Genomic DNA, 144179 nt, shown 5'->3' on the forward strand with positions numbered 1-144179 from the left:
GCAAAATATCTATTGTCAAAATGAGTATATTGACACGGCTGAATTTCTGCCATTCAATGCTTCCCATGGCCCCCCCTTCTGGCTATTAGGATACAATTCATAGTGTTTATGTATATGGAAAGGTAAGTTATCCCAGATAAAATTAACAAACTTGCAAAGAGGGAAAGACGTAGGAGGACTATCTGTACCCAATCTAAAGTTGTATTTCCAGGCACTAGCATTTCTTCCCATCCTATATTGGTTTAGACATGATTCTTCTGCCCCCTGGCTGAATGTAGAGAGAAAAGTGGTGTCTCATATTGCCCTAGAAGAGGTGGTCTTCACTAATATATACCTTAAACAATGTAAACTATGCTTTAGTCCTATTACTGCTCACACAATTTCTATTTGGCGCAAAATGTAAAAACAATGTAACTGGGAATCAAAATGGCATGCCCATGCCCAATGGACCAAATGTGGAATCCGTACACTTGCCGATATCATGGACAGTAATGGTTTGACAACATTCCAAGATTTGAAAGACTCATACACATTACCAGGCCAATCCTTTTTTCTATATTTACAACTTAGGTCAGCTTTGTTGGCTATGGAGTCCCTTGGAAATCCAACTACTGAACCATCTAATGATGAGATGTATAAATAAATGATCTGGGCTTCCAAAGGGACTGATCTCTATAATATATAAACAGCTTTTGGAAAGTTCATATCCTGAGTTAGCCATTAAAAAAGTATGGTCCACAGTAGTGGTGCGCAGGTCAACTGTTTGTTCATTCGCACCTGCTTATAAACCCATCAGCAACCACCCAACTATATGTGATAAAGTGAAAATCTGAGGCTGGCATCTGACCATATCCCGTTAACATAGAAAATGCGCTGTAGGCTACAATGGAACCATTTTTTGACTAGTGCAGGATTTGTTTTACCTGATTTAGATATGTTTCTGCTTAAGTGCCTTGCTCAAGGACCACTTACAGATTTTTCACCTAGTCGGCTTGGGGAGTCAAACAAGCGATCTTACGGTTACTGGCTCAACGCTCTTAACTGATAGGCTACTTGGGGAGTGTGGGGGGGGCAACCCTAATTGTTATGGGGGTGGGAAACATGGCTTCCGGGAGTTTGGGGTGGATGGAAATATGTTGGGAGAGTGGATGAGAGGTTGGGGGTGGATGGAAACCTGTTGGGAGAGTGGATGAGAGGTTGGGGGTGGATGGAAACATGTTGGGAGAGTGGATGAGAGGTTGGGGGTGGATGTAAACATGTTGGGAGAGTGGATGAGAGGTTGGGGTGGATGGAAACATGTTGGGAGAGTGGATGAGAGGTTGGGGGTGGATAGAAACATGTTGGGAGAGTGGATGAGAGGTTGGGGGTGGATGGAAACATGTTGGGAGAGTGGATGAGAGGTTGGAGGTGAATGGAAACATGTTGGGAGAGTGGATGAGAGGTTGGGGGTGGATGAGAGGTGAGAGGGGGGTGGATGGAAACATGTTGGGAGAGTGGATGAGAGGTTGGGGGTGGATGGAAACATGTTTGGAGAATGGATGAGAGGTTGGGGTGGATGGAAACATGTTGGGAGAGTGGATGGTGGAGGTTGGGGGTGGATGGAAACATGTTGGGAGAGTGGATGAGAGGTTGGGGGTGGATGGAAACATGTTGGGAGAGTGGATGAGAGGTTGGGGGTGGATGGAAACATGTTGGGAGAGTGGATGAGAGGTTGGGGGTGGATGGAAACATGTTGGGAGAGTGGATGAGAGGTTGGGGGTGGATGGAAACATGTTGGGAGAGTGGATGAGAGGTTGGGGGTGGATGGAAACATGTTGGGAGAGTGGATGAGAGGTTGGGGGTGGATGGAAACATGTTGGGAGAGTGGATGAGAGGTTGGGGGTGGATGGAAACATGTTGGGAGAGTGGATGAGAGGTTGGGGGTGGATGGAAACATGTTGGGAGAGTGGATGAGAGGTTGGGGGTGGATGGAAACATGTTGGGAGAGTGGATGAGAGGTTGGAGGTGAATGGAAACATGTTGGGAGAGTGGATGAGGTTGAGGATGGAAACATGTTGGGGGTGGATGAGAGGTGGGGGTGGATGGAAACATGTTGGGAGAGTGGATGAGAGGTTGGGGGTGGATGGAAACATGTTTGGAGGATGGATGAGAGGTTGGGGTGGATGGAAACATGTTGGGAGAGTGGATGAGAGGTTGGGGGTGGATGGAAACATGTTGGGAGAGTGGATGAGAGGTTGGGGGTGGATGGAAACATGTTGGGAGAGTGGATGAGAGGTTGGGGGTGGATGGAAACATGTTGGGAGAGTGGATGAGAGGTTGGGGGTGGATGGAAACATGTTGGGAGAGTGGATGAGAGGTTGGGGGTGGATGGAAACATGTTGGGAGAGTGGATGAGAGGTTGGGGGTGGATGGAAACATGTTGGGAGAGTGGATGAGAGGTTGGGGTGGATGGAAACATGTTGGGAGAGTGGATGAGAGGTTGGGGGTGGATGGAAACATGTTGGGAGAGTGGATGAGAGGTTGGGGGTGGATGGAAACATGTTGGGAGAGTGGATGAGAGGTTGGGGGTGGATGGAAACATGTTGGGAGAGTGGATGAGAGGTTGGGGGTGGATGGAAACATGTTGGGAGAGTGGATGAGAGGTTGGGGGTGGATGGAAACATGTTGGGAGAGTGGATGAGAGGTTGGGGGTGGATGGAAACATGTTGGGAGAGTGGATGAGAGGTTGGGGGTGGATGGAAACATGTTGGGAGAGTGGATGAGAGGTTGGGGGTGGATGGAAACATGTTGGGAGAGTGGATGAGAGGTTGGGGGTGGATGGAAACATGTTGGGAGAGTGGATGAGAGGTTGGGGGTGGATGGAAACATGTTGGGAGAGTGGATGAGAGGTTGGGGGTGGATAGAAACATGTTGGGAGAGTGGATGAGAGGTTGGGGGTGGATAGAAACATGTTGGGAGAGTGGATGAGAGGTTGGGGGTGGATAGAAACATGTTGGGAGAGTGGATGAGAGGTTGGGGGTGGATGGAAACATGTTGGGAGAGTGGATGAGAGGTTGGGGGTGGATGGAAACATGTTGGGAGAGTGGATGAGAGGTTGGGGGTGGATGGAAACATGTTGGGAGAGTGGATGAGAGGTTGGGGGTGGATGGAAACATGTTGGGAGAGTGGATGAGAGGTTGGGGTGGATGGAAACATGTTGGGAGAGTGGATGAGAGGTTGGGGGTGGATGAGAGGTTGGGGGTGGATGGAAACATGTTGGGAGAGTGGATGAGAGGTTGGGGGTGGATGAGAGGTTGGGGGTGGATGAGAGGTTGGGGGTGGATGAGAGGTTGGGGGTGGATGAGAGGTTGGGGGGGTGGATGAGAGGTTGGGGGTGGATGAGAGGTTGGGGGTGGATGAGAGGTTGGGGGGGTGGATGAGAGGTTGGGGGTGGATGGATGAGAGGTTGGGGGTGGATGAGAGGTTGGGGGTGGATGAGAGGTTGGGGGTGGATGGAAACATGTTGGGAGAGTGGATGAGAGGTTGGGGGTGGATGGAAACATGTTGGGAGAGTGGATGAGAGGTTGGGGGTGGATGAGAGGTTGGGGGTGGATGAGAGGTTGGGGGTGGATGAGAGGTTGGGGGGTGGATGAGAGGTTGGGGGTGGATGAGAGGTTGGGGGTGGATGAGAGGTTGGGGGTGGATGAGAGGTTGGGGGTGGATGAGAGGAGAGTGGATGGGGGTGGATGGAAACATGTTGGGAGAGTGGATGAGAGGTTGGGGGTGGATGGAAACATGTTGGGAGAGTGGATGAGAGGTTGGATGGAAACATGTTGGGAGAGTGGGGGTGGATGGAAACATGTTGGGAGAGTGGATGAGAGGTTGGGGGTGGATGGAAACATGTTGGGAGAGTGGATGAGAGGTTGGGGGTGGATGGAAACATGTTGGGAGAGTGGATGAGAGGTTGGGGGGGTGGATGGAAACATGTTGGGAGAGTGGATGAGAGGTTGGGGGTGGATGGAAACATGTTGGGAGAGTGGATGAGAGGTTGGGGGTGGATGGAAACATGTTGGGAGAGTGGATGAGAGGTTGGGGGTGGATGAAACATGTTGGGAGAGTGGATGAGAGGTTGGGGGTGGATGGAAACATGTTGGGAGAGTGGATGAGAGGTTGGGGGGGGTGGATGGAAACATGTTGGGAGAGTGGATGAGAGGTTGGGGGTGGATGGAAACATGTTGGGAGAGTGGATGAGAGGTTGGGGGTGGATGGAAACATGTTGGGAGAGTGGATGAGAGGTTGGGGGTGGATGGAAACATGTTGGGAGAGTGGATGAGAGGTTGGGGGTGGATGGAAACTTGTTGGGAGAGTGGATGAGAGGTTGAGAGGGGGTGGATGGAAACATGTTGGGAGAGTGGATGAGAGGTTGGGGGTGGAGGCCCACTTCTTTTTCTTTTCTTTTCCTTTTTATACTGTATTTATTGTCTCTTAAACTCTGTATGTATTTCTTACTGTTTTTCTTTTCTACGACTAAAACGACTAAAAAGAGAAGACAGAGAGAGAGTTAAAGAGTGCATGAGAGATTAGTAGCAATAACGAGAGTGATTCTGAGACTGAAAAACAGACTGAAAGCCAGGGAGAGAAAGTGTTGAGTGTTTGTGCACTGTGTGTGTAAGTGTGAATAAAGAGGGTGTGCTTGTGATTGTGTGCATTCATGCTCATGTCCCAATTGACGTTGCATTGTGCTGAAATTGAGCGAGGGAATCAAAGCTGTTTATTTGTGTTCATCCATTAAACATTGTTTCCCTTGTGGGTCTCTGAATCTACAGATTTAAATAACGAGTTGCACACGGGTAACAGTGGCCTGCAGCTGGAATGAATAGAGAGGAGGAGGGACACAGAGAGATGGAGAAGAGAGGGAGATAGGAGATGGAGAGAAAGGATGGAGAAGAGAGGGAGATAGGAGATGGAGAGAGAGATGGAGAAGAGAGGGAGATAGGAGATGGAGAGAGAGGATGGAGAAGAGAGGGAGATAGGAGATGGAGAGAGAGGATGGAGAAGAGAGGGAGATAGGAGATGGAGAGAAAGGATGAAATGAAAGAAAGAGCTTTGAGGAAGGGAAAAGAAGTTTGGAATTATATAATGTTTTGAGAGAGAGAGAGAGATATATATATTATATATCCGTATCGTCCAGCAGCATGTCTTCAAGTCATTTCTAAACTTATTGTGACCTGTCACGCAATATATTTACTCAGAGGTGCAACTTTGGTTTTAGAAGTGCCTTGTTTTGGATCACATTCAAATGTTAAAACTGGGGTGGACAAAAATGCAATTTCAGAATGTTGGGTGCATGTCCCCCCATCCCCAGTGAAAGTTGTGCCCCTGTATGTAAGATCTCACTCTCATTTTTACATGCAGAAGACATACAGCCAGTGTCCCTCACAGTGACACAACTGTCAATACCAGGCACACCCACAAACATTTGTTTTATTATCCTTGTGAGGACCAAACTATTTATTCAAATTAAAAATCAAATTTTCCTTAACCCTTAAACCTAACACTTAACCTAATCTTCACCCCAAACCCTAACCATAATTCCTAAACCTAAAATAGCCTTTTTCCTTGAGGGGACCGGCGAAATCTCCCCACTAGTCCAAATGGTCCTTGTTTTACTATCCTTGTGAGGACTTCTGGTCCCCACAACGATAGAAAAAAAACAAAATACACACACACACACAATCACTCACTGACTCTTCATATCACATTCATGCATTATCACGGAGCGATCAATACATACATGACATCCAATCACTGTGCTCAGAGTGAGGAGCATGTTGGTGCATGCTCACACACAAACATAATTACAAAGTTGAATGGGGCACAAATGGAATGGTGTTAGATGATTGAATAGAGAGAGAGAGAGCAAGAACGTGAGAGTGAGAGATGCAGCTAAGGGTGCTAGGGCTGCTCTACTCTACAGTGAATGGTGTGTAGATGTGATAAAACTGAAGTTGAAAACTTGGGCACAGAGGCAGAGAGAGTTGCTGAATCAGAGCCCAGCCTGACGTCTGAGAATATTGATGAACAGAACAAACGGAGGATGGCTGGAAAGAGGTTTTTATTGTCTATGGGGGCTATCGTGTTTACTCTGTATCTGATTTGTGGAGAAGAATCCTAGCCGGCCTATTTCAAATGGAAATGATGATGAATGTGAAAATGAAGTGTGAAATTAACAAACTATTATGATGGTTTGGGTCCAATTACACTGTAATTATATTAATTATATTGTGTTCTGAATTCATCAGATCCCCTGTGTGTGGCATGTACACAGAGAACCAACTCCACTCTCTTTCTCTTCTGCTGGTATCCAGTAACACCCTCAAATGCGTCTCTGGACCTTCAAGCCAGTTCCACTTCATTTTATTGTTGTTTCCCTCTAATCAGGGACCTATTCACCTGGGACACCAGGTGTGTGCAAGTAATGATCAGGCAGAACAGAAAACCAGCAGACTCCGGACCTCGTAGGGTAAAATGTTGAGTACCCCTGGTAGCACATACAGTGCCTTCAGAAAGTATTCACACCCCTTGACTTTTTACACATTTTGTTGTGTTACAGCCTGAATTTAAAATGGATTAAATTGACACTTTGTGTCACGGATCTACACACACTATCCCATAATGTTTTTAGAAATGTTTACAAATTAATTAAAAATTAAAAGCTGAAATGTCAATAATCATTCAACCCCTTTGTTATGGCAAGCATAAATAAATTTGTGTTACAAAGTGGGATTAAAATTGATTAATTAAAAAAAAAATGTCAACGATCTACACAAAATAAAAAATAAACCCCTGATTTATCTTGATTAGATAAGTATTCAACTCCCTGAGTCAATACGTGTTAGAATCACTTTTGGCAGTGATTACAGCTGTGAGAACAGTCAGAACTGGACCTAGGCCACTCAGAAACATTCAATATTGTCTTGTTAAGCAACTCCAGTGTATATTTGGCCTTGTGTTTAAGGTTATTGTCCTGTTGAAATGTGAATTTGTCTCCTAGTGTCTGTTGGAAAGCAGACTGAACCAAGTTTTCCTCTAGGATTTTGCCTGTGTTTGCCCTATTCCATTTCCTTTTATCCTAAAAACCTCCCTAATCCTTGTCAATGACAAGCATACCCATAATATGATGCAGCCACCACCATACTTGAAAATATGAACGCAGTGATGGTGTTGGATTTTCCCCAAACATAACACTGTGAATTCAAGACAAAAAGTTGATTTCTTTGCCACATTTTTGGCAGTATTACTTTAGTGCCTTGTTGTAAACAGGGTGTGTCATGATGTGGCCCTTTCTGGGTGTAGATCGTGGCTTCCCTCTCTATCACTCTCTCCTACACCCAGGTTCTGTTATTTCAGGTAAATTCCTGGTGGAGACTCTCCCCCTGGCCATGTAGAAAGAGACACCACAGAGTGAACAAAGGATTTCACGTGGTTAAACTCCTAAATATCCAAAATGGGAGAATGAAGCAAGATGTCCACTTGTGGGAAGGGTCCGTGGACACTTAAGGGACAGTTATGTTGAGTGTGTTTCATTTGGTGACCTCACGAAGGACAGGAAACACACAAGCATTCAATATCTCTGAATGTGTACATTTCTCAGTTATGGTGTTTGCATCTAATTCTTGTATAAAATGAATGATTAAAGATGAAACCATTTGTGAAATGATGTACTGTGATGTTAACCTTTCATTTTGAGAGAATTGTTTTTCACAGAGCACAGATATGAACTGGCGTCATGGAACCGCCCTTTCTATTGTTATGAATAAAAATCCCCAGACTAAGCAAACCCACAGCGGGAGCTGTGATTACGAATAGTTGAGTACCAAGACTAGAAAACAATATTACGTGGAACATTGGCTACAAGGCTAAAAATGGTTCAACTCTGAGAATATCGATCCCTACAGAATAAGAGCAAATCTTAGATACTAATTACTAGTCTGCAGCTAGAAATTATGTAAACCTGGGATGCGAATCCTGACAACCGCCGAAACATCTATTCTGAGGACTGTGGACGCCTGCCGTATTCATTACAACAGACACAATCAGGAGCCGCCGATAGAGCTACCACCAGAAGTAACCAGAGACTCTCTGATGAACTGTCTACGGACCGACGATTCCAACAGAGAAGATCATAACGACATATGGGCGGAAATATATTGATTGCAATTATTCCCGAATGAGTGAGCGTTCATGTGCAAAAGATTAACATTTCAATTAATATAATTAGCAACTGTGTGTAGTGAGAGACCTAAGAGACTGTAACGTTCTTTGCTTCACGGAAACATGGCTCACTCGAGACACGCTATCGGAGTCGGTATAGCCAGCTGGTTTCTGCACGCATCGCGCCGACAGAAACAAGCATCTTTCTGGTAAGAAGAGTATGCCTTAAGATTAACAAGACGTGGTGTGATCATAACAACACACAGGAACTCAAGTCCTTCTGTTCACCTGACATAGAATTCCTCACAATCAAATGTCGACCGCATTATCTACCAAGTGAATTCTCTTCAATTAAAATCACAGCTGCATATATTCCCCCCCAAGCAGACACATTGATGGCCCTGAACTAACTTTATTTGACTCTATGTAAACTGGAAACCACATATCCTGAGGCTGTATTCATTGTAGCTGAGGATTTTAACAAGGCTAATCTGAAAACAAGACTCCCCAAATTCTATCAGCATATCGATTGTGCTACCAGGGCTGGTAAAACCCTGGATCATTGTTATTCTAACTTCCGCGACTCATATAAGGCCCTCCCCTGCACTCCTTTCGGAAAAGCTGACCACGACTCCATTTTGTTGCTTCCAGCCTATAGACAGAAACTAAAACAGGAAGCTCCTGCTCTCAGGTCTGTTCAACGCTGGTCTGACCAATCTGATTCAACGCTACAAGATTTCTTCGATCACGAGGATTAGGATATGTTCCGCATTGCGTCCAACAACAACATTGACGAATACGCTGATTCGGTGAGCGAGTTCATTAGCAAGTGCATTGGCGATGTCGTACCCACAGCAACTATTAAAACATTCCCCAACCAGAAACCGTGGATTGATGGCAGCATTCGCGTGAAACTGAAAGCGCGAACCACTGCTTTTAACCAGGGCAAGGTGACCAGAAACATGACCGAATACAAACAGTGTAGCTATTCCATCCGCAAGGCAATCAAACAAGCTAAGCTTCAGTATAGAGACAAAGTAGAGTCGCAATTCAACGGCTCAGACACAAGAGGTATGTGGCAGGGTCTACTGTCAACCACGGATTACAGCCAGTGAAATTGCAGGGCGCCAAATTCCAACAACAGAAATCTCATAAATCAAATTTCTCAAACATACAAGTATTAGGCACCATTTTAAAGATACAATTCTCATTAATCCAGCCACAGTGTCTGATTTCAAAAAGGCTTTACAGCGAAAGCTCCACAAACGATTATGTTAGGTCACCACCAAGTCACAGAAAAACACAGCCATTTTTCCAGCCACAAAAGTCACAAAAAGCAGAAATATAGATAAAATTCATCACTAACCTTTGATGATCTTCATCAGATGACACTCATGGGACTTCATGTTACACAATACATGTATGTTTATTTCGATAAAGTGCATATTTATATCCAAAAATCTAATTTTACATTGGCGTTATGTTCAGTTGTTCCAAAACATGCAGTGATTTTGCAGAGAGCCACATCAATTTACAGAATTACTCATAATAAACATTGATAATAGATACAACTATTATACATGGAACTTTAGATAAACTTCTCCTGAATGCAACTGCTGTGTCAGATTTCAAAAAAACTTTACGGAAAAAGCATACCATGCAATAATCTGAGTACGGCGCTCAGAGCCCAAACCAGCCAAAGAAATATCTGCCATGTTGTGGAGTCAGAAATAGCATTATAAATATTCACTTACCTTTGATGATCTTCATCAGAATGGACTCCCAGGAATCCCAGTTCCACAATAAATGTTTAATTTGTTTGATAAAGTTAATCATTTATGTCCATATACCTCCTTTTGTTAGGGAGTTTGGTAAACAAATCCAAACGCGCGTGCAAGTCCAGCGGAAAGGTCGGACGAATGGTCCAAAAAGTTATATTACTGGTCGTAGAAACAAATCAAACAAAGTATAGAATCAATCTTTAGGATGTTTTTAACATAAATCTTCAATAATGTCCCAACCGGAGAATTCCTTTGTCTGTAGAAAGCAATGGAACGCGAGGTAACTTTCACATGACCCCGCGTCACGAGCTCGTGGCTGCTGGCAGACCTCTGAATCATTCCCCTCTCATTTAGCCCCCCTTCACCGCAGAAGCCTGAAACAATGTTCTAAAGACTGTTGACATCTAGTGGAAGCCTTGGGAAGTGATTACCAATATCCCACTAGATTACCAATATCCCACTGGAACTTCAATAGGGGCTGAGTTGAAAAACTACAAACCTCAGATTTCCCATTTCCTAGTTGGGTTTTTTTCTCAGGTTTTTTCCTGCCATGAGTTCTGTTATACTCACAGACATCAATCAAACATATTGTTTTCTATCCAATGCTAATAATAATATGCATATATTAGCATCTGGGACTGAGTAGCAGGGAGTTTACTCTGGGCACGCTTTTCATCCAAAAGTGAAAATGCTGCTCCCTATCCCAATGAAGTTGACTTCGATAACAACAGTGAATATATTTAATTATTAAGAGATCTCTCAATAATCATTCTCATGATAACATGTTGGTAGTAGTTAGTGACAAATATCAAAGCTAAACAGGGCTGAGCTTGGTTAAACCCTGGATGGGAGAAGAGCTGTAGATGGATCAACTCTCCAGTAGGAGGTGCTGCCCAGTCTATAGTTTTTTTCTGATAGTGGATATAACGTTGAAGATCAGACGGTACAAATTGAACCTATTTCATATAGGGGTTGTCTATGTTGATATTTGTTTACATTGATGATATAATCCTGTTGTTGAAATTTCCCCCTCAAAACAACAGCTAATTACTTTTTTCAAATCCAAAGTAATTTCCATGTATATTCCACGTCACTTTGACATTTGACATTGAAACGTTGACTCGACCAGTTTGTGCCCAGTGGGAAGGCTGATTTGCCCTTACCTTTTTCTCACACATTTTGGGATAAATTGTTGGAGTTTTGTTAATCTATCACTCCTCTCGCTCCCCCTCTATCTCCCTCTTCAGTCCCCCCTGTCGTTGAGTGTGCAGTGGCAGGCAGCTTCCTGGCTGACCTGGGCCTACAGATGATAATCACAAGGTTCTATTCTGCTGTAATTCTCTGGGTCCTCTAATCTCTACTAGAGGTGGATATACAGCAGCATGAAACAGTATTGTATGGCTGGTTAGCTACTTTAAAGGCCCAGTGCAGTCAAATGTGATTTTCCCGTGTTTTGGAATAATACTGGTTTGAATAATACTGTGAAATTGTGAAAATGATGATAATGCCCTTTTAGTATAAGAGCTGTTTGAAAAGACTATCTGAAATTTCAACCTGTTTTGATGGAGATGAGATGGAGTTTTGGCCTGCCTGATGACATCACCATGCAACAAGTTAGTTAATAGACCAAATGAACAGCTAATTTTCCATTTTCTCCTCCTCACTCAGACCACTCCCAGACAGTCCAAGTAAAATTATTGCTTGAGAAATTGCCCTCTGCTAAGAAGCTATTTTTGTTTATTTTTTTACTATTTTAATAGAAAACAATCACAGTAAGGTACTTAATTGTTACTCAGAAATGATTTGATATTGAGAGAAAAACGTCTGCATTGGATCTTTAAAGACGTCCTCTAGTGATATGAACTTTTAATGTTGAAAAGCGATATTCAAAGTATAAATACAGTAAACTACACACACTAAAGGGAGATGGAGGGGGGAGGGGGGAGAGATGGAGGGGGAATGCATTTCATGGGTTAATGGGGGAAGAGGGTGTATAGGCATTCCACAGTGATAGAGCATGTAATGATGTTCATAGCTAGAGGGCTCCCAGCAGGATAGCACTCACTGCCACTGTAGATAACCCTAGTCTAGTCACGGCTACACTACTGCTGCACAACAGCACCATGATCACAACACAGCGCCACGGCAACAGCGCTATGGTTACATGCCATGGTTACGAACATGGAGCAGCTCCAGCATACTGATTTTTTTTTTTTAAATTAAAGTTCGGCTTTTTTACTGAAAGTCATTTTGGTCTGTCTAGTGCCAAACTTTGTAGAGTGTGCAGTGACTATGTACACTGAACGTATATGTGAAGCTGAGTAGTGAGGTTATACATCCCCCATCTGTTACTGTAAACATCGCTGTGTGAGAGAACTTAGAAGAACATGTACTGTATTCAAAGCCGTATATATGCATGCAATGGTTCCCAGTCCACTGCTCTGTTTCTATTCTGTTACAATCATCAAAGAGGAAATCTCTGGGACCGTAATCCTCGTCTCACACAATTATGCCAGAAATGTGCACATACTTTATATGCAGACACAATTTACCTTAACTGTGTGACTGTTTTAAAGTAATGTGTCTGTGTGTGTGTGTGCGTGCGACTGCTCTGTGACAGTGGTGGGAGGAAACAGTGAGCGCTAGTGAGTGGAGAGAGACACAGTGAAATGCAAAGGAATACATGTAATCCCACACCTGCATTCCTTTTATCACCATTAGAGGTGCCATAACTGTCCTTCAGCTCTATTTATCTGCCTAGGGTTGGATGCTAACACACACAGTTTGTCAAGGCTCTGAGTTTTTGTTGGGTGATAGAGAGAATGTGAAGAAGAAAGAAGAGAAGCGAGAGCAGAGGGAGGGAAACAGAAGAGGAAAGGGAAAGAGAGGTGGAATGGGAAGGAGAGAGAGAGAGAGGCAGAGGGAGGGAAACAAGAGGAAAGGGAAAGAGAGGTGGAATGGGAAGGAGAGAGAGAGAGGCGGAGGGGAAGGGGTGTGTGTGAGTGTCTACATAGCTGGCCCAGTCTACACAGCTTTAGCCTAAGTCTATACAGAGTGGAACGTGGGACACTTCACACAGTAAAGTTAGAACTACAGGAGAACACCAGAATACCCAGGAGTCTGAACAAACACTCAGTCAGTAGAAACACTCAGTCGGTAGAAATGGAGAGAGAAGCACACACACACACACACACACACTGCTCTTACCACTTTGATCCATATTTTCCACACATGATAGCAGCACATGTTCCAGAATGCAGATATCAGTATTCAGAAATCAACATGCAGATATCAATATTCAGATATCAACATGCAGATATCAATACCAAATCAAATTTGATTTGTCACATGCGCTTAATACATCAGGTGTAGACTTACAATCCAGTTTTAAGAAAATTGTCAATGCAAATAGTCTGGGTGTCCATTTGATTATTTGTTCAGCAGCCTGATGGCTTTGGGGTAGGAGCTGTTAAGGAGCCTTTTGGACCTAGACTTGGTGCTCAAGTACCGCTTTCCATGCAGTAGCAGAGAGAACAGTCTATGACTAGGGTGACTGGAGTCTTTGACAATTTTTTGGGGCCTTCCTCTGACACCTCCTAGTATAACGGTCCTGGATGGTAGGAAGCTTGGCCCCAGTGATGTACTGGGCCGTACACACTACCCTCCGTAGCGCCTTACAGTTGGGGGCCGAGTAGTTGCCATACCAGGCGGTGATGCAACCAGTGCTCTCAATGGTGCAGGAACTTTTTGAGGATCTGGGGAACCATTACAAATCTTTTCAGTCTCCCGAGGGGGAAAAGGCATTGTCGTGCCCTCTTCATGACTATCTTGGTGTGTTTGGACCGTGATAATTTGTTGGTGATGTGGACAATTGTTACGCACGCCTCTATGAAGAGGGAACGCAACACCCTGCTACAACTAAACTCTCTGTGAAGCGAAAAAGGTATGGACTGTAGGTGCGAGTAAAAATGACAACAAGCAGAATGTGGTACCGTTTACAAGGACTTTATTCCTTTACACGGTAATATGGGGAAAAGGGGCTGGACGGAACCAAAGCAAAGAAAGTAAATCTCAAAGCCCCCCCCTTTCCTATCTTACCTGCCTACCCACTACTTACCTAATTTAGCACCACCTGGTGCCCTAACCAAAATACAAGGGGTGGTCCGCCCAGGTCTTACCTAGTGTGCCTAAACAGCGAATATGCTACGGGTATATGTATGCCCGCGGGCCTCTTGCCTAAGCACTCCCTAGGTGCCTTCCCCTTCCCCCCGGGAACAAATGAAACAGAATATTAAACAATTTCACAAACAAACTAAGAGACAAAGGACATCAAATAAATTCTATCTGAGCAACAAACTCACAAAACATACCAACTCTCAGCAATGAACTCCCAGCAAAATCAACCTCTAGCAAAATCAACCTCTAGCAAAATCAACCTCTAGCAAAATCTCTACAAAAAAGAAAAACTCCTGAACAGAACACTGGCTTTTATATAGCTTCTGAAGGAATGGGTAATTGGAGACAGCTGTGTCTTGACGAGGGGGCGGGGTCAGCTCTCCAATTAGCCCTGGAGTCGACCAATCAGCTGCTTGAGGGATTTCAGGAAGCCATTTCCTGAAATAAACACATGCAAATACACAAACTACAACACATAATCTGGGGAACGTAACAACAATAAGGAACTTTAGACACTCGACTCGCTCCACTACAGCCCTGTCGATGTGAATGGGGGCCATGTTCAGCCCTCCTTTTCCTGTAGTCCACGATCAGCTCCTTTTTCTTGCTCACGTTGAGGGAGAGGTTGCTGTCCTGGCACCACACAGCCAGGTTTCTGACCTCCTCCCTATAGGTTGTCTTATTGTCGTCGGTGATCTGGCCACTGTTGTGTCATCAGCAAACTTAATGATGATGTTGGAGTCATGCTTGGCCATGCAGACGTGGGTGAACAGAGAGTACAGGAGGGAACTAAGCATGCACCCCTGAGTGGCCCCCATGTTGAGGATCAGCATGGCAGATGTGTGGTTGGAATATGCATGTATGGTCACTGTGGGGACATCGTCGATGCATTTATTGATGAAGCCTTTGACTGAGGTGGTATACTCTTCAATACCATTGGATGAATCCCGGAACATATTCCAGTCTGTGCTAGCAAAACAGTCCTGTAGCGTAGTAGCATCCGCTTAATCTGACCATTTCTGTATTGAGATGAGTCACTGGCACTTCCTGCTTTAGTTTTTGCTTGTAAGCAGGAATCAGGAGGATATAATTATGGTCAGATTTGTCAAATGAAGGGTGAGGGAGAGCTTTGTATGCGTCTCTGTGTGTGGAGTAAAGGTGGTCTAGAATTTTTTTTTCCTCTGGTTGCATATGTGACATGCTGGTAGAAACGGATTTAAGTTTGCCTGCATTAAAGTCCCTGGCCACTAGGAGCGCCGCTTCTGGATGAGTATTTTCTTGTTTGCTTATGGCCTTATACAGCTTGTTTAGTGTGGTCTTGGTGTCAGCATTGGTTTGTGGTGGTAAATAGACGGCTACAAAAAATATAGATGAAAACTCTTTGGAGATAGTGTGGTCTACAGCTTATCATGAGGTACTCTACCTCAGGCGAGCAATACCTTGAGAATTCCTTAATTTTAGACATTGCACACCAGCTGTTATTGACAAATAGACACACACCACCACCCTTCATCTTACTGGACGTAGCTGTTCTGTCCTGCTGATGCATGGAAAACCCAGTCAACTCTATATTATCAGTGAAACAAGATATTACAGTTTTTAATGTCCCGTTGGTAGGATAGGGGCTCATCCAGTTTATTCTCCAGTGATTGCAAGTTGCCCAATAGAATGAATGGTAGAGGCGGGTTACCCACTCGCCTATGAATTCCCACAAGGCACCTGGATCTGCCCCCTCCCCCTGTATCTCCGTTTTTTCTTCATGCGAATGTTGGCGATTTGGGCCTAGTTCGGGAGAAACAGTATATCCTTTGTGTAAGACTCATTAAATAAAACATCTTTGTCCAGTTTGAGGTGAGTAATCGATGTTCTGATATCCAGAACCTCTTTTCGGTCATAAGATTAGGTAGCAGCAACATTATGTACAAAATAAGTTACAATGCGAAAAAACACAGAAAATAGCACAATTGGTTAGGAGCCTGTAAAATGTCAGCCGTCCCCTCCGGGGCCATTCTGTTCACCATATGTAGATATCAATATGCAGATATCAGTATACAGATAACATGGAGATATCAATATGCAGATATCAGTATACAGATAACATGGAGATATCAATATGCAGATATCAGTATACAGATAACATGGAGATATCAATATGCAGATATCAGTATACAGATAACATGGAGATATCAATATGCAGATATCAGTATACAGATAACATGGAGATATCAATATGCAGATATCAGTATACAGATAACATGGAGATATCAATATGCAGATATCAGTATACAGATAACATGGAGATATCAATATGCAGATATCAGTATACAGATAACATGGAGATATCAATATGCAGATATCAGTATACAGATAACATGGAGATATCAATATGCAGATATCAGTATACAGATAACATGCTGTTAGGACATTATAATTAATATGACTGAACAAATCATTTTAAATGGAACTGTAAGTAAACTTATGCTCTGTTATATTATGTTTAATAGACAATATGAGTTCATAAGAAGAAATTGTGTGACAGGAGAAAGGAGTAATAAAATGTTAAAGAACACCATTCCAACTGGGCAGGAACAAATGGGTTGTGGACTGTGTAAACACATAAGGTCGTTAGCCTATGGTTGACCCAACCTGAAACTTAGCTCTGGGGTTTTTAGATTAGGCAGTGAGTGCATTCCTAGGGTTTCTGTTAATTAAAACTGTCAGTTCAGTGGTGATCGATAATGTTGAGGGGTCAAAAGTTATCTGGGAGTGTGTAAGTAAGTTAGAATGAACTTTTCACCTTACTTTGTCCTGTCGAGAGGAGGGGGTTCGGTTAAGGCAGTGAAATGACGTCATGATCTGTATATAAACTGATGCATGTGTTTAAGTGGTAGCGCGCTCCGAGAATAAATTCTATTACCTATTATTTAAAGACTGGTCTACGTCTATTTTATGCAAACAAATCTTACAAATTCCCATAAAATAGATGAAGGGCTTTCAATTGATGAAAGCACATTGGCATAATTAAATTATACTAACACATGCAGATATCAATATGCAGATATCAGTATACAGATAACATGGAGATATCAATATTCAGATATCAGTATGCAGATAACATGGAGATATCAATATGCAGATATCAGTATACAGATAACATGGAGATATCAATATGTAGATATCAATATGCAGATATCAGTATACAGATAACATGCAGATATCAATATGCAGATAAAGTATACAGATAACATGCAGATATCAATATGTAGATATCAATATGTAGATATCAACATGCAGATATCAATATGTAGATATCAACATGCAGATATCAATATGTAGATATCAACATGCAGATAAAGTATACAGATAACATGCAGATATCAATATGCAGATATCAACATGCAGATATCAATATGTAGATATCAACATGCAGATAAAGTATACAGATAACATGCAGATATCAATATGCAGATATCAATATGCAGATATCAACATGCAGATATCAACATGCAGATATCAACATGTAGATATCAACATGCAGATATCAATATGTAGATATCAACATGCAGATAAAGTATACAGATAACATGCAGATATCAATATGCAGATATCAACATGCAGATATCAATATGTAGATATCAACATGCAGATATCAACATGCAAATATCAATATGCAGATATCCATGTGCAAATATCATTATGCATATGTATACACAAACACATAGTAGTGTTTGTGTCTCATCCTCTCTATTACATCAATATGCTTTATGCTCTCTCTCTCCCCCTCTCTCACTCCCGGACGCACACATGCACGCACAAACACACAGAGGTACACAATTAGTCTGAGGTGTGAGGTGATGTGTGGGTTGTGGTTGGGGAACAGGTGCAGATCTCTATAAGTGGAGGTGTGAGGTGATGTGTGGGTTGTGGTTGGGGAACAGGTGCACATCTCTCTAAGTGGAGGTGTGAGGTGATGTGTGGGTTGTGTTTGGGGAACAGGTACACAATTAGTCTGAACAGGTGTGAGGTGTGAGGTGATGTGGGTTGTGGTTGGGGAACAGGTGCACATCTCTCTAGGTGAGTGGAGGTAGTGAGGTGTGGTGATGTGTGGGTTGTGGTTGGGGAACACGTGCACATCTCTCTAAGTGGAGGTGTGAGGTGATGTGTGGGTTGTAGGTGATGTGTGGGTTGTTGGGGAACAGGTACACAATTAGTCTGAGGTGTGAGGTGATGTGTGGGTTGTGGTTGGGGAACAGGTGCACATCTCTCTAAGTGGAGGTGTGAGGTGATGTGTGGGTTGTGGTTGGGGAACAGGTGCACATCTCTCTAAGTGGAGGTGTGAGGTGATGTGTGGGTTGTGGTTGGGGAACAGGTGCACATCTCTCTAAGTGGAGGTGTGAGGTGATGTGTGGGTTGTGGTTGGGGAACAGATGCAGATCTCTCTAAGTGGAGGTGTGAGGTGATGTGTGGGTTGTGGTTGGGGAACAGGTGCACATCTCTCTAAGTGGAGGTGTGAGGTGATGTGTGGGTTGTGGTTGGGGAACAGGCTCACATCTCTATAAGTGGAGGTGTGAGGTGATGTGTGGGTTGTGGTTGGGGAACAGGCTCACATCTCTCTAAGTGGAGGTGTGAGGTGATGTGTGGGTTGTGGTTGGGGAACAGGTACACAATTAGTCTGAGGTGTGAGGTGATGTGTGGGTTGTGGTTGGGGAACAGGTGCAGATCTCTATAAGTGGAGGTGTGAGGTGATGTGTGGGTTGTGGTTGGGGAACAGGTACACAATTAGTCTGAGGTGTGAGGTGATGTGTGGGTTGTGGTTGGGGAACAGGTGTACATCTCTCTAAGTGGAGGTGTGAGGTGATGTGTGGGTTGTGGTTAGGGAACAGGTACACAATTAGTCTGAGGTGTGATGTGATGTGTGGGTTGTGGTTGGGGAACAGGTGCACATCTCTCTAAGTGGAGGTGTGAGGTGATGTGTGGGTTGTGGTTGGGGAACGTGTCCCCACTCTCTAAGTGGAGGTGTGAGGTGATGTGTGGGTTGTGGTTGGGGAACAGATGCAGATCTCTCTAAGTGGAGGTGTGAGGTGATGTGTGGGTTGTGGTTGGGGAACAGATGCAGATCTCTCTAAGTGGAGGTGTGAGGTGATGTGTGGGTTGTGGTTGGGGAACAGGTGCAGATCTCTCTAAGTGGAGGTGTGAGGTGATGTGTGGGTTGTGGTTGGGGAACAGGCTCACATCTCTATAAGTGGAGGTGTGAGGTGATGTGGGTTGTGGTTGGGGAACAGGTGGATCTCTATAAGTGGAGGGGTGATGTGTGGGTTGTGGTTGGGGAACAGGTACACTTAGTCTGAGGTGTGAGGTGATGTGTGGGTTGTGGTTGGGGAACAGGTGCAGATCTCTATAAGTGGAGGTGTGAGGTGATGTGTGGGTTGTGGTTGGGGAACAGGTACATAATTAGTCTGAGGTGTGAGGTGATGTGTGGGTTGTGATTGGGGAACAGGTGTACATCTCTAAGTGGAGGTGTGAGGTGATGTGTGGGTTGTGGTTGGGGAACAGGTGCACATCTCTCTAAGTGGAGGTGTGAGGTGATTTGTGGTTGTGGGAACAGGTGCAGATCTCTCTAGTGTGTGAGGTGTGAAGGTGTGAGGTGATGTGTGGGTTGTGGTTGGGGAACAGGTGCAGATCTCTATAAGTGAAGGTGTGAGGTGATGTGTGGGTTGTGGTTGGGGAACAGGTGCAGATCTCTAAGTGGAGGTGTGAGGTGGTGATTTGTGGTTGGGGAACAGGTGCAGATCTCTCTAAGTGAAGGTGTGAGGTGATGTGTGGGTTGTGGTTGGGGAACAGGTGCAGATCTCTATAAGTGGAGGTGTGAGGTGATGTGTGGGTTGTGGTTGGGGAACAGGTTCACATCTCTCTAAGTGGAGCGGGTGTCACTGGTGTTATTTCCACTTAGACACACCTGACTGACTGGCTCCACTCTCCATCTATCCCCTGCTAGCCTCTCTCTCTCTTTCTTTCTTGCTCTCTCCTTCCGTTTGTCTTTGTCTTTCTCTTTGTAAATATATTTAGCTCCGTTCATATTTCCTCTCCTTTTGTATCTTCAGCCCTCTGTCTATCTCTCATGTTTCTGTGGTTCTGGCAGGGCTCAGCTGGGGTCCAGCTGTGATACTGCCCCAGAACCCAAGCTGCTTCTCCCTACTACACATACCGCTCACGATCTCCCTCCACACACGCATCAAATCTAATTTTATTCTTCACATGCTTCGTAAACAACAGTTGTAGACTAAAAGTGAAATGCTTACTTCCCAACGATGCAGAGAGAAAGAATAGAAAAGTAATAACACAAAATAATAAATACACAATGATGAACAATAACTTGGCCATATGAGTGGATGTGCAGGGGTACGAGGTCATTGAGGTAGACATGTACATATAACTAGGAATAAAGGGACAGATAGTTAACAGTAGCAGCAGCGTATGTGATGAGGCAAAAAGAGTTAGTGCAAAAAGGGTCAATGCAGACAGTTAAATAGTTAACCAACTAGTTACCCAGACTAACTGTTTATCTGTCTTATGGCTTGCGGGAAGAAGCTGTTCAGGGTCCTGTTTGTTTCAGACTAGGTGCATCGGTACCGCTTGCCATGCGGTAGCAGAGAGAACAGTCTGACTGAGTCGTTGACCATTTTTAGGGCCTTCCTCTGACACTGCCTGGTATAGAGGTTCTGGATGGCAGTGAGCTCAGCCCAAGTGATGTACTGGGCCGTACACACTACGCTCTGTAGTGGTCGGATGCCAAGCAGTTTCCATACCAAGCGGTGATGCAGCCAGTCAAGATGCTCTCAATGGTGCAGCTGTAGAACCTTTTGAGGATCTGAGGGCCCCTGACAAATCTTTTCAGTGATCCAAACATCTCTCTTTCTCTGTGTGTGTGTCTGTGTGTGTGTGTTGTGTGTTGTGTGTTGTGTGTGTGTGTGTGTGTTTGTGTGTGTGTATACAGATGACAAGCAGCCCATGAGAAATGCTTCATTTAGCTTTTATTTGCCACAACACAGAGAAACTTTTCCTATCCGTTACAGCCCCGCCCACTTCGCCATTCACACCCGTGTCCGATTCGCTGGCACCACAAAGCCCAGGTCGCTATTAATCACTGAAATGAAAGCTAGACAGTTAGGGAGCATCCGAAATAAACGATGGATAGAGGACCATGTTTTGCAAATTTTGAGGGCAAGGAAATATAACCAAATAACCAGACGTAGCCCTCCGGACCTCGTTGAAGACTGAATCCCCCAGGGATAAATGAGTTTGACACCTCTGCTCTGAAGCCTTATCAATTTCTTTTACAGTGGCACCAAAAAAGCATTTTGAAAATGCTTCCTCTGTGATCCATAAGTGTTGCCATCGATTTAAACGACTCCAACAGCGATCCAAACATCTCCACATCCACAGGTATATAAGGTCTTCATAGGGATTCAGATGGACGGAGCCTTTAAGCGACTGAAATAGAAAACAGCCGGATAACGTTGACACGCATGCAGTGGTGGGTGACTGTAGGAAGAGGGGTGGATGATGTCACTAGTAACAGTAAATACTGCTGCTCTGAATATATAATGGCCCGATAACCTCAGTGACTATTTGAACAAATGACAGCTAAGTCATGACCTTTGCTACAGTAATAGCTGTGAGTCATCACCTGGAGTAGTGTGTAAGAAATAGAACAGGGTCTGAGTCTCAAATGGCACCCTAAGTCTGGTCAAAAGTAGTCCACTATAAAGGGAAGAGGGGGCCATTTGGGAGGCATGCTGTATCTGTGATTGCGTTAGGAGTTGTCGACTCATATCCACTGAGGCAAGACCCTGTGGTGTTGATTGACACATGACGTCGGCATAAGTGGCCTCTGGTGGCCAGTATAGATGATTGGTCATTACACTGTTCCAGGCATCATCAAACGGAGGATTGTGACTGTGGTCTGATCTGTGTAGCTGAGTATTAGTGAAGGTCTTTCTTCATACGTCACCAGTGAAACTAGCGTTATATTTGATCCAACAAATGTCTGAAACACCAAACCCAGGACAGAGTATAATCCCTTGTTTCCTGAAACAAAGATCACATTAGGCAAGAGCACACCATGAGAGGACATCCAGGCTCTTTTTGATGGCTGTACATTGTGTCCAGATCCTGTGCCATATAGATGCGCAGAACACTTATTTTAATTTCCTTTTCATCATTTGTCCAAATTTTTTTTTTAAATTCCCCATCTCTGAATCATCAGTATTGTAGCAGTCATTTTTATGGTTTGAATTTCGCTCCCATCCTCTCCCTTCATGTCTCCTGCCCCCTGTGTACAGTATAACACAGGTGGAGCAGGTCCCTTCCTGGTCAACTGGCAGCCAAGCCAGATGCAGTACTTGTAGTTCAGCTCAGGTGTGCTGTGCCTGAGGTACCATCAGGAGGCAGCCAGAGAGTCCTTGCTCAGATGTGCTCCAGTGTGCTGAGAGGTCCAGTGTGCTGAGAGGACTAGTGTGATGGGAGGACCAGTGTGCTGAGAGGACCAGTGCTGGGAGGACCAGTGTGATGGGAGGACCAGTGTGCTGAGAGGACCAGTGTGCTGGGAGGACCAGTGTGCTGGGAGGACCAGTGATGGGAGGACCAGTGTGCTGAGAGGACCAGTGCGCTGGGAGGACCAGTGTGCTGAGAGGTCCAGTGCGCTGGGAGGACCAGTGTGCTGAGAGGTCCAGTGCGCTGAGAGGACCAGTGTGCTGAGAGGACCAGTGCGCTGGGAGGACCAGTGCGCTGAGAGGTCCAGTGCGCTGAGAGGTCCAGTGCGCTGAGAGGACCAGTGTGCTGAGAGGTCCAGTGGGCTGAGAGGACCAGTGTGCTGAGAGGACCAGTGTGCTGAGAGGACCAGTGTGCTGGGAGGACTATTGTGCTGAGAGGACCAGTGTGATGGGAGGACCAGTGTGATGGGAGGACCAGTGTGCTGAGAGGACCAGTGCTGGGAGGACCAGTGTGCTGAGAGGACCAGTGTGCTAGGAGGACCAGTGTGCTGAGAGGACCAGTGCGCTGAGAGGACCAGTGTGCTGAGAGGACCAGTGTGCTGAGAGGACCAGAGGACCAGTGTGCTGAGAGGACCAGTGTGCTGAGAGGACCAGTGTGCTGAGATGACCAGTGTGCTGACCAGTGCGCTGAGATGACCAGTGCGCTGAGTGACCAGTGCGCTGAGATGACCAGTGCGCTGAGATGACCAGTGCGCTGAGAGGTCCAGTGCGCTGACCAGTGCGCTGAGAGGTCCAGTGCGCTGAGAGGTCCAGTGCGCTGAGAGAACCAGTGCGCTGAGAGGTCCAGTGCGCTGAGAGGTCCAGTGCGCTGAGAGGACCAGTGTGCTCCAGTGCGCTGAGAGGTCCAGAGACCAGTGCGCTGAGAGGACCAGTCCTGAGAGGACCAGTGCGCTGAGAGGACCAGTGCGCTGAGAGGACCAGTGCGCTGAGAGGACCAGTGTGCTGAGAGGACCAGTGTGCTGAGAGGACCAGTGAGAGGACCAGTGCTGAGAGATGACCAGTGCGCTGAGAGGACCAGTGTGCTGAGAGGACCAGTGTGCTGAGAGGACCAGTGTGCTGAGAGGACCAGTGTGCTGAGAGGACCAGTGTGCTGAGATGACCAGTGTGCTGAGAGGACCAGTGTGCTGAGAGGACCAGTGTGCTGAGAGGACCAGTGTGCTGAGAGGACCAGTGTGCTGAGAGGACCAGTGTGCTGAGAGGACCAGTGTGCTGAGAGGACCCGTGGAACAGAATGGTCAGACATGGTCATTATGGACCTATCCTCTCGGCAGGAGATGGTTTCAATGAAGACGAGTCATTGACCCTTAAGATGGACGGTCATGGCTCATGTATCCATGCTCAGGTGTGGCTGGCCTGAGGTCCAGTACAGCTCAGAACCCTGGTCTGACAATGATCTCGATAAAGGACAGTCATTGCCCTGATAATGGGTACTCAGGCTGAGGCCATGGCTCATGTATCTTATCCATACTCAGGGATGCCGGGCCCAAAGTGCAGTCCAGTACAGGTCAGGAGCATGGCTATGACCCGGTCATGGTGGACCATGGTGTTCTCAGCAGCTGAGGATCTTGATGAAGGCGCGTCTGAATTCGATGTTGAAGGTGGTGTAGATGACGGGGTTGAGGGCGCTGTTGACGTAGCCCAGCCAGGTGAAGGCGCTGTAGAGCTCTGGGGGAATACGACACGTCCTGCAGTGGGTGTTCAGGATGTGAGTCACAAAGAATGGCAGCCAGCAGATCAGGAACACCCCTGGAAGATGGAACGAGAGAAGGATTGAGAGAGTGGGGGAGACAGAACAAGTGATCAAGTGTGACAGAGGGAGAGAGAGAGGGAGCATGACAGAGGGAGAGAGAGAGAAAGGGAGAGAGAGAGACAGAACAAGTGATCAAGTGTGACAGAGGGAGAGAGAGAGAGGGAGCATGACAGAGGGAGAGGGAGAGAGAGAGAGAAAGGGAGAGAGAGAGAGAACAAGTGATCAAGTGTGACAGAGGAGAGAGAGAGAGAGAGAGAGAGGGAGCATGACAGAGGGAGAGAGAGAAAGGGAGAGAGAGAGAGGGAGCATAATGGCGGGAGAGAGAGAGGGGGAGAGAGAGAGAGGGGGAGAGAGAACATGAGATCAAGTGTGAGAGGGAAAGTGAGATAAAGCGAGGCAGTGAAAGAGTAAAAGTAAAAGAGAGAGGGAGTACATTATTAACAATAATAATAATATGTTTTAACACACATCAACTTCAACACCGTAGCAGAATTCCAAGTAGATCAATACCCCTATAGATGTGTTATGTAGAGTTGTAGGATCTTAATTTGACCAGTTTTGTCACAGGAGTAAAATAATCCTGCAGCAGGAGGATTTGATTCTTCTCATAAAAGTGATCATTTAAAATGGGAAATTTGTTTTGATAGGCTACACTAGGCTATATTTTAGTTGTAGCTTGAGGCTGCATTTGGGATACACTTGTATGTCGTAATGGAGACCAATATATATCTTGTGTTATTAAGTTTTATGAAAGGACAGTTGTTGATGTGTATGGCTGCATTTCAGATTTAAAAAAAAACATTTGAATGTCGCAGTAGTAGAACCTACAGTAGCAGGACATTTATTCTGCTTGGTGCTTCAGCATTTGAGCGAGAGAGAAAGAGAACTGCAGGTTTTCAGTGAATTTATGTAAATCACGAGGCTCATTTGAATTTTCTGCTGCGCAGGAAAATTCTTAGCAACAACAGAGTGATCAAATTAAGATATGATATCTGTAGATTTTGAAGAGTCATATAGATTTAAGCCGTGTAGTACTTGGCTCGCTTATATGGCAGTGAGAGGAAGGCCAGTGGCCGGCAGTGGGAGAAGATGGAAGGAGATGTCCGACATTCTGCAAATGTGTTCATCGATAAAACATTTGATCTCAATACAGTTTTCTGCTCCCAAAACTAGAATATGCTATGAACAGAGTGGACTAAGTTTTGTAGACTTGTTTTGCGTTGTTTAGAAGGAGTGCCAAGGTGAATTGAGTTATTGCACATGTGCACTTCACAGAGTAGGCGTTCTCTAACGGAAATATACAGATGTGTGTTAGAACGGACCAATAGGATCTCGCTAGCCCGTGCTTGGCTCTGCCCACCTCCTTGCTTATTTTGCCCACTATGACTCATCTGTTCCCATTGGAAATGACACGCTGTGGTTTATCAGGCTGTGGTTTATCTTGGTTTACTTATACAAATCTTTGCCTCTACCAAGAACCCAACCCTCTACACTCTAAGAACTCCTGTGGATCTGAAACTATGAGAAGGTGTAGTTTTTACAAACAACGTGCATACAACTGGCCCAAACTGGCTGTTGTTTTGTTTGGACAAATATGGCCCTTTATAATGTCCACTGACTTATAGGATGCTGTATATAGCATTTTAACATATTAAAAGAGAGAAATCATTTATCCAGCCTTTGCTGCTATGCTTGCAGATGTGCATAATATGCTGCAACCCTAATCAAAAAGTTTAATGGAAGAAAAAAACGTACAGTAAATTTGACATTTGTAACCAGTTTTCTTTATTTTGTCGCACTGCATGGATCACCGGTGCAGTTGAGTGCAGCATTACTGCGTGAGGCACTCAATATGTGTTGTAGTTGAGGAGCCAGCCGAGGCTACTGCTCAAATGTTGCTGTTATAGGCCTAAATGTTTCTCATTTGTATTGTGTTTTGTTGCAGGTTTAGTTTTTTGGTTATTCAATGTCAAGATTTAAAAACCGAAGGCAGGCGGCAACATTTTAGTAGCCTTGTTACGACGGGCATGTGTCTGTACACTTTCCCTCTGCTGCGCGCTGTAAACCGGACACGAAAGCAGCGCAATTGACGCTGAATTCGGCAAAGTGAGCGAGCACATCAGGCTGTAATTTCATAAAGTAGATATTTATTTATAATGGCAGTCGCTTGTGTGCCCTGTTCTCCTTTATTAGTAACTTATACCCGCATGTGAATAATCCTTTATCTTATAACTTTTTGACGACCAATATGACATTTTCTGTAGGCAACAGCAATGACCCGTTGGAACCGAAACTTGGCATGGACATTTAGCCTACAACACGTTTCAACTTTCGGTCCGGTAGAAGATTCGGTCAGTGCTATTAGTGAAAGACCAATCCAATTCTCTCTTGGCCAGAGAAGCTAGGGAGTGTGTGAGGCTGAGGACATCTGCTGTGTGTGTGTGTGACGTTTCAACTTTCGGTCCGGTAGAAGATTCGGTCAGTGCTATTAGTGACGAGATGATACAGCGCACTGACTGGCTCAAGTGTGTGTGTGGGTCTGGGAGGAGGAGTGTGTGTGCGTGTGTGTGGCGATGCACTGCCATTTGGCGTGCAGTACTTTGGCAGTGCTTGCTGTGACTTGTAGTGCAGCCCAACGCGGGCGGTAGGCATGGAAGCGGGCCGAGCTGAATTGACAACAAATCATTGCTCAGACTGAATAGAAATAGAAATGTGTCACCTGCCGGATCCGGCTTGGGGGCCATGTGTTTAGGGTTGAGGGAGGGGGTTCTTAGAGGATTAAGGGGATTTCTTAGAGGGTTGTAGGGAGTTCTTAGAGGGCTGGGGGAGGGAGTGCTTAGGGTAGTGGGCTGGGGGGATCTTAGAGAGCTGGGGGAGGCAGCGCTTAGAGGGTAGAGGGCTGGGGCAAGGCTAAGGGTCGATGTGGAATTTAGAAAGTGTCTCCCCCACAGTTCAAAGACCAATCCAATTCTCTCTTGGCAAGAGAAGCTTGGGAGTGTGTGAGGCTGAGGACATCTGCTCTGTGTGTGTGTGTGTGTGTGTGTGTGTGTGTGTGTGTGTGTGTGTGTGTGTGTGTGTGTGTGTGTGTGTGTGTGTGTGTGTGTGTGTGTGTGTGTGTGAGAGAGAGAGATTCCTCTGTCTCATTAAGTAGACACCTCTGATTAGCTTCAGTGTCACTCAGTAGGGCCTGGACTCACCAACATGTCAGCTCCCACAGTGAACAGCCTGGACTCACCAACATGTCAGCTCCCACAGTGAACAGCCTGGACCAATGGCCGTCAACACCACCGCTAATCATTACAGTATGTGTGTGTGTGTGAAAAAGAGATGTTTGGTAGCAGGTGTTTGGTCTCATAGAGTGGATATCTATCTTTGGATCCACCTATCCAATTTACATTTGAGCTTTCCAATGGTTTGTTCTGATTGACTAAAGACTCACCTACGCTGCAGACTAACTAGTGCTAGGCTCCCAGCAGTGAAGAGAATGAATTGTAACTGATATCCCACATAGGCAATATATTGGCTTTGTAGTGCACTGCAGACATTGTTCTATTGTGTTGTGTAGTATAATGGTGTTATAATGGTGGTAATAGATCTGTGAGGGAAAGTGATTCTGTCCTCTGTCTCTCATGGCCATAACCTCATTATTGTACAACAGTGTTCACAGTCTATCATCCCTGTTGAAATAGAAGGATTGAAAACACCATCGTTGTGTCATAAAACCATGAAAAGTAGTGCACCTAAACTGAGATCTAGTGTGATGATACAATGAATGTACTTCAAAACAGAATGGAGGTACTCTGAAACACCCGGAGTGGCTCTTCAATCTGAATCATTGTGTTTTTTAGGGTGTTGTGACCCTCTCTGGTGTTTCAGTGCATGTAAAAGGCAGCACCAAAACACTCAAATAAATGTCTCTCATACAATCCAAGGCTTTGAAATTGCATTTGATTCATGGCATAAATATTGATTGTAAATATGGATTGTTCTGTCAATATTTCCATTAAGATTCTAAAGAAGAGGATGTATACTTTTCCTAAGGTAGACTTTGGCACTAATTATAGGCTACAGTTTCCAGGCAACTGTGAGATTATAAATCATGTTACAATCAACATGTTTAGGGCTATGTAAGTCATAGTAGAGGTAACATTGATAAAGTGGGTCCTCATCACTGGTATTCTTGTGAGAAGGTGGATGTGAACCCGGTTACCCTGCTTGTCAAAACCCCACCTTAGTCCACTCAGCCTGTCTTCTAGGTTCAGCACAACTAAACTTGTTACACTGAGCACATGGCGCCTCATTCAGACTTGACATACAGTGCCTTGCGAAAGTATTCGGCCCCCTTGAACTTTGCGACCTTTTGCCACATTTCAGGCTTCAAACATAAAGATATAAAACTGTATTTTTTTGTGAAGAATCAACAACAAGTGGGACACAATCATGAAGTGGAACGACATTTATTGGATATTTCAAACTTTTTTAACAAATCAAAAACTGAAAAATTGGGCGTGCAAAATTATTCAGCCCCCTTAAGTTAATACTTTGTAGCGCCACCTTTTGCTGCGAATACAGCTGTAAGTCGCTTGGGGTATGTCTCTATCAGTTTTGCACATCGAGAGACTGAAATTGTTTCCCATTCCTCCTTGCAAAACAGCTCGATCTCAGTGAGGTTGGATGGAGAGCATTTGTGAACAGCAGTTTTCAGTTCTTTCCACAGATTCTCGATTGGATTTAGGTCTGGACTTTGACTTGGCCATTCTAACACCTGGATATGTTTATTTTTGAACCATTCCATTGTAGATTTTGCTTTATGTTTTGGATCATTGTCTTGTTGGAAGACAAATCTCCATCCCAGTCTCAGGTCTTTTGCAGACTCCATCAGGTTTTCTTCTAGAATGGTCCTGTATTTGACTCCATCCATCTTCCCATCAATTTTAACCATCTTCCCTGTCCCTGCTGAAGAAAAGCAGGCCCAAACCATGATGCTGCCACCACCATGTTTGACAGTGGGGATGGTGTGTTCAGGGTGATGAGCTGTGTTGCTTTTACGCCAAACATAACGTTTTGCATTGTTGCCAAAAAGTTCCATTTTGGTTTCATCTGACCAGAGCACCTTCTTCCACATGTTTGGTGTGTCTCCCAGGTGGCTTGTGGCAAACTTTAAACAACACTTTTTATGGATATCTTTAAGAAATGGCTTTCTTCTTGCCACTCTTCCATAAAGGCATAATTTGTGCAATATACGACTGATTGTTGTCCTATGGACAGAGTCTCCCACCTCAGCTGTAGATCTCTGCAGTTCATCCAGAGTGATCATGGGCCTCTTGGCTGCATCTCTGATCAGTCTTCTCCTTGTATGAGCTGAAAGTTTAGAGGGACGGCCAGGTCTTGGTAGATTTGCAGTGGTCTGATACTCCTTCCATTTCAATATTATCGCTTGCACAGTGCTCCTTGGGATGTTTAAAGCTTGGGAAATCTTTTTGTATCCAAATCCGGCTTTAAACTTCTTCACAACAGTATCTCGGACCTGCCTGGTGTGTTCCTTGTTCTTCATGATGCTCTCTGAGCTTTTAACGGACCTCTGAGACTATCACAGTGCAGGTGCATTTATACAGAGACTTGATTACACACAGGTGGATTGTATTTATCATCATTAGTCATTTAGGTCAACATTGGATCATTCAGAGATCCTCACTGAACTTCTGGAGAGAGTTTGCTGCACTGAAAGTAAAGTTGTTCCGGCGCCGACAGAGATGGCCGCCTCGCTTCGCGTTCCTAGGAAACTATGCAGTTTTTTGTTTTTTTACGTGTTATTTCTTACACTAGTACCCCAGGTCATCTTAGGTTTCATTACATACAGCCGAGAAGAACTACTGAATATAAGATCAGCGTCAACTCACCATCAGTACGACCAAGAATATGTTTTTCGCGATGCGGATCCTGTGTTCTGCCTTACAACCAGTGTAACGTAGTGGATCACATGCAGCGACCAAAAAAAAAAACGACTCAGAAAAAGAGGGAAACGAAGCGGTCTTCTGGTCAGACTCCGGAGACGGGCACATCGTGCACCACTCCCTAGCATTCTTCTTGCCAATGTCCAGTCTCTTGACAACAAGGTTGATGACATCCGAGCAAGGGTAGCATTCCAGAGGGACATCAGAGACTGTAACGTTCTCTGCTTCACGGAAACATGGCTCACTGGAGAGACGCAATCCGAAGCGGTGCAGCCAGCGGGTTTCTCCACGCATCGCGCCGACAGAAACAAACATCTTTCTGGTAAGAAGACGGGCGGGGGCGTATGCCTTATGGCCAACGTGACATGGTGTGATGAAAGAAACATACAGGAACTCAAATCCTTCTGTTCACCTGATTTAGAATTCCTCACAATCAAATGTAGACCGCATTATCTACCAAGAGAATTCTCTTCGATTATAATCACAGCCGTATATATTCCCCCAAGCAGACACATCGATGGCTCTGAACGAACTTTATTTAACTCTCTGCAAACTGGAAACGATTTATCCGGAGGCTGCATTCATTGTAGCTGGGGATTTTAACAAGGCTAATCTGAAAACAAGACTCCCTAAATTTTATCAGCATATCGATTGCGCAACCAGGGGTGGAAAGACCCTGGATCATTGTTACTCTAACTTCCGCAACGCATATAAGGCCCTGCCCCGCCCCCTTTCGGAAAAGCTGACCACGACTCCATTTTGTTGATCCCTGCCTACAGACAGAAACTAAAACAAGAAGCTCCCACGCTGAGGTCTGTCCAACGCTGGTCCGACCAAGCTGACTCCACACTCCAAGACTGCTTCCATCACGTGGACTGGGAGATGTTTCGTATTGCGTCAGACAACAACATTGACGAATACGCTGATACGGTGTGCGAGTTCATTAGAACGTGCGTTGAAGATGTCGTTCCCATAGCAACGATTAAAACATTCCCTAACCAGAAACCGTGGATTGATGGCAGCATTCGTGTGAAACTGAAGGCACGAACCACTGCTTTTAATCAGGGCAAGGTGTCTGGTAACATGACTGAATACAAACAGTGCAGCTATTCCCTCCGCAAGGCTATCAAACAAGCTAAGCGCCAGTACAGAGACAAAGTAGAATCTCAATTCAACGGCTCAGACACAAGAGGCATGTGGCAGGGTCTACAGTCAATCACGGACTACAGGAAGAAACCCAGCCCAGTCACGGACCAGGATGTCTTGCTCCCAGGCAGACTAAATAACTTTTTTGCCCGCTTTGAGGACAATACAGTGCCACTGACACGGCCTGCAACGGAAACATGCGGTCTCTCCTTCACTGCAGCCGAAGTGAGTAAGACATTTAAACGTGTTAACCCTCGCAAGGCTGCAGGCCCAGACGGCATCCCCAGCCGCGCCCTCAGAGCATGCGCAGACCAGCTGGCCGGTGTGTTTACGGACATATTCAATCAATCCCTATACCAGTCTGCTGTTCCCACATGCTTCAAGAGGGCCACCATTGTTCCTGTTCCCAAGAAAGCTAAGGTAACTGAGCTAAACGACTACCGCCCGTAGCACTCACATCCGTCATCATGAAGTGCTTCGAGAGACTAGTCAAGGACCATATCACCTCCACCCTACCTGACACCCTTGACCCACTCCAATTTGCTTACCGCCCAAATAGGTCCACAGACGATGCAATCTCAACCACACTGCACACTGCCCTAACCCATCTGGACAAGAGGAATACCTATGTGAGAATGCTGTTCATCGACTACAGCTCGGCATTCAACACCATAGTACCCTCCAAGCTCGTCATCAAGCTCGAGACCCTGGGTCTCGACCCCGCCCTGTGCAACTGGGTACTGGACTTCCTGACGGGCCGCCCCCAGGTGGTGAGGGTAGGCAACAACATCTCCTCCCCGCTGATCCTCAACACTGGGGCCCCACAAGGGTGCGTTCTGAGCCCTCTCCTGTACTCCCTGTTCACCCATGACTGCGTGGCCATGCACGCCTCCAACTCAATCATCAAGTTTGCGGACGACACAACAGTGGTAGGCTTGATTACCAACAACGACGAGACGGCCTACAGGGAGGAGGTGAGGGCCCTCGGAGTGTGGTGTCAGGAAAATAACCTCACACTCATCGTCAACAAAACTAAGGAGATGATTGTGGACTTCAGGAAACAGCAGAGGGAACACCCCCATCCACATCGATGGAACAGTAGTGGAGAGGGTAGCAAGTTTTAAGTTCCTCGGCATACACATCACAGACAAACTGAATTGGTCCACTCACACAGACAGCATCGTGAGGAAGGCGCAGCAGCGCCTCTTCAACCTCAGGAGGCTGAAGAAATTTGGCTTGTCACCAAAAGCACTCACAAACTTCTACAGATGCACAATCGAGAGCATCCTGGCGGGCTGTATCACCGCCTGGTATGGCAACTGCACCGCCCTCAACCGTAAGGCTCTCCAGAGGGTAGTGAGGTCTGCACAACGCATCACCGGGGGCAAACTACCTGCCCTCCAGGACACCTACACCACCCGATGCTACAGGAAGGCCATAAAGATCATCAAGGACATCAACCACCCGAGCCACTGCCTGTTCACCCCGCTGTCATCCAGAAGGCGAGGTCAGTACAGGTGCATCAAAGCTGGGACCGAGAGACTGAAAAACAGCTTCTATCTCAAGGCCATCAGACTGTTAAACAGCCACCACTAACATTGAGTGGCTACTGCCAACACACTGTCAATGACACTGACTCTACTCCAGCCACTTTAATCATGGGAATTGATGGGAAATGATGTAAATATATCTCTAGCCACTTTAAACAATGCTACCTTATATAATGTTACTTACCCTACATTGTTCATCTCATATGCATACGTTGATACTGTACTCTATATCATCGACTGCATCCTTATGTAATACATGTATCACTAACCACTTTAACTATGCCACTTGGTTTACATACTTATCTCATATGTATATACTGTACTCGATATCATCTACTGTATCTTGCCTATGCTGCTCTGTACCATCACTCATTCATATATCCTTATGTACATATTCTTTATCCCCTTACACTGTGTATAAGACAGTAGTTTTTTTGGAATTGTTAGTTAGATTACTTGCTCGTTATTACTGCATTGTCGGAACTAGAAGCACAAGCATTTCGCTACACTCGCATTAACATCTGCTAACCATGTGTATGTGACAAATAAAATTTGATTTGATTTGATTTGATTTTTAGGGGCTGAATAATTTTGCACGCCCAATTTTTCAGTTTTTGATTTGTTAAAAAAAATTGAAATATCCAATAAATGTCATTCCACTTCATGATTGTGTCCCACTTGTTGTTGATTCTTCACAAAAAATACAGTTTTATATCTTTATGTTTGAAGCCTGAAATGTGGCAAAAGGTCGCAAAGTTCAAGGGGGCCGAATACTTTCGCAAGGCACTGTAAGTAGACTTAACATGGACTGAATAAATGTTTTACTAAAGTCCATTTTTACCTATTTATTCATTCCACGTTAAATCAACTTACCTCAAGTTTGAAAAGGGCCTAGGGAGAATTTTCATTTGTGAAATTCACCCTTTATTTTTTCAGACCTTCATATCAGAAGACAAATGTATAGATTTAAGGCTAAATGTGAACTTCAGACATTGTGCTCCTGTAGTGTTCAGAATTCCCCCCAGTCTGAGGCATGGAGGAAGATGGAGGGCATTCCCGACAGGTTTGCCCTCTAGCATGGTCAAGTATAAAAACAAGTTTGCAGGCACCTCCCCTGTATTTAGGTGAGAGCACACCAAATACTCAGCTGAAACAACCCAAGAAAGCATGGGTCAATGAAAACGTGAGAACAAAATGTTATCACATTGAAGAACGAAACAGAAAAGAAATTCAGTTAATAAAAACATTTGTTTTGTGTAACATTTCGGCCACACATGCTAATAGTCCAAGTAAAACAGCTACTTGGATTCATTGATCTGTATTCTTTTTCACCTTTATTTAACCAGGTAGGCTAGTTGAGAACACCTTTATTTAACCAGGTTGGCTAGTTGAGAACACCTTTATTTAACCAGGTAGGCTAGTTGAGAACACCTTTATTTAACCAGGTTGGCTAGTTGAGAACACCTTTATTTAACCAGGTAGGCTAGTTGAGAACACCTTTATTTAACCAGGTTGGCTAGTTGAGAACACCTTTATTTTATTTAACCAGGTAGGCTAGTTGAGAACACCTTTATTTAACCAGGTAGGCTAGTTGAGAACACCTTTATTTAACCAGGTTGGCTAGTTGAGAACACCTTTATTTAACCAGGTAGGCTAGTTGAGAACACCTTTATTTAACCAGGTAGGCTAGTTGAGAACACCTTTATTTAACCAGGTTGGCTAGTTGAGAACACCTTTATTTAACCAGGTAGGCTAGTTGAGAACACCTTTATTTAACCAGGTTGGCTAGTTGAGAACACCTTTATTTAACCAGGTAGGCTAGTTGAGAACACCTTTATTTAACCAGGTAGGCTAGTTGAGAACACCTTTATTTAACCAGGTTGGCTAGTTGAGAACACCTTTATTTAACCAGGTAGGCTAGTTGAGAACACCTTTATTTAACCAGGTAGGCTAGTTGAGAACACCTTTATTTAACCAGGTTGGCTAGTTGAGAACAAGTTCTCATTTGCAACTTGGACCTGGCCAAGATAAAGCAAAGCAGTTCGACAGATACAACAACACACAGTTACACATGGAATAAACAAACATACAATCAATAATACAGTAGAAAATCTATATACAGCATGTGCAAATGAGGTAGGATAAGGGAGGTAAGGCAATAAATAGGCCGTGGTGGCAAAGTAATTACAATATAGCAATTAAACACTGGAATGGTAGAATGTGCAGAAGATGAATGTGCAAGTTGAGATACTGTGATGCAAAGATAAATAAATATAAATAAATACAGTATGATAAATAAATACATTTATCAACAAGATAAATAAATAAATAAATACAGTATGGGGATGAGGAAGATTGGATGAGCTATTTACAGATGAGCTATGTACAGGTGCAGTGATCTGTGAGCTGCTCTGACAGGTCTTGGTGCTACTTGTGCTGTAGTTAACTGCCACGTAATGTATTTGCACCTTCGTGCACTTTATTTTTTATGCAAACGAAGGCCTGCTTTTTAGTTAATACTAGCTTCGTGAGTTGTATCTACTGTCTTGATGTATACCCCACATGCTATATGCTAAACTAATTAGCCACTGCCATTTTAGCCTGCTCTAGCTTTGGACTACCGCATCCCACTTGACATTCATATTGGTATCTTGATTCTATATTTGCATAGCTTAATCACTTATTATTTTTTACATATTGTTATTTATATTTAATAATTGTATTTGTATTGCAATGTATTAATATTATAGCATTTGATATCCTAATGATGCATTCATGTACATTCATTATGGCTTGTCATTATTATTAGCCATCTCTGTTTCCCTGCAGAAAAACACCAGCTGGCCAATCCTAACCACAGCCAGGATCACAGACTAATGCCAACTCAACTGTCAACTGTCAATCATATCCTCTAACTCAACTGTACTGTGATGCAATTAATCTGTACAACCTTCCATGTATCATCACCTTAATATAAAGACTCAGGTCAGGACATTAGCATAATGGATGACTGGTGGATTGCATTGAGACGGGGCTGAAGTTTTGTATGACTGCTACTGCTAACATTAGCAGTCATTGCCTGTATTTTTTTATTCCATGAACGTGAAATATAATGCCACATTTCTGTTGATTTTGGAAGAGATATGATATGATAAATACCTTACAGATCAATGTAAAAATCTTAAAGACCTGTTCATGTTTTGTTGTCATTTGATCATTTGCAAATAAGAAAGCATTTGAAGCTTCAATCTCGTCTTGAAAAACACATTTTGTACTCATTATTATCCTGGACAAACTTATTAACAAAACTGTATTTTCTTGTGTCCTTTGTTTGAGCATAATACTGTCCACTTGACCTTTTAGAATTACTGATGAGGCTTTTATCAGCACGCCATATTTGAGCACAGGGACTCCCATTCACAGTATTTGGAAACACCAGAAGAAGGGGTCTTATTCTGCACGAGACAGGACTCGAAACACCAGAAGAAGGGGTCTAATTCTGCACTAGATAGGACTCGAAACACCAGAAGAAGGGGTCTAATTCTGCACGAGACAGGACTCGAAACACCAGTGTTTTCAACCTTTTCTGCCTTTGTGTTCCCAGTCCCTGGCAAGGTGTTGCGCAACTCTTGATTAAGTGGTGTTACAACACACCATGTCATGTTTCAGAACCCCTCAGGATGAATGTTTCAGAACCCCTCAGGATGAATGTTTCAGAACCCTTCAGCATGAATGTTTCAGAACCCCTCAGGATGAATGTTTCAGAACCCCTCAGGATGAATGTTTCAGAACCCCTCAGGATGAATGTTTCAGAACCCCTCAGGATGAATGTTTCAGAACCCCTCAGGATGAATGTTTCAGAACCCCTCAGGATGAATGTTTCAGAACCCCTCAGGATGAATGTTTCAGAACACCTCAGGATGAATGTTTCAGAACACCTTAAAGCTGTCCCAATACCCTCAGAACCACGTGTTTCAATACTCCAGCCAAGTCAAGGATCTGTTTGTAAGGTGGTGGCAGCTCAGTTGCCACTAGTTTTTGTGTTATAGAGCACTTCATTTTAACAGTGCACTAACATTTGACCTTTTTATTTAAAAAAAAGACATAGTCACTCACTAGATCCCTAAAGTGCATTCCATCAATGCACTTCACAAGAGGTTGGTGGCACCTTAATTGGGGAGGATGGGCTCTGGGTAATTACTACCCTGGAATGGTATCAAACACATGGTTTCCATGCCATTCCATTTTCTCTGTTCCGGCCATTATTATGAGCCGTTCTCCCCTCAGCAGCCTCACTGACGCACATGTAATGTACTTTAGCAATAGCTTAACAATTTTTTTCTATGTTCTACGAATTACTGGTCCATTCTCATGGTCAACGTGTTCTCAGTCAAATCACATGGTAGAGTTAATAGAGCTAAGAACATTATACAGATGGTGATAGGCCTAATACAAACAGTAGAGCTACTCACCAAGCACAATGGCCAGCATCTGCGTAGCCTTCTTCTCCCTGTTCTGCATGCTCCTGACTCGATGTTGTTGTTGGCTGGTCAGGGACTGGGAGTGGGGGGCGGGACGGAGTGCCGTGTGAATGCGTCCATTGGACAGCTCCTTGACCTCGCAGCTCCTCCGCACAGGAATACGCTCTTTCGCTTTGGCCACCTCTTCCTCGGCGCGGTCGTACTCAGTGCGGCCGCAGGAGGCGTGGCTGATGCTGCAGTAGTTCTGGATGTCCACCGGGGGCAGCAGTGTGTTCTCCACAGGGGCCGTCCGGGGACGCTTACGCCGCAGACACCCAGACAGGAGGTGAGCTTTAGGGGGCCCTGCCGGCTCTATACTCTCCTGAAAGGAACACAGTCAGTCACATTGGAAGGTGCTGAGCAATGCCCTTACTGTTGATCTGGTCCATAGGCAAGATTTTTATTTTTTTCACCTTTATTTAACCAGGTAGGCAAGTTGAGAACAAGTTCTCATTTACAACTGCGACCTGGCCAAGATAAAGCAAAGCAGTGCGATACATCTAACAACACAGGGTTACACATGGAGTAAAACAAACATACAGTCAATAATACAGTAGAAAAATAAGTCTATATACAATGTGAGCCAATGAGGTGAGATAAGGGAGGTAAAGGCAATAAATAGGCCATGGTGGCGAAGTAAATACAATATAGCAATTAAAACACTGTAATGGTAGATTTGACAGTAGATGAGTGTGCAAAGTAGAAATAGTGGGGTGCAAAGGAGCAAAATAAATAAATATAGTAGGGGAAGAGGTAGTTGTTTGGGCTATTTAGAGATGGGCTATGTACAGGTGTAGTGATCTGTGAGCTGCTCTGACAGCTGGTGCTTAAAGCTAGTGAGGGAGACAATTGTTTCCAGTTTCAGAGATTTTTGTAGTTTGTTCCAGTCATTGGCAGCAGAGAACTGGAAAGAGAGGCAGCCAAAGGAGGAATTGGCTTTGGGGGTGACAAGTGAGATATACCTGCTGGAACACATGCTACGGGTGGGTGCAGCTATGGTGACCAGCGAGCAAGGATAAGGCGGGACTTTACCTAGCAGGGTCTTGTACATGACCTGGAGCCAGTGGGTTTGGCGACGAGTATGAAGTGAGGGCCAGCCAACGAGAACGTACAGGTCGCAGTGGTGGGTAGTATATGGGGCTTTGGTGACAAAACGGAAGGCATTGTGATAGACTGCAACCAATTTGTTGAGTAGAGTGTTGGAGGCTATTTTTTAAATGACATCGCCAAAGTCGAGGATCGGTAAGATGGTCAGTTTTACGAGGGTATGTTTGGCAGCATGAGTGAAGGATGCTTTGTTGCGAAATAGGAAGCCACTTCTAGATTTAACTTTGGATTGGAGATGTTCTATGTGAGTCTGGAAGGAGAGTTTACAGTCTAACCAGACACCTAGGTATTTGTAGTTGTCCACATATTCTAAGTAAGAACCGTCCAGAGTAGTGATGCTGGACGGGCGGGCAGGTGCAGGCAGCGATCGGTTGAAGAGCATGCATTTAGTTTTACTTGTATTTAAGAGCAATTGGAGGCCACGGAAGGAGAGTTGTATGGCATTGAAGCTCGTCTGGAGGGTTGTTAACACAGTGTCCAAAGAAGGGTCAGAAGTATACAGAATGGTGTCGTCTGCTTAGAGGTGGATCAGAGACTCACCAGCAGCAAGAGCGACATCATTGATATATACAGAGAAGAAAGTCATAGGCAGGAATACTGTTGATCTGGTCCCTAGACAACCTTACCGTTGATTAAATCAAATCAAATTTTATTTGTCACATGCGCCGAATACAACAGCTGTAGACTTTACAGAGAAATGCTTACTTACAAGCCTTTAACCAACAATACAGTTTTAAGAAAATACCTAAAAAAAAGTAAGAGCTAAGAATAACAAATAATTAAAGAGCAGCAGTCAAATAACAATAGTGGGGCTATATACAGGGGGTACCGCTACAGAGTCAATGTGCTGGGGCACAGTGTCGAGGTAATATGTACATGTAGATAGAGTTATTAAAATGACTATGCAGCATAGAAGGGCGGGTTGGGGGGGGGCAATGCAAATAGCCTGGGTAGCCATTTGATTAGATGTTCAGGAGCCTTATGGCTTGGGGGTAGAAGCTGTTTAGAAGCCTCTTAGACCTAGACTTGGCCCTCCGGTACCGCTTGCCATGTGGTAGCAGAGAGAACAGTCTATGACTAGGGTAGTTGGAGTCTTTGACCATTTTTAGGGCCTTCCTCTGACACCACCTTGTATAGAGGTCCTGGATGGCAGGAAGCTTGGTGACACCGCCTGGTATAGAGGTCCTGGATGGCAGGAAGCTTGGCGTACGCACTACCCTCTGTAGTGCCTTGCAGTCGGAGGCCGAGCAGTTGCCATACCAGGCAGTGATGCAACCCTTAGGATGCTTTCGATGGTGCAGCTGTAAAACCTTTTGAGGATCTGAGGACCCATGCCAAATCTTTTCAGTCTCCTGAGGGGGAATAGGTTTTGTCGTGCCCTCTTCATGACTGTCTTGGTGTGCTTGGACCATGTTAGTTTGTTGGTGATGTGGACGCCAAGGAACTTGAAGCGCTCACCCTGCTCCACTACAGCCCTGTCGATGAAAATGGGTGTGTGCTCGTCCTCCTTTTCCTTTAGTCAAACAATCAACTCCTTTGTCTTGATCACATTGAGGGAGAGGTTGTTGTCCTTGCACCACACGGTCAGGTCTCTGACCTCCTCCCTATAGGCTGTCTCATCGTTGTCGGTGATCCACTGTTGTGTCATCGGCAAACTTAATGATGGTGTTGGAGTCGAGCCTGGCCGTGCAGTCATGAGTGAACAGGGAGTACAGGAGGGGACTGAGCACGCACCCCTGAGGGGCCCCTGTGTTGAGGATCAGTGTGGCGGTTGTGTTGTTCACTTACCATTACCCCCTGGGGACGGCCTGCCAGGAAGTCCAGGATCCAGTTGCAGAGGGAGGTGTTTAGTCCCAGGGTGCTTATCTTAGTGATGAGCTTTGAGAGTACTACGGCGGTGAACGCTGAGCTGTAGTCAATGAATAGCATTCTCACATTGGTGTTCCTTTTGTCCAGGTGGGAAAGGGCAGTGTAGAGATTGCATCATCTGTGGATCTGTTGGGGCGGTATGCAAATTGGAGTGGGTCTAGGGTTTCTGGGATAAGGGTGTTGATGTGAGCCATGACCAGCCTTTCAAAGAACTTCATGGCTACAGACGTGAGTGCTACGGGTCGATAGTCATTTAGGCAGGTTACACTAGTGTTATTGGGCACAGGGACTATGGTGGTCTGCTTGAAACATGTTAGTATTAAAGACTCAGACAGAGAGAGGTTGAAAATGTCTGTGACGACACTTTCCAGTTGTTCAGCACATGCTCGGAGTACACGTCCTGGTAATGAATGTTGACCTGTTTAAAGGTCTTACTGGTTGCGGAGAGCAGTCGTCCGGAACAGCTGATGCTTTCATGCATGTTTCAGTGTTACTTGCCTCGAAGCGAGCATAGAAGTTATTTCGCTCATCTGGTAGGCTTGTGTCACTGGGCAGTTCTCAGCTGTGCTTTCCTTTATAGTCCGTAATAGTTTGCAAGCCCTGCCACATCAGGACGAGTGTCGGAGCTGGTGTAGTACGATTCAATCTTAGTCGTGTGTTGAAGCTTTGCCTGTTTGATTGTTTTTATCGGAGGGTATAGCCGGATTTCTTATAAGCTTCCGGGTTAGAGTCCTGCTCATTGAAAGCGGCAGCTCTACTCTTTAGCTCAGTGCGAATGTTGCCTGTAATCCATGGCATCTGGTTGGGGTATGTATGTACAGTCACTGTGGGAACGACGTCATTGATGCACTTATTGATGAAGCCAGTGACTGAGGTGGTGTATTCCTCAATGCCATCAGAGGAATCCCAGAACATATTCCCGTCTGTGCTAGCAAAATAGTCCTGTAGTTTAACATCTGCTTCATCTGATCACTTTTTTATAGACAGAGTGACGGATGCTTCCTGCTTTCATTTTTGCTTGTAAGCAGGAATCCAGAGGATAGAATTATGGTCAGATTTGCCAAATGGCACCCCGATCTCTTTCAGCGAAATCTCAGTTTCTTTCTCCAGCAGATGACGACGATGAGGGCCTGTTCAGGTTTTTGAAGTATATCCTTCCCGACTCATTAAAGAAAAAAATTCTTAGACTAATTCTTGGTGAGTAATCGCTGTTCTGATGTACAGAAGCTCTTTCCATAAGAGACGGTAGCAGAAACATACAAAATAAGTTACAAACAATGTGAAAAAAGTAACAAAATAGCATGGTTGGTTAAGAGCCGATAAAACGTCAGTCATCCTCTCCGGCGCCATCTTTGCCATGATCTGGTCCATAGACAACCATACTGTTGATCAGGGCCCGGTTTTCCAAAAGCATCTTAAGGTTAAGTTCATTTTATAGGTTCTAAGATTAACTTAACATTAAGATGCTTTTGGGAAACCGGCCCTGCCTGAAATTTAGATGCAGCTGTTCGCTTTCATATTTCCCCTATAATAAGGGATTGATTCAGACCTGGGACACCAGCTGACCCGACTCTCTGACATTTATTCATGATTCCACATGTCTCTGTCCTGATCTCCGCCCCACCCTGTCAGGGACCCCGCCCCTTCCTGGTTCACTGCTTCTTCCTTCCTGTTCCTCATGTTTCCGCCTGTCAGTCTAAACTTGCGTATAACAGGCGAGCCTCGCAGCCCTGTTTACAGGGGGGAATTAAAGCTTGTCATTTGCTCCATCTTTGATGTCTCGCAGCCCTTTGGATTGGTGTGACAAATAAACATCCAGAGCCTGCGAGTTTAGTGGCAGTGAGGCGAGGAGAGGAGCCCGGTATCAGAATTAAGACTTTCAGCTCCCTCACAGCCCGGGGGCTAGCACAGACTAATGACATGGGCACATGCAGACACACACACCCACACACACACGCCCACCCACACACACTCAAGTCATCCAAAAACTCAGGTTTATCTATCTATGTATCTGTTTCTATTCATCTCCAGTACTCTTCCTCATACTTTCCAACACACTGTAAACACAGGAATTTACAAAGGCACACACACACACACACACAAACACACACACACACACACACACACACACACACACACACACACACACACACACACACACACACACACACACACACACACACACACACACACACACACACACACACACACACACACACACACACACACACACACACACACACACACACACAGCTCTTACCACTTTGATCCTAATGGGGGACAGGTCTCTGTTCTCCTTGGGGGACTCCTCCTGCAGACACTTTTCCTGGGAGAGAGAGATGAATGGAGAGACAGGGATTGAGAGAGAGATACAAATGATGACTGACTCATCCTTCAACAGGTAAACACACATGAGGCAAGAGAGAGGGAGAGAGAGATGGGGAGAGGAGGGAGAGAGGGGTGGCAGAGAGGAAATATCACACCTGACTCACCCTTCAAAAGGTAAACAACTTTCTTCCAGCAGTCAGCACCCTCCCATCCCCCCACCCATCCACCCACCCACCCATCCATCCACCCATCCATCTAGTAGCTGTTAACTAAACCGCCTGTGTCACAGGGCCCTCCAACAACTTAAACCGGATTCTCAATATCTTTGCCTGCTGTGTTGCTGATGATCTTGAGGTAAACTCTGCTTGACTCTAATAAAATTAGAAGGTGAGAAAAAACGACATTCTTTAATGCTAAAATAAACAGGGGCTCTTGTCTCCATATCAAATGTTGCTCCACTTAGCTGGAACTAACCCCCGTTCTAACATTCCCAAACAGCACTCTACTCTGTTAGTTCCCTCATCCCAGATTTCTCCTGACTACACAACCATCCCATAATGAATATGATCCAAACCTGGGCTTAAATACTGGAAATGATTCCACAATCCGCCACTCAAATTAAGGATGCATGTCACTAATACAATCCTAGTTATTTGACTTCCCTCCAGATGGTGTTGCTTGGTAACTAAGACAATTATCTGGTAACAATTGGCACTTTTTGAAATAAAAATAATTGAATGGCCTATTTTACTGAATCCCAAATAACAAAATAGTCATTTGTTTAGAATTATCATGTAATTACCATTTGTTTGACAATGTGATTTACATTGAAAAAAATATAAACGCAACATAAAGTGTTGGTCCCATGTTTCATGAGCACAGAATAATGACATGGACGCACGCAGGCCCGCCCGCCTGCAGGTGCACCTTGTGCTGGGGACAATAAAAGGCCACTTTGAAATTAGCAGGTTTGTCACACAACACAATGCCACAGATGTCTCAAGTTTTGAGGGAATGCAGGAATGTCCACCAGAGCTGTTGCCAGATAATTGAATGTTAATTTCTCTACCATAAACTGCCTCCAACGTCGTTTTAGAGAATTTGGCAGTACGTCCAACCGGCCTCACAACCTCAGACCATGTGTAACCATGCCAGCCCAGGAACACCACATGCGTTTTCTCAAGCCCTTTTGTGGGAGAAAACTAATTCTGATTGGCTGGGCCTGGCTCCTCAGTGGGTGGGCCTTGCTCCCAAGTGGGTGGGCCTATGCCCTCCAAGGCCCACCATTGGCTGCACCCTTGCTCAGTCATGTGAAATCCATATACTAGGGTCTAATTAATTAATTTCCATTGACTGATTTTCTGATATGAACTATACCTCAGTAAAATCTTGAAATTGTTGCATGTTGCGTTTATGTTTTTGTTATTAAGTATAGGTCAAAAATGGACTGTAACATAGTGTGTCCTACAATCTTTCCACCTGCTCCCGTCACATCATGGACATGACCTTAGTCACCTCTAGTGTAACGGAAATGACCCTGAAACCTCGGGTGTAACGGAAATGACCCTGAAACCTCGGGTGTAACGGAAATGACCCAGAAACCTTGGGTGTAACGGAAATTACCCTGAAACCTCGAGTGTAACAGAAATGACCCTGAAACTGACTGATCGTGACTGCAATGATCAAAGAAACTCCCCAAGCCTATGGCTCCTCAGATCCCACATGATCATATAACCTGAACTGAGCCTGTTCAACTCTCACATCACAGATACATTCCCCTATCTACATCACATGGAGCCAGGTCACCCAGACAGCAGAGCGGAGCTCACAGCAGCTCCTTGGAGAGGTTTTATCATTGTCACTTCTGTAACTACGCCAACCTAATATCTGGATAATCGCCTCACTCCGTTTCCATGGCAATTGTGCACGTTTTATAGAATGGTGGTGGACATTGACATCACCATGACAGATGCCACTTGTGACATTGGCTATTCATGAGTGAAATGTTGATGTGAGCGTGCAGGTTTGATTATTTATTTTTTCATGTCACATTGAGCTTGCTATCTCTTCTATAAGGAAATCCTTACATTTGACATTTTACCAGACGCTCTTATCCAGAACGACTTACAGGAGCAATTAGGGTTAAGTGCCCTGCTCAAGGGCACATTGGCAGATTTTTCATCTAGTTGGCTTGGGGATTCGAACCGGCGACCTTTTGGTTACAGGCCCAACACTCTTAACTGCTAGGCTGATGCGTGCATATGTGTTTGTATGTGCGTGTTGTATGAGAGTGAATGCACTCACTTCCATGTTCATTTGCACAGTCACTGTGGGACCACATGACTGTGTTCTCACCGCGGAGGGCTGGGTCGAACCTGGCTGGTCCTTCCCGCTGCTGCCCTGGCGGATGGCAATCCTCTTCCTCCTCTTCCTGAGGAAGATGTAGATGCGGATGTACACCAGCAGGGTGACGATGAAGGGCAGGTAGAAGGACACCACCGACGAGTAGATTACAAAGTCAGGGTTGGAGATGGAGCACACCGTCGGGTCGTCTGAGAGAAGACGAAGAAAATCACTATGTTCAAATTACTAAACAATGCACATCAACAACACGTCTCTTTTCAGCACCGCTCGTACGGCCAACTAGCAAGATAACTGTAGTAAGTGTTATCTGTTATTTCCAACACTTAATTTAAAAATGTTTGATACACATTGGTAAAATGCTACCTGCTCAAACCAGGTAGCATTGACACATTTTGTTAAATCTCCACTTAAATCCATGGGTTGAGAAGCATTCCATATTCTGAAAATTGGCCCGTTTCTATTAGTGGCATTGACCCCTTGTTGTGGAGTATGCAAATTGCATGTTAGCTCTGTGTTCATTCGGACGTGATTGAACACTGTTTGCTCTAGATTAATAGTGCATGATTCACCCCACAAGGACCCTAGGAGGGAGACTGACTGACTAAGACTGGAGCTCCTCTCCTTCCCAACCTAGTACTACTACCAAACCCTGACTGGAGGTCCTCACCTTCCCAGCCTAGTACTACTACCAAACCCTGACTGGAGGTCCTCTCCTTCCCAACCTAGTACTACTACCAAACCCTGACTGGAGGTCCTCTCCTTCCCAGCCTAGTACTACTACCAAACCCTGACTGGAGGTCCTCTCCTTCCCAGCCTAGTACTACTACCAAACCCTGACTGGAGGTCCTCACCTTCCCAGCCTAGTACTACTACCAAACCCTGACTGGAGGTCCTCTCCTTCCCAACCTAGTACTACTACCAAACCCTGACTGGAGGTCCTCACCTTCCCAGCCTAGTACTCCCAGCCTACTACAAACCCTGACTGGAGGTCCTCTCCTTCCCAGCCTAGTACTACTACCAAACCCTGACTGGAGGTCCTCTCCTTCCCAGCCTAGTACTACTACCAAACCCTGACTGGAGGTCCTCACCTTCCCAGCCTAGTACTACTACCAAACCCTGACTGGAGGTCCTCTCCTTCTCAGCCTAGTACTACTACCAAACCCTGACTGGAGGTCCTCTCCTTCCCAACCTAGTACTACTACCAAACCCTGACTGGAGGTCCTCTCCTTCCCAACCTAGTACTACTACCAAACCCTGACTGGAGGTCCTCTCCTTCCCAACCTAGTACTACTACCAAACCCTGACTGGAGGTCCTCTCCTTCCCAACCTAGTACTACTACCAAACCCTGACTGGAGATAAGCAAGTCCCCTGTTCTGGTGTAGTTCACCAGTGGGGTTTAATATCTCACCTGTTCTTCGCCTGTGAAGTCTAATATCTCACCTGTTCTGTGGTGTCTGTATAGCAGTATCGGACAGAATTCTGCTTCCATTACCTATTCTTTGAAGGTGTGTCTCATCTGTTCCGTTGACTGTTGCCTATTCCCAAATCCGTCTCAATAGCCACAACGGCCTCAACATGTCCTGTAAATGTCTAAAAGGACTGGATGGGCGAAAGCAATGTGGTGGTAACACTCCCAAGCCAACCAAAGGGTTTGGTGGCGCAGCTACCATATTATACCCATCCGATCCTTCCAGATCTATGAGGAAGTAGTACAGGGTTATAGGGCCTTGCTGGCTAGGGGTTCATTTCAAACTGGGCATCCATCTCATCTACACTGGCGTGTCTGACATGTGCAAGGGGGTGTGGGTGCGTCTCACCTGTACTCACGTGTCTCACCTGATGTGTTGAATCCGAACAGAAGGGGGCAGGAGACAGCGAAGGCCAGGATCCATACTGTCGCGATCATGGCCGAGACCCGCTTCCTGGAGCTGTGTGTGGTGTTGTAGAGGACAGGCATCACCACCGCTGTGTACCTGGACATAGCTCACACAGACAATTTGTAAGAGGGAGAAGCCAAAGAAGTTGGAAAGTTAGAGGAAGAAACAAAAGGGGGAGAAAAAAAGTTTGTAAAAGACAGACGCCAAAAAAGTTTGATAAATTAAAAGTTAACAGAAAGAGAAGGAAGCACTAAGACTGCGATGTCAAGACCCACAATGGAACAGCAAACAAAGCTCTTTTATATTGAAACTGTTTCGCAATTACTCAATTTGACTATTCAGCAATATGACCAGCATCAGCATCTTTGTACAGCTTGGTGACGTCATTTCCGGTCACAACTTGCAGACTTGTTTTCGAGTTGCTGTGTGTTTTGTTGCCAACCTATTTTGCTACCTGACAACTTTACGGTTTTTACTTTTTAATTACCATTTATATATATATATTTTTTCCCTCAACTTTTTCACTTCGGACGCTTTATCTGGACACGATTCGTCAGGACCTCCAACAGCCGAAGCTAAGTAGTAACATTAACATGATGCCTTCTAATTGCAGTCGCTGTACTCGCCTTATGGCGAGGATAGCTGTGCTACAAGCCCAGCTTCAGACGCAATCGTTAGGCAAGGGTAATTTCAGTGTAGGAAAGGATGAAACAGCGTCTGTGCCACCAGTAAGTACAGATAGTAGTATAAATCCCCTGGCACAGTCCCCGCAGCCGGACAACTTTCTCACGGTTTCTGGAAGGAAATGCTGTAGGAACGCTCAACCGGTATCGCTCATTCAGCCGACAGAAACTTTCAACCGGTTTTCCCCATTAAGCAGCTAGTCGGAGTCAGAGGCCGAGTCTTCTCTGGTCTCTACTCCTCTCGTTACGGGTCTGAGACGCCGAAGCTTCCCACCATTAGCTCTGACAAATTGAAAACTCTAGTCATTGGCGACTCCATTACCCGCAGTATTAGACTTAAAACAAATCATCCAGCGATCATACACTGTTTACCAGGGGGCAGTGCTACCGACGTTAAGGCTAATCTGAAGATGGTGCTGGCTAAAGCTAAAACTGGCGAGTGTAGAGAGTATAGAGATATTGTTATACACGTCGGCACCAACGATGTTAGGATGAAACAGTCAGAGATCACCAAGCGCAACATAGCTTCTGCGTGTAAATCAGCTAGAAAGATGTGTCGGCATCGAGTAATTGTCTCTGGCCCCCTCCCAGTTAGGGGGAGTGATGAGCTCTACAGCAGAGTCTCACAACTCAATCGCTGGTTGAAAACTGTTTTCTGCCCCTCCCAAAAGATAGAATTTGTAGATAATTGGCCCTCTTTCTGGGACTCACCCACAAACAGGACCAAGCCTGACCTGCTGAGGAGTGACGGACTCCATCCTAGCTGGAGGGGTGCTCTCATCTTATCTACCAACATAGACAGGGCTCTAACTCCTCTAGCTCCACAATGAAATAGGGTGCAGGCCAGGCAGCAGGCTGTTAGCCAGCCTGCCAGCATAGTGGAGTCTGCCACTAGCACAGTCAGTGTAGTCAGCTCAGCTATCACCATTGAGACTGTGTCTGTGCCTCGACCTAGGTTGGGCAAAACTAAACATGGCGGTGTTCGCCTTAGCAATCTCACTAGGATAAAGACCACCTCCATTCCTGTCAGTATTGAAAGAGATCATGATACCTCACATCTCAAAATAGGGCTACTTAATGTTAGATCCCTTACTTCAAAAGCAATTATAGTCAATGAACTAATCACTGATCATAATCTTGATGTGATTGGCCTGACTGAAACATGGCTTAAGCCTGATGAATTTACTGTGTTAAATGAGGCCTCACCTCCTGGCTACACTAGTGACCATATCCCCCGTGCATCCCGCAAAGGCGGAGGTGTTGCTAACATTTACGATAGCAAATTTCAATTTACAAAAAAAAAAATGACGTTTTCGTCTTTTGAGCTTCTAGTCATGAAATCTATGCAGCCTACTCAATCACTTTTTATAGCTACTGTTTACAGGCCTCCTGGGCCATATACAGCGTTCCTTCCTCACTGAGTTCCCTGAATTCCTATCGGACCTTGTAGTCATAGCAGATAATATTCTAATCTTTGGTGACTTTAATATTCACATGGAAAAGTCCACAGACCCACTCCAAAAGGCTTTCGGCGCCATCATCGACTCAGTGGGTTTTGTCCAACATGTCTCTGGATCCACTCACTGTCACAGTCATACGCTGGACCTAGTTTTGTCCCATGGAATAAATGTTGTGGATCTTAATGTTTTTCCTCATAATCCTGGACTATCGGACCACCATTTTATTACATTTGCAATTGCAACAAATAATCTGCTCAGACCCCAACCAAGGAACATCAAAAGTTGTGCTATAAATTCACAGACAACACAAAGATTCCTTGATGTCCTTCCAGATTCCCTCTGTCTACCCAAGGACGCCAGAGGACAAAAATCAGTTAACCACCTAACTGAGGAACTCAATTTAACCTTGCGCAATACCCTAGATGCAGTTGCACCCCTAAAAACTAAAAACATTTCTCATAAGAAACTAGCTCCCTGGTACACAGAAAATACCCGAGCTCTGAAGCAAGCTTCCAGAAAATTGGAACGGAAATGGTGCCACACCAAACTGGAAGTCTTCCGACTAGCTTGGAAAGACAGTACCGTGCAGTACCGAAGAGCCCTTACTGCTGCTCGATCATCCTATTTTTCTAACTTAATTGAGGAAAATAAGAACAATCCGAAATTCCTTTTTGATACTGTCGCAAAGCTAACTAAAAAGCAGCATTCCCCAAGAGAGGATGACTTTCACTTTAGCAGTGATAAATTCATGAACTTCTTTGAGGAAAAGATTATGATTATTAGAAAGCAAATTACGGACTCCTCTTTAAATCTGCGTATTCCTTCAAAGCTCAGTTGTCCTGAGTCTGCACATCTCTCCCAGGACCTAGGATCAAGAGAGACGCTCAAGTGTTTTAGTAATATATCTCTTGACACAATGATGAAAATAATCATGGCCTCTAAACCTTCAAGCTGCATACTGGACCCTATTCCAACTAAACTACTGAAAGAGCTGCTTCCTGTGCTTGGCCTTCCTATGTTGAACATAATAAACGGCTCTCTATCCACTGGATGTGTACCAAACTCACTAAAAGTGACAGTAATAAAGCCTCTCTTGAAAAAGCCAAACCTTGACCCAGAAAATATAAAAAACTATCGGCCTATATCGAATCTTCCATTCCTCTCAAAAATTTTAGAAAAGGCTGTTGCGCAGCAACTTACTGCCTTCCTGAAGACAAACAATGTATACGAAATGCTTCAGTCTGGTTTTAGACCCCATCATAGCACTGAGACGGCACTTGTGAAGGTGGCATCGGACCGAGGCTCTGCATCTGTCCTCGTGCTCCTAGACCTTAGTGCTGCTTTTGATACCATCGATCACCACATTCTTTTGGAGAGATTGGAAACCCAAATTGGTCTACACGTACAAGTTCTGGCCTGGTTTAGATCTTATCTGTCGGAAAGATATCAATTTGTCTCTGTGAATGGTTTGTCCTCTGACAAATCAACTGTAAATTTCGGTGTTCCTCAAGGTTCCGTTTTAGGACCACTATTGTTTTCACTATATATTTTACCTCTTGGGGATGTTATTCGAAAACATAATGTTAACTTTCACTGCTATGCGGATGACACACAGCTGTACATTTCAATGAAACATGGTGAAGCCCCAAAATTGCCTTTGCTAGAAGCATGTGTTTCAGACATAAGGAAGTGGATGGCTGCAAACTTTCTACTTTTAAACTCGGACAAAACAGAGATGCTTGTTCTATGTCCCAAGAAACAAAGAGATCTTCTGTTGAATCTGACAATTAATCTTAATGGTTGTACAGTCGTCTCAAATAAAACTGTGAAGGACCTCGGCGTTACTCTGGACCCTGATCTCTCTTTTGAAGAACATATCAAGACCATTTCAAGGACAGCTTTTTTCCATCTACGTAACATTGCAAAAATCAGAAACTTTCTGTCCAAAAATGATGCAGAAAAATTATCACTTCTAGGTTAGACTACGGCAATGCTCTACTTTCCGGCTACCCGGATAAAGCACTAAATAAACTTCAGTTGGTGCTAAATACGGCTGCTAGAATCCTGACTAGAACCAAAAATGTTGATCATATTACTCCAGTGCTAGCCTCTACACTGGCTTCCTGTCAAAGCAAGGGCTGATTTCAAGGTTTTACTGCTAACCTACAAAGCATTACATGGGCTTGCTCCTACCTATCTCTCTGATTTGGTCCTGCCGTACATACCTACACGTACGCTACGGTCACAAGACGCAGGCCTCCTAATTGTCCCTAGAATTTCTAAGCAAACAGCTGGAGGCAGGGCTTTCTCCTATAGAGCTCCATTTTTATGGAACAGTCTGCCTACCCATGTCAGAGACGCAAACTCGGTCTCAACCTTTAAGTCTTTACTGAAGACTCATCTCTTCAGTGGGTCATATGATTGAGTGTAGTCTGGCCCAGGAGTGGGAAGGTGAACGGAAATGCTCTGGAGCAACGAACCGCCCTTGCTGTCTCTGCCTGGCCGGTTCCCCTCTTTCCACTGGGATTCTCTGCCTCTAACCCTATTACAGGGGCTGAGTCACTGGCTTACTGGAGCTCTCTCATGCCGTCCCTGGAAGGGGTGCGTCACCTGAGTAGGTTGATTCACTGATGTGGTCATCCTGCCTGGGTTGGCGCCCCCCCTTGGGTTGTGCCATGGCGGATATCTTTGTGGGCTATACTCAGCCCTGTCTCAGGATGGTAAGTTGGTGGTTGAAGATATCCCTCTAGTGGTGTAGGGGCTGTGCTTTGGCAAAGTGGGTGGGGTTATATCCTTCCTGTTTGGCCCTGTCTGGGGGTGTCCTCAGATGGGGCCACAGTGTCTCCTGACCCCTCCTGTCTCAGCCTCCAGTATTTATGCTGCAGTAGTTTATGTGTCGGGGGGCTAGGGTCAGTTTGTTATATCTGGAGTACTTCTCCTGTCCTATTCGGTGTCCTGTGTGAATCTAAGTGTGCGTTCTCTAATTCTCTCCTTCTTTCTCTCTCTCGGAGGACCTGAGCCCTAGGACCATGCCCCAGGACTACCTGACATGATGACTCCTTGCTGTCCCCAGTCCATCTGACCGTGCTGCTGCTCCAGTTTCAACTGTTCTGCCTTATTATTATACGACCATGCTGGTCATTTATGAACATTTGAACATCTTGGCCATGTTCTGTTATAATCTCCACCCGGCACAGCCAGAAGAGGACTGGCCACCCCACATAGCCTGGTTCCTATATAGGTTTCTTCCTAGGTTTTGGCCTTTCTAGGGAGTTTTTCCTAGCCACCGTGCTTCTACACCTGCATTGCTTGCTGTTTGGGGTTTTAGGCTGGGTTTCTGTACAGCACTTTGAGATATCAGCTGATGTACGAAGGGCTTTATAAATACATTTGATTTGATTTTTGATTTTAAAGCTTTGATTAAAACCTGTATCAACCTTGTGTTATATGCCAATAATGCGTAATGAGCATGTGCAAACAGAGAGAGTAGAGGCGGTGACAGAGAGGGAACAGTAATTAGGGGGCACACCGTTTCAGGCACTGATGAGACAACACGTTTCACTACAACCAGCCTACTGCCATCACCATTGTTTATCCACATCAACGTAATTATACATTTTCTTCTCACGCCGAAGGGGTGTGGAATAAAGGCCAATGGAAAGGGGGATCCCTAGTCAGTTGTACAACTGAATGCATTCAACTAAAATGTGTCTTCCACATTTAACCCAACCCCTCTGTGTAACGGATTTCCTCCTCTTCGTCTGAGGAGGAGTAAGAATCGGACCAAAGCGCAGCGTAGTAAGTGTTCATGATGTAATCTTTAATGAAACGAACTGAACACTGAAATACAAAACAATAAAGTGAACGAACGAAAACCGAAACAGTATTGTGTGGACCAAACACTCACACGGAAAACAAACACCCACAAACCAAAAGTGAAACCCAGGCTACCTAAGTATGATTCTCAATCAGAGACAACTAACGACACCTGCCTCTGATTGAGAACCATACTAGGCTAAACACAAAACCCAACATAGAAAAACAAACAGACTGCCCACCCCAACTCACGCCCTGACCATACTACAACAAAGAATAAAATAACAGAACTATGGTCAGAACGTGACACTCTGAATCAGAGAGGTGCGGAGAGCCGCCTTAATCGTCATCCACGTCTTTGGCGCCCGGGGAACAGTGGGTTAACTGCCTTGCTCAGGGGCAGAACGACAGATTTTTACCTTGTCAGCTCAGGGATTCGATCCAGCTTACCTTTCGAGGTAGGGTAACATAGCACAAAAACACAAGAGAAACAATCAGAGGCTAAAAATAATACTATCCCATTTTCTCTCTCTTACTCTCTCTCCCTCTCTTTGTGTCTTTTTGCTCATTTTCAAGCTGATCCTAGGACAGGTCAAAAAATGATGTGTGGAAAACAATTTCACAGAACTAGATGACAACAGTGAAGAAGCATTGGACAAGAGGAATTGGAGCACTTCAGAACACTTCAGGGTTGATCCATGTGGAACTCTGACCCCTGGGCATGCACATCACATTATCAATCAGGTTGTATTTATTTATATATCTTCATACTCTTGGTTTCTCTTAATATCTTTTATTACTAAACACCATAAACTATGTGTCATTATGAATGTCTTGCATTTACTGCAAATGCATTGCAATACCACTGTATTTTTGTGCTTTGAAAGGCACTCTATCAAATATCCTAAGCATACAGTACCATTCAAAAGTTTGGACACACCTACTCATTCAAGGATTTTTCTTTATTTGTACTATTTTCTACATTGTAGAATAATAGTGAAGACATCAAAACTATGAAATAACACATATGGAATTGAGATTCTTCAAAGTAGCCACCCGTTGTCTTGATGACAGCTTTGCACACTCTTGGCATTCTCTCAACCAGCTTCATGAGGTAGTCACCTGGAATGCATTTCAATTAACAGGTGTGCCTTGTTAAAAGTTAATTTGTGGAATTTCTTTCCTTCTTAATGGGTTTGAGCCAATCAGTTGTGTTGTGACAAGGTAGGGGTGGTATACAGAAGATAGCCCTATTTGGTAAAAGACCAAGTCCATATTATGAAAAGAACAGCTCAAATAAGCAAAGAGAAATGACAGTCCATCATTACTTTAAGACACGAAGGTCAGTCAATCCGGAAAATGTCAAGAACTTTGAACGTTTCTTCAAGTGCAGTCTCAAAAACCATCAAGCGCTTTGATGAAACTGGCTCTCATGAGGACCATCACAGGAAAGGAAGACCCAGAGTTACCTCTGCTGCAGAAGATAAGGTCATTAGAGTTACCAGCATCAGACATTGCAGCCCAAGTAAATGCTTCACAGAGTTCAAATAACAGACATCTCAACATCAACTGTTCAGAGGAGACTGCGTGAATCAGGCCTTCATGGTCGAATTGCTGCAAAGAAACCACTACTAAAGGATACCAATAATAAGAAGAGACTTGCTTGGGCCATGAAACACGAGCAATGGACATTATTAGACCGGTGGAAATCGGTCCTTTGGTCTGATGAGTCCCAGAGTAGTTGAACGGATGATCTCTGCATGTGTGGTGCTGTTGGAAGACTGTTGGAAAAGCATTACACGTGAAGCTGGTTGAGAGAATGCCAAGAGTGTGCATAGCTGTCATCAAGGCAAAGGGTGGCTACTTTGAATAATCTCAAATATAAAATATATTTTGATTTGTTTAACACTTTTTTGGTTACTACATGATTCCATATGTGTTATTTCATGGTTTTGATATCTTCAATGTTATTCTACAATGTAGAAAATAGTAAAAAATAAAGAAAAACACTTGAATGAGTAGGTGTGTCCAAACCTTTGACTGGTACTGTGTATGCCCCCAGTTGCAGGGTAATTCTCTCTGGAAAAAAAACATGATAATAATAAAGTTGCAATGTTTCCTGGGAGAGCAATGATAAATCATTGGGACCGTTGCGGTACTGCATCATTACAATACATACCGTGTACACATGATGCACACTGGACATTCTCTCTCTCTCACACACACACACACACACACACACACACACACACACACACACACACACACACACCAATGTTCAAACGCCCACACACACACACGGCCGCACGCGTGCATACAAACATCCTTCACACCGAGGTGTTAATGATTCACCTGTCAGGACTAAGCTACTAATCAGTCTAAACAAACAAAACACACACACACACACCTACAGAGAATAACCATACACCTTCACTCTAAACAAACAAGCAAAAAAAACACACACACACACACACACACACACACACCTACAGAGAATAACCATACGCCTTCACTCTAAACAAACAAGCAAAACACACACACACACACACACACACACACACACACACACACACACACACCTACAGAGAATAACCATACGCCTTCACTCTAAACAAACAAGCAAAACACACACACACACACACACACAATGTATTCTGGCCACTGTTTTCCTATTTATTTGATCGTTAAAACTTCTTGCGACTCTCAAACCCGGATCCGGGAGCGTAATCATCGCCTCAAACGAATTAGCATAACGCAGCGGACAATATCTTTGCCGTTGTGGAAACGTCAGAGTGTTTTCTATCCAAAGCTGTCAATTATATGCATAGTCGTGCATCTTGTCGTGACAAGATATCCCGTTTTAAAACGGGAACGTTTTTTATCCAAAAATGAAAATACTGCCCCTCGAGTCGCAACATGTTGTGCCCAATGATCGTGTGGGTTCAGCCCCCACAGAGTTGTTAAATATGAACTAAGCAAATAAATAAGGTACTTACCCAATGCACATCAACAGTACACAATTAAGCATTTGACAATATCATACAGCACGCTAACCTAGAGGGTACAGGCACCTCCATACAGCATGCTAACCTAGAGGGTACAGGCACCTCCATACAGCACGCTAACCTAGAGGGTACAGGCACCTCCATACAGCATGCTAACCTAGAGGGTACAGGCACCTCCATACAGCACGCTAACCTAGAGGGTACAGGCACCTCCATACAGCACGCTAACCTAGAGGGTACAGGCACCTCCATACAGCACGCTAACCTAGAGGGTAACCTAGAGGGTACAGGCACCTCCATACTGCATGCTAACCTAGAGGGTACAGGCACCTCCATACAGCACGCTAACCTAGAGGGTACAGGCACCTCCATACTGCACGCTAACCTAGAGGGTACAGGCACCTCCATACAGCACGCTAACCTAGAGGGTACAGGCACCTCCATACAGCACGCTAACCTAGAGGGTACAGGCACCTCCATACAGCACGCTAACCTAGAGGGTACAGGCACCTCCATACAGCACGCTAACCTAGAGGGTACAGGCACCTCCATACAGCACGCTAACCTAGAGGGTACAGGCACCTCCATACAGCACGCTAACCTAGAGGGTACAGGCACCTCCATAGAGCACGCTAACCTAGAGGGTACAGGCACCTCCATACTGCACGCTAACCTAGAGGGTACATGCACCTCCATACAGCACGCTAACCTAGAGGGTACAGGCACCTCCATAGAGCACGCTACAGCAACCTAGAGGGTACAGGCACCTACATACAGCACGCTAACCTAGAGAGGGTACAGGCACCTCCATACAGCACGCTAACCTAGAGGGTACAGGCACCTCCATACAGCACGCTAACCTAGAGGGTACAGGCACCTCCATACAGCACGCTAACCTAGAGGGTACAGGCACCTCCATACAGCACGCTAACCTAGAGGGTACAGGCACCTCCATACAGCACGCTAACCTAGAGGGTACAGGCACCTCCATACAGCACGCTAACCTAGAGGGTACAGGCACCTCCATACAGCACGCTAACCTAGAGGGTACAGGCACCTCCATACAGCACGCTAACCTAGAGGGTACAGGCACCTCCATACAGCACGCTAACCTAGAGGGTACAGGCACCTCCATACAGCACGCTAACCTAGAGGGTACAGGCACCTCCATACAGCACGCTAACCTAGAGGGTACAGGCACCTCCATACAGCACGCTAACCTAGAGGGTACAGGCACCTCCATACAGCACGCTAACCTAGAGGGTACAGGCACCTCCATACAGCACGCTAACCTAGAGGGTACAGGCACCTCCATACAGCACGCTAACCTAGAGGGTACAGGTACAGGCACCTCCATACAGCACGCTAACCTAGAGGGTACAGGCACCTCCATACAGCACGCTAACCTAGAGGGTACAGGCACCTCCATACAGCACGCTAACCTAGAGGGTACAGGCACCTCCATACAGCACGCTAACCTAGAGGGTAACCTACAGCAGAGGGTACAGGCACCTCCATACAGCACGCTAACCTAGAGGGTACAGGCACCTCCATACAGCACGCTAACCTAGAGGGTACAGGCACCTCCATACAGCACGCTAACCTAGAGGGTACAGGCACCTCCATACAGCACGCTAACCTAGAGGGTACAGGCACCTCCATACAGCACTCCTAACCTAAGAGGGTACAGGCACCTCCATACAGCACGCTAACCTAGAGGGTACAGGCACCTCCATACAGCACGCTAACCTAGAGGGTACAGGCACCTCCATACAGCACGCTAACCTAGAGGGTACAGGCACCTCCATACAGCACGCTAACCTAGAGGGTACAGGCACCTCCATACAGCACGCTAACCTAGAGGGTACAGGCACCTCCATACAGCACGCTAACCTAGAGGGTACAGGCACCTCCATACAGCACGCTAACCTAGAGGGTACAGGCACCTCCATACAGCACGCTAACCTAGAGGGTACAGGCACCTCCATACAGCACGCTAACCTAGAGGGTACAGGCACCTCCATACAGCACGCTAACCTAGAGGGTACAGGCACCTCCATACAGCACGCTAACCTAGAGGGTACAGGCACCTCCATACAGCACGCTAACCTAGAGGGTACAGGCACCTCCATACAGCACGCTAACCTAGAGGGTACAGGCACCTCCATACAGCACGCTAACCTAGAGGGTACAGGCACCTCCATACAGCACGCTAACCTAGAGGGTACAGGCACCTCCATACAGCACGCTAACCTAGAGGGTACAGGCACCTCCATACAGCACGCTAACCTAGAGGGTACAGGCACCTCCATACAGCACGCTAACCTAGAGGGTACAGGCACCTCCATACAGCACGCTAACCTAGAGGGTACAGGCACCTCCATACAGCACGCTAACCTAGAGGGTACAGGCACCTCCATACAGCACGCTAACCTAGAGGGTACAGGCACCTCCATACAGCAAACACACATAACAAGGTGATCCGAGCCAGCAAATGTTTATGAATGCAATGTTTCTCGTGAGAGTGTTTATAATCAAATATTTAAGGCACACACACCTCACTCCTACGGTATATGTCCATTTCGACACACTTTCAAAACAACAAAAAATAACTCAAGACACGCACACACACACATCTCTTACACACAAACACACAGACACACACACAGACACACAACTAGCCCCTTACCTGTCGATGCTGATAGCACACAGGTTGAGAATGCTGGCGGTACACATCATGACATCCAGGGTGACAAAGACGTTACAGTACACCCTGCTGAAGAGCCACGCCCCTCCGACCACCTGGACAGGAAACACAGGGTCACATGACACACAATCAAACAGCTTTATCATCAATATCAGTCATCATCATTCATAAACACACACAACATCAAATATATGATTCTCTCTCTCTGTCTCTCTCCCTTCCACAATACAACATGATCGAGAAAAAAACCTCACACACAGTTCAATTATGCCCTCACATTCACACCCGTCACAAGAACAATTACACACTCCCAGTTCCAGCCCGCCTCAGCCAGGCAGATAGTGCTGCTCAGACAGGCCTTCCCTTTGTGCACTATAATATGTGGTAACAACTGTCTGACAGAGATGTGTTCTGAGCTGCATCGCCTGACTGCTGGATCTCCTGGTCTTAGATGGGAACACACACAATCACACCCATCCACATGCACCCTTCCTCTCCTTATGGGGTCCAGTCAAACACCCTATGTGATGCTCAGCTCCCTCCCTCCCTCAAACAACCCAGGTGGACCCTCACCTCCAGGTAGACAGCCCAGGGCATGACCAGCGAGGCCACCAGCAGGTCAGCTACAGCCAGGCTCACCACCAGGTAGTTGGTGGTGGTCTGGAGGGACCTCTCTCGCACCACAGCCAGACACACCAGCACGTTGCCAAACATGATGGCCAGGATGAGCAGGGAATACAGCATGGCATAGTAGTTACACTCTGTATCCTCCTCCCAACCACCAGAGGAATTCCCATGGAGGAGGTCTTCCCAAATCCCTTCCGAGTCATTCCAGAAGAAGCGTTCAGTGACGCGAAACATTGCCATGGAGACGTCTCGGTGACATGGGAGAGGGGCTGGGTGAGAGACCTGCATGGGAGAGAGGGACAGGGACGGAGCTGATCCCATTACAACCACTAAGAGAAAGCTCCATACACGTCATATGAGATGTCCTCCCCATAGGGAAACCCTGAGTCACATCACCATCTAATCTGATACGTCGCCATGATCAAGATCTACCCTCAGAGGCCAGTTTATTAGGTACACCAGCCCGTTCACGAAAAGGGTTGTTCCTACAGACGTGGCCGTGGCTTGCTATATAAAGCAGGCAGACAGGCATCGAGGCATTCAGTTACTGTTTGACTGAACGTTAGAATGGGCAAAACAAGTGACCTAAGTGACTGAGCGTGGTATGCCCGTTGGTGCCAGGCACAGTATCTCAGAAACTGTGGCCTCCTGGGCTTTTCATGCATGACAGTGTCTAGTGTTTCCTGAGAATGGTGCGACAAACAAAAAACATCCAGCCAGTAGCAGTCCTGTGGGCTCGTTGACGAGAGAGGTTTAAGGAGAATGGAAAGAATCATGCAAGCTAACAGGCGAGCCACAAACAGACAAATAATGGCACAATACAACAGTGGTGTTCAGAACGGCATCTCGGAACGTACAACTCATCAGTCCTACTGCAGCAGACGACCACACCGGGTTCCACTCCTGTCAGCTAAAAACTAAAAGAAGCTGCTCCAATGGGCACAAGATCAGCAACACTGGACAATTGAGGAATGGAAAAACATCACCTGGTCCAAGGAATCCTAGTTCCTGTTGCGTCATGCTGAGTCAGGATTTGGCGTAAGCAACATGAGTCCTTGGCCCCATCTTACCTGGTGTCAACGGTACAGGCTGTTGGCAGTGGAGTAATGGTGTGGGGAATGTTTCCTGGCACACATTAGGTCCCTTGATACCAATTGAGCAACGTTTCCATGCCCCGAGAATTCAGGCTGTTCTGGATGCAAAGGAGTGTACCTGGTAAAGTGGTCACTGAGTGTATATTCGATATTGAATACACATAAGGTTGACGTTTGTTGTCATAAGTCTTGTCCTGGAGGCAGAACTGAGCGATTTCCACTAAATAGGCCAGCTGCAAAGCCAAAATTGGCTATATCGTAACAATTTGCTTAATTTAAGGTTAGGCATTAGGGTTAGCAGTGTGATTAGGGTCTGGTTTAAAATGAGATTTAATAACTTTGTGCCCACTCTGCAGAGCTGCCTCCATCTCAAAAAATGCCACCCTGCACAAATATATGTCAACCATTCCCCATTCAGAACACACTATCCCTCTCTCACATCTGATATAAAGCCATCACATATGATAGTGTCACCTACACAATGAGGCCATCGCAGCTAACACAAAACACAATATCCTCCAGAGAATGGCAGGCCATGGTCAGAGGGACGTAATCTCAGACTCCCAGCAGAAAGAAATCTTATCGTCTTAATGACAAAATAAATGACTTCTCAGTCTTTACAATAAAACGTTACTGTTGTTATTCACTTTAAATTTCCAGCAGTTTAACAGCTTAATGTCGGAGATGTGTGTTTGATGAAGGCTGGTAGGTTCAGAGGTTAAGTTATTGTTTTCTGCTGGACCACTGCAGCAGACACATAGTTGGTTGGCACCATCATCAATCTCATTTTATTGAAACTATTCACTTTTTAATTTAAAAAAAGGATGATTTCCCACTCATCCCCAACAGTCATGTCTTATTGCCTTTGGCCTGTTACGGTAAATCCTCGCCATCAGAGAGAGCCAATCACTCCCTAGATGGCGGTGTCTCTCTCTCTCTCACTCTCTCTCTCAGCAAAATGGTAATGCCTACACCTGTGCAGTCCAAATACACACTCCAAGCATGAAGTACCTTTGTTGTACCTGGCCCAGTGGTAGGTAGATTAAGTTAACCTATAAAAACCTTTCAGCTAAATTCATTTAACCTATCCAGACCTTTCAGATCAGCAGGGGGTGTGCACAAGGGCAGAAGAAAGGGAGTGGATTGGAAGTTGGAAACTTACAACTTGTCTCCTTCCTGGTGATGCCCCTTCAACCCTCCTCTCCCCTCATATTCCTTCCTCCTTTCCCCTCATATTCCTCCATCCTCTCCCCTCATATTCTACCCTCCTCTCCCCTCGTATTCCTTCCTCCCCTCCTCTAACCTCGTATTCTTTCCTCCCCCCCTCCCCTCCCTCGTATTCTTTCCTCCCCTCCCCTCCTCTCCCCTCCCTCATAATCTTTCCTCCCTCCCCTCCCTCGTATTCTTTCCTCCCCCACTCTCCCCTGCCCTTGTAGTCTTTCCTTCCCTCATATTCTTACCTTCTCTACCCTCGTATTCTTACCTCCTCTCCTCTCCCCTTGTATTCTTACCTCCTCTCCCCTCGTATTGTTTCCTCCTCTCCCCTCGTATTGTCGTATTGTTTCCTCCTCTCCCCTCATATTGTTTCCTCCTCTCCCCTCGTATTGTTTCCTCCTCTCCCCTAGTATTGTTTCCTCCTCTCCCCTGTTATTGTTTACTCCTCTCCCCTCATATTGTTTCCTCCTCTCCCCTCATATTGTTTCCTTCTCTCCCCTCGTATTGTTTCCTCCTCTCCCCTGTTATTGTTTACTCCTCTCCCCTCATATTGTTTCCTCCTCTCCCCTCATATTGTTTCCTTCTCTCCCCTCGTATTGTTTCCTCCTCTCCCCTGTTATTGTTTACTCCTCTCCCCTCGTATTGTTTCCTCCTCTCCCCTCGTATTGTTTCCTCCTCTCCCCTGTTATTGTTTACTCCTCTCCCTCGTATTGTTTCCTCCTCTCCCCTCGTATTGTTTCCTCCTCTCCCCTCAAATTGTTTCCTCCTCTCCCCTCGTATTGTTTCCTCCTCTCCCCTCGTATTGTTTCCTCCTCTCCCCTGTTATTGTTTACTCCTCTCCCCTCGTATTGTTTCCTCCTCTCCCCTCATATTGTTTCCTCCTCTCCCCTCGTATTGTTTCCTCCTCTCCCTGTTATTGTTTACTCCTCTCCTCATATTGTTTCCTCCTCTCCCCTCATATTGTTTACTCCTCTCCCCTCATATTGTTTCCTCCTCTCCCCTCGTATTGTTTCCTCCTCTCCCCTCATATTGTTTCCTTCTCTCCCTCATATTGTCTTCCTTCTCTCCCCTCGTATTCTCTTCCTTCTCTCCCCTCGTATTCTCTTCCTCCTCTCCCCTCGTATTCTCTTCCTTCTCTCCCCTCATATTGTTTCCTTCTCTCCCCTCGTATTGTTTCCTTCTCTCCCCTCGTATTTCTTCCTTCCTTCTCCCCTCGTATTGTTTCCTTCTCTCCCCTCATATTCTCTTCCTTCTCTCCCCTCGTATTCTCTTCCTTCTCTCCCCTCGTATTGTTTCCTTCTCTCCCCTCGTATTGTTTCCTTCTCTCCCCTCATATTCTCTTCCTTCTCTCCCCTCGTATTCTCTTCCTTCTCTCCCCTCGTATTGTTTCCTTCTCTCCCCTCGTATTGTTTCCTTCTCTCCCCTCATATTCTCTTCCTTCTCTCCCCTCGTATTCTCTTCCTTCTCTCCCCTCGTATTGTTTCCTTCTCTCCCCTCGTATTGTTTCCTTCTCGTATTCTCTTCCTCTCTCTCCCCGTATTCTCTTCCTTCTCTCCCCTCGTATTCTTTCCTCCTCTCCCCTCGTATTGTTTCCTCTCTCCCCTCGTATTGTTTCCTTCTCTCCCCTCGTATTGTTTCCTTCTCTCCCCTCGTATTGTTTCCTCCTCTCCCCTCGTATTGTTTCCTCCTCTCCCTCGTATTGTTTCCTCCCCTCGTATTGTTTCCTCCCTCGTATTGTTTCCTCCCCTCGTATTGTTTCCTCCTCTCCCCTCGTATTGTTTCCTCCCCTCGTATTGTTTCCTTCTCTCCCCTCATATTGTTTCCTCCTCTCCCCTCGTATTGTTTCCTCCTCTCCCCTCGTATTGTTTCCTCCTCTCCCCTCATATTATTTCCTCCTCTCCCCTCGTATTGTTTCCTCCTCTCCCCTCATATTGTTTCTCCTCCTCTCCCCCGTATTGTTACCTCCTCTCCCCTCATATTGTTTCCTCCTCTCCCCTCATATTGTTTCCTACTCTCGTATTGTTTCCTCCTCTCCCCTCGTATTGTTTCCTCCCCTCGTATTGTTTCCTCCTCTCCCCTCGTATTGTTTCCTTCTCTCCCCTCATATTGTTTCCTCCTCTCCCCTCATATTGTTTCCTTCTCTCCCCTCGTATTGTTTCCTCCTCTCCCCTCGTATTGTTTCTTTCTCTCCCCTCATATTGTTTCCTCCTCTCCCCTCATATTGTTTCCTTCTCTCCCCTCATATTCTCTTCCTTCTCTCCCCTCGTATTGTTTCCTCCTCTCCCCTCGTATTGTTTCCTCCTCGTATTGTTTCCTCCCCTCCCCTCGTATTGTTTCCTGCTCTCCCCTCGTATTGTTTCCTTCTCTCCCCTCGTATTGTTTCCTTCTCTCCCCTCATATTGTTTCCTTCTCTCCCCTCATATTGTTTCCTTCTCTCCCCTCATATTGTTTCCTTCTCTCCCCTCATATTGTTTCCTTCTCTCCCCTCATATTGTTTCCTTCTCCCCTCATATTGTTTCCTTCTCTCCCCTCATATTGTTTCCTTCTCTCCCTCATATTGTTTCCTTCTCTCCCCTCGTATTGTTTCCTTCTCTCCCCTCGTATTCTCTTCCTCTCTCCCCTCGTATTGTTTCCTTCTCTCCCCTCATATTCTCTTCCTCCTCCCCCTCGTATTGTTTCCTTCCCTCCTCGTATTGTTTCCTCCTCTCCTCGTATTGTTTCCTCCTCTCCCCTCGTATTGTTTCCTCCCTCCCCTCGTATTGTTTCCTCCTCCTCCCCTCGTATTGTTTCCTCCTCTCCCCTTGTATTGTTTCCTCCTCTCCCCTCGTATTGTTTCCTCCTCTCCCCTCATATTGTTTCCTCCCTCCCCTCATATTGTTTCCTCCTCTCCCCTCGTATTCTCTTCCTTCTCTCCCCTCGTATTGTTTCCTCCCTCCCCTCGTATTGTTTCCTCCCCTCGTATTGTTTCCTCCTCCTCGTATTGTTTCCTCCTCTCCCCTCGTATTGTTTCCTTCTCTCCCCTCATATTGTTTCCTTCTCTTCACACGTATTCTCTTCCTTCTCTCCCCTCGTATTCTCTTCCTTCTCTCCTCGTATTCTCTTCCTCTCTCCCTCGTATTCTCTTCCTTCTCTCCCCTCGTATTGTTTCCTTCTCGCCCCTCATATTCTCTTCCTTCTCTCCCCTCGTATTGTTTCCTCCTCTCTCCCTCGTATTGTTTCCTTCTCTCCCCTCGTATTGTTTCCTCCTCTCCCCTCGTATTCTCTTCCTTCTCTCCCCTCGTATTGTTCTCCTCCTCCCCCTCGTATTGTTTCCTCCTCTCCCTCGTATTGTTTCCTCCTCTCCCCTCGTATTGTTTCCTTCTCTCCCCTCGTATTGTTTCCTCTCTCCTCCTCCCCCTCGTATTGTTTCCTTCCTCCCTCGTATTGTTTCCTCCTCTCCCCTCGTATTGTTTCCTCCTCTCCCTCGTATTCTTACCTCCTCTCCCTCATATTGTTTCCTCCTCTCCCCTCATATTGTTTCCTCCTCTCCCCTCATATTGTTTCCTCCTCTCCTCATATTGTTTCCTCCTCTCCCCTCGTATTGTTTCCTTCTCTCCCCTCATATTGTTTCCTTCTCTCCCCTCATTGTTTCCTTCTCTCCCCTTGTTTCCTTCTCTCCCCTCGTATTGTTTCCTCCTCGTATTGTTTCCTCCTCTCCCCTCGTATTGTTTCCTTCTCTCCCCTCATATTCTCTTCCTTCTCTCCCCTCGTATTGTTTCCTTCTCTCCCCTCATATTGTTTCCTTCTCTCCTCTCGTATTCTCTTCCTTCTCTCCCCTCGTATTCTCTTCCTTCTCTCCCCTCGTATTGTTTCCTCCTCTCCCCTCGTATTGTTTCCTTCTCTCCCCTCGTATTGTTTTTCCCTTCTCTCCCTCGTATTGTTTCCTCCTCTCCCCTCGTATTGTTTCCTCCTCTCCCCTCGTATTGTTTCCTCCCCTCGTATTGTTTCCTCCTCTCCTCGTATTGTTTCCTCCCCTCGTATTGTTTCCTCCTCTCCCCTCGTATTGTTTCCTCCCCTCGTATTGTTTCCTTCTCTCCCCTCATATTGTTTCCTCCTCTCCCCTCGTATTGTTTCCTCCTCCCCTCGTATTGTTTCCTCCTCTCCCCTCATATTATTTCCTCCTCCCCTCGTATTGTTTCCTCCTCTCCCCTCATATTGTTTCCTCCTCTCCCCTCGTATTGTTTCCTCCCCTCGTATTGTTTCCTCCTCTCCTCGTATTGTTTCTTCTCCTCCTCGTATTGTTTCCTCCTCTCCCCTCGTATTGTTTCCTTCTCTCCTCGTATTGTTTCCTCCTCTCCTCGTATTGTTTCCTTCTCTCCCCTCATATTGTTTCCTCCCTCTCCCTCAGATTGTTTCCTTCTCTCCCCTCGTGTTTTTCCTCCTCTCTCCCTCGTATTGTTTCCTTCTCTCCCTCGTATTGTTTCCTTCTCTCCCCTCATATTGTTTCCTCCTCTCCCCTCATATTGTTTCCTTCTCTCCCCTCATTTCCTCTCTTCCTTCTCTCCTCGTATTGTTTCCTCCTCTCCCTCGTATTGTTTCTCCTCCTCGTATTGTTTCCTCCCTCGTATTGTTTCCCCCTCGTATTGTTTCCTCCCCTCCCCTCGTATTGTTTCCTTCTCTCCCCTCGTATTGTTTCCTTCTCTCCCCTCATATTGTTTCCTCTCTCTCCTCGTATTGTTTCCTTCCCTCTCCCCTCGTGTATTCTCCTTCCCCTCGTATTGTTTCTCTCCCCTCGTATTCTCTTCCTCCCTCTCCCTCGTATTGTTTCCTTCTCTCCCTCATATTGTTTCTCTTCCTCTCCCTCGTATTCTCTTCCTTCTCTCCTCGTATTCTCTTCCTTCTCTCCTCATATTGTTTCCTCCTCTCCCCTCATATTGTTTCCTTCTCTCCTCTCATTGTTTCCTTTTCCTCCCCTCGTATTGTTTCCTCCTCTCCCTCGTATTGTTTCCTTCTCTCCCCTCGTATTGTTTCCTTCTCTCCCCTCATATTGTTTCCTCTCTCCCCTCATATTGTTTCCTTCTCTCCCCTCATATTCTCTTCCTTCTCTCCCTCGTATTCTCTTCCTTCTCTCCACTCGTATTGTTTCCTCCTCCCCCTCGTATTGTTTCTCCCTCGTATTGTTTCCTCCTCCCTCGTATTGTTTCCTCCTCCCCTCCCTCCGTATTGTTTCCTTCTCTCCCCTCGTATTGTTTCCTTCTCTCCTCTCCTCGTATTGTTTCCTCTCTCCCCTCCTATTCTCTTCCTTGTATTTTCCTCCTCTCCCCTCGTATTGTTTTCCTCTCCCCTCGTATTGTTTCCTCCTCTCCCCTCATATTGTATTGTTTCCTTCTCTCCCCTCGTATTGTTTCCTCCTCTCCCTCGTATTGTTTCCTCCTCTCCCCTCATATTGTTTCCTCCTCTCCCCTCATATTGTTTCCTTCTCTCCCCTCGTATTGTTTCCTCCTCTCCCCTCGTATTGTTTCCTTCTCTCCCCTCGTATTGTTTCCTTCTCTCCCTCATATTGTTTCCTCCTCCCTCCTCTATTGTTTCCTTCTCTCCCCTCATATTCTCTTCCTTCTCTCCCCTCGTATTGTTTCCTCCTCTCCCCTCGTATTGTTTCCTCCCCTCGTATTGTTTCCTTCCCCTCCCCTCATATTGTTTTTCCTCCCCTCCTCCTCGTATTGTTTCCTTCTCTCCCCTCGTATTTTTCCTTCTCTCCCCTCATATTGTTTCCTTCTCTCCCCTCGTATTGTTTCCTTCTCTCCCCTTGTATTCTCTTCCTTCTCTCCCTCGTATTCTCTTCCTTCTCTCCCCTCGTATTGTTTCCTTCTCTCCCCTCATATTGTTTCCTTCTCTCCCCTCGTATTGTTTCCTCCTTCTCTTCCTTCTCCCCTCGTATTCTCTTCCTTCTCTCCCCTCATATTGTTTCCTCCTCTCCCCTCATATTGTTTCCTCCTCTCCCTCGTATTGTTTCCTCCTCTCCCCTCGTATTGTTTCCTTCTCTCCCCTCGTATTGTTTCCTTCTCTCCCCTCATATTGTTTCCTCCTCTCCCCTCATATTGTTTCCTCCCTCCCTCATTGTTTCCTTCTCTCTCCTCCCTCGTATTGTTTCCCCCTCATATTCTCTTCCTTCTCTCCCCTCGTATTCTCTTCCTTCTCTCCACTCGTATTGTTTCCTCCTCCCCCCTCGTATTGTTTCCTCCTCTCCCCTCGTATTGTTTCCTCCTCTCCCCTCGTATTGTTTCCTCCTCTCCCCTCGTATTGTTTCCTCCCTCTCCCCTCGTATTGTTTTTCTCTCCCCTCGTATTGTTTCCTCCTCCCCTCGTATTGTTTCCTTCCCTCTCCCCCTATTGTTTCCTTCTCTCCTATTGTTTCCTCCTCTCCCCTCGTATTGTTTCCTCCTCTCCCCTCGTATTGTTTCCTCCTCTCCCTCATATTGTTTCCTCCTCTCCCCTCATATTGTTTCCTCCTCTCCTCCTCGTATTGTTTCCCTCTCCCTCGTATTGTTTCCTCCTCTCCCCTCATATTGTTTCCTCTCTCCTCGTATTCTCTTCCTTCTCTCCCCTCGTATTGTTTTCTCCCTCGTATTGTTTCCTCCCCTCGTATTGTTTCCTCCCCTCGTATTGTTTCCTCCCCTCCTCGTATTGTTTCCCCTCCTCTCCCTCGTATTGTTTCCTTCTCTCCCCTCGTATTGTTTCCTTCTCTCCCCTCATATTGTTTCCTTCTCTCCCTCATATTGTTTCCTTCTCTCCCCTCGTATTCTCTCCTCTCTCCCCTCGTATTCTCTTCCTCCTCCTCCCCTCGTATTGTTTCCTTCTCTCCCTCGTATTGTTTCCTTCTCTCCCTCATATTGTTTCCTTCTCGCCCCTCATATTCTCTTCCTTCTCTCCCCTCATATTGTTTCCTTCTCTTCACACGTATTCTCTTCCTTCTCTCCCCTCGTATTCTCTTCCTTCTCTCCCCTCGTATTCTCTTCCTTCTCTCCCCTCGTATTGTTTCCTCCTCTCCCCTCATATTGTTTCCTTCTCTCCCCTCATATTCTCTTCCTTCTCTCCCCTCATATTCTCTTCCTCCTCTCCCCTCGTATTGTTTCCTCCTCTCCCCTCGTATTGTTTCCTCCTCTCCCCTCATATTGTTCCTCCTCTCCCCTCATATTGTTTCCTCCTCTCCTCGTATTCTCTTTCTTCTCTCCCCTCGTATTGTTTCCTCCTCTCCCTCGTATTGTTTCCTCCTCTCCCCTCATATTCTCTTCCTTCTCTCCCTCGTATTCTCTTCCTCCCCTCTCTCCCCTCGTATTGTTTCCTTCTCTCCTCTCTCCCCTCTGTTTCCTCCTCTCCCCTCATATTGTTTCCTTCTCTCCCCTCGTATTGTTTCTCCTCTCCTCTCTCCCCTCGTATTGTTTCCTTCTCTCCCCTCATATTCTCTTCCTTCTCTCCCCTTGTATTGTTTCCTTCTCTCCCCTCATATTGTTTCCTTCTCGCCCCTCATATTCTCTTCCTTCTCTCCCCTCGTATTGTTTCCTCCTCTCCCTCGTATTGTTTCCTTCTCTCCCCTCGTATTCTCTTCCTCCTCGTATTGTTTCTCCCCTCGTATTCTCTTCCTTCTCTCCCCTCGTATTGTTTCCTCCTCCCCCTCGTATTGTTTCCTCCTCTCCCCTCGTATTGTTTCCTCCTCTCCCCTCCTATTGTTTCCTCCTCTCCCCTCTCCCCTCCCCGTATTTTTCCTCCTCTCCCCTCATATTGTTTCTCTCCTCTCCCCTCATATTGTTTCCTTCTCTCCCCTCATATTGTTTCCTTCTCTCCCCTCGTATTGTTTCCTCCCCTCGTATTGTTTCCTCCTCTCCCCTCGTATTGTTTCCTTCTCTCCCCTCGTATTGTTTCCTTCTCTCCCCTCGTATTGTTTCCTTCTCTCCCCCGTATTGTTTCCTCCTCTCACCTCGTATTGTTTCCTTCTCTCCCCTCATATTGTTTCCTCCTCTCCCCTCATATTGTTTCCTTCTCTCCCCTCGTATTGTTTCCTCTCCTCGTATTGTTTCCTCCTTCCCCTCATATTCTCTTCCTTCTCTCCCCTCGTATTGTTTCCTCCTCTCCCCTCGTATTCTCTTCCTTCTCTCCCCTCATATTGTTTCCTTCTCTCCCCTCATATTGTTTCCTTCTCTCCCCTCCTATTCTCTTCCTCTCTCCCCTCGTATTCTCTTCCTTCTCTCCCCTCGTATTGTTTCCTTCTCTCCCCTCGTATTGTTTCCTTCTCTCCCCTCATATTCTCTTCCTCCCCTCGTATTGTTTCCTCCTCTCCTCGTATTGTTTCCTTCTCTCCCCTCGTATTGTTTCCTTCTCTCCCCTCATATTCTCTTCTTCCCCTCGTATTGTTTCCTCCTCTCCCTCGTATTGTTTCCTCCTCTCCCCTCATATTGTTTCCTCCTCTCCCCTCATATTGTTTCCTTCTCTCCCCTCGTATTATTCTCTTCCTTCTCTCCCCTCGTATTGTTTCCTTCTCTCCCCTCATATTGTTTCCTTCTCGCCCCTCATATTCTCTTCCTTCTCTCCCCTCGTATTGTTTCCTCCTCTCCCCTCGTATTGTTTCCTTCTCTCCCCTCGTATTCTCTTCCTTCTCTCCCCTCGTATTCTCTTCCTTCTCTCCCTCGTATTGTTTCCTCCTCCCCCTCGTATTGTTTCCTCCTCTCCCCTCGTATTGTTTCCTTCTCTCCCCTCGTATTGTTTCCTCCTCTCCCCTCGTATTGTTTCCTCCCCTCCCCTCGTATTGTTTCCTTCTCTCCCCTCGTATTGTTTCCTCCTCCCCTCTCATATTGTTTCCTTCTCTCGTATTGTTTCCTTCCCTCCCCTCGTATTGTTTCCTCCTCTCCCCTCGTATTGTTTCCTCCTCTCCCCTCGTATTCTTACCTCCTCTCCCCTCATATTGTTTCCTCCTCTCCCCTCATATTGTTTCCTCCTCTCCCCTCATATTGTTTCCTCCTCTCCCCTCATATTGTTTCCTCCTCTCCCCTCGTATTGTTTCCTTCTCTCCCCTCATATTGTTTCCTTCTCTCCCCTCATATTGTTTCCTTCTCTCCCCTCGTATTGTTTCCTTCTCTCCCCTCGTATTGTTTCCTCCTCTCCCCTCGTATTGTTTCCTTCTCTCCCCTCGTATTGTTTCCTCCTCTCCCCTCGTATTGTTTCCTTCTCTCCCCTCATATTGTTTCCTCCTCTCCCCTCATATTGTTTCCTTCTCTCCCCTCGTATTGTTTCCTCCCCTCGTATTGTTTCCTCCTCTCCCCTCATATTCTCTTCCTTCTCTCCCCTCGTATTGTTTCCTCCTCTCCCCTCTTCGTATTCTCTTCCTTCTCTCCCCTCATATTGTTTCCTTCTCTCCCCTCATATTGTTTCCTTCTCTCCCCTCCTATTCTCTTCCTTCTCTCCCCTCGTATTCTCTTCCTTCTCTCCCCTCGTATTCTCTTCCTTCTCTCCCCTCGTATTGTTTCCTTCTCTCCCCTCGTATTGTTTCCTTCTCTCCCCTCATATTCTCTTCCTCCCCTCGTATTGTTTCCTCCTCTCCCCTCGTATTGTTTCCTCCTCTCCCCTCATATTGTTTCCTCCTCTCCCCTCATATTGTTTCCTCCTCTCCCCTCATATTGTTTCATTCTCTCCCCTCATATTGTTTCCTCCTCTCCCCTCATATTGTTTCCTCCCCTCATTGTTTCCTCCTCTCCCCTCATATTGTTTCCTCCCCTCATATTGTTTCCTCCTCTCCTCTTCTCCTTTCACCTCCTCTCCTCTTCCCTTCTCTCCCTTCCCTCTTCTCCTCAAGTTTTGTAGTCCCACAGAGGTCCCATTGCTCCCCATCCCCACCATACTAGCCTTGCTGTTCCAGACTCATATTTGCATATGCTACTCTCTACAGCTGTAATAAAGCAGGTGTTTGGAGGATATAATGGCACGGTTTGCGAGCCCTCGACTTCGTCTTGAGCCTAACAAGACCCATTCAAATATATCCTCCAAACACCGCCTTATCACTTAATTATGTCTATGGTCTAGTTCCTGATCATGTACTGAGATTGAACAGACCCAACCAGAGTCTACCGGGAGGGAGCTCTTCCATCAGCATGTAGACATGGTGACTCAGAGTGCTCATGGTGACTGGGGCTGCACACTTCCTGTTCTCTGATAATAAACACCTCTATCATGGGAAATGTGGAATGAAAATACAGCAATGCAGTGTGGGTCTGCGTGTGTTCGAGACAGAGAAAAAGAAAAGACATATTTTGGCAGATTGTGTGTCTCTTTCACACACATGCACACACACCCATGGATTCACGCACACACACAAGCGCACACATACACGCTTGGGAACAGAGCAGTGCATGTTTGTCCTGTTGTTGTCTCAGGTGAATGTGCCAATGCACTTGGACATGTAGCAATAACATCGACCTCCATCAGACGGCCCACACACACTGCAATCACAGGTTTACATAAAGGGTTTGACCTGAGAAGAATGACTGGATTGACAGAGCAGTAGGCATCAAAAGCATTTATCCAAGAATACATTGCTAATAGACATATGTAATCTGGTTATCAAAAATAAAGGCGTTACACATTATTCTGATAGCCTACATCACAATGATTGACTCCTAATCAGTCAGTATCACTGGAAATGTTCAATTATCAAATCAGTTTGACTGTACAAATTAATTTGGGGATGCTATCTCCCACCTGCAGTTCTTGAAATAATTTATGTTTATCTGAACAATTTTTCCTGTTGTTTATTAAGACATCCTCATGCCTGTTAGAAATATGCACACCTCTGAGAAATTCATTATAACATATTACAGTTAATATACATATTATGTCAATTGAAATGTTGTCACGCTGCCTTTGCTTCAATTTTTGTGAATGAGAAAATCTGTTCCATTTTATGTGAAAGGCAGACGACACCTTCGATATGCCTCTCGTGAACCACTGGGCACACACTTGTTGAATCAACGTTGTTTCCACTTCATTTCAAGGCAATTACGTAGAACCAACGTGGAAAAGACATTGAATAGGGGTCAGTCCCTGATACCTAAACCACAATCACGTGTGGGGAGTATATCAAGCCAACATGCATACCCAAATGGAACACAATGAAAATGGGTAATAGACGGCATAAAGTTTTTAAAAATCATTGAAAGTCATGCATCAAGTAGGCTGGGCTAGAATAAACAAATACAAAAACAATCCTGGATGAAAAACGTTTAAGCATCAGAACAAGACTTGGCAGGTGACCATAACAATCCCTGCATGAATCTAAACCTGTATTATGTGTGCGCCAAAAACAGACAGTCCTACCTGTTAGGCTTTTCCAGCGCCGAATGCACGAGGTGCCATCGCTGAATCTGTTGGTTGAAAGGTAAAAGTTGTCTGGTCTGTTTTTATGCACTCCAACGGTACCCAGGGCTGTGAGGCGCCCATTCTCCGCGCGCTCTGAGTCAAAGAGCCCAGAGACGGAGCCTCATTAATGCACAAGACTATAAATACTCACCCACTCCGATTGACTATTTGTCCCTTGAGTTATTCTAGCAAAGCAACTGGTTCACTTGTCCCTTTTGATCTCTCGAGTTGCGCACGAGACTGCATCTCGGAACGTGATGTAGCCAACTAGGCTCGATGAAAATGAGCTTAAAGTGTGATTAGTAGGCTAATGGTGGTGGTGGTTCATCTACCTGGTCATTACAAGTCATGTTCAAGCAAATGTACTATTTAGGCCTATATAAGTTTTCTTAATGTAATACAGTTATATGGTTGACGCTAATTAGGCTATTGGGATTGAAGAAAACAAATCATAAAATGAACAATGCCCTATGGGGGCCTAAAGTACATTCATAAACATTAGTCAAATGCCCGTGTAGAAGTCGATGGAAAAATGCATGACAGCTTAGTTTACACAGGCTGCAGGTCCAAACATCCCATTACTGACAACCGTTTTTTTTTTCGGGGAAAGAGCGTGGGAGACATTTATTGCGCCCGTGACTGTTGGTGCGGGTGCCATTAAAGAGCAAATGTCCGGTGTGGCTCACTTGATAGAGCATGGCGTTTGCAAAGCCGGAGTTGTGGGTTCATTTCCCATGTGGGACCAGTACAAAAATGAGCACACTTTCTAATCGCTATGGATAAGCGCGTCTGCTAATTATCTGAAATGTCTTAAAACACACCCCATCTGAGATGAACTCATTCAACATGTGGTTAAGAAGTTGGTTCTGCGTGAGCCATTGAGTATTTCTATCTTTAAAAATATATATAAAACTTTGAGTATTTTTATATTTTAAAAAACATGTAAAACTTCACTCCAGTGTGCACATTCATTGAAATCCCCCAAAGAAATCTTCACAGGTAGTGAGAGGTAACGACCAGATGGAAATGTACTGTGGGGGAGGGGGCTGGTCCAAAATAGGGGAGGGGCTGGTCCAAAATAGGGAGGGTTGTCAAACGTATTTTTTGGCTTTGGGGAGGGTTGCGTGTTTTTGGGGGGGGCACAAGGGAGGGTAGCGCGTTTTTTCCCTTGTTTACATTTGCTCTTCTGCTCATATTTTCCCTATAAACAATGGCTTGGCTTACTTTTGTTATATCCTAAAAAAGTTAACATTTGTGAAGGTTTGGTATGGCTATTATTAGGCTTTGGCTACTGTAGGCTTATGATAAGAAGGCAGTGCACACCGGTGTTCAGCTGACTGACAGATTAACTTGAGCTGAGGAAGACTGTTTCAGACCTGACAGAGTTACTCCTATAATCTAACAATAATGGTTATCTTTATACAAAATAGTCAGATAGAAAATTAGCCAATTTACCCTCCTTCTGTATGTCTTTATCTATATTCTATTTAACTAGGCAATTCAGTTAAGAACAAATTCTTATTTTCAACGACGGCCTAGAAACAGTGGGTTTCAGGTGCAGAACGACAGATTTGTACCTTGTTAGCTCAGGGATTTGAACTTGCAACCGTTACTAGTCTAACGCTCTAACCACTAGGCTACGCTGCCGCCCATAGCAGACTTAGTAGCCGTCTGACATAAAGACATATATATATAGGAATATCACACAGTATACACCAGTGACGGCTGCTGAGGGGAGAACAGCTCATTATAATGTCTGGAACAGAGTAAATGAAATGGAACCTGTAAACTATGTGTTTGATGTATTTGATACTATTCCACTCCAGCCATTACCATGAGCCTGTCCTCCCCAATTAAGGTGCCACCAACCTCCTGTGGTGGACACCTAAACCTATAGGCCCTGGCATGTAATGTCCTGATACATTTAGTGATCAAATCACTGACAGCTGAACCGTGAGGTGGACAATTATTGTTTTAGGAAAGTAACCAAAAAAATAAAAAACAAAAATAGGCTAAAAGGTTTTGCATATTGAAACACATTGAAACACAAGGAATAGTGGTCTTCTCATTTGTTATAGGCTGTTTAAGGACACGTAAATGCGTCTCATTTGGCCAACATCCATCTTTTATTAATAAAGCTGGCTACACCAGGTTGGATCTGAATGTATATGGATGCCCATAACATTTCTCAAATGTCTGGTAAATTAAAATCTTCCCTGTCATGTTGTCCGGCGCCAACTTTTCCTAAAGTACACTCTGAAATGGCATATTGTCTTCATGAAGATTTTAGAATATCCACATTAAAATCTGTCGCCAACTGGATGGAAACCTAGCTATAGACACACCGAGCCAGTATGCTAGTCCACTGTCACTTTGATTGTGCCTGCACATCATGGTTACGAATAGGATTCCAACAAAAAAGCTTGTAAGAATTGTACTTAAATTCCCCCAAATACTCATCTGGAGGTTGAGCATTTTTTTGTCTCTATCTCTGTAATTGTATATGTATTTATGTAAAACAAATAGGGATCACAATGGAAATAAGTCCCAGACTTTATTGTGCAATCCCAGTCACTTAAAAAAATGTATTTTTTTTAAACTGACAAATAAAAAAAAATCAATCAATCCAAACTGTGCAGCGGCCAATTGATGAATGGAAAGAGACATTGTTACAAAACACCAAAACGTTTAATGACATTCAGAGATTGTCAAGCCAAGCCTTCTATACTGGGTAGGCCTACAAGGTAGGGAGGGATGTATTTTCTGTTAGTCCAGATTGACAGACGACTTATTGTGGTGTTGAAAACACAAACCATGATATTGAAGTGCCCGAAGTTAATATGCTTTGTTTATTGGTTTTGTGGTGCATTGGCTCAGAAATCTGTTGGTAGAACATTTGTTCCATATATTTTACACAATTATAAATATGGCATCAAAATGTTGAACATCTGATTTCCCCCTAGCTGATCATTGTCTGCAACTGGCTCTGATCATAGTGTAATAAACATGCAGTGAGAGTGAGCTCTTCCGTGGTGGTCGGCGAACCCTCAACCTTCTGGCCCTGTGTTCGTCCGTGGTGGTCGGCGAACCCTCAACCTTCTGGCCCTGTGTTCATCCGTGGTGGTCGGCAAACCCTCAACCTTCTGGCTCTGTGTTCGTCCGTGGTGGTCGGCAAACCCTCAACCTTCTGGCCCGTAGCCCTGCGTGGCATCGGCTGTGCCACAAAAGCATCCTGAAGAGGCAAAGTAGATATCCACACTTATAAACAAAGGGTTGCTACAGTTATTATTAGTTGTGGTTGTAAACATTATTTTTGGTTAATTCTATGGAGGGGGGAGGCTGTTCAATTTGGGGAGGAGGCAGTTGATTTTTTCATGACACCTTGAGTTGTTTATTGGGTTAGCCTAATTGTTAGAACTGACTGAAACAAAAGTTACCAGAACCTTCTAGCAAAATGTTCTGTCTGTGTCTGGTGTGTTCTGTTAGAAACACAAGAGAGAAGTAGCCAACCTGAAAAGCTCAAGGTCTGTTCAGGACATACAGAACAGGGTATGCAGCGTCAGTATAACTCTAGAGCAAATAGTTGATCATTTTTTGTCCGCTAATTCAAGACTAATAAAGGCCCAGTGCATTGCTTGTTTTTTTTTCTTCTAAAAAAAATAATTGAAATGTTTATTTGAATGTTTCTGCACCCGCAGCACCCCTACTTCCTGCAACCTCATGCAGTAAATGATGAATCATTTTTCCCCCGTTATTACACACCATCACTATGCATTAGAGGAAATGAGCAGGCTTCAACCCTAAATGAATGGGTATGAGAAAGATTGACAGCATCTAATTATATTTTCAGAGGCCTTTTGTCCTGATGATGAATTATGCTGCACACCAGTGGTCTATGAGTGGGAGGTGAGATGAGAAAGACAGGAGCCAAGGAAAGAGAAAAGAGAATTGGAAATGGCATTTTAGAGTCTAGAGCCAGATCCACACTTGATACATGTACTGTAGACTATCAGCCCCCAAAGCAGCGAGAGAGAGATGCAGAGAGAAATCTCTCAATCTTCTCCAACATGGTTTTCAAATCAAATCAAATTTGATTGGTCACATACACATATTTAGCAGATGTTATTGTGGGTGTAGCGAAATGCTTGTGTTCCTAGCTCCAACAGTGCAGTAATATCTAACAATTCACAACAATACACACACACACAAGTAAAATAATTGAATTAGGAAATATATAAATAATATATAAATACAGTGCCTTGCGAAAGTATTCGGCCCCCTTGAACTTTGCGACCTTTTGCCACATTTCAGGCTTCAAACATAAAGATATAAAACTGTATTTTTTTGTGAAGAATCAACAACAAGTGGGACACAATCATGAAGTGGAACGACATTTATTGGATATTTCAAACTTTTTTAACAAATCAAAAACTGAAAAATTGGGCGTGCAAAATTATTCAGCCTCTTTACTTTCAGTGCAGCAAACTCTCTCCAGAAGTTCAGTGAGGATCTCTGAATGACCCAAAGTTGACCTAAATGACTAATGATGATAAATACAATCCACCTGTGTGTAATCAAGTCTCCGTTTTGCACGCCCAATTTTTCAGTTTTTGATTTGTTAAAAAAGTTTGAAATATCCAATAAATGTCGTTCCACTTCATGATTGTGTCCCACTTGTTGTTGATTCTTCACAAAAAAATACAGTTTTATATCTTTATGTTTGAAGCCTGAAATGTGGCAAAAGGTCGCAAAGTTCAAGGGGGCCGAATACTTTCGCAAGGCACTGTATATTAGGATGAACAATGTCAGAGTGGCAATGACTAAAATACGGTAGAATGGGACACAGTATATACATATAAAATGAGTAAAGTAGTATGTAAACATTTAAAGTGACCAGTGATTCCATGTCTATGTCTATAGGGCAGCAGCCTTCAAGGTGCAGGGTTGAGTAACCGGGTGGTAGCCAGCTAGTGATGGCTATTTAACAGTCTGAAGGCCTTGAGATAGAAGCTATTTTTCAGTCTCTCGGTCCCGGCTTTGATGCACCTGTACTGACCTCGCCTTCTGGATGATAGCGTGGATAGGGTGGTGCTCCCTCTGCTTTATAGAATCTCTGCAGAACTGTGGACTATCAAAGCTGCTCAGTGTCAGCTAGCATTAGAGCAGACTAGCAGGAGACTATGCGGGAATGAAAGGCTCAATCAACAGTAAGTCGGAGCTGAGGGAAAACAACTTCATCATGTCCCCAAGGCCAGCATCTATCCTGACTCCCTTCCAGCTGGGAGACTACTATCACATCCTTGAAATGCTGAGATTGTGACCCCCCTATCTATATGCCCTGTTCCTCCCCCAGGAAAAATCTGCAGTGTAGTTTGTAATGTTTACTATGTCCTGATACATTTAGTGATCAAATCGCTGACAGCTGAACCGGGAGGCAGACAATTATTGTTTTAGTTAAGTAGTATATGTATTTATGTTCCTCCCCCCCAGTAAAAATCAGCAGTGTAGTTGTTAAACATTACAAGAGGGGGGGGGGAAATCACACTGTCTACTGTACTGACATTGACCGGCAGACACATAAAATGGGATGAGGGAGAGAAAGAAAAACAGCAAGAGAAAAATAAAAAAAAGTGAGAAAAGAGAAATGACAGAGAGAGAAGAAAAGAGAGCTGGGAGCAGCTTTCCTACTGAATGGGTGATGCAGAGACCATGAGCTGACCCCGTGTTTGACAGCTGACCCCATGTTTGACAGCTGACCCCGTGTTTGACAGCTGACCCAGTGTTTGACAGCTGACCCAGTGTTTGACAGCTGACCCCGTGTTTGACAGCTGACCCCGTGTTTGACAGCTGACCCCGTGTTTGACAGCCGACCCAGTGTTTGACAGCCGACCCGTGTTTGACAGCCGACCCAGTGTTTGACAGCCGACCCAGTGTTTGACAGCTGACCCAGTGTTTGACAGCTGACCCCGTGTTTGACAGCCGACCCGTGTTTGACAGCCGACCCCGTGTTTGACAGCTGACCCCGTGTTTGACAGCTGACCCCGTGTTTGACAGCTGACCCCGTGTTTGACAGCTGTTGAGTCTGGCTGTTATTTACCAGCTGCATCCCTGTCAGCATAATGCAGGTTTGAACAATAACAATGGCCGTGAACGCTCAGGGGACCATCATAAACAACAATATAATCGACTAAGAAGAGCATGGTTGTCAGTGGAGATGTTAAAGTTATGGGGTACATAAAACACTGCTGCCATCTTATGGCTGAATAGGTGAATTGTAAACTGTTTCACTATTGATTTGATAACAGAGGTGCACACCTACAGTACCCGTCAAAAGTTTGGACACAGCTACTCATTCCAGGGTTCTTTATTTGTACTATTTTCTACATTGTAGAATAATAGTGAAGACATCAAAATTATGAAATAACACATATGGAATCATGTAGTAACCAAAAAAAGTGTTAAAACAAAATATTTAATATTCTTCAAAAAGTAGCCACCTTTCGCCTTGATGACAGCTTTGCACACTCTTGGCATTCTCTCAACCAGCTTCATGAGGTAGTCACCTGGAATGCATTTCAAATTAACAGGTGTGCTTTGTTTAAAGTTAATTTGTGGAATTAATTTCCTTCTTAATGCGTTTGAGCCAATCAGTTGTGTTGTGACAAGGTAGGGGTGCTATAGAGAAGATAGTACCATTTGGTAAAAGACCAACTCCATATTATGGCAAGAACAGCTCAAATAAGCAAAGAGAAATGACAATCCATCATTACTTTAAGACATGAAGATCACTCAATACAGAAAATTAATAACTTTTCAAGTTTCTTCAAGTGCAGTTGCAGAAACCCTCAAGCGCTATGATGAAACTGTCTCTCATGAGGACCGCCACAGGAAAGGAAGACCCAGAGTTACCTCTGCTGCAGAGGATAAGTTCATTGGAGCTACCAGCCTCAGAAATTGCAGCCCAAATAAATGCTTCACAGAGCTCAAATAACAGCCACATCTCAACATCAACTGTTCAGAGGAGACTGAGTGAATCAGGCCTTCATGGTTGAATTGCTGCAAAGAAACCACTACTAAAGGACACCAATAATAACAAGAGACTTGCTTGGGCCAAGAAACACGAGCAATGGACATTAGACCAGTGGAAATATGTCCTTTGAGATTTTTGGTTCAAACCGCTGTCTTTGTGAGCTGAGGTGAAAGGATGATCTCCGCATGTGTGGTTCCCACCGTGAAGCATGGAGGAGGAGGTTTGATGGTGTGGGGGTGCTTTGCTGGTGACACTGTCAGTGATTTATTTAGAATTCAAGGCACACTTAACCTGCATGACTACCACAGCATTCTGCAGAGATACGCCATCCCATCTGGTTTGTGTTTAGTGGGACTATCATTTTTCTTTACAGCAGGACAATGACCCAACACACCTCCAGGCTGTGTAAGGGCTATTTGACCAAGGAGAGTGACGGAGTGCTGCATCAGATGACCTGGCCGCCACAATCCCCCGACCTCAACTCAATTGAGATGGTTTGGGATGAGTTGGACCGCAGAGTGAAGGAAAAGCAGCCAACAAGTGCTCAGCATGTGGGAACTCCTTCAAGACTGTTGGAAAAGCATTCCGGGTGAAGCTGGTTGAGACAATGCGTGTGCAAAGCTGTCAAAGCAAAGGGTGGCTACTTTGAAGAATCTAAAATAATAAAATATATCTTGATGTGTTTAACACTTATTGGTTACTACATGATTCCATGTGTCATTTCATAGTTTTGATGTGTTTACTATTATTCTACAATGTAGAAAATAGTAAAAATAAAGAAACCATTGAATGAGTAGGTGTGTCCAAACTTTTGACTGGTACTGTATGTCATTGTTTATTGTTAATTTATGTAAAATTCCTGCATAAAATAAACAGTAATACAACAATATAAATCCTAAATATTGACTTTATTGATGAAGTAAGTCTCTCAGTTTATGATCTTGCCTTTTACATTTCACATCAGTCTTTCAGCCAAATGAGGTAGGAAATAAGGATGCAGAACAACCTCTTCTAAGTTAGTTGTCATAGATAACGGAGGTCAATCAGTCAGGAACAGTAACTGAAAACTTGAGTCCTCTAAGACGTGTGTTTCGATGTGGGTCTTGGTTTTCTGGTGCAGTACTCAGACTAGAGGAGTTATAGGGCTGGACCAGAACTCCAACACAGGCTTCATGTTATGGATGTAAAGTGACTCACTTTCCCTCATGTGCGGCCCATTCACTGTACCCCCCCTGATAGTGCCGAGCCCTAGGAGAGAGAAGGGGAGGAGAGAGGGGGAGATCTTTCAGGTGTCTTCCAGTATGTGTATATGAGAATACTGTATGTCCACACTAATGTACCCTAATAAGGTATGCCAGGTGAGTTAAAGTGTGTTATACCTGTTGAAGCCCAGTTGTCGGGCGATGGCTAGAGCTTCGGCGCTCCTCCGGCCCTTCTGGCAGTGGAACACAAGGTTGTCATCATCTTTCCCAGGAGCCTTCACCTCGAACTGCAGCTGGAAGTGCTCTGGTGACAGCTTTAGAGATTCCTCCAGCTGGCTCACTGACAGACCCACACATACACGCTGAACATTAGTAGAGATTGTGCGCATGCACAGATACAGTACACATAAAAACACACACCTTTGAGAGGTTAATATACACCATGATTTGTGTAGTCTACTCACATGGGATGTTTACAGAGTCCGGGATGCGTCCAGCCATGAACTCATCTTGGTTGCGGACATCAAACAGCTGGACGTTGTGAGCGGACAACATGTTCTTCAGCTGCTTGTAGCTCACCACCGAATCTGAGACACACACACACACACCACTATAATGGGTTCACTGCTATTCCATAATCATATCCCCTGTCCCATCAATATACATTGTTGTCTGTTGTTAAAACCTTGATAAACCTGGACTCACCATCCATTGCTTGAAAGAAAGACTCGTAAACCAGGAACAATTTCAGCCAAAAAGATCCTACTGGTGGTGAATTCAGTGAAACTAAACTGTTCAGGACAGAGGTTTACTAATTGAGGATGAGAGGCAGGCTGTGTTACAAATGTTGACTATAGTGCTGGACCCCCAAACACAGTCTATAGTTGAAAAGTATGAATAAGCCAATGAATGAATCACTTGAACCAGGCCCAATCACAAACTGCATGGCAGCAGATCCATTCACACACACTTTACTGGAAAGTGCTGATTACCTTTTTTTCAGTTAGTCCTAACATCTGGGCTAACCAACCAATCCACTCATCAGCCATTCTAATTATGTTTTGCTACTCTAGGTGAGCATTTGAAAACAAGAGCATGTTATGGAACCAGTCACCAATATGTCTACAGCAGAAATGCTGCAATTGAATAGCCTTTAACTAGTTTCCTTAAAGGGGAAATCTGCCGTTCAAATGATCACAAAGCAGATACCCCGTCACTGTATTGGTAAAAAGCTGAGCGATGTGGCTGGATAAATGTTTCCACTCTCAAATTCATAGACAGAGTTATGGATGCTAGCACTGACTAACCATGAGATCAAAATGATAATTGTAAACGAACTCTGTTAAAACTACATTACAAACAATGGAGTAAAACAAGCTTATATTTTGGGTTCTGATGGGGCATGACAGTTGTATGGGGTATGAGTAAGTTCATGAGGCATTTATAAGTTATATTCTTCAACAATCAATGGGTAGTGCTTAAATGTGTAAATCTGGAGGTGAGCGTGAGAGGGGGTCTTTTCATTCTCCTTGGGAGCTCTGGTGGCAAAGGTACCAAAAAAAATCCCTTCATAATAACGCAATGCATGTTACCGCATTTGCGTAGTGGCATAGAGCACTGAGCAGTAGAGTAGAGGCACTTATAAATTCCACACATGGAACATTTTTAGCATCCTAGGGTCCAAATTTTTTGGGATTTAATTCTAATGATCTTCTGTGACAAATTTTTACTAGATCCCTGCCTGAGCCCTACCCATGCCTGCTACGTTAAGACCCTACCAAGACACGATTGCTTCTGCCCGAAACTAGAAATAACTTCCTCTGTTAGTACACCTAAATCCATTAGCCGCTTTTCTCTGTGTCACCCGCTCCCTGCGCGCTGTTCGCTCTGCATATGTGTTCTGCTCGTGGCTGCTCTGAGTGAGTATAGCAGCAACTCCGCTTGGGCTCAATGACCAGACATGAGAGCACAGAGCAAGGCTGCGAGCTGCTTTTCGTCACTCAAACATTTGTGAAATAATCTCTCCGGTTTTATATTTGATGAGGTTGAAGCCCTTTTGACACCTACGTGTTAAACAAGGTTCAACCCACACACCGCCCACTCCACCTAGTTAGAGAGAGGGGAATCTTGGGAGTTGTTGGAATTGGGAACATCAGGACTGATCATGACATTCAAAGCTAGATAACTAGACTCAGACATTGTTTTAAAATAAAATAAAAAGTGAATGTGTCTACAATAGACGAGTGAAAACAACAAAACCACTGTATTACATGGGTAAAAATAGTCCTTTAACCTGTATATGCAGGGGCGCAACTTTCACATGGGACAGGGGGGATGCCCCCACATTCTGAAATGTACAGATTAAAAAGTCTTCCCTTTGATCAGCAGGAGCCCTCTGCTTTCCAACCTGTTTTCCTGTGATTTTATTTGAAATATTACGAAAGGCCTGTTTTGGCTGTATGCTGTTCATTGACAGATTTGCAGCAAGTTCCCCACTGTAGGCTATGCCTTGTGATTGGCCTACACACAATCAACAGCTAGGATCCTCTGTGGCGAAGTTATAAGCCTACTCCTGGTGTAGTATTCTGAATTGTTTCATTTATTTCTGAACAGACTGCAGTAATTCTATAACTTCGTCAAATTTATTTCAATGCATCATCCATTTCGTATGATGTTACGAATTACAATTCTGCCATCTCTCACCACAATTGGCAAACAATTGGCCAGTCAGCCAATCAGTGTTGTTCTCAAACATCAAATCAAAATGTTATTTGTCACATGTGCCGAATAGAACGGTGTAAACCTTACAGTGAAATGCTTATTTACAAGCCCTTAACCAACCATGCAGTTTTAAGATTTAAAAAAAAAATCTAGACTTGGAGCTCCGGTACCGCTTGCCGTGCAATAGCAGAAAGAAAAGTCTATGACTAGGTTGGCGGGAGTCCTTGGCAATTTTTGGGGCATTGCTCTTACACCACCTGGTATAGAGGTCCTAGATGGCAGGAAGCTTAGCCCCAGTGATGTACTGGGACACACACACTACCCTCTGTAGTGCCTTGCGGTCGGAGGCCGAGCAGTTGCCATACCAGGTGGTGATGCAACCAATCAGGATGCTCTTGATGGTGCAGCTGTAGAAGCTTTTGAGGATCTGAGGGCCATGCCAAATCTTTTCATTCTCCTGTTGGGGAATAGGCATTGTCATGCGCATTTCACGTCTGTCTTGGTGTGTTTGGACCATGATAGTTTGTTTGGTGATGTGGACACCAAGCTCTCAACCTGCTTCACTTACAGCCCCTTCAATGAGAATGGGGGCTTGCTCAGACCTTTTTCTGTAGTCTACAATCATCTCCTTTGTCTTGATCACATTGAGGGAGAGTTTGTTATCCTGGTACCACTCTGCCAGGTATCTGACCTCATCCCTATAGGCTGCCTCATCATTGTCAGTGATCAGGCCTACCACTGTTGTGTCATCAGCAAACTTAATGATGGTTTGGAGTCATGCTTGGCCATGCAGTCATGGGTGAACAGGGGGCACAGGAGGGGACTGAGCACACACCCCTGGGGAGCCCGTGTTGAGGATCAGTGTGGCGGATGTGTTGTTACCTACCCTCAACACCTGGGGGCGGCCTGTCAGGAAGTCCAGGATCCAGTTGTACAGCGAGGTGTTTAGTCCCAGGGTCCTTAGCTTAGTGATGAGCTTTGAGGGCACTATGGTGTTGGACGCTGAGCTGTAGTCAATGAATAGCATTCTCACATAGGTGTTATTTTGTCCAGGTGGGAAAGGGCAGTGTGGAGTGCAATAGAGATTTCATCATCTGTGGATCTGTTAGGGAAGTATGCAAATTGGAGAGGGTCTAGGGTTTCAGGAATAATGGTGCTGATGTGAGCCATAGCCAGCCTTTCAAAGCACTTCATGGTTGCCTTGGCAGGTTACCTTGGTGTTCTTGGGCACAGGGACTATGGTGGTCTGCTTGAAACATGTTGGTATTAAAGACTCATCTAGAAGAAAAAGAAACGCACACCTATTTAGGTGAGGTGCTGGCTAGCGGAGTAGAAAAGTTGAAAATAAAAGAGAGCTGCACACCTATTAAGACGAGGTGCTGGCTAGCGGAGTAGAAAACTTGAAAATAAAAGAGAGCTGCACACTCTAGGAGCTCAGATGCAAAAATGTAATTACCAACGTTTCGACAGCCAAGCCGTCATCAGGGTATAATCACAAACACTGCGGAATTACTCGTTTATATAGTGTCAAAAGACACAGGTGTCTGTAATCATGGCCAAGTGTGGCCTAATATCATTGGTTAATTCTCAATTATTAAAATTGCATACAAAGAACAGCATACAAACAACAAATGGATAGCATACAATCATAGATTCATTTTAGACTACACAAGCTTACAAATAATTACAATGGCAAGTAACAATAATCACAAGAATGGCTTCAGACTCAGTTGAAAAGAATGGCTTCAGACAGGATGAAAATGTCAGTGAAGACACTTGCCAGTTGGTCAGTGCATGCTCAGAGTACAAGTAATCCGTCTGGCCCTGTGAATGTTGACCTGTTTAAAAGGTCTTACATCGGCTACAGAGAGCGTGATCACACAGTCATCCGGAACAGCTGATGCTCTCATGCATGATTCAGTGTTGCTTTCCTCGAAGCGAGCATAGAAGTTATTTAGCTCGTCTGGTAGGCTTGTGTCACTGGGCAGCTGTGTTTCCCTTTGTAGTCCGTAATAGTTTGCAAGCCCTGCCACGACCGACGAACACTCGAGCTGGTGTAGTATGATTCAATCTTAGTCCTGTATTGACGCTTTGGCTCTTTGATGGTTTGTCGGAGGGCATAGCAGAATTAGCATCTGTGTCCTCTGACCACTTCCTTTTGAGCGAGTCACTGGTAATTCCTGCTTTAGTTTTTGCTTGTAAGCAGGAATCAGGAGGATATTATTATGGTCAGATTTGACAAATGGAGGGCAAGGGAGAGCTTTGTATGCATCTCTGTGTGTGGAGTAAAGGTGGTCTAGAGTTTTTTTCCCCTCTGGTTACACATTTAACATGCTGGTAGAAATTAAGTAAAACCGATTGAAGTTTCCCTGCAATATTGTCCGGCTACTAGGAGCATCGCCTCTGGATGAGCATTTTCCTGTTTTACTAGAAGGCAATTCCAATGAACTTTTGCATTGAAAATTATTCAATAGGTTCTGGAACGAAACAGTCCAAAACTGAGAGGTGGCTCAAATTAAAGCTGCAATATGTAACTTTTTGGGCTACCTGACCAAATTCACATTGAAAAGTGGAAGCCACTCTAAGAAGCGGTCTAAGTGCGCTATTTCTATATTTCCCTTTCTTAAGTTTAGGTTTTGCTTCTTGAACTTCGGTTTTGCACACCGGCTTCAAGTAGCTTAATATAAAATAGTTTTGGTTATGGAAAATATATTTCACATTGGTTTAGATGGTGCAATGATTCTCTACTATAGTTGCTTGTTTTGTCACAAACTGAAATTAGGAAAACTAGAGTGCACTAAATAGCAGAGTGATTTCTGCACAGTGCATACATTTTAAGCACTGTCAATGGGTAGGCTATATATAATTAATTCAAAAGTCCAAAATTGTTGTATCAATCGCAGATTGCCCTTAAATTAATACTCAAAAGGTGCCGTAGGTTATATGATGACATTGGTAACACATAGGCACGGGTTTATATAGCGCAGTCACATTGAACAACAACTAGGTCTATGTTGGATTCAGGTTGAACAACTGATTAACCAAATTGACAGGCCTCAAGAAGAGTGGTGACCGTGACAGATGGAAGCATTATAGCCTACCGGGGTTGGGCAAGGAGAACTCGCTGAATCTGGTTGTTGAGGTCGTGAAACCACACCATTGGCCTCTCATACCGAGCGAAACGCGGCTGCTGGTTTCCGCAACGGTCAGAAATATTCTCCGTAACAGCAGACCGGACACCATGTTGACCATAGACTGGCTTCCCGTTGTAAGCAAAGGAACAAACCACTTTGTATCATAAATGTATTACACAGTATTTTCTTTCTGCCCTCTGCCAACAAATACGTGTTAACAATGTTTCAAGAGTGCACGTACCCTAACCATTTGTTAAAGTGTTGAGAAATTCGGCCATGCCTATCTCAAGTCATATTATCGAGAAAGATAAGAGGCAATTGCGTCGATTTATGAGTTCTAGGAATTAGGCCCTTAGTGAATGGGCGCGTTCGAGCAGATTACTTTTGTCAAGTAGGTGACCATCGTTGATCACTGCCTTTCAACGTGTGTTGCATTCCGGGAATAAAAATTGCTCGACTTGCGCCTACATGTCGACTGCATGAACTTTACAAAAAAAACGTCGTTTTTTTTACTGCAGGTTGCTGCAGTTCTTCACCCCAACTTCATCCTGCAGCTATCGCCTGCATTGTGGGAGGCTCTATTGGCTCTAATTAATGTATTTTTGTTTCACCCACACGAACGTGACCAAAGATAAGCGAGACATCTCACTTGGTATTTTTTTGCTGGCCAGACGACAAATTCCCACCTGGCGTGGACTAATAAAGTGTATTTTATCTTATCTTCTACAGAAAGGAACCTTGACCATTGTTCTAGTTTAGCCTATTTTACAAGCAATATGTTGAGTTCCAGTGCAGTGCATGGGAATTATTTACAGTGCAGGACAAAACAGAAAATGCCAAACTTGGCTTGGACCCTAAAAAGTTACATAGGCCTAATTCAACATCAGCGGTCTGCCAGCGTGCTGACACTGATGGGTTGTCGGGTCTGATGGTTTGTTTATATAGCAGGTTAGGATAATTAACATGACAGGTTAGAATAATTAATGACAGGTTAGGAGAATTCATGTGTCAGGTTAGAATCATTAACATGGCAGGTTAGGATAATTATTGTGACAGGTTAGGATAATTATTGTGACAGGTTAGGATAATTAATGTGACAGGTTAGGATAATTAATGTATCAGGTTTGGATAATTAACGTCACAGCAGTGGTGACCCATCATTCAGGGCAGGTGGGGCTGTTTTGAGCCCCACATTTATACCTAAAGAAAATGAAATACCGAAAATGTAATTTAAAAAATTGTGTGTGGGGGGGGGCTTGCCTGTTTTGCATGTAATTTTGCCATTAATATGTGTCACATATCAGTTTTTTAAACAATGTAAAAAATACATATATATCATTGAGTTAATACAGCTCCAAAATGCAGGTCTTTCAGCTTAGCTCAGTGCTTTCTGTGGTGGTGGGGCAGGCCAGCAGAAAATATGCAGCGTTGCGCCGTGATTGGCCCAGTGTTCTGTCACTCATGGGAACACTACATCACCACCAAGTCAAAGGGTAGAGCTAGAGAATTCTAGCTCCTTGGGTGCTGCCATAGAGTTACATTAGAAGTGCCCATCCAAGAAGGCTCAAGGTTATTGGCTACAGATAAAATTATGTCAAATCACATATCTACAGTAGCTTTGATTGGACTGATCATGTCAACATCATACTTTAAAAATCTTAGCTAGCAGTCATCATCATGTATCAAGTCGACAATCTACTGGCAAATACTTTTTAATCCTTGTCACATGAAGATAAATAATAAAGAGAAATTATAGATAAACGTATCAGTGCTCATCAACCATTGGACATAAACATTACACAACAAGTTGGAAATGGCAAATTCAACAATGAGTGGTTTGGAAGAAATCAGTGACAGTGGCTAACTGCAAGCATTGCAAAGCAATCACTCACCTGCTATTCAGTGGAGTGGCTATGTGGTCCAAGTTTAAAATGATAAACATTCAACATTGGCCATGCTGTCAATGAAGCATGATTTGTGCCGCATTCAAAATAACTGTTAAATCGGAACTGCGATAACTTGACTTCAGTGAGTTCAAGACAACTGGGAAGTCGGGAATAAACAAGCTTCGACTGAGAAAATACGTTTTGAACGGTCATCCAACATGGAATTGTAAATCCGGCCTCTTTCTAGAGCTCCGACCTGAAGATAAATGACGTCATCATGATTCGACTTTTTCAGAGTTCCCAGTTGTTGTGAAAGCACCATAAATCCAGAGAATGTCAGACTTTGATGATACAATTTTCCCACGAAGGACCACCGCGCCACCTTTCTGTTTAAGTGAGTACAACACAGCAAGATGAGTATGCTGTATGCTGCTGCATAAATGATGCAATATGCCAGGGAGATATGCATCCTGTAGCTAAGAAAGTAATACTAAGATTATGTTGTGAAATAAGATGTTAGTAGCCCATGTGCCTCACCCTAATAATTTGGTATTTTTACCCCTCTTAATTTTGCCTACTGTTCTAACTTGGTGGTGCACATGTAGCCTATAACTTGTTTTAGAAACATGTAATCATTGAATATTGTAAGAGCTTTCATTGTCTGTTTATATGGCCCCTTTATTTATCCTACAGTTCTGACTTGGTGTACAAGGAGAACACTGTAAGAACGGCCCATGTTCTGAATTGTGTCGCTGTACATTTCAAAAGTGCTAAACAAATAGTTATATTGACTATGTCTGTCCTAGCTTGTTCATTATTGTCTTAATCGAAATTACGGATTGCCTCTTATCCGCTTGTCATCCCATTATGCCATAGTTTGTACATCTCAATTGTCATTAGAAACCACATTTGTTTAATCCAGTCAGCCATATCAGCTATATTTTTTTAAAGGGCAGTAAATGAGGCTGAATGAACTGTTTCGCTGCCAGACAAGGCTCCACTGATAGCCAGGTGCAGCAGTGGTAAGATGTTGGGACAGCTTTATGCAGTTGTTTTGTGGGCACCATTTGTCACTGTTATAGTGCAATTAATATATTGTTTTGTTGTGTAGTGGCTTTGCTGCAATGGATCCCACTTTTTTATTTGTTTTTGCCCCACCAAGATCTACATGCTAAAATTGCCACTGAGTATCAGTGTAGGAGAATTTACGTAGCAGGTTAGGAGAATGAGTTTAAGGTTAGAGAAAAGGGTTAGTGTTAGGCTTAGTAAAATCCTTGTTATCAACAACTGTTGTCCCCGACGCGACAACTAGATGGAGCTGTACTCAATCTAGCCACAACGGTAGAAACTGTCAGACCTGACAGACCATCAGTATCATAATACCGGCATGATGTAGGCCTAACTGAGGTGAACATGAATGAAAATGACTTGTGTATGGGCCTGTATGTAGGGCTTAACTTGGTGCATCTGTAGGCTAGGTGAGGTCTCAGACCTGTGACAATATGTATATTAATTTATGCATTCATAGGTACACACAGATGATGATATATTTGACTGTATTAAAAACTGGATTAGAAAAATAATTTTGACTTGAATTTTGCGCTGCCACACGTCTCTCCTATCTTTCAGCTGTCCCTATCACATTCTGTGTGGCTCTGAGTTATCAGTGAATGAGTGGGAGCTTGCGCAGAGGAAAGGGAGAGAGAGAGAGTTACAACACTGTATAGACATAGTATGACATTTGAAATGTCTTAATTCTTTTGGAACTTGTGTAATGTTTACTGTTCATTTTTTATTGTTTATTTCACTTTTGTTTATTATCTATTTCACTTGCTTTGGCAATGTTAACATATGTTTCCCATGACAATAACGCCCTTGAATTGAATTGAGCAGATGAGCGCCCACATTTTTTATCATGTTTTTACATAAAGACAGATTTAGAGTTAGAAAAACTTGAATTTTTCTGCAAGAACATATACAAGATACTACCCTCCACAACACTATGTCACCAGGACACATACAGGATACTACCCTCTACAACACTATGTCACCAGGACACATAAAGGATACTACCCTCTACAACACTATGTCACCAGGACATATACAAGATACTACCCTCTACAACACTATGTCACCAGGACACATACAGGATACTACCCTCTACAACACTATGTCACCAGGACACATACAAGATACTACCCTCCACAACACTATGTCACCAGGACACATACAGGATACTACCCTCTACAACACTATGTCACCAGGACACATACAAGATACTACCCTCCACAACACTATGTCACCAGGACATATACAGGATACTACCCTCTACAACACTATGTCACCAGGACACATACAGGATACTACCCTCTACAACACTATGTCACCAGGACATATACAGGATACTACCCTCTACAACACTATGTCACCAGGACATATACAGGATACTACCCTCCACAACACTATGTCACCAGGACACATACAGGATACTATCCTCTACAACACTATGTCACCAGGACATATACAGGATACTACCCTCTACAACACTATGTCACCAGGACATATACAGGATACTACCCTCTACAACACTATGTCACCAGGACATATACAGGATACTACCCTCTACAACACTATGTCACCAGGACATATACAGGATACTACCCTCTACAACACTATGTCACCAGGACATATACAGGATACTACCCTCCATAACACTATGTCACCAGGACACATACAGGATGTTACCCTCCATAACACTATGTCACCAGGACATATACAGGATACTACCCTCTACAACACTATGTCACCAGGACATATACAGGATACTACCCTCTACAACACTATGTCACCAGGACATATACAGGATACTACCCTCTACAACACTATGTCACCAGGACACATACAGGATGTTACCCTCTACAACACTATGTCACCAGGACATATACAGGATACTACCCTCTACAACACTATGTCACCAGGACACATACAGGATGTTACCCTCCACAACATAACCTTCACTATGTCACCAGGACATATACAGGATACTACCCTCTACAACACTATGTCACCAGGACATATACAGGATACTACCCTCTACAACACTATGTCACCAGGACACATACAAGATACTACCCTCCACAACACTATGTCACCAGGACATATACAGGATACTACCCTCTACAACACTATGTCACCAGGACATATACAGGATACTACCCTCCACAACACTATGTCACCAGGACACATACAGGATACTACCCTCTACAACACTATGTCACCAGGACATATACAGGATACTACCCTCTACAACACTATGTCACCAGGACATATACAGGATACTACCCTCCACAACACTATGTCACCAGGACATATACAGGATACTACCCTCCACAACACTATGTCACCAGGACATATACAGGATACTACCCTCTACAACACTATGTCACCAGGACACATACAGGATACTACCCTCCACAACACTATGTCACCAGGACATATACAGGATACTACCCTCCACAACACTATGTCACCAGGACATATACAGGATACTACCCTCTACAACACTATGTCACCAGGACATATACAGGATACTACCCTCTACAACACTATGTCACCAGGACATATACAGGATACTACCCTCCACAACACTATGTCACCAGGACACATACAGGATACTACCCTCCACAACACTATGTCACCAGGACACATACAGGATACTACCCTCTACAACACTATGTCACCAGGACACATACAGGATACTACCCTCTACAACACTATGTCACCAGGACACATACAGGATACTACCCTCTACAACACTATGTCACCAGGACACATACAGGATACTACCCTCCACAACACTATGTCACCAGGACATATACAGGATACTACCCTCTACAACACTATGTCACCAGGACATATACAGGATACTACCCTCTACAACACTATGTCACCAGGACACATACAAGATACTACCCTCCACAACACTATGTCACCAGGACATATACAGGATACTACCCTCTACAACACTATGTCACCAGGACATATACAGGATACTACCCTCTACAACACTATGTCACCAGGACACATACAGGATACTACCCTCCACAACACTATGTCACCAGGACATATACAGGATACTACCCTCTACAACACTATGTCACCAGGACATATACAGGATACTACCCTCTACAACACTATGTCACCAGGACACATACAAGATACTACCCTCCACACACTATGTCACCAGGACATATACAGGATACTACCCTCTACAACACTATGTCACCAGGACATATACAGGATACTACCCTCCACAACACTATGTCACCAGGACACATACAGGATACTACCCTCTACAACACTATGTCACCAGGACATATACAGGATACTACCCTCTACAACACTATGTCACCAGGACATATACAGGATACTACCCTCCACAACACTATGTCACCAGGACATATACAGGATACTACCCTCCACAACACTATGTCACCAGGACATATACAGGATACTACCCTCTACAACACTATGTCACCAGGACACATACAGGATACTACCCTCCACAACACTATGTCACCAGGACATATACAGGATACTACCCTCCACAACACTATGTCACCAGGACATATACAGGATACTACCCTCTACAACACTATGTCACCAGGACATATACAGGATACTACCCTCTACAACACTATGTCACCAGGACATATACAGGATACTACCCTCCACAACACTATGTCACCAGGACACATACAGGATACTACCCTCCACAACACTATGTCACCAGGACACATACAGGATACTACCCTCTACAACACTATGTCACCAGGACACATACAGGATACTACCCTCTACAACACTATGTCACCAGGACACATACAGGATACTACCCTCTACAACACTATGTCACCAGGACACATACAGGATACTACCCTCTACAACACTATGTCACCAGGACATATACAGGATACTACCCTCTACAACACTATGTCACCAGGACATATACAGGATACTACCCTCCACAACACTATGTCACCAGGACACATACAGGATACTACCCTCTACAACACTATGTCACCAGGACACATACAGGATACTACCCTCTACAACACTATGTCACCAGGACACATACAGGATACTACCCTCTACAACACTATGTCACCAGGACATATACAGGATACTACCCTCCACAACACTATGTCACCAGGACATATACAGGATACTACCCTCTACAACACTATGTCACCAGGACATATACAGGATACTACCCTCTACAACACTATGTCACCAGGACATATACAGGATACTACCCTCCACAACACTATGTCACCAGGACACATACAGGATACTACCCTCCACAACACTATGTCACCAGGACACATACAGGATACTACCCTCTACAACACTATGTCACCAGGACATATACAGGATACTACCCTCTACAACACTATGTCACCAGGACACATACAGGATACTACCCTCTACAACACTATGTCACCAGGACACATACAGGATACTACCCTCTACAACACTATGTCACCAGGACATATACAGGATACTACCCTCTACAACACTATGTCACCAGGACATATACAGGATACTACCCTCCACAACACTATGTCACCAGGACATATACAGGATACTACCCTCTACAACACTATGTCACCAGGACATATACAGGATACTACCCTCCACAACACTATGTCACCAGGACATATACAGGATACTACCCTCCACAACACTATGTCACCAGGACATATACAGGATACTACCCTCTACAACACTATGTCACCAGGACACATACAGGATACTACCCTCCACAACACTATGTCACCAGGACACATACAGGATACTACCCTCTACAACACTATGTCACCAGGACATATACAGGATACTACCCTCTACAACACTATGTCACCAGGACACATACAGGATACTACCCTCTACAACACTATGTCACCAGGACATATACAGGATACTACCCTCCACAACACTATGTCACCAGGACATATACAGGATACTAGCCTCCACAACACTATGTCACCAGGACATATACAGGATACTACCCTCCACAACACTATGTCACCAGGACATATACAGGATACTACCCTCCACAACACTATGTCACCAGGACATATACAGGATACTAGCCTCCACAACACTATGTCACCAGGACATATACAGGATACTAGCCTCCACAACACTATGTCACCAGGACATATCCAGGATACTACCCTCTACAACACTATGTCACCAGGACACATACAGGATACTACCCTCTACAACACTATGTCACCAGGACATATCCAGGATACTACCCTCCACAACACTATGTCACCAGGACATATACAGGATACTACCCTCTACAACACTATGTCACCAGGACATATACAGGATACTACCCTCTACAACACTATGTCACCAGGACATATACAGGATACTACCCTCTACAACACTATGTCACCAGGACATATACAGGATACTACCCTCTACAACACTATGTCACCAGGACACATACAGGATACTACCCTCTACAACACTATGTCACCAGGACACATACAGGATACTACCCTCTACAACACTATGTCACCAGGACACATACAGGATACTACCCTCTACAACACTATGTCACCAGGACACATACAGGATACTACCCTCTACAACACTATGTCACCAGGACATATACAGGATACTACCCTCCACAACACTATGTCACCAGGACACATACAGGATACTACCCTCTACAACACTATGTCACCAGGACACATACAGGATACTACCCTCTACAACACTATGTCACCAGGACACATACAGGATACTACCCTCTACAACACTATGTCACCAGGACATATACAGGATACTACCCTCTACAACACTATGTCACCAGGACATATACAGGATACTACCCTCTACAACACTATGTCACCAGGACATATACAGGATACTACCCTCCACAACACTATGTCACCAGGACATATACAGGATACTACCCTCCACAACACTATGTCACCAGGACATATACAAGATACTACCCTCTACAACACTATGTCACCAGGACATATACAAGATACTACCCTCTACAACACTATGTCACCAGAACATATACAGGATACTAGCCTCTACAACACTATGTCACCAGGACACATACAGGATACTACCCTCTACAACACTATGTCACCAGAACACATACAGGATACTACCCTCTACAACACTATGTCACCAGGACACATACAGGATACTACCCTCTACAACACTATGTCACCAGAACACATACAGGATACTACCCTCCACAACACTATGTCACCAGGACACATACAGGATACTACCCTCTACAACACTATGTCACCAGAACACATACAGGATACTACCCTCCACAACACTATGTCACCAGGACACATACAGGATACTACCCTCTACAACACTATGTCACCAGAACATATACAAGATACTACCCTCTACAACACTATGTCACCAGGACATATACAAGATACTACCCTCCACAACACTATGTCACCAGGACATATACAGGATACTACCCTCCACAACAAAACCTTCACTCCAAATCAAAACTCCAAACCTACAAGGTGATTTTGGAAAACATTTCCTGGAAGGATTCATACTACCAAGACTCTTATTTCCAAGCTATACAGGGTGCTCTGGCAAACAAACAACATAAACCTGAAAACACCATCTAACCTGGAACTGAGTGAGTAATGTCTAGTCTGAATCTACTTCTAAAGCCAAGAAGAAAAATACAATACAATTATATATTTGATTTATAAGGACTGAATGCTAAGGTAAGGCTACCAAGCTTGCTAGGACAGAACATATCTGACTGCAATTAGCAGTGAGAGGTGTCAAAGCCCTTGAGCCCAAAAATGTCAGGAGAGTTTCACAGCCGACCCCACCCAAATGCAGAGGCTTTTGAAGCCCCCTCCCACTGTTCAGAGGTCATTACAATACAGTGGATAACAGTGGATAACCCTCGCAAGGCTGCCGGCCCAGACGGCATCCCTACCGCGTCCTCAGAGCATGCGCAGATCAGCTGGCTGGTGTGTTTACGGACATATTCAATCTCTCCCTATCCCAGTCTGCTGTCCCCACATACTTCAAGATGGCCACCATTGTTCCTGTACCCAAGAAGGTAAAGGAAACTGAACTGAATGACTATCGCCCCGTAGCACTCACTTCTGTCATCATGAAGTGCTTTGAGAGAATAGCCAAGGATCATTTCACCTACACCTTACCTGTCACCCTAGACCCACTGAAATTTGCATACCGCCCCAATAGGTCCACAGATGATGCAATTGCAATCACACTGCACACTGCCCTATCCCATCTGAAGAAGAGGAATACCTATGTAAGAATGCTGTTCATTGACTAGAGCTCAGCATTCAACACCATAGTACCCTCCAAGCTCATCATTAAGCTTGAGGCCCTGGGTCTCAACCCCATCCTGTGCGATTGGGTCCTGGACCTCCTGACGTGCCACCCCCCAGGTGGTGAAGGCAGGAAACAACATCTCCACTTTGCTGATCCTCAACACTGGGGCCCCACAAGGGTGCGTGCTCAGCCCCCTCCTGTACTCCCTGTTCACTCATGACTGTGTGGCCATGCACGCCTCTAACTCGATCATCAAGTTTGCAGACGACACAACAGAAGTAGGCTTGATTACCAACAACAACGAGAAAGCCTCTAGGGAGGAGGTGAGGGCACTCGGAGTGTGGTGTCAGGAAAACAACCTCTCTCTCAATGTCAACAAAACAAAGGAGATTATGGTGGACTTCAGGAAACAGCAGAGGGAGCACCACCTTATCCACATCGACGGGACAGCAGTGGAGAAGGTAGAAAGTTTTAAGTTCCTCGGCATACACATCATGGACAAACTGAAATGGTCCACCCACACAGACAGTGTGGTGAAGAAGGTGCAACAGCACCTCTTCCACCTCAGGAAGCTGAAGAAATTTGACTTGTCACCTGAAACCCTCACAAACTTTTACATATGCACAATTGAGAGCATCCTGTCGGGCTGTATCACTGCCTGGTATGGCAACTGCACCGCCCACAACCGCAGGGCTCTCCAGAGGGTGGTGCGGTCTGCACAACGCATCACCGGGGGAAAACTACCTGCCCTCCAGGACACCTACAGCACCCGATGTCACAGAAAGGACAAAATGATCATCAAGGACAACAACCACCTGAGCCGCTGCCTGTTCACCCCGCTACCATCCAGAAGGCGAGGTCAGTACAGGTGCATCAAAGCTGGGACCCGAGAGACTGAAAAATAGCTTCTATCTCAAGGCCATCAGCCATCACTAACGCAGAGAGGCTGCTGCCTACATACAGACCTGAAATCATTGGCCACTCTAAGAAATGGATCACTAGTCACTTTATTAATGCCACTTTAATAATGATGTTTACTCATCCCATATGTATATAATGTATTTTATACCATCTATTGCATCTTGCCTATGCCACTCTGTCATTGCTCATCCATATATTTATATGTACATATTCTTATTCCATCCCTTTACTTAGATTTGTGTGTATTAGGTAGTTGTTGTGTAATTGTTAGATTACATGTTAGATATTCCTACACTGTCGGAACTAGAAGCGTAAGCATTTCGCTACACTCGCAATAACATCCGCTAACCATGGGTATGTGACTAATACAATTTGATTTGATTTAATGTTCATTTTTATTGTTTATTTCACTTTTGTTTATTATCTAGTTCACTTGCTTTGGCACGGTTAACATATGTTTCCCATGCCAATAAAGCCCTTTAATTTAAATTGAATTGAGAGAGAGAGAGAATTAGAGAGAGAGCTGCAACCAGTGGAGGGCAGCAGAGGACAATACATAAATGTAATTTTGTCCTTGAGACATTTTATTGAAATACTGTAAAATTCCATCTGTTCCTATGGAGGACTGCTCCTTTCGAGGAGTACAAATATGGCAGCTGGTAGCTTAAAAACCTTGACTTGGGGTTTATACATTGAACATCCCTGTTAGTGAGCATTTCTCCTTTGCCAAGATAATCCATCCACCTGACAGGTGTGGTATATCAAAGAAGCTGATTAAACAGCATGATCATTACACAGGTGCGCCTGGTGCTGGGGACAATAAAAGGCCACTCTAAAAGGTACAGTTTGGTCACACAACACAATGCCACAGATCTCTCAAGTTTAGAGAGAATGTGCAATTTTGTATTTATTTTATTTCACCTTTATTTATCCAGGTAGGCCAGTTGAGAACAAGTAATCATTTACAACCTCGACCGGGCCAAGATAAAGCAGAGCAGTGCGACAAAATCAAACAACACAGAGTTACCCCCATAGAGACTGCCAGGTGTCTGAGCAACAGGCCCTCTGGTTTGACACACTGAACTCTATCTGAGAAGTAGTCGGTGAACCAGGCGAGGCAGTCATTTGAGAAGCCAAGGCTATTGAGTCTGCCGATAAGATTGCTGTGATTGACAGAGTCGAAAGCCTTGGCCAGGTCGATGCTGCACAGTACTGTCTTTTATCAATGGCGGTTATGATATCGTTTAGGACCTTGAGCGTGGCTGAGGTGCACCCATGACTAGCTCCGAAACATGATTGCATAGTGGAGAAGGTACGGTGGGATTCAAAATGGTCGTTGATCTGTTTGTTAATTTCCCTTTCGAAGATTTTAGAAAGGCAGGGCAGGATGGATATATGTCTATAACAGTTTGGACCTAGAGTGTCTCCCCCTTTGAAGTGGGGGATGACGCACGAAAGAGAGATTGAACAGGCTAGTAATAGGGGTTGCAACCATTTCGGCAGATAATTTTAGAAAGAGAGGGTCCAGATTGTCTAGCCCAGCTGATTTGTAGGGGTCCAGTTGTTTTAGCTCTTTCAGAACATCAGCTGTCTGGATTTGGGTGAAGCAGAAGCGGGGGGGATGCCACAGGATGGCATGCTGACTGCAGGAATGTCCATCAGAGCTGCTGCCAGAGAATTGAATGTTCATTCCTCTACCTTAAGTCGCCTCCAACATCATTTTAGAAAATTTGGCAGTACGTCCAACCGTCCTCACAACCGCAGACCACGTGCAACCACGCCAGCCCAGGACCTCCACATGCGGCTTCACCTGCAGGATCATCTGACATCAGCCACAAGGACAGCTGATGAAACTGTGGGTTTGCATAACCAAATAATTTCTCAGGGAAGTTCATCTGTGTGCTCGTCATCCTCACCAGGGTCTTGACCTGACTGCAGTTTGGTGTCGTAACTGACTTCATTGGGCAAATGCTCACCTTCAATGGCCACTGGCACGCTGGAGAAGTGTGCTCTTCATGAATGATTCTCGGTTTCAACTGTACCGGGCATATGGCAGACAGCGTGTATGACGTTGTGTGGGCGAGCAGTTTGTTGATGCCAATGTTGTGAACAGAGTTTCCCATGGTGGAGGGGGGTGGGGTTATGGTATGGGCAGGCATAAGCTACGGACAATGAACACAATTTTAATTTTATCGATGGCAATTTGAATGCACAGAAGTATCGTGACGAGATCCTGAGGGCCATTGTCGGGCCATTAATCCGCCACCATCACGTCATGTTTCAGCATGATAATGCACAGCCCCATGACGTAAGGATCTGTACACAATTGCTGGTAGCTGAAAATGTCCCAGTTCTTTCATGGCCTGCATACTCACCAGACATGTCATCCACTGAGCATGTTTGGGATGCTCTGGACCAACGTGTGCGAAAGAGTTTTCCAATATTCCGCAAGTAAGCACATCCATTGAAGAGGAGTCGGACAACATTCCACAGGCCACAATCAACAGCCTGATCAACTCTATGCAAAGGAGATATCGTGCTGCATGAGGTAACTGACAGATACTGACTGGTTTTCTGATCCATGCCTGTTTTTTTTTTGGTATCTGTGACCATTAGATGCATATCTTTATTCCCAGTCATGTGAAATCCATAGATTAGGGCCTAATTAATTTATTTCAATTGTGTGATTTCCTTATATGAACTGAGTAAAATCTTAGAAATTGTTGCATTTATATTTTTGTTCAGTGTAAATACATCAAAATGCCATGTCAAACACAACGTCCACATTTGCAGAGATCGGATACAGATCAAATGTATATAAGGTCTCTACATACGAGGAACTATGTGATAATCTGCTCAACATGTCTGCAATGTAGGCAACATGGAACGCCACCAAATTCTGTTCAAACCTGCGCAGATTATCCAGTCTTTATTTTCAATGGCCGGAGGACGTTTATCATCGGATAATCCACATTAATATTATTGGCCCAGTGGCGATTTTAGCATGTAAATCTTGGTGGGGGTAAACTCCCCCAATTTTTTTTTAGATTGCATGCCAGCAAAGCCACTACACAAACACTAAACAATACATGAATTGCACTATAACGGCGACAAGCGGTGCCCACAAACATTTCGGGCCTACATAAAGCTGTCCCAACAGCAGAGCTTTCTTGCCAGCACAATGGAGTGAATCTTTACCACCGCTACACCAGGCGATCAGCAGAGTCTTGTCTGGCAGCGAAACAATTCATTCAGCTTCGTTTACTGCCTTTAAAAAAAACATAGCTGTTATGGCTGACCATATTTTCCTGGCATATTACATAATTTATGCAGCAGCATATAAGACATTTTTGGACTGACTTTGTTCTACGTGGCATTCCTTCTTTGGCAAATTTTGTCATTTAAAAAAAAAGATTTACAATTCTGAGTTGGATGACCGTTCAAAACATATTTTCCCAGTCTGACTTCCCAGTTGCAATGCTTGCGAATATCCACTGTCACCAATTCCTTCCAAACAACTCATTGTTGAATTTGCGATTTCCAACTTGTTGTGGTAATGTTTATGTTCAATGGCCGATGAGCACTGATAAGTTTCATCGATATTTCTCGTAATTTTTTCTCTTAATTTGACAAGGATTAAGAAGGATTTACCAGTAGATTTGATTCACGATGATGACTGCTAGCTGAGATTGTGAAAGTAAGATGTTGACATGATCAGTCCAATCAAAGCTACTGTACATATAACGTGACTTGACGTCATTTCTGTGGCCAATGACCTTGAGCCTTTTTGGAAGGGCACTTTTAATATAACTCTATGATAGGACCCAAAGGCCTGACATTTTGGATCTCTACCCTTACTAAAGGACTGAAGCTAGCCTCTGCCCAACCTGCCCTGAATGACGGATCGCCACTGTATAGGCCTGTAAACAATTAAATCGTTTGTGTATCTGGAACGCACCCAATCTTTTGGCGGAAGATTCGCAATTTCTCGCGATATTTTTTGTACTGACGTGGTACGCAGCTCAGGGCAAAGAGAAAGCGAGCGCGCAGTTCTTTCTGTACATCAGTGGTTTTCCGCTATCTTGATTGGTGTGTGGTGTGATAAGGGGATAAAGCGGAAGGAATATGGTTCCATCTCACGTCCCTCCGGCTGCAGCGCTGTCATAACGGAGTTTTCGTGCGGGCGGCTGGGGCTTGTACTCGGTCCACGGAATAACCAGGATTCCTGCCTTTCCCGTTTAACACGGTAGTCCCTGCAGCAGTAGCTGAGCGTCACGGGAACAGATGGGTGAGTTGAGACAAGATGATTAAAAAAAATTTAAACCTTTGTGATGCGTCAATTTATAGTTGTAACAGTAGAAAACCAAAACACAACTGGACACACCTGGATACTTTACAGTACAGATGCTGAATGTAGTCTAAACTATGTTTTCGTTAGCTGCGTGTCCTGATGACCATAACGCGATGCTTAGGCGGGGAATTTGCGTGTGTGTTGCGAGTACAGCAGACAGTAAGAAGACATTGATGTGCGACAGATGTTGACACGTTTACATTTTTATTCTCCGTCCTCTCTCTTCCCCTATCTCGCTCTTCCTCTCCCCGTTGTTGCGCGAATATAGCCTGAGTTTAAATGGGTTTAGTTGTAGAGTTCCTAATAGGTAGTGTAGATCCCTCCAGGTAAACCCCAGGGAGAAGTGAGGGGAGAGAGGAGGGGAAGGACCGGAAGAGAAAACCGCTTCATGATCTTCACTGTAATACAGACTGAGATAGCAGCTGTTGTGTAGATAGGCCAGATGTCCCCTCCTCTTCCTCCTCTATTATTTCAATCCTCTCTTCTTCTCCTTTCTTCATTCTATTCCTGTAGTGGCTGTATAAGCCACCCCCCTAGTTGTGACCAATAATATACTCATTCACAGATACACACAGACACCACCTGGCACCACCAGTTGGAGTCCTGGTCCCCATGGTAACCAGACACCTCAGCAGCACCTCCATGGGGATTGTTATTGGTGGCCAGCTGACATATGAATATTCATCATTATTGTGTGTGTGATCTACTACTGAGTTGGGAGTGTATTATGTCTGCAGGCATAGTTGGTACACTCCTATGGTTCCTCTGTTCTTTCTCTCAGTACAGAGAGGCACAGGGTAGATGAGGATAGACAGGGAGAGAATGAGAGGCTGTTTTAGGGGTTGGGAGCTAGGAGGAGGGGGATTGAGTCATAGCAGTCCTCCGTCTCATTCCACCATTCTCGTAGTTACATCCCCACCACCACCCACACAACTATGACCGCGATCTGTGTATTTGTGTGTCCTTTTACAAACTGAGGTATTCTCTTTGGGCGCATTCCTGACTTGGAATGCAAACACAGCTCAACTATTGCGGAAATCAAATAACATTTTATTGGTCACGTACACGGTTTAGCAGGTGTTATGGCGGGGCAGTGAAATGCTTATCTTCCTATTATCTTCCTAGACCTTATCAATCAATGCAGTAAATGACTACAATTCAAACTTTATTTTTTTTAAACAGGAACTAAATGATGCATTCATGTCAATCAAAAACTTGATGACTTCGGCACAGATCTCTCACATTAAGATTCAGGCTTAAGTTTGTTAGCCATTAGTCATAAATTGTTTGTCTTTTCTCTCTTGTCTCTCTTTCTCTCTGTCTCTGTGTGTGTTTCCAGTGGAGGCGGTGGTAGAGTTTGACTATGAGGCTCAACAGGAGGATGAGTTGAGTCTGCGTGTCGGTGACATCATCATTAAGGTAACCAAGGATGACGGAGGATGGTGGAAAGGAGAGATAGACGGACGGAGGGGGCTGTTCCCAGACAACTTTGTCAGAGTGAGTAACAATTACAACACACACTCAAATCAATGTTGTTGTTCCCAAATTGTGTTTTAAGAGCATTGTACAACCAAGTGTTTAGGATCTGTAGCACTTTCTAAATGTGTCAATGCATTTAGAAAGTCAATGAAAATGCTTCACAGTGTTTTACCTTGTAAATACCTCAACATGTTTATTCACCGTAACACTTTTTAAACACATTAACATATCTATTCAGCACAAGGCGTTTTAGGTTTTAAAAACTAAACACTGGGGGTGAGGTTTTAACAGTGTAGGGTGTAAAGCACGGTTTGCATATTTCCCAGCATGCCTTTCAAGTGAATGTGAAAGACCCACCCATGACTGTGTTTGTTGGTGAGAGAGACATTGTTGTTGATTGCAAAAACTTGATTGACCATATGTGAACATGTTACTTTAAAAAAAAAATATATATATATATAACTTGGCCATAACTAAAGGCCATTCACATATTGTACATGTCATGAGGTGTTTAGTTATGACCTAGTTGTCCTCCATAATGTGTTCTGAAAATCTTTACTCATGGGCCACATCAGACCTGCAAATCACAGTACACTGGTTTGTGAAGTGATTAATAAATCTTGTTGGAATACAGATAGAGGGTGTATATCCAACAATTTCCCCCCCAAAAAATCATTTTTTCACTCAAGACATGGCATATGGGGGAGCAGTGAGATACTATTCTCGTCAATCATCTTGAAAGAAAACGTATAGTTAAAGATTGCACTATGCAGGAATCTCTCCACCATTTCCTGGTTGCTAGAATTCCAAAAGCTCTTCTAATTTCAGTTTATGTGGCAAAACAAACCGTAGAGAATCATTGTACTGTCTAAACCGCTCTGTAATATATATTTGCATAACCATTACTATTGTATTTTCAGCTGTTTGAAGCTGGTGTATAAAACTGAAAGTGAAATACGCAAAAAAAACTAAACTTAAGGACAAAGTGTAGAAATAGCGCACATAGAAGAGATCTACCTCTTCTTAGACTTGCTTTCATTGAGATCTATAACACACATTTCTATGTGAATTTGGTCGTTCCGCCTAAATAAAGTTACATATTGCGGCTTTTGAAAATTGGAAATCAACCAAAGGTCAAATGCTTTACTATCTAAAGGTTGCAAGTGCGTGGGCGATGGAGAGAAACAAAATGGTGCAGTTTAAGGCCATGTAGCGGAGGGGAGGGGGGGGGGGAGGGGGTGGGGGGGGCAGGAGTGATTGTCGTGGATGTTTGTGTGCACCTGCATGTTGTCGTTTTGTATGTGGATATTTTGTATTATAAAATATATATATATATATAATAAATAAAATATTAAAGCCAATATTTTTTCACCCAAACCTGCACTCAGAATGACTGCTGTGGTGAAGGGCTTAACAAACAATACTACCTTAACCCTCTTAACTGGAACCAACATCTCAGTAACGGGTGTAATAAATCCAACCCCTTACAGATTGGATTAGTTTAGAAAAATGGAAGTTATTTATCTTTGTATACAATCAAGTAATCAATCAATGTGCCTGAGGAAACATAGATATTAAAACAAACTATTCTAAAAAATCAACCTGCATTGAATGGAAACATTTCTTGAATCAAATGTCTTGTTCAGTTGTTGTGCTGAAATGTAGGTTTGATTGAATTTATTTGACAGTCTGTAAAATCCATACATAAGGGAGCTGCAGCTGGTGACGCCTCCACATACAATTGAAGGAAATCATCAAGGATAACACAATACATCTTAACAGCTTATTTCCATGGTGGTCCTTCTGAAGAGGGAAAGGTGGCAGACATTCCTAACACTGATCTGAATAGAAGGCATGGAAAGTCACATCCATTGCTATTGACTAAATCCATTCTTAACAGGACTATGGGGAAGTAAACAGTATTATTTAAAATGTGAACACTTAGGAGATGAAGGTGTTCTACTGGTTGGAAACTAACTGTAAGAAGCTGACTCGTGTTTAATCTTGCATTCTAAATGCTTGTGTTTAGTATGAGAACACCTATTGCCAAATCAAAATATCTAACGTTTAAGTTTTAAACACGTCACGTTTCATGTTTCATGTTTTTTTTTTTTACAGTGTAGCCTTAATGAACCTAATGACTGGTTCTGCGAATCTGTAAAGAACACAAACCTGTTCTTTGAATGTCCTGGATGGGAGACCAGATGCTGCAGCAAAAACACTGACACCAGTATCTAACAGTGGTGTGGTTGTGTGGTACGGGGGAAGCATCCACTTCCTTTCACAGTAGAGGAAGTAAAAATGACACAAGCAAACATGAACCCAGTGTTGTTGTGTGTTTCTTTAACCCTGAATGGTCAATGATAAAGTCGATCTAGAATAGAACAGACAAGATATTCATCTGCTGAATTGTTGCTCCTAAAAATCATTATTTAATTACTGTTGTGTTGAATGTCACTGCTCACTCAGATTACACTCACCTTGTGGTCAGTTTGTGAGTGCATGAGTCATGCATGTTATCATTCTCTTTTTCTTCCCAATAAAATGTGCATTTGTTCACTCCCCTCGTGGACTCAGATTACACTCACCCTGTGGTCAGTTTTAGGGATGAATATTTTCCAGAGAATCTCTCAGGTTTCAACACCAGGAATAATACATATTATGCCGAGCGTCCCGAGAAATAACTATCTGTAAGGTCTCCCAGTCGAGCAGTGAATTTCAACCACAAAGACCAGGGAGGTTTTCCAATGACATGCAAAGAAGGGCCCCTATTGGTAGATGGGTGTAACAAAAAAAAGCAGACATTGAATGTCCGTTTGAGCATGGTGAAGTTATTAACTACACTTTGGATGGTGTCTCAATACACCCAGTCATTACAAAGATAGACGTCCTTCCTAACTCAGTTTGCAGAGAGGAAGGAAACCACTCCGGGATATGAAGATGAGGCCAATGGTGACTTTAAAACAGTTGCAGTGTTGAATGGCTGTGATAGGAGAAAACTGAGGATGGATCAACAACATTGTACTTATTACTCCAGAATACTAACCTAACTGACAGAGTGAAAAGGAAAGCCTGGTTGTCTGCTTTCTACCAGGCACTGGGAGATGAATTCTCCTTTCAGCAAGACAATAACCTGATGCAGGAAAAAGGAAACCACACACTGCTCTTGATAGTATCACTGGTCTTTAATAAGCTTGAGTATCGGCCTCACAGCCTTCATCAGAGCTTTTGTGAATTTCTTAAAATTAGCACCCTTATGTAGACCTAGCCCCACCCACATCCGTGCACACATCGAAAGGGGTTGGAGGCAAAGGAAAAACAAATAAGTGCTACCATATGCATTTCATATATATTAGAATAAAGTGTGGAAAACCACAATGAGAACAACCACGTCTGTAAAACCACTGAGGACATAGCAAGTTTTCATTCATCGTTGGGTACATCGACGATAAACAGAGTAATCTTAAATAGGGACATAACTCATGTTCAAATTCACAACATAACATTTCATCATTAAGTCCTTTAGGAAATAAAGTCTGGAGGTTGAAAATCCCAAAGCATTCTCTTTTACTCAAGTATTATTAATATCACCTCCCCTGTCTGAAATCTTAACTTTCTCTATGCCACAAAATCTAAAGGTAGAAATGTCATGCTTTAGGTCATTAAAATGTACTGCGACTGGATAATCCCTGTCGTTTCTCCTGATTGAACTTTTATGTTCACTAATTCTCTGTTTGAGAGAACGAGAGGTTTTACTGACATAGCAGAGCCCACATGGACATTTAATAATGTAAATAACATGGGTGGTGGGACACCTAATAATGTAATATATTTGGAACCGTTTTCCTGTGTGTGGGTGGCAGAAATATTCACACTTCATCATATTGTTGCACTGTGTGCATCCTCTGCATTTATAGCTACCATTTGGAAGAGGGCGTAAAAGAGCCTGGCTGGTTTTCTTTTGTGGCTGGCAGTTGGCATGAACCAATTTATTGCGTAAATTGCGACCTCGCCTATACACGTGGTAGATTTTTAAAATCAGCCGGCAAAGCTGGGTCCGATGATAAAATATGCCAGTGTTTCTTGACCACATCTCCCAGTTTCTTGAGCACATCTCCCAGTTTTCGCGAGTTCAAAGTATATGTCATTGTGAACATTACAGAGTGTTCTTTAGCTTAGGTTGTCTTTTTTTGTAGCTGTTCATCTCGTGTTTTTCCCAAAGCCAAATGAAGAGCTTCATCCACACATTGTGACGAATAGCCTCTTCTTAGAAACCTAATGCACATCTCCGCTGCTTTTTCTAGAGATAATTAGTTTTAATAGGTGTAATAGTAAAGACAATAGGCAGCTGGTGAGTTTCAAGTTTGGGGAAGCTTCCAATTTATCCTACCATTTCTACCGTTCTTTTATATGCACATTTTTGTGGAACAGTTTCATTTCAATAATAACATTTTATTTTCTCAGTCATTGTCACGTGATTAATCATAAAAATCTGAAATAAAATGATAAAAATGTCAAAGTTCAAATTGAACTGAGGTGAGAGCAGCAGCCTCTGCCACATGAACACATTGATACACTGTGATCCATTGGCGGCTAAAGAAATGAGCTCATAGAACTCCGAGACAGCCTATAGGCCAATGTAGCAGTAGGCCTGTAACCTCCATCTCAACTAAGTAAAGCTGACAAATAAAAACAGTAGAAAATAACCTGATAAATTCTGCTTCTTTCAATCACAATCATCTCTCTTCTCCACCTGTCTGCCTCCCTTTCTATCTGTCTTGACCTGAGCTATTGTTAGTGAACTGCAACATTGTATCAACTGGCCTATTCTGGGCCCTCAGTTTCCCACCCAGTGAGCTCTAGACAGACATTAAATATTAAATTAAATAACATTTCCACTGGCTATATGGGGTCAACAGATCATGATATTTTACTCTTTCACACCGAGGCTTGGTGATTATTGAGGCCGGGAGTGTTACAAATATTTTTTAAATACTGAGGAACTATAATTTGCAATGGATGTAAAGAAAGAAAGAAAGAAAAAATTCTGACTTTGTTTCCGATGTGTGAGTTGAAAACCATACTGAGAACCTCAGTTTATTAGTGGTGGATGTGGTGAGTTAAGACAAATGGGCACCCTGCTGTATTTGCATGCCGCAGGCCAGGTAGGCTCTAAATATACGTGTTCAGGGGCACTCGCTCCCTCAACGTTACCACGACAGGGGAACACATACTCATTGCTCACCGAGCGCTCCAAACAAAAGGCAATGACAAGATTGACAAAACCAAAACTTGTTTCTCACAAGTTTAGAAGGTTGTGAACTCTGCAAACAATGTTTCCACTCTGAGAATGAGACCTGGCGAATTACTGTAATTAAGACATGCATTGATAGAAGTGTATGTAACCATATGATGAGAGAATAACAGTACATTTACTCGGCTTACGTGAGTCATATGTAATGGGGAATTGATACAAAAATGTACCATCAAAGGGCAAAGAATTCACACAATGTATGGGCAAGAATTGGCGGTAGACAGCTGAGCACAGTCTGGAGAGCTGCAACATATTCACCACACACAGGTCTGCACATTATACCGCTAGAACAGCATTGTACTTATACTGGACAGATTTGGGTAAGAGTGAGCCCTGTCACTTTTTCCTTTTCCTGTCTGCTAAAACTACATCACCGGAGAAAGCATCTCAGCGAGTGAAACAGCACCCCTCTACATATAGACCATGTATCTCGGCCTGGGCAGAAATAGTATGACATGCTATACTATTTTGGTCCAGACAGCATTAGATACAGTATATGGTCTACACATTCTGAGATGTAAATGTAAAAATGTCTAAAAACATCTTTTCACGTTGTCATTATGGGGTATTGTGTGTAGATGGATGAGAGAGAAATTCAATGAATACATTTTAAATTCAGGCTGTGACAACAAAGTGTGAAGTAAGTCAGGGGGTATATTCTTTCAGAAGGCTCTGTATGGTCACTATGGCGGGGTTCTCCCCAAACAAGCTGCACCACCTTGTCGGCTTCGCTGTGCCAAGAATTACAAATGTTATGATTCTCTTCTGCCATCTTTCTGAAGTGTGCACTTGTTTACCTCCATCTCATGAATAGAAAAGAGGACTTAATGGCCATGTCCTCTTATAATCTCCACCTGGCACAGCAAGAATAGGCCACCTCTCAGAGCCTGGTTCCTCTATAGGTTTCTTCCTAGGTTCCTGCCTTGCTAGGGTTTTTCCTAGCCACCGTGTATCTGCATTGCTTGCTGTTTGGGATTTTAGGCTGGGGTTCTATATAAGCACTTTGTGACATTTTCTGATGTTAAAAAGGGTTTTATAAATACATTTGATTTTGATTTATGATTTGTTTTGGTATTCATAAAGCATCTCAGAGCAGAGTGCTGATCTTTAGATCATAATGAATGACATTACATGGACAGAGTGTACCTGATCCTAGATCAGCACTCCTAGTCTGTAATGCTTTATGGATATTGGCCCTGCTGGTATGTTGGTGCTAGGCTGGAACAAAAACCTGTTAAAAAAACTGCTTTCCAGGAACAGGGTTGGAAAATGTTCATCTCAGAGGAAGAGAGTTTGTCTAGATGTGTCCCATGACAGTAACATTCTGTGTGTGTGTGTGTGTGTACAGTCGTGGCCAAAAGTTTTGAGAACAACACCAATATTAATTTTCACAAAGTCTTCTGCCTCAGTGTCTTTAGATATTTTTGTCAGATGTTACTATGTAATACTGAAGTATTATTACAAGCATTTCACAAGTGCCAAAGGCTTTTATTGACAATTACATGAAGTTGATACAGAGTCAATATTTGCAGTGTTGACCCTTCTTTTTCAAGACCTCAGTGATCCGACCTGGCATGTTATCAATTAACTTCTGGACCACATCCTGACTGATGGCAGCCCATTCTTGCACAATCAATGCTTTGAGTTTGTCAGAATTTGTGGGGTTTTGTTTGTCCACCCGCCTCTTGAGGATTGACCACAAAATCTCAATGGGATTAAGGTCTGGGGAGTTTCCTGGCCATGGACCCAAAATATTGATGTTTTGTTCCCCGAGCCACTTAGTTATCACTTTTGCCTTCTGGCAAGGCGCTCCATCATGCTGGAAAAGGCATTGTTCGTCACCAAACTGTTCCTGGATGGTTGGGAGAAGTTACTCTCGGGAGATGTGTTGGTACCATTCTTTATTCATGGCTGTGTTAGGCAAAATTGTGAGGGAGCCCACTCCCTTGGCTGAGAAGCAACCCCACACATGAATGGTCTCAGGATGCTTTACTGTTGGCATATGACACAGGACTGATGATAGCGCTCACCTTGTCTTCTCCGGAGAAGCTTTTTTCCGGATGCCCCAAACAATCGGAAAGGGGATTCATCAGAGAAAATTACTTTACCCCAGTCCTCAGCAGTCCAATCCCTGTACCTTTTGCAGAATATCAGTCTGTCCCTGATGTTTTTCCTGGAGAGAAGTGGCTTCTTTGCTGCCCTTCTTGACACCAGGCCATCCTTCAAAAGTCTTCGCCTTACTGTGCGTGCAGATGCACTCACACCTGCCTGCTGCCATTCCTGAGCAAGCTCTGTACTGGTGGTGCCCCGATCCCGCAGCTGAATCAACTTTTTAGGAGACGGTCCTGGCACTTGCTGGACTTTCTTGGGCACCCTGAAGCCTTCTTCACAACAATTGATGATTTAGGTGCAATCTTACTGGCAGCAATATCCTTGCCTATGAAGCACTTGATGACGGCACGTATTTCCTTGCAGGTAACCATGGTAGACAGAGGAAGAGCAATGATTCCAAGCACCACCCTCCTTTTGAAGCTTCCAGTCTGTTATTCGAACTCAATCAGCATGACAGAATGATCTCCAGCCTTGTCCTCGTCAACACTCACACCTGTGTTAACGAGAGAATCACTGACATGATGTCAGCTGGTCCTTTTGTGGCAGGGCGGAAATGCATTGGAAATGTTTTTTGGGCATTCTGTTCATTTGGATGGCAAAAGTGACTTTGCAATTAATTGTAATTCATCTGATCACTCTTATATGCAAATTGCCATCATACAAACTGAGGCAGCAGACTTTGTTAAAATTAATATTTGTGTCATTCTCAAAACCTTTGGCCATGACTGTACAGTAAGCAGGTGTTTCCTGTTCTGACATTGCAAATCTGTTCCTCTTCCTTTTGTTATATCAGTTTGGTTTCCTTCTATAGAGAAACGCACTCACTTATACTCTGACACACTCAGGTGTGCTTGTGAATGTGTGTGTGTTATTGCGTCAGTCTGTTAGCTGCAGAGCAGGGATTATGAAACTGCATCCTGACGAATGCATTAAAGAACTGGGAAATATACAGCCGTGTGTGTGAATAAAAAGGCTGTGTATGTTGCAGCTGTAGGGCAATGCTGACGAACACACAGTAACTCGGGGAGGGCAATGCTGACGAACACACAGTAACTTGGGTAGGGCAATGCTGACGAACACACAGTAACTCGGGTAGGGCAATGCTGACGAACACACAGTAACTCTGGTAGGGCAATGCTGACGAACACACAGTAACTCGGGTAGGGGCTGACGAACACACAGTAACTCGGGTAGGGCAATGCTGACGAACACACAGTAACTCGGGTAGGGCAATGCTGACGAACACACAGTAACTCGGGTAGGGAAATGCTGATGAACACACAGTAACTCTGGTAGGGCAATGCTGACGAACACACAGTAACTCGGGTAGGGCAATGCTGACGAACACACAGTAACTCGGGTAGGGAAATGCTGACGAACACACAGTAACTCGGGTAGGGCAATGCTGACGAACACACAGTAACTCGGGTAGGGCAATGCTGACGAACACACAGTAACTCGGGTAGGGAAATGCTGACGAACACACAGTAACTCTGGTAGGGAAATGCTGACGAACACACAGTAACTCGGGTAGGGCAATGCTGACGAACACACAGTAACTTGGGTAGGGCAATGCTGACGAACACACAGTAACTTGGGTAGGGCAATGCTGACGAACACACAGTAACTCGGGTAGGGCAATGCTGACGAACACACAGTAACTCGGGTAGGGCAATGCTGACGAACACACAGTAACTCGGGTAGGGCAATGCTGACGAACACACAGTAACTCGGGTAGGGCAATGCTGATGAACACACAGTAACTCGGGTAGGGCAATGCTGACGAACACACAGTAACTCGGGTAGGGGCGAACACACAGTAACTCGGGTAGGGCAATGCTGAACACACAGTAACTCTGGTAGGGCAATGCTGACGAACACACAGTAACTCTGGTAGGGCAATGCTGACGAACACACAGTAACTCGGGTAGGGCAATGCTAACGAACACACAGTAACTCTGGTAGGGCAATGCTGACGAACACACAGTAACTCGGGTAGGGCAATGCTGACGAACACACAGTAACTCTGGTAGGGCAATGCTGACGAACACACAGTAACTCTGGTAGGGCAATGCTGACGAACACACAGTAACTCGGGTAGGGCAATGCTAACGAACACACAGTAACTCTGGTAGGGCAATGCTGACGAACACACAGTAACTCGGGTAGGGCAATGCTGACGAACACACAGTAACTCAGGTCTTGTGTGTCCTGTGATAGTTTCCATAAGAAAAAAAGGGCAAGACACAATAACTGCATTAGCGTTTGTGGACATGAAGTTAGGGGTGTGTGTGTGTGTATTCCTCTTCCTGCTCATAAAGGGTTAGGTGACTCGGGTTACAGACATTTTATCCATTACCATGACTTCAGCACCTGATAAATAGATGGGAGACAAGATACACAGAGGTACAAAACAAACATTCAAACTCTCTCTCTCTCTCTCCAGGAGATGAAGAAGGAGGTGAAGAGAGCAGCGGGTCCTAAATCTGATTTGTCCAATGGCAGTACAAGCCCTGTACCTGAGCCTGACCTACGACCAGCCAGGAAAGGTACCCCCCCCCTTCACACACACATCCTTAGGTAGATTAATGTCCCCCTGCTCATACACAGATCCTATTAGAGTGATAGGCATTAGTGTCAGGTTATCCTTTGTCCTTCACACACACGTGCACACATTCCTGGTACTACCGTTCACTAAAGGAATTATTCACAATATTAACAGTACTATATATATACATACAGTTGAAGTCGGAAGTTTACATACACTTAGGTTGGAGTCATTAAAACTTGTTTTTCAACCACTCCACACATTTATTGATAACAAACTATAGTTTAGGCAAGTTGGTTAGGACATCTACTTTGTGCATGACACAAGTAATTTTTTCCAACAATTGTTTACAGACAGATTATTTCACCTATAATTCACTGTATTACAATTCCAGTGGGTCAGAAGTTTACATACACTATGTTGACTACCTTTTTAAACAGCTTGGAAAATTCCAGAAAATGATGTCATGGCTTTAGAAGCTTCTGATATGCTAATTAACATTATTTGAGTCAATTTGAGGTGTACCTGTGGATGTATTTTAAGGCCTACCTTCAAACTCAGTGCCTCTTTGCTTAATATCATGGGAAAATCAAAAGAAATCAGCCAAGACTTCAGAAAAAAATACCCCTCAGGCAGGAGACGTGTTCTGCCTCCTAGAGATGAACGTACTTTGGTGCGAAAAGTGCAAATCAATCCCAGAACAACAGCAAAGGACCTTGTGAAGATGCTGGAGGAAACTGGCACAAAAGTATCTATATCCACAGTAAAACGAGTCCTATATCGGCATAACCTGAAAGGCCGCTCAGCAAGGAAGAAGCCACTGCTCCAAAACCGCCATAAAACAGCTACGGTTTGCAACTGCACATGGGGACAAATATCATACTTTTTGGAGAAATGTCCTCTGGTCTGATGAAACAAAAATAGAACTGTTTGCCAATAATGACCATTGTTATGTTTGGAGGAAAAAGGGGGAGGCTTGCAAGCCGAAGAACACCATCCCAACTGTGAAGCACGGGGGTGGCAGCATCATGTTGTGGAGGTGCTTTGCTGCAGGAGGGACTGGTGCACTTCACAAAATAGATGGCAAGGAAAATGATGTGGATATATTGAAGCAACATCTCAAGACATCAGTCAGGAAGTTAAAGCTTGGTCGCAAATGGGTCTTCCAAATGGACAATGACCCCAAGCATACTTCCAAAGTTGTGGCAAAATGTCTTAAGGACAGCAAAGTCAATGTATTGGAGTGGCCATCACAAAGCCCTGACCTCAATCCTATAGAATATTTGCGGGCAGAACTGAAAAGGCGTGTGCAAGCAAGGCCTACAAACCTGCCTCAGTTACACCAGAATGGGCCAAAATGTACCCATTGTTGGAAGCTTGTGGAAGGCTACCCGAAATGTTTGACCCAAGTTAAACAATTTAAAGGCAATGCTACCAAATACTAATTGAGTGTATGTAAACTTCTGACCCACTGGCAATGTGATGAAAGAAAGAAATACTGAAATAATTATCTCTACTATTATTCTGACATTTCACATTCTTAAAATAAAGTGGTGATCCTAACTGACCTCTGACAGGGAATTTTTACTAGGATTAAATGTCAGGAATTGTTAAACTGAGTTTAAATGTATTTGGCTAAGGTGTATGTAAACGTACGACTTCAACGGTAAACAGTACCAGTCATGAGTTTGGACACACCTACTCATTCCAGGGTTTTTCTTTATTTTTACTATTTTCTACATTGTAGAATAATAGTGAAGACAAACTATGAAATAACACATGGATTCATGTAGTAACCAAAAAAAGTGTTCAACCAATAAATAAATAAATTATATTTGAGATTCTTCAAAGTAGCCACCCTTTGCCTTGAAGACAGCTTTGCACACTCTTGGCATTCTCTCAACCAGCTTCTTGAGGTAGTCACCTGGAATGCATTTGAGTTAACAGGTGTGCCTTGTTAAAAGTTAATTTGTGGAATTTCTTTCCTTCTTAATGCAATCAGTTGTGTTGTGATTGACTGATCTTCATGTCTTAAAAGTAATGATGGACTGTCATTTCTCTTTGCTTTGTTTGAGCTGTTCCTGCCATAATATGGACTTGGTCTTTTACCAAATAAAGCTGTCTTCTGTATAGCACCCCTACCTTGTCACATCACAACTGATTGGCTCAAATTCATTAAGAAGGAAAGAAATTCTACAAATTACCTTTTTAAGAAAGCACACCTGTTAATTGAAATGCATTCCAGGTGGCTACGTCATTAAGCTGGTTGATAGAATGTGTAAAGCTGTCATCAAGGCAAAAGGTGGCTGTTGAAGAATCTCAAATATAAAATATATTCTTTAACACTTTTTTGGTTACTACATGATTCCACATGTGTTATTTCATATTTGATGTCTTCACTATTATTCTACAATGTAGAAAATAATAAAAATATAGAAAAACCCTTTAATGAGTAGGTGTTCTAAAACTTTGGACCGGTAGTGTGTGTGTATATGTATATATAATGTTAGTATGTGTGCAGTGGGCAACAAATAATATTTGTGAACATAATAAATAGTTAAATGATATACTAGTGTGTGTGTGTGTGTTCCAGGAGATCAGACCCACCAGAGGAGGTGTAAGGCTTCCTTCAGCTATGTTCCCCAGAACGAGGATGAGTTAGAGCTGAAGATAGGAGATGTCATCCACATACTGGGGGAGGTGAGAGGGGAGGCTGACATACTGGGGGAGGTGAGAGGGGAGGCTGACATACTAGGGGAGGTGAGAGGGGAGGCTGACATACTGGGGGAGGTGAGAGGGGAGGCTGACATACTGGGGGAGGTGAGAGGGGAGGCTGACATACTGGGGGAGGTGAGAGGGGAGGCTGACATACTGGGGAGGCTGGGGAGGTGAGAGGGGAGGCTGACATACTGGGGGAGGTGAGAGGGGAGGCTGACATACTGGGGAGGCTGACATACTGGGGGAGGTGAGAGGGGAGGCTGACATACTGGGGGAGGTGAGAGGGGAGGCTGACATACTGGGAGAGGGGAGGCTGACATACTGGGGGAGGTGAGAGGGGAGGCTGACACTGGGGGAGGTGAGAGGGGAGGCTGACATACAGGGGAGGTGAGAGGGGAGGCTGACATACTGGGGAGGTGAGAGGGGAGGCTGACATACTGGGGGAGGTGAGAGGGGAGGCTGACATACTGGGGAGGTGAGAGGGGAGGCTGACATACTGGGGAGGTGAGAGGGGAGGCTGACATACTGGGGGAGGTGAGAGGGGAGGCTGACATACTGGGGGAGGCTGACATACTGGGGGAGGTGAGAGGGGAGGCTGACATACTGGGGAGGCTGACATACTGGGGGAGGTGAGAGGGGAGGCTGACATACTGGGGGAGGTGAGAGGGGAGGCTGACATACTGGGAGAGGGGAGGCTGACATACTGGGGGAGGTGAGAGGGGAGGCTGACATACTGGGGGAGGTGAGAGGGGAGGCTGACATACTGGGGGAGGTGAGAGGGGAGGCTGACATACAGGGGGAGGTGAGAGGGGAGGCTGACATACTGGGGGAGAGGGGAGGCTGACATACTGGGGAGGTGAGAGGGGAGGCTGACATACTGGGGGAGGTGAGAGGGGAGGCTGACATACTGGGGGAGGTGAGAGGGGAGGCTGACATACTGGGGGAGGTGAGAGGGGAGGCTGACATACTGGGGGAGGTGAGGGGGAGGCTGACATACTGGGGGAGGTGAGAGGGGAGGCTGAGGGGGAGGTGAGAGGGGAGGCTGACATACTGGGGGAGGTGAGAGGGGAGGCTGACATACTGGGGGGAGGTGAGGTGAGGGAGGCTGAAATACTGGGGGAGGCTGACAGGGGGGGAGGGGAGGCTGACATACTGGGGGAGGGGAGGCTGACATACTGGGGGAGATGAGAGGGGAGGCTGACATACTGGGGGAGGTGAGAGGGGAGGCTCACTGTGTGTTTGGGTGTGTGTCGTTTTCAACTTTTTCTTTACTGTAGTAACTTCCCCCTCTGGTGGCCACATGACAGATCTGTTAAACCACATTATAATACTGTAGTGACCCTGTGTTCACAGTCATGTATATTAGCTCCTCCACGGGAGCTAGCTGTCTTACACCATGGAGAGCATGCAGGTCTCCCGACCAGAACCTTGTGCTTTCAATGTTCATCTTCAGACAACTTCACTCTCCCTTCCTGTTTCATTACAATATTGACGTGTGTGTTCAGGTGGAGGAGGGCTGGTGGGAGGGCAGTCTGAACGGTAAGACAGGGATGTTTCATGTGTTCAGGTGGAGGAGGGCTGGTGGGAGGGCAGTCTGAATGGTAAGACAGGGATGTTTCATGTGTTCAGGTGGAGGAGGGCTGGTGGGAGGGCAGTCTGAACGGTAAGACAGGGATGTTTCATGTGTTCAGGTGGAGGAGGGCTGGTGGGAGGGCAGTCTGAACGGTAAGACAGGGATGTTCATTGTGTTCAGGTGGAGGAGGGCTGGTGGCAGGGCAGTCTGAACGGTAAGACAGGGATGTTTCCCTCCAACTTCACCAGAGAGCTGGAGGACACGCCCCCTTCACTAGACACATCCACTAGGTCATCACAAGAGGAGCTACGCAGCAACAAGACCAGTGAGTCACGCACTCATCACAGCCATGCATAAACCATCACTAGCTAGGTTTTCATCCAATTGGTGACAGATTTTCATGCGAATATTCTAAAATCTGCATAAAGTAAATACGCGCATTTCCCACCAGTGGTGTGCTTCCACCAAAGAGACATGTTACGGATAAAAATCAGTGCGTGATGAGGTAGTGCACACAAAAAGTCATTTATATTTTCACATACCGAATAAAAATTCTTAAATTCAATGTGTTTCTATCGCATTTTCAACTCTACTCCAGCCTACAGCTCGCAGATACAGTGCGGGTAGGCTGTGAGGGTTGTCTACTCTACATGATGAGATGATTATGGATTTCTATTTGTCAAATGGCAGTCAAGCATTGATCATCATGTCACCAGAATAAGACCCTTGATATTTATTGGAAAGCAGCATCAAGCTCATCACCGTGCACTTTCACCACCCTGTGAAATTCATCGTAACATATTTCATCTGTAGTCTAATAAACTGCATGGTTTCCCGACGAGTCGTAGTGGGAGGACCACACGACATGTCATCCATCGCAGGGCTCCAAGCTGACTTCTATATGATGGTTGTTATATCAATGCGTATAAAAGGGTATCCACCGTCATGTCTGGTATAATCCATTTTACCACCTTGTCTAGTGGATTTAGTTTGGTTGACATTTGGAAAGTTTTCCGTCAGGCCTGTCGTGACATATTTTTATCCAACGTGTACTTTTACACACATAAAAAGGTTGGATGGAATCCTGGTTACTGATCAAATGTTTTTTATATGCATGAAATGGCAGATCAATATTCATATGATGTAACACAATTAAAGAACATTGTTACATGATTCTGCTGAACTCAACATGGTTTCTAATCAATTGTTAGCATAAATAGTGTGTGTGTGTGTGTGTGTGTGTGTGTGCGCGTAGGTAAAGACAGTCCAGGCAGCGAGAGTGACGGAAGAGAGAGTCGCTCTGACAGTGGAGAGATTCAACCCAAGAAGGTTTGTTTGTGTAGTTTAATAACAGTTTCATGATAAGTGTAATGTGTTAGAACAGTATTGTCGTGGTAACTATAGTGGTGGTAACGTGTGTCTCCAGGTTCGAGGGCTTGGGTTCGGTGACATCTTTAAAGACCAGCCCATCAGACTGAGACCTGCATCTGGAGACATGGACACAGAGGGAGAGAAGGTGATACACGCACACAAACTTAAAGGGATAGTTCAGGCAGAATCTATATTTGGGTGGAATAACCCTTACCTTGAGTTGTCTGAAGGCCCATAGTGACAGAATCCACAATAGCCCAGCTGTTTAAAATTGTGAATTTAGATTATCCTAATTATGTAAGCTCCTAGCTATGGCAGAAGGAAACAATGGACTATTGTTGATTCTGTCACTAAGGGCCTTCAGACACAACCCAAATATAGATTCTGCCTGAACTATCCCTTTAATGGTGCATACAGATGTAGGATTTTAATTTGAGCTAGTTTGCTAAAGCATGAAAATAATTATTCAGCAGCAGGAAATGTGAATTATTATATGGATTATAATTAATGGACATTTTTCTTTAGGGTAAATCATGTCTGACATTTTTAAAGGGAAAATCACAAACGTTTGGAAGCCTTTTTAACCCTGAAATACACTCCAAAATAATTCCCCAAACTCGGTCCTTGGAACCACAACGGTGTACATTTAGTTTCTCCCCCTAGCACTACACAGCTGATTCAAATAATCAACTCATCAAGCTTTGATCATTTGAATCAGCTGTGTAGTGTTAGGGCAAAAACCAAAACGTGCACCCCTTGATGTCCCAAGGACCGAGTTTGGGAAACACTGCACGACAAGTTAAGAGCCTACATCTCTATACGATGTCAGTGTTTACGTGTAAATGGGAGGAAGGAAGTCCATTCCAGGCTCCTCCTCTTCCTGTCTTTCAGTTTCAGGAAGTACCTCATATTATATTACACACACTGTTCAATGATGAAGGCATGTGAGAGCACTCTACATGGAGTAATGGAGGGAGGGAGGCTGTAGAGGTTTTTACCTACAAGTACACACACAGACACACACACTGAGTCACTGTGGCTGGCAGGGCTGATATAGCAGGGCTGAGTCTAGAACCACAGGACTAGGGTAAGACAAGCCTGCATCTATCCTTTTCTCTCTCTCTTGAATTTGCTCTCTCTCTCCACTTTGTTCTCTCCTCTCTCTCTTCAGTTTGTTCTTTCCTCTCTCTCTGTCTCTGTTCTCTCTCCTCTCTGTCTCTTCAGTGTGTTCTCTCTCCTCTCTGTCTCTTCAGTTTGTTCTCTCTCCTCTCTCTCTCTGTCTCTTCACTCTCCTCTCTCTCTCTTCAATTTGCTCTTCTCTCTTTGTTCTCTCTCTCTCTCTTCAGTTTGTTCTTTCTCTCTCTCTGTCTCTTCTCTCTCCTCTCTGTCTCTTCAGTTTGTTCTCTCTCCTCTCTCTCTCTGTCTCTTCACTCTCCTCTCTCTCTGTCTCTTCACTCTCCTCTCTCTCTGTCTCTTCACTCTCCTCTCTCTCTGTCTCTTCACTCTCCTCTCTCTCTGTCTCTTCACTCTCCTTTCTCTCTGTCTCTTCACTCTCCTTTCTCTCTGTCTCTTCACTCTCCTTTCTCTCTGTCTCTTCACTCTCCTTTCTCTCTGTCTCTTCACTCTCCTTTCTCTCTGTCTCTTCACTCTTCTCTCTCTCTCTTCTCTCTCTCTCTCTCTTCTCTCTCTCTCTCTCTCTCTCTGTCTCTTCTCTCTCCTCTCTCTCTTCTCTCTCTCTCTCTCTCTCTCTCTCTCTCTCTGTCTCTTCTCTCTCTCTCTCTCTTCTCTCTCTCTCTGTCTCTTCTCTCTCTCTCTCTCTCTCTCTTCTCTCTCTCTCTCTCTCTCTCTCTGTCTCTCTCTCTTCTCTCTCTCTCTCTCTGTCTCTGTCTCTTCTCTCTCCTCTCTTCTCTGTCTCTGTCTCTTCTCTCTCCTCTCTCTGTCTCTGTCTCTTCTCTCTCCTCTCTCTCTGTCTCTCTCTTCTCTCTCCTCTCTTCTCTCTCTCTGTCTCTCTCTCTCCTCTCTCTCTGTCTCTGTCTCTTCTCTCTCTCTCTTCTCTGTCTCTGTCTCTTCTCTCTCCTCTCTCTCTTCTCTCTCTCTCTCTGTCTCTTCTCTCTCCTCTGTCTCTTCTCTCTCTCTGTCTCTTCTCTCTCCTCTCTGTCTCTTCTCTCTCTCTCTCTCTTCTCTCTCCTCTCTGTCTCTTCTCTCTCTCTCTCTCTTCTCTCTCCTCTCTGTCTCTTCTCTCTCCTCTCTCTGTCTCTTCTCTCTCCTCTCTGTCTCTTCTCTCTCTCTCTCTCTCTCTCTCTCTGTCTCTCTCTCTCTCTCTCTCTCTCTCTCTCCTCTCTGTCTCTTCTCTCTCCTCTGTCTCTTCTCTCTCCTCTCTGTCTCTTCTCTCTCCTCTGTCTCTTCTCTCTCCTCTCTGTCTCTTCTCTCTCTCTGTCTCTCTCTCTCTCCTCTCTGTCTCTTCTCTCTCCTCTCTCTTCTCTCTCCTCTGTCTCTTCTCTCTCCTCTCTGTCTCTTCTCTCTCCTCTGTCTCTTCTCTCTCCTCTCTGTCTCTTCTCTCTCCTCTCTGTCTCTTCTCTCTCTCTCTCTCTCTCTCTCTCTTCTCTCTCCTCTCTGTCTCTTCTCTCTCCTCTGTCTCTTCTCTCTCCTCTCTGTCTCTTCTCTCTCCTCTCTGTCTCTTCTCTCTCCTCTCTGTCTCTTCTCTCTCCTCTCTGTCTCTTCTCTCTCCTCTCTGTCTCTTCTCTCTCCTCTCTGTCTCTTCTCTCTCCTCTCTTCTCTGTCTCTGTCTCTCTCTCTGTCTCTTCTCTCTCCTCTCTCTCTGTCTCTCTCTCTGTCTCTTCAGTTTGTTCTCTTGCCACACTCTCGCTGTATTACAATGGAGTCTGATTTATAACGGGACTGTGTGGATGATGGCAGGGTCATGTTTGGTTTAGGGTATGTCTTGTGTAGTGTTTGTTGTGTATGAGTATATTGATCAGTGCCAGTGTGTGTATGCATGTGATAATCCATTTTTGTGTGTGTGTGTGAGAGAGTTTGGGTACGTGTCAGGCTGTGTGTGCGTTTGCTGTTGTGTGTACGATATTTTGCAGAGAGAGGGAGGAAGTTGTGGAGGGAGAGGGAACTGGGACTGGAGGGAGGGAGGGGGAGAGAGGCAGGGGGAGAGGATTTGGGATGTTCTTCTGAGTGTGAAACAGAAGTGTGTGTGTTTGAAACAGACTGGGCTGTGTGTGTGTGTGTGTGTGTGTGAGAGAGAGAGTTTGGGTACGTGTCAGGCTGTGTGTGCGTTTGCTGTTGTGTGTACGATATTTTGCAGAGAGAGGGAGGAAGTTGTGGAGGGAGAGGGAACTGGGACGGGAGGGAGGGAGGATTTGGGATGTTCTTCTGAGTGTGAAACAGAAGTGTGTGTGTTTGAAACAGACTGGGCTGTGTGTGTGTGTGAGACATAGACAGAGCCCAGTCTGTCCGGAATTGATCGCAAATAGAGTATTCTGGGAATGTAGTTTCCTGTGTTTCCCTCTTCTCCTCTAGACACAGGTTAGGAAATCACCCTCTGTTTCCCTGGAAACCATGAAGGCAGAACCTGAATGCATGGTGAAAGGTGAGAGGGAGGGGCCTGGGTTCTTCTAGACAGTCTCTCACTTCCTGTTTCACACCTAGAATAAGATAAAGATTCACACCTGCTTAGTCTCTTGATTTACTTTAATATACCTGAGTTTTGGGATTCAACGTGAGTGTATGTATTCTGATTGGTTCCCAGGCCGTGAGCTGTGTAAGGTCATCTTCCCGTACGACGCCCATAACGAAGATGAGCTGTCAATGAAAGAGGGAGAGATTGTCACCATAATCAACAGGGTGTGTGTGTCTAACCTCTGAGTGTCCATGCATGCGGTTGTGCATGTGTGTGTCAGGTTTGGGGTTAATTCCACAAATTCCATTTCAATTCCCTCTACCTGTAAATTCCAAATTCCATTTAATTCAAATTCTGGAGTAAATTCTTTATTTGAAGTGCATTAAATCCAATAACGGGGAGATGTATAAATATTGAATTCCAATATTTGCTCCCAGAAGTTGCTCCCATCCCTCCTGCTAACTGGGCAACTTTTGCACATTTTTGGTCTGAGGGAAATGATGTAAATAAAAAAGGACTATATATTTTGAAAGATGAGACGTTGAGGATTATAATAAATACCACTTTGATGTCAAACACCTGTGAGTCCTGAACAGGAGGAGCCTATACGGACCTGAATACACACCTTTCTATACGCACCAAAGACTATTCCATCTCATATTGTATTTTATAACTTAGCTAGTCATGTTGGCAATAGAACAGACCTTCAAGTGATGCCCACGTGACCCAGATTGCACCTACCCCAAATATATCCAGAACATTTTCAGATTTCTTTATCAGCAAATGCAGCAAAAAGTCCAGTAAATGTAAAATGATCACAGTGTAATGTTTGGATTCAGTCTTGTCAGGTGAACTGCTGTGTCCTCACCTGAATGACCAGTTCCTGAAGGACATTGCAGAACGGCGTACAGTTCTGTATCCAATTTTCAAGGAAACTAGATTAAAAGGAAACGAGTAGCTTTCGTCGTCAACAAACTATATATTGATAACCAGTTGTTCAGAGACACAAAGACTACTACTCCATGGATATTTTTTAAAATGACGAAGTTCTTATAGACGAGGAAAATAATGAAACCCAATTCTATCCCGGTTATGGATTGTAATAATACAATAACAAATATAGCTTTTCTATATATCTTCAAATATAACTAATTGGAACACAAAAGCACTAATTCAACATGGTGAAGATAAAAGCTCAGTAAACAGAAGGCACAGTATGTGTGGATGGTGGAGTGTGTGTTTTTGTGTTATGTTTGGGAAAGTGTGGCATTGAGTGAGAAAGGAAATGGTTGCATATCCCAGAACCAATGTATTTCTGTGAGCGGAGGTGTGAGGGAGCTTTCAATGTTGTTCAGATGATGGATATACTTTTATAATTAATTATACGTCTTCTTTATTTATTTATGATCCTATATTGATGGAACGTTCCACAACCCTATACCCTGGACACCCACCTGAATGACCCAGATACTAAGGAGAAGTCCCTAACTGTTTTATGGGCCTGCTGTAAGCGGTATGTATACAGCCAAAATGCGATCAGAGACCAAGAGCAGCACTGCTCCCTAAAGATTCTGAGGCTGCTTGGCTGGGTTGGTCCTGCAAAGCCAAAGCCCCCTAAAGGGACAGCATACTACACAAGGAAATTCTCATAGCTGCTAATGAGAACCTTGATGACCTTGTACCTGGCTGGTGGGGGCTCCGGTGGGGTGCCCCCACCCAGGCAGTGGCAGTGCTGGCAACACTAGCTGCAGTAACCCATGGGGAGGGGGTCACACTCAGACATTCAGAGAGGGGGGTATTATTATGGCCCTGGTGGTACAAAATCAAAAGTCTGACTGCATGGAGATGCTTGGGAATGATGGTCAATACGGGGGACCGTGTTTCAGGGAAAGGGGTACATTTGACCTCCCATCATCTAGTACGTGACAATGGTTCATAAAATCTCCCCATTTCTGCACAGTCTTGCAGGCCTTCTCATGCAACTGTATATGCATTTGTAAATCAAGACCTTTCTTGAGTTGGGCTCTGGGATGGTGGAACTGTTGAGAATGTGAGCCTATGGTTGTGTGGGGGGAAAGGGATGAGTGTGTGTAGGTGTGTATGAGTGTGTTTGTGGGGGTGTGTGTGGGGGTGTGTATGAGTGTGTATGTGCGTATCCCACAACTGTTGCGAAGGAGTGAAAGATGTTAGGGACAATATAGGATGATTCACAATAATTGTTCGCTAATATAATAATTGCTTGTAATAATGTAATTTTGGTAATGGTGAGACTGGTGAGAGGTAATTCTTTGCATAAATTGCCTACATTACTACAAATATTAATAGCTAATTATGGAAAATAAGAAACAGGATTTACATTTTTTTTTAATATTTTTTTTTTAATGTCTATATATAATACAAATCGAGGTGAGGGCGATGGACGGCGGTTGATCTACTGTTCTGTAAATGGCACTGTGGGGTCGGGGGTGGTCTGCCGGGCATTGGGATGACAACCCAACTCAGGATGGGGAGGGCTTTTAGTGGGGACCAATTGGAGGTTTACTTAGTAGCAATACAAATATCATGGTACAGCTATATAGACACTCAATCATCATGTTACTTTTTATTGTATGTTCACAAACATATATTTTGATAAATATAATTGAATGTTGTGTCTCATTATGGTGAAATAAGTATAGCCAGTTATAATTGTAATGGCTTAGCAGATAATAAGACAGTATTTACCTGGCTAAAAGAGAAGGAATATAATATCTATTGTTTACAGGAAACTCATTCAACAATTTTAGATGAAGTTTTGTGGAAAAAGGACTGAGGGGGGGGGGGGAATATATTTCTCCCAGGGGCAAAGAAATTCAAAAGGGGTGATGGTTTTAATTAACAGTAATTTTGATCCAAATGTGCAAATAGTCCAAACAGATCCTCAAGGTAGATGGATGATTTTAAATATGTTTTTGGACAATAAACGGATATGGCTTATTAACCTATATGGTCAGAATAATGATGATCCAAGCTTCTTTGAATATATATATATATATATATATATATATATAAGAATTTATCAACTCTACAAGCAACACTAGACTCTATTATTATGGTGGGAGATTTTAATACGGACTTAAATACCTCTATGGACCGTAAAGGAAATCACACTACAAACTATCACCCTCAGGCACTTAAGGAAATTGTGAATGTCATGGATATATTGGAATTAGTGGATATATGGAGGCTTAAATACCCTGACCTAGTGAGATATACATGGCGGAGGCTTAATCAAGCTAGTCGCCTTGACTACTTTCTTATGCCATTCTCTCTGGCACCAAAAGTTTAAAAAGTGTTGATAGGGGACAGAATGCGGTCGGATCATCACATAATTGGCATATATATTACTCTTACAGAATTTCCACGTGGGCGAGGATATTGGAAATTTAATCAAAGCCTACTGTATGATAAATTGTTTAGAACTAGGACAGAAGAATTTATAACTGACTTTTTCCAGACATAACATAGGTACAGCAGATCCCCTTATTGAATGGGACACTTTTAAATGTGCCTTTAGAGGCCATGCAATTCAGTACTCATCTATAAAACAATAGCAATTTAGATCAAGAGTCCATATTAACAAAGGAAATAGAGGGACTAACAGTACAGTTAGATAGCAATAAAAACGGTCCCATAGAGGCACAGAATAAGTTAGAGGAAAAACACAAAGAAATGGAGGAACGTATTCAAGAAATATCCCGTGTAATATTATAAAAAATAAAGCGAACTGGATGGAAAATGGGGGAAAAATGCACCAAATTATTTTTCAATCTTCAATATAGAAATGCTACCAACATTTTTTTTTATTGAAACTTGTTACAAATTACATGCATGATTCACCAAATTATATTCTGAAAGAGGAAGAGAAGTACTTTAAGAATATGTTTTCGTTTCAGTCTCCATCTCCACTAACCGAAGCTAATTGTATGTATTTTTTTCCTATTAATAATGTAAAATGAACATCTGTACAGAAAGACTCATATGGAGGCCAAATTACAGAGGAAAACTTCTTGGTGCAGTTAAAGCCTTTAAGGCTGGGAAAACTCCAGGGCTGGATGGCAGACCAGTAGAAGTACCGTAAAAAATATATATATATATTCAGAGGACCATTATTAGCATGTTTTAATCACTATTATATAAATAGTAGATTATCAGACACGCAACAAGAATGTTTAAAATCATTATTACTGAAACAGGACCCAAGTAGTATATGTAAAGATCCAGTCCATTTAAAAAAGTGGAGGCCTCTTACACTTCAGTGTTGTGATGCGAAAATCCTAGCAAAATAGATCATTTATTTTGGTATTGTCCATATGTAGCTCGTTTTTGGTCACAGGTACAGGAATGGCTGAAGAATTGCAACATTTGCCTAGAACTAACGCTGCAGATAGCAATACTGGGTGATTTGAAAAGCCATAGTCAATCAATCAATAATATAATTATTTTAGCCAAAACAATCTGTAGAAGCTATGAGAATAGAAAGGTTCAATTTGTTTGTGAAGCATCACAGCACAGTTGAAAAATATATGGCAAATAGAAATCCAAAATGGATGGTGATAAAAGATAGATGGGAGGGGTTGAATGGAGCTGAAGGGTGGGACTGGATGGTGTTAAGAGAGAGATGGGAGGGGTTGAATGGAGCTGAAGGGTGGGACTAATAACAAGATAACCAATGTAAAACATACGGGATCTGTAGAATGTATATAGGTTCATACATTTTGTGAAATAGCACCGTTACAAATAGAAATCAAACTGGATGGACATCAGAAAAAGAGGAAGGACTAAAAACAAACTAAATATAACTACTGTAAAATAGATAGTTGTAAAATGTGTATAAACCGAATGTAGAAGCCTAAGTGTTATTGTTTATTAGTTTACTCCAATTGAGGGAAGGGTGGTAGGGTTGGCGGGGAATAATAAAGGTATATTCTAAAAAAAAAAGTATGTATATCTATATAGGTATGAATATGTATGAATATGTATGCATATGTGTATATAAATGGACATATATATTTACCCCAAAAATATATGGGGGATCGGGAATGATGCAGACAATTACATTGATGGAAGCAACAATCTTTCCGCAATATTAAGATGATCCTCTCCTAAAATGAAAAAATAAATCATAATAATAATAATCCCATAATATCCTAACTGTTCCCTTTCAATTGCCACCATGGTTATGCATATGCTTTTCATATTTCGTCTGTAATAATCATTTCAATTTAGGCCTATCCATATAGGGCAATTCCCATTCAATTCCAAAGATGAAATGCTTTTACAATTCCAATTAAATTCAAACAGTCCAACTACAATTCCATAACTGGAAGATTGTTTTGTATTCAACATAAATGCTCCCCTTCATGAGTGAATTCAAAAATGTAATTGCAATTTCAAATGACATTTTAATTGACCCCAACCCCGGTGTGTATTGTGCTTGGGTTGTATCCAGACTGTCCTTCTCTCACGTTGGAATTGACTAATTACCAGTTTGGTACACGAGGGGGCGCCAAAATACCCATTGGGCATCTTTTACCAGAATGCTAACAAAGTTAGCACAACTAAAGGTGAATTTCCATGGAGGCTGCTAGCTAAAGATGCTAACGAGCGAAAATGAAAATAAACTAAAGATAAAATGCATAAGAAATATATTGCTGTGTTTGGTAAACGCAGATCTAACTTGCTTCTTATTGTAATTTCTAATTTTGCTTCAGTTGCGCTTCTCCACTCGGATGAGAATTCACGAACTGGCATTCTATCAGCAGACAGCGCTGTGACTGATGTGGAACTACTTTTCTCCATCATTCTATCAGCAGACAGCGCTGTGACTGATGTGGTACTTTTCTCCATCATTCTATCAGCAGACAGCGCTGTGACTGATGTGGAACTACTTTTTCTCCATCATTCTATCAGCAGACAGCGCTGTGACTGATGTGGAACTACTTTTCTCCATCATTCTATCAGCAGACAGCGCTGTGACTGATGTGGAACTACTTTTCTCCATCATTCTATCAGCAGACAGCGCTGTGACTGATGTGGAACTACTTTTCTCCATCATTCTATCAGCAGACAGCGCTGTGACTGATGTGGAACTACTTTTCTCCATCATTCTATCAGCAGACAGCGCTGTGACTGATGTGGAACTACTTTTCTCTGGTACTTTTCTTGGTGTAGCCAGCCTATTTTTTTCCCCGGTAAAATACAAGATTAACTTTAAGCAAAACATTAGGAAATGTAGCTGGTTACATTCTTTATATGATAAACATTAGAAATATGATGGCCATGCATAATTTTTTGCAAAGAAATACCTTGCTTTTTCATTGTAAGCTCATTTACTTGTGTGGCTGCCAGCCAATTTAGCGTCGCACTTCTGTAGTCATCTGATGACAATAACGCTGTTTCCTGCCGAATGTGGTGCACTGATGTATTTTCGGTGAAGGAAAACTATAGTTGCACGTCCCTGATCACTCTATTGTAGCAACAAAAAAACACTGTTGACTTTCAATATATACCGTGACCCCTGTCAATACTCAGCTGGACTCACAAACACATGACTGGCTCAACTGTTGAGGGGAACTACGTTAAGCTTCCTAATGTAAAATAATGTGACAGGTGAAATGAAGAATGTGATCTGCTTTATCTCCTAATGTATTGCACAAGTTGACTGCAGGTATTTACTTAAAGTAGCTACAAATATTCAAATTATTGAAATAGTTTCAACGGTATTGAAAAGCCATCCCATGGCTATTTCCAAATACCCCGGTATAGAGTTTATACGGTATACCGCCCAAGCCTAGTGTGTTTAACCTGTGTATGTGGATTCTGTGTGTTGTAGGACTGTGCTGACATGGGGTGGTGGATGGGGGAGATAGGGGGGAGAAAGGGAGTCTTCCCTGATAACTTTGTCAAGCTGTTAATACCTGATGTAGAAAAAGAGGTAAGACGTGCAAATATCATTTGATTTGTACTGTTATTATGGTGTTCAAGGAATGACATTCCATGAGAGCAAAATCACTTAGTGTTTCTTTGTGTGCGTTTGCAGAGACCAAAGAAGCCGCCTCCCCCCAGTGTCCCTTCGGGTAAACACACCACAGGTAAACCTCCATCTCCTCTCTCCACAGGTAATCCCCCATCGCCACTGATACCGTTTTGTGCGTGTCTCAATCATCTCTCTATCTCCGTCTCTGATCTTCTCTGCTTTGTGTTAGTGTGTGTAAGGGAGAGAGATAGAAACTAGGAGCAATGGTGGTAATTAAACAGGCATATAACCAAATGGTGATAATTAAACAGGGAGAGAACCAAAGATAGAGATATCTATAGGGAAGAGTGTCAATAATGTCACCCTCAGTTGACCGCTGACCCTATGTGACCTGTAGATAAAAGGTCAGAGGTCAGGAAGGTACCCCCGGAGCGCCCAGAGCACATGCCTCACAGACCACCTGACGACAACAAAGGTACTACAGTACTACTACAGTAATACTATAAAAAAAGCTACTAACTCTGCCTCACAGATCTGATGACAACAGAGGTACTACTACTACCATTACTATACTACACTATTCCACAATCATCTACAATGCCTGCTTCGGCTTGCTGCAGCCTGACTACTACCCTATATGGCCCTATTCAGCCTGCCTGCCTTAACTCTCTTCACCTCTTCAGCTGGCTCACACCTCACCTCTACACTGTGTGTGTGTGCGCGCGCGCGCGCATGTGACATCCCCACTTATCCTGTCCGTATACGTGTGTTTGTGTGTAGGTGAGGAGGTGAAGGTTGGAGAGATCCCTAAGCCCGCCCTTCCGTCCATCCCTCCAAAAAAGCCCCACCCACCAAAGACAAGCTCCTCCCACCTCCCTTCCCGAGGCCCAGACAGACCTGAGAGACCTCCTTCTGTACCGTCAGTACATACACACACACACATACACACACATACACACACACACACACACTAAAGTTGTCAACTGGTCTGCCTGTTCAGGTGTGAGAGCCTGAAGTCTGAGGGTGGGGCTGTGACTCCAGATCCTGCCTCTGACATGTCAAAAGACATTGGTGAGTTTGACTGAGAGGACAAGGGGCAGACCTGGGACAGTTATGTGACAGGACACTAGTCCAATCAGAGTAGGGAGTTGGCTGACTTAAGAGACAGAGAGGTTTGAATATGAATGAAGATCCTCAGTTCTCTCTCTCTCTCTTTCTCTCTCTCTCTATATATCCATATGTGAGGAATTAGCTGCCCTAGCCTTCATATTGGTCAGGGAACTGTGTGTTTGTTTGTGCCTGTTCTCTGGTAAGATGTTATGTGTTACTGTGGATTAACAATATAATGTGTGTCTGTGTGTAGATGTGGTTTATTTGGACTCGCTGTTCTTGTCTAGAGAGAAACTAAGCCATCCCACCGCAATGCGACCAAGAGTCCTCATCCGCAGACCACGCTCCTTGATCATCAGCACAGTAAGTGTACGCACACACACACACGCACACATTCTTTTCTTTAACATGTCTGGGTGACACCTCTCTCCTCTTCTCTCTCGCAGTCTTCTCTGTCCAGTATTGACCTGCTGGACTCTCCTGCGGTAGAGGAGCAGAGAAGGGGGAAGGACGGAGAGAAGGAGGAGCTGCAGGACTCCTTGTGTCCTAGAACAGTAGATGTCTCTCAGAGGAAAGCACTTCCCACCATCACTGTAAGAATTTGTTGAATTTAAATGTGTTTAATTACATTTTGAATCAGAGTGAATCAGAGTATATTGTGTGTAGTATATTGTTTGTGTATTCCCGGACCATCAAGTTGGCTTGTGAAAAATAAAAAGGATTTCTGGTTTATTAATTAACCTAGACCTGTGTATGAGTTGCTGGTTGAAACAATAGAATCAATCCATACCCATTTCAAGCATATCTTCCTAAAAAGTTCCTTAAAAGTTATTTCCAAACATTTAAGTAAGTTAGCTGGCTAGCTCATGAATCCTGATTTGTGACATACCCCACAGGTACCTGATAGTAAGGGTGTGCTGCCACCCAAGCCTGCTGTCCTTCACCCACCATCAACAGAAGGATTAGTCCTCCGCCCTATAAGCCCCTCCCCTTCATACGCAAAACCGACCTCTTCATGTATAAGCCCCTCCCCTGAGCCCAGGCCGACACCCACCCTGGAGGAGCTAAGGGGACAACTGAGAGAGCTGAGAGCCTCTGTAGAACTGCTGAAGAGCCAACACAGGTGTGTGTGTGTTTGTTTGTTTGTTTGTTTGTTTGTTTAATAGTGTGAGTGACTGGTGTCTTTGTCCCAGGCAGGAGATGAAGCAGTTGTCCAGTGACCTGGACGAGGAGAAGAGGTTCCGCCTTACTATGCAGGTGAACACATCTAGTGCTGAACAACATTCATCTACCGCTGCTACATTTTTCATCTTAGCTATACATTACATTTGGTGTTTGTCTTTTTCAGATGGAGGTGGAGAAGATTAAGAGGAGTTTATTTAAATGACTTTGCACCCTCCCCGGCGCATATTGATGACGTCACCTCACGCTGGAGCCAGAGTGTGACATCATCCCGGGGCAGAGTTCAGACAAACTAGTTTGTGCCAGAAATCAACATCAATGACAGACGATTCCAATCCCCTCTTGTCTGTTTGTGTTGAAAAGGCTTGCTTATTTTTTTGTTTCCTGCTATTTGATTGGAGTGTTCTGGATCAAGGGCGTAGCCTCACTAGTACTCTGTCTGACACCCCGCTACTCAAAATACCTGGAACACTTTCACCTGCTGTTAGTGTGTGTGTGAACATACAAGGTTTCTATGGCAACCCCGCACTGTGGCCTTCCTTCCTGTTTTAGATGTCTTTCTTTCTGATGACATAAAGACAGTTTCTGGACTTCATATCTCCAGGAAAGTGAAACAGACTTTTATATTCCAGTGTTCTAAAGATGAAGATTATGGATGTGTGCCGTTTTTAATCAAATAAAAAAAGCTCAACCAACCTGTCACCCTAGGGGTAGGTAGAGCCACAGTATCAGTTACTCTGTCTCAGACTACCTTACCTAACCAAACATACACACACATTTTATTTTACCTTTTAATTAACTGGGCAAGTCAGTTAAGAACAAATTCTTATTTTCATTGATGGCATAGGAACAGTGGATTAACTGCCTTGTTCAGGGGTAGAACGACTGGTTTGTACCTTGTCGGCTCGGGAATTCGATCTTGCGACCTTTCGGTTACTAGTCCAACGCTCTAACCACTACCTGCCACCCCACGTGTGCATTGTTTGTGTGTGTCAGTGCCCCTCCACTGCTCTTTATTCTGTTGATTCAGGTAATTAGTCTGGTTGAACACCAGAGTGCTGGACACACACACACATTCCTCAACACACATGCAGGCTGCTGTTTTCTTGCTTGTATAAACTGCTGTGTGTGTTGTAGACAAGTGGGTTACCATCTCTGTCATCAGGTAGTGTGTGCATGTTGTTTTGATTAAAGACGCAGATCGCATGTGACAGTTCAAGAATGTCCTCAGGTGGTGGACACAACTCAGCTTGGCTGTCTGGGGGTGTCAGATCAGAGGACAGACAGTTGATTATATATGGCTCTGAAGGAGATGACTGCCGGTTTACGATCCCGTTACCAATTGTGCTATTGTGTATGTTTTTTCGCGTTATTTGTGACTTATTTTGTACATAATGTTTCTGCCACCGTGTCTTATGACCGAAAAGAGCTTCTTGATATCAGGGCAGCGATTACTCACCTCGTACTGGAGGTATTCCTCTTCAACGAGTCAGACGGGAAGGATTTACTTCGGACGCCCGACGGCCCTCATCCCCGTCATTCGCAGGAGGAAAAGACGGAGATATCGAGGACGATGGTCCTGGTGCCTTGTAAGGATCCGTCGCAGAGAGGGTCATCTACCTTTACCATCTGTCCCATTAGCCAACGTATAATCAATCGATAATAAAATAGATGCATTATGAGCACGTATATCCTACCAAAAGGACATTAAAAACTGTAATATCTTATGTTTCATTGAGTCGTGGCTGAACGACAATGCTTAACATACAAGCTGGCGGGTTTTAAGCTTTTTCAGCAGGATAGAACAGCGGCTTCTGGTAAGAGAAGGGGCAGTGGCCTATGTATATTTGTAAATAACAGCTGGTGCACGAAATCTAAGGAAGTCTTGAGGTTTTGCTCCCCTGTGGTAGAGTATCTCATGATAAGCTGTAGACCACACTATTTACCGAGAGAGTTTACAACTATATTTTTCGTAGCTGTCTACATACCACTACAGACTGATGCTGGCACTAAGTCCGCACTCAATGAGCTGTATACGCCATAAGCAAACAGGAAAACTCTCATCCAGAGGCGGCGCTGCTAGTGGCCAGGGACTTTAATGCAGGGAAACTTAAATCCGTTCTACCTAATCTCTACCAGTATGTTAAAGGTGCAACCAGAGGGGAAAAAAACTCTGGACCACCTTAACTCCACATACAGAGAGACGTACAAAGCTCTCCCTCGCCCTCCATTTGACAAATCTGTCCATAATTCTATCCTCCTGATTTCTGCTTACATGCTAAAACTAAACAGGAAGCACCAGTGACTCGGTCAATAAGAAATGGTCAGATGCTAAGCTACTGGACTGTTTTGCTAGCACAGACTGGAATATGTTCTGGGATTCCTCCGATGGCATTGAGTACACCCAATCAGTCACTGGCTTCATCAATAAGTGCATCGATGACGTTGTCCCCACAGTGACCATACGTACATACCCAACCAGAAGCCATGCATTGCAGGCAACATCCACACTGAGTTAAAGGGTAGAGCTGCCGCTTTCAAGGAGCGGGACTCTAACCTGGAAGTTTATATGAAATCCCGCTATACCCACCAACGAACCATCAAACAGGAAAAGCATCAATGCAGGACTAAGATTGAATCGTCCTAAGGGCTTGCAAACTATTACAGACTACAAAGGTAAGCACAGCCGCGAGCTGCCCAGTGACACAAACCTACCAGATGAGCTAAATTACTTCTATGCTCGCTTCAAGGCAAGTAACACTGAAATATGCATGAGAGCACCAGCTGTTCCGGATGGCTGTGTGATCACGCTCTCCGTATCCGATTTGAGTAAGACCTTTAAACGGGCCAGACGGATTACCAGGACATGTACTCCGAGCATGCACTGACCAACTGGCAAGTGTCTTCACTGACATTTTTCACCAGTCCCCTGACTGAGTTTGTAATACTAGATTAAAAAACATGAGCTGGCGCACACCCAGAAAATTATTTTGTGTGGAGGTGCTGACTAACGGCAAATAAACTATAAACTATCAAAATAAAGAAAGTCGCACACTTCATATATCAACTCCCAACAATTTTATTTACCAACGCTTCGGCATCACTGTGCCTTCCTCAGGGTAATGTCATGAATACTTGAACCAGGTTATGTAGACAATAGTGAAGGGTGTGTCATAATGATTAAGTTTATTAAAATTAATTAGTGAAACTTTAAAAAAAAAATGTTTATGGCATATTAAATATATTACGCTATTGTTATCATATAGAAACATGATTGAATATTATACATCATATTAGCATCAACATACAAATGAAGTCGGAAGTTTACATACACTTAGGTTACATTTTTCAACCACTCCACAAATTTCTTGTTAACAAACTATAGTTTTGGAAAGTCGGTTAGGACATCTACTTTGTGCATGACACAAGTCATTTTTCCAACAATTGTTTACAGACAGATTATTTCACTTATAATTCACTGTATCACAATTTCAGTGGGTCAGTGGTTTACATACACTAAGTTGACTGTGCCTTTAAACAGCTTGGAAAATTCCAGAAAATGATGTCATGGCTTTAGAGGCTTCTGATAGGCTAATTGACATCAATTGAGTCAATTGGAGGTGTACCTATGGATGTATTTCAAGGCCTACCTTCAAACAATACCATGCAAGTATAAACACCACGCAGCTGTCATAGCACTCAGGAAGGAGACGTGTTCTATCTCCTAGTAATTATTGTACATTGGTGTGAAAAGTGCAAATCAATCCCAGAAAAACAGCAAAGGACCTTGTGAAGATGCTGGAGGAAACCGGTACAAAAGCCAGACTACGGGTTGCAACGGCACATGGGGACAAAGATTGTACTTTTTGGAGAAATGTCCTCTGGTCTGATGAAATACAAATAGAAGTGTTTGGCCACAATGTCCATCGTTATGTTTGGAGGAAAAAGCGTGTGCGAGCAAGGAGGCCTACAAACCTGACTCAGTTACACCAGCTCTGTCAGGAGAAATGGGCCAAAATTCACCCAACTTATTGTGGGAAGCTTGTGGAATGCTACCCAAAACGTTTGACCCAAGTTAAACAATTTAAAGGCAATGCTACCAAATACTAATTGAGTGTATGTAAACGTCTGACCCACTGGGAATGTGATGAAAGAAACAAAAGCTGAAATAAATAATTCTCTCTACTATTATTCTGACATTACACATTCTTAAAATAAAGTGGTGATCCTAACTGACCTAAAACAGGGAATTGTTACTAGGATTAAATGTCAGGAAATGTGAAACTGAGTTTAAATGTATTTGGCTAAGGTGTAGGTAAACACCCTTTACTATTGTCATTGGTTGCACTAATTGCACTGTTTCTCTACATAAACTGGTTCAAGTATTCATGACATTACCCTGAGGAAGGCACAGTGATGCCGAAGCGTTGATAAATACCCATTAAATTGCTGGGAGTTTATATATGGAGTGTGCGACTTTCCTTATTTTGATAGTTTTGAGTCTGTAATACCAACATGTTTCAAGGAGGAACAGCCAAGGGGACAGGGAGCAGGCTCTAGGTGTGATGTTACATGTGTTAAGTCACGTGACCACCCGGTTCCAGACATGTTCTGTCTGTGTGGACCGATCTGCAAGGACATCTTCCTCAAATCTGACTGTTAAGACACCAAGAACAGGGACAACGCTTTGTAGACAAAGGAAAGGGGTGGGGACAGTTGAAGAGCGGGAAACTCAAAGTTTGTAACTACACTCATGGAAATGCTAATACTTTTAACATGAACAACTGCTCATTCGAAAATGAATTGCAATTTACACATTTGCGAGTGTATGCGAATGTTGCGAATGTAACCTTTGATGTCCTTCTCTTCGATCGCCGGTCCGTCTGCTGGATAATAGTTCATCAGAGAGTCGCTGCTTGTTTAACGCTGGTCGCCGTGTCCTTTGTAGATCTGTTATAATAGATATGTCAGCGTACCCTGTAGTTCTTAGAGTTTTTCTGTTCGAATAGATGCTTCCAAGGTTCTCGGAATAATTTTGAACGCCCAATTTTTCAGTTTTTGATTTGTTAAAAAAGTTTGAAATATCCAATAAATGTCGTTCCACTTCATGATTGTGTCCCACTTGTTGTTGATTCTTCACAAAAAAATTCCGTTTTATATCTTTATGTTTGAAGCCTGAAATGTGGCAAAAGGTCGCAAAGTTCAAGGGGGCCGAATACTTTCGCAAGGCACTGTAGCTAGGTGAGACAACCACATCACAGTCAAATTAACAATACCCCAACATTCCATTCCAGCTAAACAATGGATATGTAGAATTTAGATTTGTTTTCAATCTAAATTCCATGAATAAAAAAATATGAGAACAGTAATATTTTACACACACACAAAAGTACAATAAGCATTCATTTATTATGAAAAAACTGAAATGTAAAAAATGTGTGGATATAGTGTTTTGGAAATAAACTCTTCAAGTCTAAATCAAGGGTCTTCATGTAGAATTGTAATTATCCTGATCAAGCACATTGTGTGTGTTTGTGTGTGTACAGTGGTTCCTCCTTTGAAAGTTGCGAGCTTACACCGCGGGACTTAGAGGTATCCAGCGTCACGGCTTCATTGCTCCAGACCACCGCAAGGGGGAGTTAGAGCACTCATTATGCATTTGGGTCCAAAGGTGTTCATATGACCAATCACATCGAGTGGTTCCAATGACGAATTTGACGTGAGCCATTCATCGCTGGTGACTTTCTTCAGTAAAGATGACTGACAAAACATTATGGTGGAAGCAAATATAAGTAATAACGTCATAACGAGTCAAGCAAAAAATGTACAATTGAGAGGAATATGTTAGTTAACTTCATATGGCTGCAGGGGCAGTATTGAGTAGATTGGATGAAAACGGCCAGCATTTTTTTGCCATAAAGTTAATTTTTGAAAATATTTAGCAAGTTAGCTGACTAGCTAACATTAGCCAGCTAGCTAGCTAGTGTTATAACATGAGTATGAAATTGTAATTTGTGTTGTTTCATGTTTTAAGGACTCCTGAGAAAACCAGCAAACCAGGCTGTCGTCTTGTGAAACAGTGGATGTAAAGAATCTAGCTAGCTAAAGCATTTACTGCAAATTGAATGTACAATTGTGTAAGCTTGCCTTGCTGATATTTGCCATGCAATGCAGCTGAAGTAACTTAGCTAACTAACTATTTATTTGGTTATTGTGTAGTTGAGGTTGAAAATAACTGTATGCCTATGGATGTGTAGCTAGCTACAGTATGTAGCCGATCTGTGTATGGACCCGAAAACGTTTGGTATGAACATTAGTTCAGAATCTATGAACCTCAGCTATCATAGTTGATGTATCGACTTCAAGTCTGATTGACATTAATGAAGCCTATGGGTTGAGTAGAATATTACTTTATTTTGCCAAAGATGCAGGTCCTATATACATGTACTGTAGTTATTACCATGCATGAGATCCCCACATTGTAGCCTGTACATTGAATATATTCACTGATCATGTACTCTTCCTTGGCAAATAAAGGTGCGGTTCAGGTATGAATCTCTGTGAGACAGTATTTTTCAGTCATATCCAATACCAGGTGTATCAAACTCTATTCTTTGAATGATGCTGCGTCTGCATGTATGTATTACAATTATACACTTCAACAGTATTTACCACTCCTTCTCCTGGCTGGGACATAAATGATTACACATTGTAACTATGCAATAGACTAGAAACATGATTTAAGTAATGGCTGGTTTTATTCTATCATGGTCAGTCATCATAATCATCAGGAGGTGAAATGCAAAACTGACCTTGGATCATTAACTCTGGGACTACTACATCTCTATCTGTGCTATTTTTCTATAAGCGTTCCACCCTAATAGAGAAATAAAAGGTTTTGTGGGGGGGGGTCCTAATCTCTGTGGTCCTGTGGTCATCCTCCATGAAGAATGAACACTGAGTTGGGTCAGAGTTTATAGAAATGCAAGTTGTGTGTGCCTCTGTGAGTGGGTACTGACTGTATGTGACGCAGACACCTATCTGAGTGTACCTGAAACATTTAAACATAGGGGGCGTTGTGTCTCACCACTTGGTTATTGCAAGGCTAACCCCTAGGGAAATCATGACTTGGCAGCAACAGGGGCTTGATAGTTCAGTGAAAATGGCTGAGTGTTTGTGGTGTAAATCTGAAAATTAGCAGCTGACATATTAAGGGTTTTTTAATGAATGAATGTGAGACAAGTTCCATGTACAACAAGACAGGCGGAGAGGAATAGAGAAAAAGAACACTGAACAGTTTACTTCTGGTTATGGACACTTTTGCCAGCAATAAAGCTTCTATGGCCTGTTCCTCAGACAGTGAACATACATCTAGCAATATCTACATTTTCGACCCCTTGATCAGCTCATACTCCGAAATTAAAGAAAATTGCTTATTTTTTTGTAGATATGAAAACAATAACCGTTTGTCACGTGTGCTCCCTCTCCGGGCTTCTAGTTCACCAGGCTGCTCGTCATGGCGCCCACCTGTCATCATGATTACGTGCACCTGTGCGTCGTCAGACTCATCTGGACTCCATCACTTCCTTGATCACCTGCCCTTTATATGTCACTCCCTTTGGTTTGTTGGACAATTTCTTCAACAAATGATCAGGTCTACATTATTATCAAACATACATTAGTAATGGAAAGGAAACACAGACTCTTTGTTTAAGTATTAAAATACTCCTTGTAGTAATACAATTGTCGGCAGAAGTTGGTACAGAGTACAGTATAACAATATATAATAGTTCTCCCCAAGTTCTGCAAAATATCTAAGACATCCTGTAGCTCATATAGCCTCCCCAACCCTTATGTAACGTTCCCTAGCAACAACATTTTAATAAATCTAACCTCCCCTGACAGCAGGAAACATCTTATCAACAAGTAAAAACTCAGAAGTGGGTTTGACCCAAACTTGACCTTTCATCACAAGTATAGAGTCATAACAATGTAAACGAGTGTAAGCATCTTCTGACAGCTGTCTGGTTTCATTAGGCCAGGATCATTCAGAGATCCTCACTGAACTTCTGGAGAGAGTTTGCTGCACTGAAAGTAAAGGGGCAGAATAATTTTGCACGCCAAATTTTTCAGTTTTTGATTTGTTAAAAAAGTACTTATTTTCCACCATAATTTGCAAATAAATTCATTAAAAATCTTACAATGTGATTTTATGGATTTTTTTTCTCATTTTGTCTGTCATAGTTGAAGTGTTCCTATGATGAAAATTACAGGCCTCTCTCATCTTTTGAAGTGGGAGAACTTGCACAATTGGTGGCTGACTAAATACAATTGGTGGCTGACTAAATTCTCTTTGAATCTGCGTATTTCTCCAAAATTCAGTTGTCCTGAGTCTGCACAGAACTGCTAGGACTTAGGATCAATGGAGACACTCAAGTTTTTTAATCCTGTATCTCTCGACAGATTCACAAAAATAGTCATGGCCTCTAAACCTTCCAGCTTCCCACTGGACCCTATTCCAACGAAACTAATGAAAGAGCTACTTCCTGTGCTTGGACCTCCTATTTTGAACATGGTACAGCAACTGCACTGCCTGCAACCGCAGGGCTCTCCAGAGGGTGGTGAGGTCTGCCCAACACATCACGGAGGACAAACTACCGGCCCTCCAGGACACCTACAGCAACCTATGTCACAGGAAGGCCAAAAAGATCATCAAGGAAGGACAACAGCCACCCGAGCCACTGCCTGTTCACACCGCTATCATCCAGAAGGCGAGGTCAATAGAGGTGCTTCTAACTCAAGGCCATCAGGCTGTTAAATAGCCATCACAACTTAGAGTCTGCTGCCCTAAAGACATAGACTTAAATCACTGGCCACTTTAATAATGGAACACTAGTCACTGTAAGGAGTGACCTCGGACAGGAGAAACAGGTATGGGGAGGCAAATATTTAATAGGGAACAGACATAGAACACGACAGGAACAGCGTCAGCACACGGGTAAACAAGGACATATGACAAACATCAATCCCGAAGCAGGGAACAGAGCTAGGGAACAGACAGATATAGGGAAGGCAATAACACAAGTAATAAGAGTTCTGCTTGACATGTGTATGTGACCAATAAAATTAGATTTGATATGATAATAAATGGCTCCCTATCCTCCGGATACATACCAAACTCACTAAAAGTGTCAGTAAAAAAATATTCTCCTGAAAAAGTCAAACCTGGAAAATTTTATAAAACTATTGACTTATATCAAATCTCCCATTCTTCTCAATTTTCTTTGAAAAAAGCTGTTGCGCAGGAACTCACTGCCTTCCTGAAGACAAATAATGTATTCGAAACGCTCCAGTCTGGTTTTACCCCATCATAGTACTGAGACTGCACTTGTGAAGGTGGTAAATTACCTTTTAATGGCGTCAGACCAAGGCTCTGCATCTGTCCTCATGCTCGATAACCACATTAGTTTGAAGAGATTGGAAACTCTAATTGGTCTACACAGACAAGTTCTTGCCTGGTTTAGATCTTATCAATCACTCACTCAAATGTATTTATTAGGCCCTTTTTACATCAGCAGATGTCACAAAGTGCTATACAGAAATTCAGCCTAAAACCCCAAACAGCAAGCAATGCAGATGTATATGTAGAAGCATGGTGGCAAGGAGAAACTCCCTAGAAAGGCTGGAACCTAGGAAGAAACCTAGAGAGGAACAAGGCTCTGAAGGGTGGCTGGTCCTCTTCTGGCTGTGTCAGATGGAGATTATAACAGAACATGGCCATTAAATCCAGATCGTTCTTGAAGATGTTCAAACATTCATAGATGACCAGCAGGGTCAAATAATAATCAGTGGATGTAGAGGGTGCAACAGGTCAGTACATCAGGAGTAAATGTCAGTTGAATTTTCATAGCCGAGCATTCAGAGGTCGAGATAGCAGGTGCGGTAGAGAGAGAGAGAGTCGATAACAGCAGGTCCGGGACAAGATAGCACATCCGGTGAACAGGTCAGGGTTCCCTATCTGCAGGTAGAACAGTTGAAGCTGGAGCAGCAGCACGACCAGGTGGACTGGGGACAGCCAGGAGTGATCGGGCCAGATTGTCCTGAGGCATGATCCTAGGGCTCAGGTCCTCTGGGAGGGGAGGGAGAGAGGAGAGAGAGAGAGAATTAGAGGGAGCATACTTAAATTCACACAGGACACCAGCGTGCCCAGATTAAACTGCCTTCTACTCAGGTCCAGAAGATAGGATATGCATGTAATTGGTAGGTTTGGATAGAAAACACTCTAATGTTTCCAAAACTGTTACAATAGTGTCTGTGAGTATAACAGAAATGATTTGGCAGGTGAAAACCTGAGAAAAATCCATTCAGGAAGTATTTTTGTTGTTGTTGTAGTTTTCTATTCAATGCCATTACAGTATCCATTGATTTAGGACTCACATTGCAGTTCCTATACCTTCCACTAGATGTCACCAGTCTTTAGGAATTATTTCAGGCTTGTATTCTGAAAAATGATGGAGTAAGAGCAGTCTGAGTGGACCCTGCCGTGTCACAGAGCTTTTTCATGCGCGCAACTGAGAGAGTGCCTTTCTTGTTTACCTTTTATATTGACAACGTTATTGTCCGGTTGAAATATTAGTGATTATTTAGGCTAAAAACAACCTGAGGGTTGAATATCAACATCGTTTGACATGTTTCTATGAACTTTATGGATACAATTAGGATTTTTTTGTCTGCCTGTTGTGACTGCGTTTGAGCCTGTGGATTACTGAAGAAAACGCGCAAACAAAACAGAGGTTTTTGGATATAAAGAGACACTTTATCGATCAAAAGGAACATTTATTGAATAAATTAATGTCTTCTGAGTGCAACCATATGAAGATCATCAAAGGTAAGTGATTCATTTTATCTCTATTTCTGACTTGTGTAACTCTTCTACTTGGCTGGTTACTGTTTGTAATGATTTGTCTGCTGGGCGATGTTCTCAAATAATCGTACGGTATGCTTTCGCCGTAAAGCATTTTGAAATCTGACACAGTGGTTGGATTCACAAGAAGTTCATCTTTAACCCTATGTAAAATAGTTGTATCTGTTCTGAATTTTTATAATGAGTATCTCTGTATTTGAATTTGGCGCTCTGCAATCTCACAGGATGTTGACCAGGTGGGACGCTCACTGGTCACCATAGCAGCACCCACTCGTAGCACGCGCTCCAGCAGGTATATCTCACTGGTCACCCCCAAAGCCAATTCCTCCTTTGGTCGCCTTTCCTTTCAGTTCTCTGCTGCCAATGACTGGAACGAACTGCAAAAATCACTGAAGCTGGAGACTCATATCTCT

The 144179-nt window shown here is 44.1% G+C and overlaps 3 protein-coding genes across 8 annotated transcripts; 1 reads left to right on the plus strand and 2 right to left on the minus strand.

Moving 5' to 3' along the window:
- Positions 1 to 23702: 23702 nt before the first annotated feature.
- Positions 23703 to 73431, minus strand: LOC112252992 (D(3) dopamine receptor-like). The gene is made up of 8 exons (XM_042308949.1): positions 73115 to 73431; positions 59413 to 59748; positions 58822 to 58934; positions 47128 to 47264; positions 45231 to 45478; positions 42859 to 42924; positions 37575 to 37944; positions 23703 to 24448 (listed from the first exon to the last, which is right to left on the minus strand). The coding sequence occupies exons 2-8, from the start codon at positions 59704 to 59706 to the stop codon at positions 24252 to 24254; spliced, it is 1425 nt and encodes a 474-aa protein (XP_042164883.1). The 5' UTR covers positions 59707 to 59748; positions 73115 to 73431; the 3' UTR covers positions 23703 to 24251.
- Positions 73432 to 75982: 2551 nt separating this feature from the next.
- Positions 75983 to 87561, minus strand: si:ch211-161h7.8 (thiosulfate:glutathione sulfurtransferase). 3 transcript variants are annotated; one of them, XM_042308954.1, is made up of 5 exons: positions 87211 to 87561; positions 81853 to 81975; positions 81566 to 81728; positions 81384 to 81434; positions 75983 to 76388 (listed from the first exon to the last, which is right to left on the minus strand). In XM_042308954.1, exons 1-5 carry the CDS (start codon positions 87359 to 87361, stop codon positions 76292 to 76294), a joined length of 585 nt encoding a protein of 194 aa, XP_042164888.1. In that variant the 5' UTR covers positions 87362 to 87561; the 3' UTR covers positions 75983 to 76291. The 3 variants fall into 3 exon arrangements, with proteins under 3 accessions (XP_042164888.1, XP_024272081.2, XP_024272080.1); XM_024416313.2 differs by lacking the exon at positions 87211 to 87561 and adding an exon at positions 82094 to 82246; XM_024416312.2 differs by lacking the exon at positions 75983 to 76388 and having other exon boundaries at positions 81076 to 81434; positions 87211 to 87549.
- Positions 87562 to 102281: 14720 nt separating this feature from the next.
- Positions 102282 to 133577, plus strand: LOC112247514 (SH3 domain-containing kinase-binding protein 1-like). Of its 4 annotated transcripts, none has more exons than XM_024416305.2 (19): positions 102283 to 102726; positions 104129 to 104286; positions 114141 to 114243; positions 116836 to 116942; positions 118714 to 118858; positions 119789 to 119862; positions 119960 to 120049; positions 123433 to 123502; positions 123662 to 123756; positions 130407 to 130508; positions 130614 to 130692; positions 130948 to 131025; positions 131331 to 131469; positions 131551 to 131621; positions 131914 to 132023; positions 132107 to 132253; positions 132557 to 132783; positions 132854 to 132917; positions 133009 to 133577. In XM_024416305.2, the coding sequence occupies exons 1-19, from the start codon at positions 102723 to 102725 to the stop codon at positions 133045 to 133047; spliced, it is 1902 nt and encodes a 633-aa protein (XP_024272073.1). In that variant the 5' UTR covers positions 102283 to 102722; the 3' UTR covers positions 133048 to 133577. The 4 variants fall into 4 exon arrangements, with proteins under 4 accessions (XP_024272076.1, XP_024272073.1, XP_024272075.1 ...); XM_024416306.2 differs by having other exon boundaries at positions 102284 to 102726; positions 130614 to 130665; XM_024416307.2 differs by lacking the exon at positions 130948 to 131025 and having other exon boundaries at positions 130614 to 130665.
- Positions 133578 to 144179: the final 10602 nt, after the last annotated feature.

Source organism: Oncorhynchus tshawytscha, linkage group LG29 (genome assembly GCF_018296145.1).
Source record: "Oncorhynchus tshawytscha isolate Ot180627B linkage group LG29, Otsh_v2.0, whole genome shotgun sequence".
In the NCBI taxonomy this organism is placed as follows: Eukaryota; Metazoa; Chordata; class Actinopteri; order Salmoniformes; family Salmonidae; genus Oncorhynchus; species Oncorhynchus tshawytscha.

What these genes read in the sequence shown, in the direction of transcription:
- si:ch211-161h7.8 (XM_042308954.1), bottom strand. Translation starts at nt 87,361, where the DNA reads ATGGTCAACATGGTGTCCGGTCTGCTGTTACGGAGAATATTTCTGACC. An exon ending in GTTCTCCTTGCCCAACCCCG is followed by an intron (nt 81,976 to 87,210) that starts GTAGGCTATAAT and finishes TGTGTGTCTCAG; the next exon opens with ATTCGGTGGTGAGCTACAAG. An exon ending in GGACTCTGTAAACATCCCAT is followed by an intron (nt 81,729 to 81,852) that starts GTGAGTAGACTA and finishes TGGGTCTGTCAG; the next exon opens with TGAGCCAGCTGGAGGAATCT.
- LOC112252992 (XM_042308949.1), bottom strand. Translation starts at nt 59,706, where the DNA reads ATGGCAATGTTTCGCGTCACTGAACGCTTCTTCTGGAATGACTCGGAA. An exon ending in GTTCGGATTCAACACATCAG is followed by an intron (nt 45,479 to 47,127) that starts GTGAGACACGTG and finishes GTCTTCTCTCAG; the next exon opens with ACGACCCGACGGTGTGCTCC. An exon ending in GATGCTGGCCATTGTGCTTG is followed by an intron (nt 24,449 to 37,574) that starts GTGAGTAGCTCT and finishes TCCATCTTCCAG; the next exon opens with GGGTGTTCCTGATCTGCTGG.
- LOC112247514 (XM_024416305.2), top strand. An exon ending in TCATCCACATACTGGGGGAG is followed by an intron (nt 116,943 to 118,713) that starts GTGAGAGGGGAG and finishes CATTGTGTTCAG; the next exon opens with GTGGAGGAGGGCTGGTGGCA. An exon ending in GCTACGCAGCAACAAGACCA is followed by an intron (nt 118,859 to 119,788) that starts GTGAGTCACGCA and finishes GTGTGCGCGTAG; the next exon opens with GTAAAGACAGTCCAGGCAGC.